At 37.2% G+C, this 115,762-nt stretch overlaps 13 protein-coding genes, 2 non-coding genes and 2 pseudogenes across 19 annotated transcripts; 7 read left to right on the top strand and 10 right to left on the bottom strand.

The window, feature by feature from the left end:
- The first annotated feature begins 3,841 nt into the window (after positions 1 to 3,841).
- Positions 3,842 to 12,041, top strand: LOC126783673 (protein CHROMATIN REMODELING 25). The gene is made up of 20 exons (XM_050509183.1): positions 3,842 to 4,065; positions 4,309 to 4,686; positions 4,990 to 5,076; positions 5,199 to 5,439; positions 5,536 to 5,661; positions 5,758 to 5,901; positions 6,293 to 6,388; positions 6,568 to 6,618; positions 7,199 to 7,273; positions 7,387 to 7,473; positions 7,794 to 7,885; positions 7,975 to 8,107; positions 8,917 to 9,036; positions 9,133 to 9,246; positions 9,342 to 9,425; positions 9,537 to 9,614; positions 9,696 to 9,751; positions 10,273 to 10,447; positions 10,544 to 10,642; positions 11,483 to 12,041. Exons 1-20 carry the CDS (start codon positions 3,842 to 3,844, stop codon positions 11,843 to 11,845), a joined length of 2,823 nt encoding a protein of 940 aa, XP_050365140.1. The 3' UTR covers positions 11,846 to 12,041.
- Positions 12,042 to 14,582: 2,541 nt separating this feature from the next.
- Positions 14,583 to 15,005, top strand: LOC126783806 (uncharacterized). Its single transcript, XM_050509343.1, has one exon. The coding sequence runs from the start codon at positions 14,583 to 14,585 to the stop codon at positions 15,003 to 15,005; it is 423 nt and encodes a 140-aa protein (XP_050365300.1).
- Positions 15,006 to 16,449: 1,444 nt separating this feature from the next.
- On the bottom strand, positions 16,450 to 26,812 carry LOC126783672 (autophagy-related protein 2). 2 transcript variants are annotated; one of them, XM_050509182.1, is made up of 14 exons: positions 26,521 to 26,812; positions 24,920 to 25,989; positions 24,547 to 24,695; positions 23,977 to 24,137; positions 20,686 to 23,871; positions 20,486 to 20,598; positions 19,994 to 20,201; positions 19,103 to 19,216; positions 18,602 to 18,709; positions 18,376 to 18,508; positions 17,676 to 17,878; positions 17,236 to 17,432; positions 17,049 to 17,123; positions 16,450 to 16,964 (listed from the first exon to the last, which is right to left on the bottom strand). In XM_050509182.1, exons 1-13 carry the CDS (start codon positions 26,716 to 26,718, stop codon positions 17,051 to 17,053), a joined length of 5,913 nt encoding a protein of 1,970 aa, XP_050365139.1. In that variant the 5' UTR covers positions 26,719 to 26,812; the 3' UTR covers positions 16,450 to 16,964; positions 17,049 to 17,050. The 2 variants fall into 2 exon arrangements, with proteins under 2 accessions (XP_050365139.1, XP_050365138.1); XM_050509181.1 differs by having other exon boundaries at positions 17,049 to 17,126.
- Positions 26,813 to 28,270: 1,458 nt separating this feature from the next.
- Positions 28,271 to 28,342, bottom strand: TRNAC-GCA (transfer RNA cysteine (anticodon GCA)). The gene has a single exon. It is a non-coding gene; the product is annotated as a tRNA-Cys (tRNA).
- Positions 28,343 to 28,436: 94 nt separating this feature from the next.
- LOC126783685 (uncharacterized protein ycf20) lies at positions 28,437 to 30,392 on the top strand. Its single transcript, XM_050509198.1, has 2 exons — positions 28,437 to 28,552; positions 29,778 to 30,392. The coding sequence occupies exon 2, from the start codon at positions 29,833 to 29,835 to the stop codon at positions 30,298 to 30,300; it is 468 nt and encodes a 155-aa protein (XP_050365155.1). The 5' UTR covers positions 28,437 to 28,552; positions 29,778 to 29,832; the 3' UTR covers positions 30,301 to 30,392.
- Positions 30,393 to 31,237: 845 nt separating this feature from the next.
- LOC126783676 (sugar transport protein 10-like) lies at positions 31,238 to 35,360 on the top strand. 3 transcript variants are annotated; one of them, XM_050509188.1, is made up of 3 exons: positions 31,238 to 31,461; positions 31,606 to 31,712; positions 33,964 to 35,360. In XM_050509188.1, exons 1-3 carry the CDS (start codon positions 31,257 to 31,259, stop codon positions 35,053 to 35,055), a joined length of 1,404 nt encoding a protein of 467 aa, XP_050365145.1. In that variant the 5' UTR covers positions 31,238 to 31,256; the 3' UTR covers positions 35,056 to 35,360. The 3 variants fall into 3 exon arrangements, with proteins under 3 accessions (XP_050365145.1, XP_050365143.1, XP_050365144.1); XM_050509186.1 differs by having other exon boundaries at positions 31,238 to 31,712; XM_050509187.1 differs by lacking the exons at positions 31,238 to 31,461; positions 31,606 to 31,712 and adding an exon at positions 33,067 to 33,522.
- Positions 35,361 to 40,233: 4,873 nt separating this feature from the next.
- LOC126783807 (uncharacterized) lies at positions 40,234 to 47,637 on the top strand. The gene is made up of 5 exons (XM_050509344.1): positions 40,234 to 44,908; positions 45,017 to 45,100; positions 46,013 to 46,125; positions 46,305 to 46,334; positions 46,903 to 47,637. The coding sequence occupies exons 1-5, from the start codon at positions 40,234 to 40,236 to the stop codon at positions 47,635 to 47,637; spliced, it is 5,637 nt and encodes a 1,878-aa protein (XP_050365301.1).
- Positions 47,638 to 56,666: 9,029 nt separating this feature from the next.
- On the top strand, positions 56,667 to 65,900 carry LOC126783674 (uncharacterized). Its single transcript, XM_050509184.1, has 18 exons — positions 56,667 to 56,828; positions 57,095 to 57,268; positions 57,653 to 57,822; positions 58,171 to 58,276; positions 58,467 to 58,543; positions 58,642 to 58,729; positions 59,011 to 59,212; positions 59,781 to 59,907; positions 61,042 to 61,113; positions 61,263 to 61,364; positions 61,549 to 61,644; positions 61,899 to 61,976; positions 62,825 to 62,944; positions 63,576 to 63,704; positions 64,559 to 64,636; positions 64,925 to 65,011; positions 65,162 to 65,248; positions 65,351 to 65,900. The coding sequence occupies exons 1-18, from the start codon at positions 56,774 to 56,776 to the stop codon at positions 65,399 to 65,401; spliced, it is 1,899 nt and encodes a 632-aa protein (XP_050365141.1). The 5' UTR covers positions 56,667 to 56,773; the 3' UTR covers positions 65,402 to 65,900.
- Positions 65,901 to 66,799: 899 nt separating this feature from the next.
- LOC126783680 (oil body-associated protein 1A-like) lies at positions 66,800 to 67,680 on the bottom strand. Its single transcript, XM_050509192.1, has 2 exons — positions 67,231 to 67,680; positions 66,800 to 67,085 (listed from the first exon to the last, which is right to left on the bottom strand). Exons 1-2 carry the CDS (start codon positions 67,666 to 67,668, stop codon positions 66,819 to 66,821), a joined length of 705 nt encoding a protein of 234 aa, XP_050365149.1. The 5' UTR covers positions 67,669 to 67,680; the 3' UTR covers positions 66,800 to 66,818.
- Positions 67,681 to 68,692: 1,012 nt separating this feature from the next.
- On the top strand, positions 68,693 to 68,764 carry TRNAT-UGU (transfer RNA threonine (anticodon UGU)). The gene has a single exon. It is a non-coding gene; the product is annotated as a tRNA-Thr (tRNA).
- A 1,750-nt stretch (positions 68,765 to 70,514) lies between these two features.
- LOC126783808 (B3 domain-containing protein Os01g0234100-like) lies at positions 70,515 to 72,608 on the bottom strand (annotated as a pseudogene).
- LOC126783679 (B3 domain-containing protein Os01g0234100-like) lies at positions 72,551 to 76,496 on the bottom strand. Its single transcript, XM_050509190.1, has 7 exons — positions 76,298 to 76,496; positions 76,133 to 76,210; positions 74,599 to 74,630; positions 74,345 to 74,516; positions 74,048 to 74,254; positions 73,472 to 73,559; positions 72,551 to 73,365 (listed from the first exon to the last, which is right to left on the bottom strand). Exons 1-7 carry the CDS (start codon positions 76,373 to 76,375, stop codon positions 72,746 to 72,748), a joined length of 1,275 nt encoding a protein of 424 aa, XP_050365147.1. The 5' UTR covers positions 76,376 to 76,496; the 3' UTR covers positions 72,551 to 72,745.
- Positions 76,497 to 77,041: 545 nt separating this feature from the next.
- Positions 77,042 to 80,124, bottom strand: LOC126783270 (B3 domain-containing protein Os01g0234100-like; annotated as a pseudogene).
- Positions 80,125 to 82,793: 2,669 nt separating this feature from the next.
- Positions 82,794 to 83,210, bottom strand: LOC126783809 (F-box/FBD/LRR-repeat protein At1g13570-like). The gene has a single exon (XM_050509345.1). It carries the CDS (start codon positions 83,208 to 83,210, stop codon positions 82,794 to 82,796), a length of 417 nt encoding a protein of 138 aa, XP_050365302.1.
- An 855-nt stretch (positions 83,211 to 84,065) lies between these two features.
- Positions 84,066 to 86,533, bottom strand: LOC126784638 (uncharacterized). The gene is made up of 8 exons (XM_050510114.1): positions 86,173 to 86,533; positions 85,971 to 86,066; positions 85,790 to 85,882; positions 85,372 to 85,403; positions 85,111 to 85,279; positions 84,817 to 85,026; positions 84,530 to 84,626; positions 84,066 to 84,419 (listed from the first exon to the last, which is right to left on the bottom strand). Exons 1-8 carry the CDS (start codon positions 86,497 to 86,499, stop codon positions 84,214 to 84,216), a joined length of 1,230 nt encoding a protein of 409 aa, XP_050366071.1. The 5' UTR covers positions 86,500 to 86,533; the 3' UTR covers positions 84,066 to 84,213.
- A 124-nt stretch (positions 86,534 to 86,657) lies between these two features.
- On the bottom strand, positions 86,658 to 89,913 carry LOC126783269 (uncharacterized). Its single transcript, XM_050508710.1, has 7 exons — positions 89,461 to 89,913; positions 89,261 to 89,318; positions 89,001 to 89,081; positions 88,819 to 88,854; positions 88,450 to 88,689; positions 88,195 to 88,336; positions 86,658 to 87,695 (listed from the first exon to the last, which is right to left on the bottom strand). The coding sequence occupies exons 1-7, from the start codon at positions 89,646 to 89,648 to the stop codon at positions 87,202 to 87,204; spliced, it is 1,239 nt and encodes a 412-aa protein (XP_050364667.1). The 5' UTR covers positions 89,649 to 89,913; the 3' UTR covers positions 86,658 to 87,201.
- Positions 89,914 to 98,687: 8,774 nt separating this feature from the next.
- On the bottom strand, positions 98,688 to 100,020 carry LOC126784625 (cyclin-dependent kinase inhibitor 7). Of its 2 annotated transcripts, none has more exons than XM_050510100.1 (4): positions 99,714 to 100,020; positions 99,467 to 99,516; positions 99,226 to 99,366; positions 98,688 to 99,035 (listed from the first exon to the last, which is right to left on the bottom strand). In XM_050510100.1, exons 1-4 carry the CDS (start codon positions 99,972 to 99,974, stop codon positions 98,966 to 98,968), a joined length of 522 nt encoding a protein of 173 aa, XP_050366057.1. In that variant the 5' UTR covers positions 99,975 to 100,020; the 3' UTR covers positions 98,688 to 98,965. The 2 variants fall into 2 exon arrangements, with proteins under 2 accessions (XP_050366057.1, XP_050366056.1); XM_050510099.1 differs by having other exon boundaries at positions 98,690 to 99,035; positions 99,226 to 99,369.
- Positions 100,021 to 115,762: the final 15,742 nt, after the last annotated feature.

Here is a 115,762-nt window from a genome sequence, read left to right on the forward strand (position 1 = left end):
ATGAATAGTGAACTCCCAAATTTGAGTGAACTCCGGGAGGTATGAGAGCTTTATGAAGATGATTTTGCATCAAAAGATGAGGATGAAGGTAATGGAGATGATGAGTTTGAGTTTGAGTACAATGATGAGAGATTTTTATGATCAATGCCAATCAATCCTTTAGTCACGATAAGACACCTATATTTATTTTAATACTATTTAATATTTTATGTATTTTCATTGTCAAAACATTCTTATATTTTTATTTTCTCAAGTTTATTTGGTACATTTCGAAGTATAATTGTTTTTCCTAAGTTTATTTGGTACATGTTGAAGTATAGGTGTATAAATATAATAATTTAAACTAAAAATGAGCAAATCCAATAATATCCGATATAATCCTGATATATCCTCGATATATCTTTTTTTCTCTCAACTGATCGACCCCGATAAGCGATATTTAGACCCTTGTATGTAGTAGTCCCATCTGCGTATTCTAAAGAACTATGAGCGACCCCCCCCCCCCCACCTTTGTCATGAATATACATGACAATAGCAACTGTATTTCCAACAATACACAATCCATTTGAGTTTGACATTTCATCAACCAGGTAGAGTTCACCAAGTTCTCTCCCTTTTTGGCAAGAATTTGGTCCCTGAATATATGGCTTAACACTAAGACACCCAAGCCTAATCATTTCTCTACCATTTCCACTCGCAAAATTCTCATCACTACCAAGCACAAAATCAATTTCAATGCACCAATTGTCTATGAAACTAAGATTAGAGACACTAGTGGCAATATCACTTACGAAACAAAAGGATACAGAGGTGTTGTTTGACTGACCCGAATTGTTGCTCTCCTGCATAGGAGGCACACTTGAGCTCCTGAACCTCATACGAGCCTTGAAATCGTGAGTGATTTCAGTGATAATGCATTGGACTTTGGGCTTGCGCATCATGAGCTTGTTGTGATTCAAATATTTGACAGTCCTGAGAGATGCGATAGAACCTACCTTGAATCGACGGGGCTTCTTCACTCCTCCAGTAACCGTCGTCAACTTGAGAGCGACTTTCTTGCATCGAGCCTTTTAGAATTGAGAGTGAAATTTTTAGGGGTGGGCACGGGACGGGACGGGGCTCATCCCACGTCCCGTCCCACTCTTTTGAATCGGGACGGGATTGGGACGGGACGGGACAAATCCCACATTCCTATGAGTTAGATAAAAATCAATATTTTTATTTTTTTCATAACAAAGTAACATTCAATAATGAAATTTTAACAAAAAAATACATATTATGTTCAAAATATTATAATTTACCATTATTATTTGAGTTGATATAATTTTGGAGTTATTAAGAACATAAATTAGTTTCATTTTGATATAAATATATAAGAATTTTTAATTTTTCATTAAAGGTGGGACGGGACGGGACGAAGCGGTATAGAAATTATTCGTCCCACGTCCCATCCCACTATTATGAAGCGGGACGGGATCGGGACGGAACGAACATTTTTAGACCTCCGTCCCGTCTCGTCCTTATGAATTTCGGGACAGGATCAGGATGGGATCATGATTTCTATTTTTTATGCCCACCCCTAGAAATTGTGGTTCATGTGAAGGGTTTGGTGAAATGATTGGTGTTAGTGCTGTTCGTGATGTCAAATGAGAGGTCCACTCCAATCGGGATTGCTCAAATTTATGCGTCGCGTTTTGCATATTCAATTGAAACATCGCTAGTGCTTTCTCTAGTGCATGGGTAAAAGCAAGTCGAATTTCTGCTTCATTTTCTCTTATAATTTGTTGCCTCTCCTCTTCCTCGATTAAGAGTCTCCTCTTTAAATCACTTGGATCTGGTGGACGCAGCGGTGGTGATGAGCGTGGTGGTGGAGTAGGATTTGGTTGTGGCAGAGGATAAAGATTCATCGGGGAAAATGGTTGATACCACTGTTGCAGTTGGATGGATACCCCAGATCAATGTCATACGACAGAGGTGAATACCACTGTTGCGGCGACGCTGGGTACCAAAGATGAACGCCATACGACGGAGACACCATTTGCCCAGCCCCTAGATTCATGGCTTTGGATACCACTTGTTAGGGTTTTATCCTTAAGCTAAGAGACTACAACTAAAAGAAAAAAAGAAATGAAATAAAATTGTAATATTTTTTTCAATTGATTAAAATGAGGATACATCATATTATAAAAGGTCTGTAGGGCGGTCATGTGCCTATCACGTGACTAAATGACACTAGAATTATAACAATAGCTGACCATAAAAGAGGAAAGACCTCATCATATCCTTCTCTTCCTAAAAAAAAATCATTGCTTTCACACTTGAGAATGTGATAGGAAATTATTGGGGTGTTGTTATCCAATGGTATTACTTAATGAGTAATTGACTAAATTATGACAACAACCAAACCCAAATATTTATCTAATAAAAAAAAAAGACAACAGCCAAAACTATGCTTTCAAAAAGTGAAGAAGAATTGATACCTATGTAGCACGGACACGGACACGAGTGTCCGTATTGGACACGATTCGATACGTAGACACGGCATATAAAATTTTTTTTGAACACGGACACGTGGTGGACACGTCAATTAAAATTATTTTAATATATATATATTTATTAAAAAAATAATTTAAAAATTTGAAAGTATTTAGATGTGTATATATATTAAAGTGTGCATAAATATAACAAAAACTGAATCTGTTGGAATGGTTGAGGATTTGTTGGATCATTTGGATGACCAAGGTTCGAATCCCACCACAAGCATTTTTATTTTTATCATGAATTTCTCTCCTTATATATATTAAAGTGTGCATAAATATAACAAAAACTGAATCTGTTGGAATGGTTGAGGAGTTGTTGGGTGTCTTGGATGACCAAGGTTCGATTCTCACCATAAGCACTTTCAATTTTATTATGAGTTGGTGCGTGTCCGCGTGTCCAATTTGGATACTCGCGTGTCCAATTCGGACACTCGCGTGTCCGATTCCGACACTCGCGTGTCCGAGCCGTGTCCAAATTGAGTTCGCGTGTCCGAGCGTGTCCGAGCGTGTCCGTGTCCGTGTCCGACACGCAATACGGACCCTTGGCCGCGTGTCCGTGCTTCATAGATTGATACACAGTGCCGACTCCACTGGGGATCGAATGCCTTATCCATTGGGCCATGGAGTCATTTTTGACAATTTGGCCACGAGAAAACCAGAAGACGATGTTTGAGACTTTTGAGGCATTGAGCTGTGGTGTGCCTCACCTGCTCTTAAGCTTGTCACGGGCAACTACAAGCCTACAACTCACATTGTACGGGATTAAAGAAATCTCTTTAGCTACTTGTATGATCGTCACAAGTCATGTATGTCGGGTGGTTCACTACAAGTCGTATCATTGTAACTGTGATTTGTGCATGAAATTGTTCCATATGCTATAAAGACCGATGGTTTGTAACCAACAAGAAGATAACTTACTTCTTTTTTGTTTTAATTTAAAGATTCAGCTAAAAATAAGCATTTGGACATAGCCACTTTATCATCGTGTCCTAGAATGAAAAAGAAAAAATTAAAAATTTTCACACTTAAATAACAATTCACACATCCTAATTTCCTAACCCACTTTAACTATGAACATGTCAAAAAATGTTCATGTTTTTTTTTCTCCTCCTCCTGAAATTGTTACGAGAGAGACGTATATGACATTTTCATTGTGAAAAATTGAAAATGTATGTGAGTATTTGAAAAGGGAGATATTTTGTGTAGGTGGCCGCTCACTCCCTCATTTTACCGCCAAAATTCCAACAAAATTGAAAGTGCACTTAAATTAGAGCAAACCAAACCCTCGTTTCAGTGAAAAGATGGAAGACCAAGAAGAAATCATCTCACTCTCCGATTCCACCTCCACCGACGACTACTCCGCCGACCCAGACGACTCCGATCTCGATCTCGGAGAAGAACAAGAACAAAACGAAGCTCGCCTCCAAAACGACGCCGTATCCGTCAACCGTCGCAGACCCAAGGCCCGCCCTCCTCCGCCGTCCGTTCAAGACCGCAAATCGAAGAACGTCGATGCTCTCCTCAGGTATCACCTCTTGATCTCCAGTCTTGATTTCATTTCCTTCGATGAATTTAGCTCCGCAATTTTTCATTGCTCGCGCCTAGGGTTTAGTTTCTGCGTTAAATAGTTGAAATTGGAAGAACATTAAGAGCTAAGAAGATAGGGTTCAGATGGTGTATAGTTTCGAAGAATTGATTTTTGCTTGAATTGAGCTATGTGGATTCAATTTTAAGGTTTCAATTTTGTACTTGTTTGATGTTATCTCAGCGGCAACCTTGTGGTTCAGAGACAGCCGCTGCTGCCGCGAGTGCTCTCGGTGAGTGAAGGAGCAATAGTGTGTAGGAAGCCTTTTAAGCCGCCGTGCTCCAAAGGCTATGATGATGGAAATGACCAGCTGGCCAGGCGGCTCTCGGCACGCAGAAGGTTTGTTCCCTGGGGAGGTTCACCGAGTGCGCCGTTTGTTCCGGCTATTGAGAGGCTTCCTGGTGACGCTGAGAAAGATGTAGTGGAGGAGAGTGTGGCACTGCCGCCAGGAATTGAGCCTTTGGTGTTGTGGCAACCTGAAGAATTGGAGGATGGGGATGTTAACATGGTGCAGATAGTGGTGGATCCGCTGCTTGTTCGCTTCCTTCGACCACATCAAAGGTTTTATCTTGATTCTAGAGCTGATTATCATTTTATTTTTCTCTTAAATGTTATATTTTTTTTTCTAGTTTATAAGGATGCACATGACAACATCGTTATATTGCTACAAGTATAACTTAACTTTTGTCAAACTGTACATCAATATTCTCCATATTTCTATCAATTTGATGTTTCCAATGCTAAAGTTTCATTTATGCTGCTTAATTTTAATAGGGTCTATAAACTTTTGAAAAATTTTGATTGACCACATACTTCTATTTCGTTGTGGTTGCTTTAAGTTGATGAGATATAGTTTTGATGCAGAGAAGGCGTTCAGTTCATGTTTGATTGTGTTGCGGGCTTAAATGGTGCTGCAAATATACATGGATGTATACTTGCAGATGATATGGGGTACTTCTCTCTCTCTCTCTCTCTCTCTCTGTGATTTATATCAGCAATGGTGTCTTTATGTATTTATGTCTGGTCTAAGCATGATGTCCTGAGGTTTGTTCTTAAACTTGTTACTTTTGCAGTTTGGGAAAGACATTGCAGTCAATCACATTACTTTATACCCTTCTTCACCAAGGGTTTGATGGGAAACCAATGGTTAAAAAGGCCATTATAGTCACTCCCACCAGTCTTGTGAGCAATTGGGAGGCTGAGATAAAGAAGTGGGTCGGTGACAGAGTTCACCTCATTGCACTTTGTGAAAGTACCAGAGATGATGTTGTTTCTGGAATTGATCAGTTCACAAGTACTCGCAACCGTTTGCAGGTAAGAATTGTTTTATTTTCTTTAATAAAGGTAAGAATTGTACGACTAGTCTGACATTTATCTTTATACGCTGAACGTACAATCTATCCACTTCAGGTCCTAATTGTTTCTTATGAGACATTCCGAATGCATTGCACAAAATTTAGCCACAGTGAATCGTGTGACCTTCTTATATGTGATGAGGCTCACAGGCTAAAGAATGATCAAACGATGACAAATAAAGTATGATGCCCCAATTTTATTGATATCTGTCTGTTTCACTATTTTTACTATTTTTGTTCATTCTTCCCCTTTAACTATACATGAATGTTATGTCAGTCGTTGGCCGCTCTTTCATGCAAGCGGAGGATTTTGTTGTCAGGAACTCCAATGCAGAATGATCTAGAAGAGTTCTTTGCCATGGTTAACTTCACTAATCCAGGAATCTTAGGTGATGCTGCACACTTCCGTCGGTACTATGAGGTGAGCTGAGTGCATTTACGATATACCCATTGTGGTCTTTAAGCATATTTTCATATCATGTTTATTGTTTCCTTTGTAATTATTTTCTTTTTCTTTCTCACTTTCTCCTCACTTTCTTTTGGCCTAGACAAAAAGTTATTTCCAGCAATATTGTTTTGTGCACACATACACACACATAAATTATTAATGATGTCATTGGAATTGTCAGTATTTGAGGATTATCTCTTTTTGATGATTGTAATATGTGATATGTCAAATATTAAAGCTGTATTACTTTTCTACATTTTGATCGAAACTAAATAAAATTGTTATACAAAACATTTTTCTACTTTTCCCACCAGTTACATGTATAATTCCTGCATATAAGTCCTTACATACCTACTCATTGAAGGCGCCTATTATTTGTGGAAGAGAACCTAATGCGTGTGAAGAAGAGAGGAAGCTAGGTCTTGAGCGCTCTTCAGAATTAAGTGCAAAAGTCAATCAGGTAATCTAATTTCTTAAATTTTTAGCTCTTAAAGGAGATCGCCTACCAGATATCTTCAGCTTTGTATGCCTTCAATTTTCTAAAAAGAGTTGTACCACCATCGTACATCAAGTGTAGGAGTAGTGATTCATTAAAATGTACTAATAGCATCATGATCATGATTCAATATACTTTTGCAGTTTATACTGCGGAGGACTAATGCACTGCTTTCAAATCATTTGCCCCCAAAGGTATGGCTTTTATCTTGGAGTACATTTATTTATACTATAGATATATTGTATGTGTGTCTGAACATAGTTATTGGCCATCAAATGAAGTCTTATGTACAAAGTGCAATGATATATACGTATCCTCTAGGTTCTGAGAACTATATGTCATTTTATCACATTCACTACTTATGTTGGTGCATGACATTATTAATGATCCATCACCTGACGTTTGATGTACAAACTGTGTGCCATCTGAGTTCCAAGTCTCATCACCTTCCCAATGTTTCCATGCTGATTTATAGTTGGCCCCTTTTTCGAGTATAATTACAGGAACTTATGACAGGGTGCGGGAAGCAGTAGATCTAAAAGTTGGTTACTCTTTCTACTATTTGTGTTATCATGCCTAAAACGATAAACCTTACTTTCATCAGTACGATGGAACTAACAAGGTTTATAATAGTATGGATCTCCAGGTCGATATACTCTTCTCTAGTGTCAACTTAAGAGAGGTCATAAATTTGTCCACACCCGATGACTTATATTCACATTGGTTTCAAACTTCGTTACTTCTAACATTCTGTGGTTTGTTCGCCTCTTGCAGATAATTGAAGTTGTCTGTTGCAAGTTAACTCCTCTCCAATTAGACCTTTATAACCATTTTATACATTCCAAAAATGTGTGTTCTAATTTCTTGGTCTCTCAATTAGTTTCTCATAGGTTCTGAACATTTGGAGTCAAATTAACCGACTGTCTGATAGTGAATGGTTTATATGTTTCTCTCAACGACAGGTTAAACGAGCAATCTCAGAAGACACAAAGCAAACAAAAATATTAGCTTATATAACTGCTTTAAAGAAGCTATGCAATCATCCAAAGGTATGTCATATATGGAGACATTCTGACACATGCATGGACATTTTTTGATTGGGGTAGTTTTGATCTATTCGGGGAAACTTGATACTCTTGGTATTAATTTCCAATACCCTTTTCTTTTTTTCCCCCCGACATTATTTCATTGTCTTCACTAATAAGGAATCACAGAAGAATAGACTTTCATGGAATTTTTATTTACAAATTCCCAGATTGTAGTCATTAGATTGGACTATTTACTTACCTCTTATATCATGATAGTTTTTTTGTACTTGAAGTTAATTTTTAGGTTGCTTTCATCCTCATGAAAGGTGTTCCTCTTGTAGCTCATCTATGATACTATAAAAAGTGGAAGTCCGGGAACTTCAGGCTTTGAGGACTGTATTCGCTTTTTTCCTCCACAGATGTTCTCCGGAAGGTATCTATTGTGGTCTTTCTGCCCCCAATGTGAGAATCCAATATTCAACATATTTTTATTATTGATTATGATTCATTTAATGCTGTTAGATCTGGATCATGGACTGGTGGAGATGGCACTTGGGTTGAACTTTCAGGAAAGATGCATGTTTTAGCTAGGTTACTTGCCCAGTTACGAAAGAAGACGTATGACCGAATTGTTCTTGTCTCAAACTATACACAGGTAATGTTGCGCCTTGATTCTACAAACATAATGTGAAAGTGTGTGTGTGTAACTGGGCATATGTCATAATTCTTCTCAGCTAGCCTCTTGTTCTTTCTGGTCTGGAGGCAGTTTGTATTTTGTCAAATATAGATCATCAATGCCATCTGTTAGGACGAGTTCTTTTCTTGTTAAACTACGGTGAGATACATTTAATTAGAAGACCGCCTAAATTTCCTTTCTTTTCTTTTCATTTAGACAATACACCCTAATATCTCAGTTCTGCTAATCCTGAGATAAATCGCTGATTTTTTTCTTTCTTTCATTGAAAAATGTCTTGTGGTTGGTAAAAGTACCTTTAGAAATTGGATCCTTTGTTATTTCAGGTGTACTGATAACTTTAATCATTTGGCATATGGCCAATCTCTTCCCCTTTTTAACCCATTGTGATTCGATAAAGTGTTTATTGGGTTTAGTGCTCTTAGAAGAGTAAACACAATACCTGAAATTGTATGTTTTGATTGTTTTCATCTGGAGTTCTCTGCTGGTAACTGCTGCTTTTTAGTCATTTGTCAATCCTAATGTGTGATTTGGTGTTAGTTACTTTATTAACAAATGTTGATGTTATAATTACACCTCTGGTTTTGTTGCTTGTTAAGTGATGCTGCACTTGTGTTTACTCTGTGAAAAATAAGTTATCACTTTACAAAAGGAAATATTCTGATAGCTGAATTCTACATGTGGTCATCAACATTCATTACCACAAGTTCTCTGTGGAAGTAACTAGGCTTTAATTAACTTGTCTTTTGTATGTTAATGTCATGTATCAGACACTGGACCTCTTTGCTCAATTGTGTCGAGAAAGAAGATACCCATATTTGAGGCTTGACGGATCAACATCTATCAGTAAAAGACAGAAGTTAGTGAACCAATTTAATGACCAATCGAAGGTATATACTTTCTAATGTCATCAGATTCTTTGAATTTCATTTATATAATTTATCTTTGGATTTGAGCTTAAATAATCGTCACCGAAATATTTGTAGGATGAATTTGCGTTCCTCTTAAGCAGTAAGGCTGGAGGCTGTGGTCTCAATTTGATAGGTGGAAATCGACTGGTGTTATTTGATCCTGATTGGAATCCAGCCAATGATAAACAAGTAATTGCTTGAGTTAAGCTGAGAAGAGATCATGAAATGTACAGCTCTCCACGATTTTACTTACTGTTTGTTTTCTTTCTTTGTTTCATGTAAAGGCTGCTGCTAGAGTTTGGAGGGATGGGCAAAAGAAGAGAGTATACATTTATAGATTTTTGAGTACAGGAACAATTGAAGAAAAGGTTTCGTTGTGGCAGTCTTGAGTTATAATCATTTGTTTCCTTCTGCATTTGTATGATCACACAAATATTCTTTTGTGGCTTTTAATTCTGGTAATTCATCATCATCTACAGGTTTACCAGCGTCAGATGTCAAAAGAAGGGCTTCAGAAAGTTATTCAGAAGGAACAGGCCAAAAGCCCGATGGCACAGGTCTGAATTTCTAGCTGTTTCCTTTTTGGTGATTGTGTATTTCCTTTAAATGCATGTTATACCATAGTACTTTGGTTTCAGGGGAATCTTTCAATTGAGGACCTACGTGATCTGTTCACATTTCATGAGAATGTGAGGTAACTCTATCTTGAAATTGTTTTGCTGGTCTTGAGCTTTACTCCAATATCATCATGTATATATCTGCTATAAAAAAAAGTACTTAATGGAAACGCAGTTTGAATATTTGTAACTGGGTTTTGTACGTCAATTGGTTAACTAATAGCATATATTCTTCATCACGTATGTTTTTGCAAATATAGATTAGTGATAGCTTTCAGTTTACATTTACAGTTGATAATGGTATACTTCGTTTTGATGGGAGTTCCCAAACTTCATTTAGTACAGCAGGGAAAAATTAGTAAATTTAGGTCGTGCATGTAAGCATTTGGTCAGCATTATAACCTGTTCCACCATAGGTGATATAATACTAGACAATTCATTTTTTGTCTAGAAAAGAAGCCTTGCATTTGTCTTTACCCTTTTGAGTGTTCTTTTGTGTGTGTGTGTGTGTGTGGAAATGCTGGTCAAACTGAATGTCTAATGTGGTTTTCATGCCGCTGTAATTCATCCTGTTATAAATTGTTATAAATTTTTTTAGGTCTGATGTGCATGAGAAGATGAATTGCATCCGCTGTCAAACATATCATGATACACCTCAGAGTATTACAGAGGGAGATATAAACCAATCAACTCATGAGAGCGGTGAGTCTGATATAGGCGGATTTGCAGAAATCACTGGATGCTTACAGAAGTTAAAGAGCTCAGAGAAGCAGGTTCGGAACATCTATATCGTAGTTATCATAAGAAACTATATTTTCTATTATTTCATTTAGTAACTGAACAGAATTTTTTACCAACTTTTTTCCCAGATCGGGACACCTCTCGAGGAAGATTTAAGTAACTGGGGGCATCATTTCTTCTCCACTTCAGTACCCGATGCTATTCTCCAAGCTTCGGCTGGCGATGAGGTATATTATTCGTAATTTTCATGTTTCCTTAATATTTAAATAGGGCGATGAGGTTTACCACTGCTGACAAGTTTTGAAGTATTGCTATTAAATTTACTATGAAACTAAAAAAAGTAGTTTTGATATGTTACTATCTATCCTACATAGATCATCTTTTTCTGTTGCAAAGACAATAAGTTACGGAAATCATCTATAAGACTGTGATTCTGAATCTCAAGTCAACATCACATCACCTTCCAACACCTTGCTAAGTTTTGAACTATGTGTTCCCAATTGTTTTCCGTTTGTTCTTTTCCAGGTATGAACGCCAACTTAGTTTAGGAGGTAATGTGATAAACTCCTTGAAGCATATTCGACACTAAAGTTAGCTTTGCCCATCAAACTTACCATCTATTGCCTTTGTTAAAGAAATGTTTTAGGCTTTTAAAAAAAATTCTCAAGCACTCTTCCATGTTTAGTATAAGAAAGTCTTATACGGACATTTTAAAAGGTTATGATATATAATTTAGGGATTAAGGCAGCACCTTAGTTTAACAATACAAATTTCCTTGTTTGTTGTGGCAAGTCTAACACCCTTTTTTTTTCTCAACCTTAGGCCTCAGGGTGTTTTCTTCTCCATTTTACTGTTATTAAATATTTCATGAGTAAAATTATCATCTCAATTTGTATTTTGCTTCTAATCCAGTTTACTGCATTTGACATTCTTGTACAAATGAGAAATATTTTGTGAAAAAGAAAACAGTGTTATGAGTTCATGACCATTGTCCATTTGTGCAAGTGACGATATATAAATCGTACTGTCCTTTGGAAAATGCAAGATAAAAGTAAATGTTGTTTCAGGTCACTTTTGTTTTTACAAACCAAGTGGATGGGAAGCTTGTGCCTATTGAATCAAAAGCAAGCCCAAAGATGCAGGAAGAAGAAGGAAAAGAGAATCGTTTCAAATCAAAGCAAAATCTGAATCAGAAATCCATGCTAATGTCTTGGCAAAGAAAACCACTTGAATCTCTTTCTTCAAGTGCAAATACTACCAGAAGCACATTATCCGGCCCTTTCAGGCCCTCGCAAAACCCCACAGTGAAGTCAGGGATAACTTCTTTGAAGGGTTCAGTTGCATTGAAGCCTAAACTTTCTCTTGGGAATCGATTGCCTCAGAAGAGATCTTCTCCTGATACTATTGAACATGATGATGATTTTCAGTAAGACTAACAGTTCTTAACATTGTTAATTGTTAATATGTGATTGGTTTTCTATAGATCAACAACTTAAGGCGTCTCACATCATTTAGACATTTACAAACAAAACTAGATGGAATCATATTATGATGGCCCCCTAGATTCAGAAGGATACACTGAAGTTACCGTATAGTTTTCTAAAGGCTTGTAGAAAACAACACTAAAACCAATGCTTATAGAATACACCATATTATGATAGGAAATTGGAGATGACATTCAAGACAGTCGGCTTTAAGTTGTATCGCTTGGGAAGATTGGTAGACAATGTGCAGTTGCAGATTTCTATCCCTTGTTTCATAGGGCTAGAACTCTGACGCAAGTTTTCTCTAGGGGAAAGAGCATACTGTAAAATATCCTGTGATCTTTTCGTTTGAAAGTTAAAATGCTCTTGGTCATGTTCTGCACTTCATTTATGATGTTTTGGAATTCCAGTCACTGAATACTGAAGAGTATAGCGACTATAGAGATCATTCCTCTGCCAAGTCTAATTGCAGTTCAGTTGTGGTAAAATTTAACAACTAACCATTGACATCCAGGCAATCAAGCAATCCAAGCAACCAAGCTAGTGAAGCAACCTTTCATTTTCTTGCACAGAAACATAAACAAAAACAAAAATGACAATGAGGCTGAATATTATACTAGTCGACATCGATGGCATAAGTTTTGGCATAGCGATGGAGCCACTTTCTAGTGCTTCTATACAAGCATGTTAGATAAAGGAACCAAGTTTGAAGTATAACATTTTGCAGGGTTTTGGGTAACGTTCAAAGCACCTAGAAGAGAAGAGCTTATATCCCTGATCTGACATTGTGAATTGAGCCTTGAAGATTGATATAACTATGTTAGTTCTTAGATAGATAAGACAGGAGAAAATTTCTTAAACTAGAGTGAAACAGACAAGTTATGCTAGCAAAATGGGAGACCAAAGTGGAGACAATACCCTTTGACCAAGTTCTTCTTCCCCCTAAACCCATGAGAGCATGAGGCTAATGCAGTTTCTTCAAGTATCTTGTTAAATATGCCACAGTTGTCATTTGGGAATAAACCACATGTCGAAGACCCATTAGCCTTAGGAATGGAGATTTCAATCTAGATTAGAGGTAAAGCCATGTGCAACTACTTTGAAGGTCAATAGTTCTAAAGAGACTGAATAAGAATCTTTATTCTTCTTGTGAAGATTTGAGTAAAAATAGTCCTAGATTGGTGCATGTTTTGTGGGATGTGTAAGAGTTGAAAATGACTTGATTAGTATACTATCTTGATTAACAATCAAACTAGATAAAAGCAGAAATGGACCTTAGGGGACCTCAAACGACAACCAGAAATCATATGCAACTAATACAAGAAAGTCCTTGAGGCTAAGATCAAGTAGGATGGAGAGTAGAAAGTTGAGCTAGTATGAAGTCAAGATTCCAAATTGGATTAGGGAACAGGGATCCTTAAACCGTAGAGTTAGAGCTTAACTATTAACAGTACAACAAGATTGCGCAGAAACATAGAACATGTACAGATGTACTATTAACAGTACAACAAGATTTCACATTTTTATCTTTTTGATCAAATAAGAACAATATGAATCATTTATAATAAGTTGTGGAATAGCGATTGAAAATCATCACCTAATTAAACATCAACACGATTGCCATCCAGTCACAATTTTTGACTACTCTTTACACATCTCAATTCTGTTTTCAGAAAAATTCTATTTTCAACCAGTTATGAAATCGTTTTACTTATTTAACAATTGACTTTGATCATGAGGGATTAAACTCCGACAATGAAGCAACATGTAGGATCATGGTACTAAACTAACAACTACATAGAACAAAAATATCCTAATGTTTTATCAGTCAAAAGTATTTCCATTCATATATCAAAGTAAACATCTTATACGAGTAAACTGAAGATACAGTACGAGTGTGAAGATGACCATCGATCCATACCTATTTGCTTTTAGCTGTATACACAGTATCTGAAATTCAGTTTGTGCATTATTTCAACATCAATGTGGGGAGATATTTATCTTAGGATACAGAAACACTCTGCATTGTGGATGCAATGTGGTCTAGATTCTCTTCCCTTTTATCATTATTTTTCTACAACTGATTAAACAGTGAAGGCATTGTTGGAAAGGATCATCTGAAGCTGTGATCTAACCCATATCAGGTCATGTGACTCCCACAGATGCCCCTAATTTGGACAGACCAAAGATTTAACCTTCTTCCAAAAGAGAAGAAAAAAATAACCTATAAAGCGTCTGTCACATTTGACTAATGTGGTAAGGAAAGCTTTTGCAACTCCATTTGTCATCCACTCAAAGTGAAATAAGAGATTGGCCACCCCAAGAAATACTAATTATTAGGTGTTACTCGCTGTAGATTATGATGATCATATCATAGTGGTTTTACAAGCATTTGTTTTTATTTTTTATTATAAGGTGACAAATGTAAGTAACATGAGATGTCTACCAGACATACGCATAAAACAAGCTCTCTTTCTAATATAAATGCAAACATCTCCATGTGGATTCTAACCTTGCAAGTAAATCCTCAAATTTATAAGGGTTTAGTAATCCTTGGTTTCAATGCCCAGAGCATGCTTAAACATGTTTAACAATTAGAAACAATTGGCATTGTTTTGCAGCACTAGTGTGGTAGTAGCAGCAGTTGTAGTAATACATCTTCCTCGCTTCTTCCTCTCTCTCCATGGATCCTAGAATTTCCTTCTCCAATGACTTTGCAGACACTCAACAAGCCACCAAGCATGAAGCCATCTACAGAGAAGCGCCAGTTTCAGCAGATTTCGAGTTCTCTGTGAACAATTTTGGTATGATAGCTGCCGATGAAGTCATATTTCAGGGAACATTGTTGCCCTTGAAGGACAATGGTACCAACCAGGGAGGAAAGACTACTTTAAGAGATGAGTTACTGGTTAATGATGATTATGGAGACATGTTTTCGAGGCCATCAAGGAGTTTAAGCCGATGGAAGGAGCGATTGGGACTCAAGAGGTCTCAGATTGTTCCTAAGAAAACAGATAGGAGTACTCATGGGGGTCTGGAAAGCATTGTTGAAGAGAGGAGGCATGTGTTTGTTCATGAGGCTATACTTATTAGCAAGGAAACCTAGGTAACATTAATTTTCTTATCCTTTTCGTCTTGAATCACCCTTTGTTTTGCAATATTAATTGTTCATTATGCTAATGCATGAAACACAATTAGATCTAAGAGCTGGTTAATGTGCAGGAATTTCTGTTTGAAAAAGGAGGATTGAGTTGCAGAAATGATGGGATCTGATGCATTATAAGTAACTCTTACTCTACTCAAAAGTGTTTACTCAAGGAGCATTCAGTTCCTGATAACTTTGAAGGTATGCATAGGTTGGTTAAATGAGTGCTAGTTTAGAGCCTGTGGCTTAGCTTTTCAGTTATTTCGTCCAGTTGATTCTAGGCAACACCTCTCTCTTTTTTTTTTTTTTCTGTCCCTGAGAAGCACTCCTCCCGATCCCCAGAGAATGATGAAGATATTATCAATTTTTTTCTGTTCCGTTTTGTACAAATGTTTGCAGTTGAAGACTTTCTTGTGACTTGATTTTTGTACATTTTTCGCATTGATCTATTGTACGGTGGTTTGTTTCACTCCCTTGTCGATTTTGATCCGAGAGTGCAAAATCTGGGAGATAACCTGATCATAAAGCATTGAAATTTTCATTTCTCTTCTCCACTGGCAAAATCTTAGAATTGTGCATTTGTGATTGAAGTAATTCTAACCAGGAGATGAAAACCATCGAAACAGAGAGCTTTGCAACAGCGTGAAAATTCAAAAGCCCTAGTCTTTGCAAGAGCAATCAGAGAGCTCCTGTTTCTTCAAGACTTGCGAAAACAACCAATCATAAATCAAACTGAAACCGAATTGTCACTTCTTCCTTTTCGATAATAATTCTCAAGTAAAAGACAGAGACAATCGCAGAAAGATCAATGTTGTTGTACTTGCATGCACTTCTGACTATTAGCTACCAACAAAGAGCATGTACCCACTACCTCTCAATATCTCGGTAAAATTAAGAAAACAATACGATATCCTCTGTATCTTTTAAAGTTATCGGTCAACGTTAATTTCATGGTCAAAATCCGATATATTGAGTCAACCCGATTTTAACATGATATCACACTTTTTTTTATTTCAAAAAATAATGTTACTTTTACGAGGAAAAAAAAATGTCTAAACTTAAAATCAAGACAAGTTGCACCTCCAATCAATGAGAAACTTCATTTTCTTATAACGTAAAAACTTCATATTCATATTCGAATGCCGAAACCTTAATTAGGAAAGATAAAAACATTATCAGGTAAAACTTCCAACTTTATATGTAAAACCAAACTAATACACGTCTGCCTCAATCTTTATTTAGACACTTCTTTTTATTATTTGAAATTATTTGTGTATTTTTATTTAGTACTTGTTTATAGTAAAATTCATAAATATATTAAATTTAACTGAAAATTAACAAATCTAAAATATTTCGATACATCCCGATATATATATTTTTTTCGAAAACCAATACGATGTAAGTGATATTTAGATCATTGCCTAGAGACCACAGCTTATCTATCGACTGCCAGCATAGCTCATTCCTCATTGGTAAATAATTTTTGAATGAATATTTACAATTTTGAACGAATAACAATGGGATTCTAACTATGCCCACTGGAACATATTTACAATTCACCAAAAAACACATGTACTAGGATTGTCAGTAAAGTAAAGGCCCTTTGTACAAACTACCTACCATCTTTTGTTTCTATGGAGCAAATGTCGGCAATAGTTCCACTGACTGTCTAACTGTACACCTTGAAGCAATCGTACTGGAACCTGTACAACTTTTTTGTTCGAGTCCGTATCCCACCAAGTTCAATTCACACGACGGATAGAAAGCAACTGTACACCTTGAACCAATCATTCACCTTTGCTTGATCCCATATACCAGCAAGTTCAATTCCCGGGACGGATATGTCAGACGGGTCAGTATTGATCCCACTCTATACCCCAGGCGAGCAGAAGCTCAAACTTACATGACCATTTAATAAATCTGCATTGGAAAACAAAGAGGAGTTGAGTATCAATTTAGGAATTCCATGAGATGGCAATGAAAGTGCCAATTAACATGACAAACCATCAGTTTTGTTCCCATGGCTGAGGGGGACCTAAATATTTCTCCATGGATTCTTTCTTACGCTCAGGATCAAGGCTGCTAAGAAAAATAATTAGTTTAGTCTTTAGAGATTACTGTGTGATAATTATTATATATATATATACATTTATGTACTATCCCAATATAAGGATCAATGATACAAACTAACCTATTTCTGAAGCCAAGAAGAGCACAATGTACAGCACTTGCACATGCTGAAGCTGGAGCTATAGCAGCTGCAGGGACTGCCCGAACAGCAGATGCTAGAGCTGAACCAGCACCAGCTCCACGCTGGTACTTTTTCAGGGGTGTCCGAACCAAGGCAGAAGCAGATCTCCCCAAGCCATCACTGAGACTTTCATAGGCCTGTCAAAGCATTAACATTAAACACATAACAAAGACGATAGATGGCGAAATGACAATGGTGGCAGTTTATGAGCATTTCTTCCACACCCCAATTTGATATTACAAAGTTGTAAAAGATTATTATTAATCCGTGATTACAGTAGAAGCAGAAACATAAAAATAAATAAAATCTAAGTTAATGGAAGCAACCAAAAAGAGGATTAAATAAATTGGTGCGATGATTACAAAGTGTGGGACTATTACCTGATGAATTCCATGTTGGGCATCTTTTGGTTGATTGGATCTAGCACTTGATTTCACTCTGTGTGGTGCTGACCAGGGCACTGAAGGAGGAACGCTTGTGAGCAAACATTCAGCTTGGAGCAGAACATCATGAGTCCCAGCTGCTAAATGTACTCCAAGCCCAACAGCTTCAAGAGAAATACTTCTGAGAAATGCAATTGTACCTGCAACAGAATTTGCTACATGTTATGAACACGAAGAAGCATGTGCACGTGTTTGGTAGGGTGGTAAGACATCGACTTCCCATTTGAGAGGTAATGTGTTTTAACCCCATCATGTGTAGGGAGCGGTACAGGGTTTTAAAAAAAAAACCCAAGAAGCATCATGCTACCAGTAAGCAACATGCTGCTATCAAAAAAGAAAGAACAGAACTGAGCTTTCTACTCAAAAGTTATTAGGCTTTAGATAGTTTAAAACTGAACCCAGGATTAGAAGACCACCTTCAGATAATTTAAAACTGAGCTTTCTATTGTAAAAGGGTCTCTCTAGGTCCCACTCTATACTGTAAAACCCTTTAAGACGAGGATCAAATCCAAGTACTTCTTAGAACTACAACCAACAAATCTTGCATAAAAGTTTAAAATAGTAGCACCAAGGAGGCAAGGATGATGGAGATGCATGCACTTCACTTAAGCGATACGTTTAGCCGAACTGAACTCACCTCTTTGCATTCCCTTGAGTACCCTCTTGTCCTTCTTATACTGCTCAACTGGCAAAGAAACCATCTTTGCAGCACCAGTACCAACAGCAACCAATGACCGAATGGTAGGAAGACCTCGCAATATTTTATGAATCTATATTTTACAGATTCAATAACCAATTATAGATACACTATTAATTGCAAGAGGATAGCAATCATTGAAAAGTTCAAGAAATGCCACTCGAACCTGATTTTGAGAGATCTCTTCTAGCCACTCCCCTATAATTGTTTCTCCTACACTGCCCCAGCCATAAATACCAACAGCATGCACATGTTTAAGTTGTAGCTCAACCCCCTGCATTCATATTTGTGGAGGTATGGTCAGCAAATGCTTTCAACACCTCGAGCAGGTTTAAATTAAAATAATATAAAACACACAATCAGGTATTGGTTATCAGGAGTCCAGAACTCACAAATTCAATTAATCAAATCTTTTAGGAGATAAATAGTTACATTTTCACTTTTCTAATTGGCTTAAAAAGTGAACAGGTCAGGGATCAGATCTGAACAATCCAAAGAGATTAGTTGACACCAGAGCTATCATGTCTTGCATGGGAGGATAAATGTCACGTAGAACTATAGAGGTGATAACAAGAGCAAAAAAGAGAATCTAAATGAGATTGTCATAAGATCTGTTTTTCTCTTGAATAAATAAGGTAAACAGACTTGAGACAAAAATCATATTTACCTTCCAGGGGACCAGATTCACAAGTTCTACATACTTCCCACCTCGTAATGCTGCCAGATCAATACGACTGGGACTGTAGTCCACCCTAACAAGAATAGGCCATATATCGAACTTCTGAAGAGGGAAATAGGAAATGCTAAAACAGTTAGTACATGTATCTGCACATAAATCCGCTTAACAAGGAAAGAAAAAAGAAAAAAACTGTACAATAGTTCAGAAAAATTAAATAGCAGATTCCTAAATTTGAATCTAGTGAACTATTCAGTGTCGCACTACTATTCTCATGGATAATTAAGAACCATGTAACTGGTGTCGAACTACTGAATGTTCACATAGTTGTTGAGTTGCAAAGAGAAATTTGGCGAAACAAACCCAGTGTTCTTTCATGTTTAGCGTAGTACTTGGACTTGACATATAACTTAATAGAGAGGAGCATGAAGATTTCTGCATACTTTGTCCCACAAGTTCAATTAATTGTTCATGAATGAGCAGGATGATACAATGTCATTCTTATATTGTGTCTTTTCCTACTTTTATTTCCGTTTCTCCCCTTCTGGATTTCCTTTATGTGGAGAGAGGCAATAACTACTACATTAATATTCATGTAAATATACTTAAATATAGGGATGTGGTGATGAACAATTACCCCGTTGCCTAGAAGAATAATAGGTTAAGGACCTCAGTAGCCTCAAAGATCTGGGAGTTTAAGAATTTGTGGGAAAGATTACTGAGCTAGAGAAAAAAAATATACCCTTATATGATATGGCGTACCTAATATATTCTTCCTATATCATGTGCAAGAACATATCAGGACCTAATATTTGAAGGTCACAATATGGGATGCAAAATAAAGCTCAAGAAACTCCAGGAAGAAGTGGAAGCAAAACTTGCCTGAAAGTAAGGAAGAAATGCCTCCTCTGCAATGGCATGCCCTGCAAGATTATTATTGTTTTTTGGCAACGCATTTGAACCATCTGAATCTTGATAACAACCTGAAGACTGATCAACTGAAGAGCTCTTTGACCCAAAAAAGCCAATGAGAAAATCAAGCTGGCACTGGTGAAGATGCAATAACATGGGGAGGAATGCAACTCGCAACCTGTGAGAGAACCAAAAACAAAAGCAAAAACCCCTGTTACACCACTGAGTCTTTCCAGAAAAGTTAGCAGAAAAAAAGTAATCTAATTAGTAAAGTTATTGACAGGACATCATAATTATGAATTAAAGGAAGACATAACAATTGGCCAGAACTCACAACTTCACAAATCAGAACACATATTGACTACCCAAGTGTTATTATAATGAGGCAGATATAACTATTAAGGATCCTGCTACGACCCCCCCCCAATTAACCAAGTAATTGTGAAAATGAAGAAGGAATACCTATACTCTTCAAGAGGTGTCAGAGGATCTGGTCTGACCGCTTCTAAGTCAAGCTTGAATCCTTTTGAAGATGATTTCCGAGGACGATCCTTTGAATGGTAATATCCAAGCACCTTCAATTCCAAGAGGCAATGTAAACTTCATCTATTTTGTAAGGCCCAAGAACTATAACTTTAGTGATAAAAGTATATAAAGCTTACCAGTTTCCAAGGAGCGTCTTTGCTCTTATCATATAGATAAAAGTCTTGAACTGAAAGAGAAAGCTTAGATACACATACTCCACCAACTGGGTAAACATCATATTGAAAATCCATGCCACATAGTGAGCACTCCAGGCATACAGTAGCATCCCTTCCACTAAAATCCCCCGACCGCTGACCAGTTACTCGAGAATCCTGCCAATCAGATCCAGCAAGCATTCTCCATCTAACATCAATGTTCTTAAGAAGTACACGTCCAATGGCTTTCCCTACATCATTGCAATTTGTACTGCCTGTAGAAGGAAGCGTGTCTTCGACAGTTTGTTCCTTACTACTTCCACTCATTTTTGGAATATGATCTTCTAAAATGTTTGCAGAGGTGCCATACCATCCATGATTTTCTTTTGACCCACCTCCAAACCTGGCATTCTTGGACTTGGATTTCACAATCTCTGGAGATGATTGTCTGCCAACAGACAATTCTGAAAGAGGACGTAACTCAGACAAACAATACCCTTCTATTAACTGCAAAACATTACCCTCTTGTAGGAATGATGTTTGACTACTTTCTGATTCAACAGAAGACCCGTCATGAGATGGACCAGGCAAGCAAACATCGGGAGTTCCAATACGACAGTAACAAGCCTCTCCAAGGTCCTCATCAGATGATAAACCAATTTGGGACTCCGATGAATCATATTTGTTGGTGTGATTATAATCTCGAAATGCATCTTCAGATATCTCATCCATTAGCCCAACCGACGGAAGCTCTTTCCCTGTTACTAGGCCAGACGTGTGCAATTGTGCAGTTGGAGAATCACTATCAGATATCCTAATTTCATCAGCAAAACCTCTCCTCTCTTGTTCCTGCTGAAATTTATTCCATCTCGTCTGCAAATGCACGAATGATTCCTCCATGTCAGGAGCAAATAGCTGTTGGATTTGAGCAGCCAAACGAATCAGACTAGACATTGTGTCATGGCATGTTTCCACAAAAATGTGAGACTTTGAACATTCTACCTCCCAGAGAAGACCATTTTTACAGTTCATTCTCAAATTTGCTTCAACAAGTGCCTCCCTAGCAACTTTTACATACCCAATTTTGTGAAGATGTTCTGCACTGTAAGCACCACGAATATCCTCAGGCTTTGACATTACACGGAGAAGAAGCCCAAGATCTTGCACTCGAATATTGTAGGTCATTTCTGCAGACTCTGCAACGGTCGAAGTAGAAAGATTCAAGGAAGATGCGGCCAAAACACAAGAAACATATTCCTCACCAGTCCCTTTGACGGACGAATAACTGGACATGGAGTCTTCATTCCTGACCACCATATTCTCTTGGTAAGGTTCATAGCTTAATCCAATATCAACCAAGTTAAGCACAAAAGAAGATCCACACGGTGCATCGTCCTTTTTATTACACTTTTCCTCTGCCTGGTCAATCTCAGCAGGAATAACGAAAAAGGAGCATAGTGCATCTGGCCAGTCCAAGCGACCCCCAACCGCAATAATTGTGGCACATCTGACAGTTATAGATGTAGAACTGTGAAAATCTGTGGGATCCCACAAATGTACGATATCAGAACCAGCAAGTCTTGATGATAATGCATTTGAACCTCCTCCATCGCCACGTTTCATTGTCGAGTTGCTACATGTGATCAGAAGAAACTCATGATCAGGTATACTAGTGATAGAACCCCAGAGTTTGCCCTCATCATGTGCCAACCAGAAAAATTTGGCACCTCGAATACCTCCAATATTCGAAACAGATAGTATTTCAAGTTTCTGAACTTTCAGTCTAAGACCACTCCAAGTCCCAGGAAGTTCACTCTGCATCGAGCCTTGGACCGTCTCCTTCACATCCAAGTTAATCAATATTTCAACAGAGTCACAGTCCACAAGGACAGATGTCTGAGGCATGGAAGATTCTTTTTTATCATCGATAGAATCGACATCCACACTAGATATGTCATTCATCACTTGATCGAAAAGATGACACAACTCTTTATATTGAGGATTGTCTAACTTTATTGTAACAGCAGGTAGACAAATATGTAGGAAAAACGCAGAGCTCAAGATAATTTCTTGTCGTGTCTGGGAGCTTAAATCCTTGACATCTTTCACAGTTGATACAGAAGCAAACTCGTGATCTTTTCCCACAAATTTAGAGATTCTCCTTGAATCATCCAAAGTGGCAAGGCACTTAGCTTTCTTTGCCATCCAAGGACCAGTCACATAACCCTCTTGCCAAAGCATACTAATGACAGAAAGACGGCCTTTTCTGTTGGTGACAGAGATTACTCTTTGTGCAGTAAGTTTCAGCCTCGGCATCTTGCCAGATCTGATTACTGCATTATCCTTACTTAAAGGACTGACCAGGAAAACATCAAGATCACCAACATTCAACTGTAAAGAACGTGTGACTGTTGATGAATACCTTTTCTCTGAAGATGCATCCACAGAAGGACCATGGTCTTGAATAGTACCTTTCCAACAATTCGAAGGTGAAGTAAATTCGAGAACAATAAATTGATCCCAGGAAGAAAAGCATCTAGCATTTTCACCACCATTAGAACGCAAACAAAGAATTATCCGTGCATTTGGGATGAATATATCACCTCGCACACTATCTGTTGAAGACAAAGTTGTGACACAACTAGAAGCTCGTCTAAGATCCCTATGAGGCGATCCACTGTTCTTATTAAGAGCCTCCATAGAAAACTCAGCCTGGTTATTCACTTCAACAGTCTTTCCAATCTCCTTCAACAGTTCTGATAGGCTATGTAGCAAAGAGAAGTCCACCCACAAAACAAAGTGTGGCAGTTTCAGTGAAAACGATGTTGGTCTAGTTGAACTCCCATCGGATGAACTACAACTCACAGTACATTGACATGAAGCGACACCTGACGTTTTAAGCAATGTAATTCTGACTAGATCATCTCTATAACCAAATGGAAAACCTTCAGCAGCAAAACCATTTGATTCAGCCGAATTATAAGATGAGGCATGCAAAGGAAGAACACTTTGAACATCATCTTGAAGATGATGAATTAATGAAGTTTGGCTATTAACCTTGTTACACCCTTGCAACCCCAACTCCAAGGTACTGTTTTTGTGACTTGAGTAACTGGCAACCTCAATTTGGTCCATTGTTCCTTCAAAACTCATATGCCTAGAAGACACCTGTTGAAAAAAATGTTTTAAGTTTGCAACTTGGAATCAAGTTGAACCATCGGGTAGAGAATTCTGAGTCAAAAGATAAAGATGTTTTTGAAACTCGGCTCTTACCTGCATAACAAGAAGGATTTCTCGGGATTCTACTGACAGGTACAGAACATCTGAACTAGAACCTAAATCGCCATTTATATTCTGGTGTTCATCTTGGAAAGGAAATAACACAGAAATCCCAGCTAAAGTTGCTCTAAGATTGGTCTCAACTGGCTGCTGTTCTGTTCACAGAGATCAAAATCAGAATTCCAGAAAAATGTCTAATGTACTGAATAACAAAACAGCCTGAAAACCTACTAGCACTAAATAAATATCAGGGTAAAAACATCAAAGATCGACAAATCATGTCCATGTCTTTCTCCACCTTGTAACATTTTTGTTTCTTAGTCTACTTATCAGTAAGCTATTCAATAACTAATGTAATCAAACGTTTAAAATATGATTTGTCTATGCAAAGTTGCAAACAATCTCATCCTGACTACGCAACATCAAACATAGGTCAGTGAAATGAAGCAGCATTTACAACAATTTGACACCATAAAAATAGAAGGTAAGTGATACCCAGCAATTTGCTTTTTATTCACCATGTACTCCATATATAATATACATAGAGGTTAAAATTGCACTTACCATGGGCAACATGCAAAGACCCAGAAGCAAGGCTGGACACAGCTGTGATAGCACTGACAACAGAACGTGTCCAATTCCACATCCCACTACTTCCTAATGCTGACTGGGAACTTCTCATTCCATCAAAGCATTCAAAAAACTGGTCCACACTGCACAATATTTGAATATGACCGATGAGATAATGTTAGACCTGCAACAGGTGTCTGGTATGCTTATGTAGTTATGTTACATGCATAATCATAATGATCATATTGGATGAAAAAAAAGGGGCTAATCAGAGATATTAAACAACCCTAAAATAGATGCAAATAGTGCTTCTTTTGTACTAAAGATAGGATAAAAGGCACCGACAGCAGGGGAGAGAAACACCAACCTTGCCCCAAAATCAATTTCCTCCATACCATTGCTTTTGTTTTTATTCATATAATATGGTACCCAATCTGATATAACGTGTGAACCAGGTAGCAGACCCGTGACTGATTCTTGAAATGTCAAAGAAGAGGACTCGGCAGACAAATTACCACAAACTGGAGTCACCGTATCTGCTGCAGAATAGGCAGATATCACTGAACCAAAGTGAGATGCTGAATCCAGGAAAATAGAATCAGTAGGCGTATGATTGCTCTGATCCCGCTCCAAACTTTTCAATACTTCCGAGGCAAGTAAAACCCATTTTATGGTGCTTGGTTGAAATCTTAATTCTACAGGTTCAATAAAAGCATCTGCATCCACTTTCCGTATGTCTAAAGATCCATTCTTCCAAGGAATAGTTAATTTTAAGTTCCCTGAAAATCCACCTCCTTTCCCGATCATGATTGGGGTGGTAACACCTGGAGGACGGCCCACTGAAATAAAGTCACCATAAGTTCTTTCTGTCACACGCGGATTACATTTTTGATTATCATCATTATCCATTTGAAGAAGTTCAAGTACTGCTCCTTGAAACTTGACAAAGGTGGTTAGTTGATTATTCCCCAGAAAGTTCTCAGTTCCTGAATCAACATTTTGATTAGCATCTTCAGAAACACCCGTTCCACATTCTGCTTCAGAAATTCGAAGAACCAAGGTTGAGAGAGACCCTGATGTCTTTCCGTTTTTCTCTAAACAAGGATCAAAGGCAACAATCAACTTTTTTATCCTTATGTGGAAGCTGGTAAGCAACCACTTTACCATCTTTGCAATGGTTTTAACACCTTCATGCACATCCCTGGTAGATTTCGCAGCATTGTCCAGCATATCACCATCAAACTTGCCGGTGTTACTACTATCTTGGTTCTGGTTACCACTTTCAGCTCTAGCTGGAGAACTCTTATCTGTACAGGGCACCAGCACAAGCTCAAGCTCATTTACTTCAACTTCACAACCGTTACCCTTCCAAGGCATCCTAACCAATAACGAACCAATAGATCCTTCTTTTATCATCACTGATGATGCTGCACCAATCTAGAAAAAAATTCGCCATAAGTAATGAATAGAATTACGCAAAGTATATGAAGGTCAATTTTAACTACAAAATACTACAACAGGTCTCTCTAAACCCCGTACCTTTGGGGAAAAAAATCTTATTGTTTTCTTTTTCAATGATGCTAATTGCTTCGGTTTCTGCGCTATGTCAGTATATAACTATATATCCTTTTCTTTGTCTTTTTTAGATTAAAGAGTGATAATTCGGTCATTGATTTCCCTAGACTGGTTAATAATTCTATGGTATTCATCACAGAACACTCCTATGCACTTAAATCGCAGACGAACCAGGCCTATTATTTTTTCTTTGTACTATCTTATGTTACTTTTAGTTACTTCTTCATCATACGGTAACTGATATGTACATTAATCACAAGCAGAAAATTTATGATTTCTGTATACAAAAACCACAGGAAACAATTCTCCTGCTGCTTTGTTCTATATAAAGCAATCAGTAAAATCAAAGAAGAATAAGCAATTGCGAAACCGAAAAGAGAGAGCAGTGCATACCTTGTGGTTAAGGAAATCAACATTGAGGGCGAGGTCGGTGAGCTGAATGGTGCCGTCGGCGAACTGAACGTCGAGCTGGTCGACATCGATGTCGCCGAGTATGAAGTGGCCCAGCTTCTTCTTCAGCACGAACTTGCAGACTCTCTTGACGGCCCACCGCGAGAACATCGCCTCCGCCGACTTCGCGATGTTCCACATGGCCGCCGGCGAGGGCAGAGAATCTGGGAGGAATTTCTAGGGTTTGGGGAGGGTGGCGAAACGGTGCGGTTCGGCCCCAACCTCTTTGATGAGGTGTTTTGTTTTGAGAAGAAAGAGAGACGACCCCCTTTTTCTTTTGGGATTCCCTTCTGCTTTTTGTTTTCCGCGTCGGCCTCTCCCGGGGTTTTTTATTTAATTTTTGTTTCTTTATATATATATTTCATTTGGGATTCTCCAGCCCTTATCTAGTACGAATTCTGATCGATAGAGAGGACAGGCTTATTGATCGAACTACGTTACATTATAGTATACTATGTTGAAGAGGAGAGATCCTCAAAAAGAGCAGTGTCGATACGTGACATGGTTATATTACTTATATATCTTAATCTCCCTTGGAAAATTAGGTAAGTCATTTCTCAAAACTAAACTTTACCACCATTAGCCACTTGACCACGAACACCGTCGGGAACACAACCACTTTGAAGAGCCCCACTACCACCACCAAAAGCAACTCCACCACTAGTGCAGCTGGATACATTGAGAAAATAGGGTATCAAGCAGCCCCAGTTTTCTTGTTCAGCAGTTAATTGCTAAATGGCGCTCAATTATTGATCAGAACTCAGATACCAAGTGCTCAGAATACAATAAGTTGGTTCCAGCATATGGGATTTGAAATTACATTACACAGAGTACATTGATTAAAAGCACATTAAACACATAATACATAACAAACTACTCAAAAGTATTAGACAACAATTTTGTTTATAAATAACTTACTACTTAATTTAATAGAGCAAATAAGGACTAAAATCTACAAATAAGGATAAAATAATGACAAGTTGCCACATGTCATAAAATATTTTACTTTTTTATCATTTTTTTGACTCATAATGTTTGCTATCATCAATTGAGAGGTTATCTGTTATTGTCGACTATAAAAACTAATTACTACTATCGAGTTAAAAACCAACTGCTACTGTCGACTTAGAATGTACATGTTATTATCGACTATGAATCTAACTGCTACTGTCGACTATAAATCTAGCTGCTACTGTCGATTATAAATCTAGCTGCTACTGTCGACTGAGAAACTAACTGCAAAATTCAAAATTTCAAAATTTCTCAAAATATATGCAATATGATACTTAATTGAAAGCTCATGATATAAGGAACAACTTTATACATTGGCTCACCTCCAAATTGTCGGTAGTTTGGCCGAAAAAAAAAACTAAAAAATTAGGAAAGATAAATTTGTTAGATATATTTGGTAATTTTCACGAAAATAAGAGTATTTTAGATATTTTTGTATTAATTAATTAATCAGTTTTGTTTTACTTATTATTTGAGCTTGAGTTTATATCCTAATTTATATAATAAATATAAAAAATAAGTTTTTAATTAATTCAAATATAGTCTAGTACCGCTAAGTAATGTTCTATATAATATATTGGTTAAACAGTTGAACTGTAGAACAAATACCCAAAAGAAAAAAAAGCCACATAATACATTGGTTAAAAACCGTTAAACTGAAACAAAATAATTGTGAAATTATAGGGCCCAACCGGGTTCGAACCGGTGACCTCTTGATCTGCAGTCAAATGCTCTACCACTGAGCTATGGACCCAATTTGATAAATGTCACTAGTAAATAAGTAAATCAAATGAAAACGTTTTAAAGGGGGAAGGAATGAATGAAATTATGTATAAGAGGCAGTGGATCTCCATTGCGCGCAGAGACAGACCAGAATCCAAATTGGACAGCGACCCGAGGCGCATCTTGAGCTGCTTCATCTGTTCCATTTTCGTTTTTGGGTGGAAAGTTCGCCTGCTGTCTCGTAAGTAGATTTCGCTCTGACTTCTAGCTTTACCATGTTTAGATTTTGAGTCTCATCCAAATGCAATAAACCCCAAACCCACTGCACTGCCATAACTGAGGTTTAGAACTGCCGAAACCCCTCAGTCTTACATTATTTAGTGAAAGTTGTGTGCTTTTTGGCATGTGGGTTCTTACCATGTTACTGCAATTCGAATTTAGTTGCTGCAAACACCCACTTGACGAAATGGATTTTCATTATGCTTGTGGAATGTTTTTATTCGTTGTATGTAAAACTATGAACTGAAAAATCCATTATGGTTGTATGTGGTTGGTTGGAGTTTATGTGTTATCCGAAAAGGTTGATACTTTATATTGAATTTCTTACCTGCATCTGTAATCTGAATAGGTTGTTTATGTCATTTTTCTTGGTTCTGAGATCAAAATATTTTCGACATTGTAGAACTGTGTGAGTGAGAGTAGCTAGGTTGGAGACTGACATCTATTCAATCTGATTCACTGATGTCCTTTAATGCATCACAGGTCATTTATCTCCTTCTTCGTCTGTTGTGGTTGTAAGTGGTCCTGTAGAGGTACTTAAATTGGATCAGTTTATTGAGTTTTAGGTTTGGTGGTAGTAACAGTTGCTTTAATCAATAGTTCAAACCATACTCAAAGGGTAGGGGATTCCCATTTGCATAGGAACTTCTGTACCAGAAAGCTATTTCCAATTTTAGCATCCTCTGGGATGTAGAATATGTCGTGCATCACCATCCCCCATAGTTTATGAGACACATGAATGCATTTCGGTTAGGGTCGCATTCTGTAGTTCCATTTCCACCATATACAATTCAAGTTTGGAAGCTCATTTCCTTTGACATATGGGATGCTCTAAACTATCCAGGGCTTCCACTGGCTAAAAGATTCTAGTATTTTCAAGAATTATGCTCCAAGGTGAACTTACAGATATTTGGCATTATGGCTATGGCTTCTGAATTTATAAGTTCAACTGGAGGTGCCTGGATAGAGCATGAGATCACAGTGATGATAGGATTACTGTAATTAAAGATGCACTATGAAGAGTCCAATTGTTAAATTGGGAGTCCTTGTAGTTCTGCTATTGGCTAAAACATACTCTTTTTGCTCCCTGAGATGGTCTAATCTGTTATTACCCACTTTTTCTTGCTTTTGTTTCTGCCTGCCTACTTACCTCGTTAAGAAGTTTTACTTTTGTTTCTTTTACCCAGCATTGGCAGGCACTTTTGGTAATTGCAGTAGTGGAGTCTCATATTGAAAACACAAATGGCCTGTTTGTTTAGTTTTCCATCAACAGGACTCCAGAAATTTGGATTGAGTCCTCAAAGCAGAGTTTCACATGCGAAATACGGAGTTTTTACTTTGAGATCCTCACCTAAAGCTTTTCGTGTCCGAGCTGTGCAAGAGAATGGAGGATCCCGCAGACTAGTTGATATAATAAGAACTGTGCCAGAGATCTCCAGGAACTACTTTCGAAGTCCATCTCGTAGAGCTCTCTTTGGGGGAATATCTTTGTTGGGTGGTTTTTATGTTGCACAAACTATATCTCTGTCATTTGGAGCTTTAGGGGTCAATGATGTTATTGCTGCAGTTGTGTGTGTTCTCCTGACAGAATATGTAACCAAATTTTATTACAGCAGACCAAAAGTAACATTTCCTATCGCTCTTCTCAACAATTTCAAGATGGGATTCACTTATGGGCTGTTCATAGATGCTTTTAAGCTTGCCAGTTAATGCCAAACTAAAATGGTATTGATCAAGGCCTTTTTTTGGCAATGTAAGGTACATTATCCCTTTATGTTGATATTTAGATCAGAAGATGCATTTTTGAATTGTACAGTCTCATTAACTTGCTTATATATTGTTTTACTTTATATATTCATTTCATTTTTATGTTAAATTCTGCTATAGTACTAGGATTGAAGAACACAAAGCAAGGGAGAGAAAACTTGACAGAATTTTATGACTAAATCTTCATTACATAGAACTATATTTTCAGCAATTGAAGTATCCTTGTTTTATAGTCCTCCGTCTAAGGATAACAAGCATTATTACTGATGCATTTGTAGTATGATTTGCCATGCAAGTCATTTGGCCACTAAGCAATTTGTCATATGGTGTGCTCTTTTTTCCCAAACAAGCTGCAGGCCTGCAGCTGGTTTGTTCTTCGTAGTCTCCTGGTCAAGTTCAGTAGTGTGAGTTTGCGCACACCTTCAAGATATTACTTATCTTGAATTATTGATATCAAAGGCACTTCATGAGGCTACAATCTGCTCTTTTTTAACACCACTTTCACTAGTGGAATTGTCAATCCTGTAAGAGTGTAAGGCTATCACGTCGGCTGCTGACGTTTACAGAGGAGATAATTGTAATAATGTGTATGACATGATATAGGTCAGAAACAGATGCTTTTTCGGAAAATATAACAATAATTCAAGTTTCAAACAGAATATACATAACCACATATCTTGGATAATCAAAGATAAGATCGATACTTACTCCGGCAGGTCATATCAAAAAAACGTTTCCTCTTTGAGCATTGTAATTACTTAGGACTCTAGCCGTCTAAACTGAATGTCAAATGAAACAACATATAAAGGTACAACTCAATAAGTAGAGAGCATCATAATTTCATTTCGAGCTCTGCGTCAAGAAAGAGATCAAGCACAGCTTTAGCTAAGAAGTTAAAGATGGCAGGCGGCACGTTTAACATTGAGGGTGGTGGTAAAAATTATGAAGGAAGGATCACTCTCTTTGTGATCTTCACCTGCGTAGTGGCCGCCTCCGGGGGTCTCCTCTTCGGATATGATATTGGTATCTCAGGAGGAGTGACTTCCATGGAGCCATTCTTAAGCAAGTTCTTCCCATCCGTCCAGAAGAAAATGAAGAATTCCGGTAATGGAAACATGTACTGCAAATTCGAAAGCCAGATCCTTACACTGTTCACCTCTTCCCTCTATATTGCAGCGTTGGTAGCTTCCTTCTTTGCTTCAGTTGTAACCAGGAAATATGGTCGGAAAATTTCCATGTTTTTTGCAGGCTGTGCTTTCCTTTTCGGTGCTATCTTAAATGGCGTTGCTAATAGCATTGTACTCTTAATCCTCGGTCGTTTGTCTCTTGGTGTTGGTGTTGGATTTGCTAATCAGGTACAATATTTTACATGCATTATCTGCCTGCATCTTCTAAAATTGCAATTCATGGTTCATGCATTTTCACAAAGTAGACAAAATCAATTCGTTACTGCATTCTATCCAAATCTCTAAAGATTCCTAAATCATATAATTGAACTTATGGTTCATGCATTTATCAGTTTATCACAAAGTAAACAAAAACGCAATTACATATAGGGTCCATACTGCACTCTCTAGATGAAAGACTGATCATATATATCTTCTATCTCTTGTATGTATCTGCGATAAATTACATAATCTGCCGTATCACCATACTTTCAGTTCGTTCCCTTTAAACTCCCTATAGATAGGCCTTCCATTTCAATCGTAATAGTATATTGATACAGTATGTCATTTTTTTAATATAGCAGGAAATTTAATCACTATCCTTTTGTACCAAATTTGGCATGCATAGCGCATAAAAAAAAATCAATTCTCTCGAAGAACCACATGACAATGTCCAGTGGTTCTCATCACATATTATATTTTAACACATGGATTTATTACACTAAAATTATAATTTTACATATTTTTATTATTTGTGAAATGACCTTTATGGGTATTGATAATTTTGAACTATAATTTCGGGTTTAAAGTTTAAAGTTTAGAGTTTAGAGTTTATGATTTAGGGTATAAGGTTTTGGAGTGTAGGGTTTAAGGTATAGAGTTTTAGAGTTTAAGGTATTAGAGTGTAGTGTGTGTAGAGTTTTAGAAAGAAACTCAAAATAGTCTTTAATAAAATAGCTTAAATATAATTTTTTGATTAAATCATGAGTATCAAATTGTGATTAGAATGGATGACCACTAGACATTGTCACGTGATTCTCCGAGATGACTGAAAAATTTATCCGATAGCACATACTGTATATCCAACTTTGTAATAAGTTTCCGTATTTATGCATGCATAACAAGACAGGACCTTTCAATGCCCCAGCTTCATATCTCTGAAAGTTATTCCCAAACTTGTTTTTCTTCGTTCTGATAAGCAACATTTACAGAAAACCTGATTGGGTGGTAACAATAATTAGTTGCAAAGAATAACAGAAAAAACTATTAAAACCTATTAAAAAAAGCAAAGGAAAAAAAAAACTAAAGGAGCTTATTCATATCGGAGAAAAACAAAGATTATACCGTTTTCCGGCATGTCATATATATCCAAAACAGTTTCCCGTTTTAGATTTCTAGTTAGGACTTGAGCCTGTCTAAACTGACTCTCGAACGAAACCACATATAGGGGATCATCTTAAAAAGTAGAAGGCGTCAAAATTTCGAACAAGACTTCTGAGATAATTAAGAAAGTTGGAGCGGGGGTTTAGCTTAAGATATCAAGATGGCAGGGGGTGCGTTTAACATTGAGAGTGGGGGTAAAAGTTATGAAGGGAGGATCACTCTCTTTGTGATCTTCACCTGTATAGTGGCCGCCTCCGGTGGTCTCCTCTTCGGATATGATATTGGAATCTCAGGAGGAGTGACTTCCATGGAGCCATTCTTAAGCAAGTTCTTCCCATCTGTAGCGAAGAAGATGAAGAATTCTGGTGATGGAAACATGTACTGCAAATTTGAAAGCCAGATCCTTACATTATTCACCTCTTCCCTCTACATTGCAGCATTAGTAGCTTCCTTCTTTGCTTCAGTTGTAACCAGGAAATTTGGTCGGAAAATCTCCATGTTTTTTGCCGGCTGTGTTTTCCTTCTAGGTGCTATCTTAAATGGCGTTGCTAATAGCATTGTACTGCTAATTCTCGGTCGTTTATCTCTTGGTGTTGGTGTAGGATTTGCTAATCAGGTATATATAAGATGCATAGGTGCATGCTTGCATCATCTGAAACTCTTAGTCACGGTTCATGCATATCTAATTACATATTAATTAGGATATAATATTTAACGTCAAAAGCTCGTAAGTAATAGGTCGACTGGTCTAGTGAGATTAAATCACATAATCAAATGTTATCTACAAATTTTGACATGACATTGCTTAATTAAGGTACAGCTAAACCCTAGATCTATTTATGCTCTAGCTAGCGGTTGTCGGTTGATATCTTAAAACAATGTTTATTAGATCGATTCTTCGAATAGTTGGCTAAACCCTAACTATTTATGCTCGACTTTGTATATAATAAGCTTCTTGGTTTCTATTGAAGTATAAGTAAAATTACTTAAATTGTGCTACTATTGTCGCCCAAACAGAAATAATCGCTCTCCATTAATTGTTACATTTTATATGCAGGCTGTCCCAGTTTATTTAGCGGAGATGGCTCCAGCAAAGTTCAGAGGAGCACTTAACATTGGCTTCTCAATAGCTTGCACCATTGGTATTCTAGTGGCCAATCTAGTTAACTACGGCACATCAAAGATAAAGAGTGGACAAGGGTGGAGAGTTTCTCTGGCTCTTGCAGGCGTACCAGCTTTGATGATGATTATTGGCTCACTGTTTTTGCCCGATACTCCAAATTCCATCATAGCAAGAGGTCACCCACATCAGGCCAAGAAAGTGTTGCAGAAAGTTCGTGGCACTGAAAATGTCGAGGAAGAGTTCCAAGACCTTATTCAGGCAAGTGAGGCTGCAAAGAAAGTGGAGCACTCATGGAAAACCATCATTGAACCGAGATATAGGCCTCAACTTGTTATTTGCTGCCTCATTCCGTTATTTCAGCAGCTCACCGGCATTAATGCGATCATGTTCTACGCTCCAGTTCTTTTCAAGACTTTGGGAATGGGAGATGACGCTTCCCTCATTTCTGCAATCATAACTGGTTCTGTTAATGTCGTTGCTACTATCGTGTCAATTCTCACAGTCGATAGGCTTGGAAGAAGGGTCTTGTTCCTTGAAGGCGGAATGCAAATGATTGTGTGCCAGATTGGGGTTGCAATCTTGGTGGGATTGAAATTTGGTGTTAGCGGAGTAGGATCACTGACGAAAGGCGAAGCTGATTTCCTCTTGTTCTTGATCTGTACGTATGTTGCAGGGTTTGCATGGTCTTGGGGTCCGTTGGGATGGTTGGTGCCTAGTGAGATATGTCCCTTAGAGATCCGATCAGCTGGACAAGCCATTAACGTCTCGGTTAATATGTTATTCACTTTTGTCATTGGACAAGTTTTCCTAACCATGCTGTGCTCCATGAAGTTCGGGTTGTTCTTTTTCTTTGCTGGCTTTGTTATTATCATGACCATCTTCGTGGCCTTCTTCATACCTGAAACCAAGAATATTCCAATCGAAGAGATTAATACAGTTTGGAAAGCACATTGGTTTTGGGGCAAGTACATCCCCGATGATGTTGTCATTGATGGTATACACAACAAGAGCAAAGTTGATATATAGGGTCTGGAAAATTCTACCCTGCAAATCGTTCTGTTGGGGTCTTGATGCCTGCTGAGGTTGTTCCTCTGGAGATCAGATCAGATCAGATCCGATCAGTTGGACAAGCCGTCAACGTGTTAGCTAAAATACTATTCGCATTTATATCATTGGGCTAGCTTTCCTAGCCATGCATGCTTAGCAGCTCTATGAAGTTTGGTTTATTCTTCTTATTTGTTGGGCTTTCTCATAATCTTGAATATCTTCATCGTGTAATTACTCATACCCGAGATCAAAAATGTATCCATTGGAGTGATTAATTAAGTACATGTTGGATGATGTTAATTACATGATGACCCCGGCGGACAATGATGATGTTATCATTATTTGATCGAACACACGAGAAGGTCATGCATGATTGCATGTACCTCGAATTGATTTATATATATACGTGAGATGCAACTGTAGTGCATGTTTATTTTAGCAACAAGCCCCCATACTTCACCCTCAATCTATATATATTGCCATCAGAATGTAGTGCACTGACTGCATTGATCATTTGCTTTATCAATATCTGAAAATGCAAGATAGAGAGATTCAAGTATAATTGAATTCAAACAATTGGACAATAGGAAATAACACAATGATTTAACTATAGTGGAAACCTTCCTCAAGGCAAAACTACTACGAGACTACGTAGTCCACAGTCCACACGACCGAATCAAATCCACTATTGAATGAATCGATTACAAACTATATCAAGTAGTGCGATTTACAATAATAGTCTACTCAACTTTAGCTTGAAATCAACAACCGATCTATACTCAATGAAGTTCAACTATCTATACTAGACCTCACTAATTCATACAATGAGCTTTAGCTAATCTAGATCACTCCATCTTCCTCACTGTGAAGTTCTTTCTTGCAACCTGCAATCACAATGTTTGAACAAAGAAAAGCCCTTACAGAAACAATATTAATACTTCTAACAAATAGCACTAAGGCAAGAAGCACACAGAGCTAATAGAACCACACAGTTTATATAGAACAAGCTCCCCCATAATCAGACCATATGATGAATGAACTGTGTGGAAGCACAGAAACGCGGGGGAAGGTGCCCGGAAACACTACGGAACTGTGACGAAAACGTCTGGAAACGCGTTTCCGATAAAATAAGGGTTTTCTATGTGTGTTTTTTCTAAAGAAATGAAGAGCTAAACCTACGTTCGTCGAGTCAAATGACTCATTTTAACATATTTTTTACCTCTCGGCGAGTCGCCGATTCTCCCTCCCTCTTGTTGATATATATATATATAAATTTTTTTTTCGAATGTAGAACACTAAGTTATTTAAATTATTCGAGATTTTGAGTTACTTTGAGTTATTTAAACTAATTTTTTTTTATTATGTTTATTTTTTGTATAATTTATATATATGTATATATATCATTTTTATTTCGACGTTTCCAAAACGTACTCACTTCCTAAAAATTTTGAAAAAAAACACTTCTGCGTACCCGTACCTGATTCCGTGTAGCCTAGAAATTACATTAGGAAGAAAATATGAGATCGTAACCAATATGGAAACATATTGTTCTTATCCCAACTAAATTAGGAGATTGATTTGAAGATACCAAAACAATCTTTCCTTATCTTTTGGTTTTAATGTGATCCACAATCAGAGTGAAACTAGAAGAAAAACAATAAACCACCAACAAAGTCCCGCGAGAACCAATCCGAGTAATCCACCGCTCACCCCTTTCCCCCCTGACCGAAGCCACCCGAACCAGGCCATTTTAATTTCGTATCTATCTTCTTTCATTTTTATTGGAGACCGTAATTAGTCCAACCACAAATTCAATATTCAATATTGATATATACCGCATAAGATATATCTAACATATATCTATTATATATATTCAATTTTAGTGTCTTTCCTAGTTACATCAGGAAAACTTAGATACCTTCAATATCAAATACGTAGAGGTAGTGACCCATAAATATATCGCTTGAAAAAGTTATTAGCACATATATATATATATATATATATATATATATATATATATATAACCAAAGGAGTATAAATAGCAGAAGATAAGAATCACTTGATTTTGTCATTTTGGCATATTGATCCGAAAAACTATCCTACATACGAGTGTGATTGTTATGGTCACTAGAGTGCCGTATTAGTGAGGGAGTAAATCGCTTGTTACGCTTCCTACTTCCTATAAATTTTTGTTATGAATCTGCCTTCCATCTTCTTATGAACTTATATCAATTGAGAGGACTGCCATTTTGTATGTACATGCATATATAGAGATGATCGAAGAATGAAATTTGATAGAGATCGACAAAGTGAAAATTGTTATCTTTTTTCGATTGAGCTTTGACACTTGTTAATTAGAGGAGAAATTAAAGTTTTTAGTCAAAAACGATGACAGGAGGTGGGTTCAATATTGAGAGTGGAGGTAAGAACTATGAAGGAAAAGTCACCCTTTTTGTGGTCTTCGCTTGTATAGTGGCTGCCTCCGGTGGTCTCCTCTTCGGATATCAGGAGTGACTTCGATGGATACATTCTTCAACAAGTTCTTTCCAAAAGTGATCAAGAAAATGAAGAATAAGTCTGGAGGTGGAACTAACATGTATTGGAAATTTGAGAGCCAAATCCTCACATTGTTCACCTCTTCCCTCTATCTCTCAGCGTTGGTGGCTTCCTTCTTTGCTTCGACAGTAACTAGACGATTTGGTCGAAAAATCTCCATGTTTGTGGCTGCGTTGTTTTTCTTCTGGGTGTTATCCTAAATGGTATTGCCCACATCATTGTAATTCTAATCATTGGTCGTCTCAGGGCGGAATTAGGAATAGAGAATGGGCATGGCTGGTTTAAGGCATAATTTTTTTTTTATAGAAAATTAAATATCAAAAGAATATGCTGTAACTAAAGAAAAATAGTGAGAAAATTGAGGAGATAATAGAAATAAATATAGATTTATTAATAGAAAATAATAGACAAAACTGTAAAGTAAAAGAATAGAGAACAAAATTGATAAAGGAAAGAATTGGGAATGAGGAGAAAAAAACAAGGATGAAAAAAAAAGAAAAACAAAAAGAGGAGAGAAAAGAAATAAATATAGATTTACTAATAAAAAAATAGTAGATATAAATGTAAAGTAAAAAATAGAGAAAACAATTTGAAAAATAAAAGAACCGGGAAGGAGAAGAAAAATTAGGGATGAAAAAAGAGAAAAATAGAAGGAAGATTGAAAAAGGAAAGAATTGGGAAGGAGGAGAAAAAATTAGGGATGAAAAAAAAAACAAAAAGAAGAAGGTGAGAATCAAACCCACAACCAGCCCTATCAAAGTATAATTAAACTTGGTCTTTAGCCAACTCCACCAATTCAAACTTTAATAAGAGTAGCACATATAATTGGTAATATTTCAGCACAATTTTCGGCTGGGCTATAGCAGTTAAACTTGTATATTCATTGATGATCTATTACACTTGACAACTGCTCTATATATAATCAACTTAGACTACCCCCACAAATCACGGAGGAAATCACGCTCGTGATTTCCTCCTTGAATCACGCTAACACTCACCCTCAAGTTGGCGCATACACATCAACCATACCAAACTTGCTAAGTGAGTCATAAAAAACCTTTTTAGACACGTCTTTTGTGAGCATATCGGCAAGTTGCTCTTCTGTAGGAACAAAAGAAAAACTGATGATCTTTGCATCTAGCTTCTCCTTTATAAAGTGACGATCAACCTCCACATGTTTTGTACGATCATGTTGCACAGGATTATGTGAAATATCAATAGCCGCCTTGTTGTCACAGTACAGCTGCATAGCACACGTAGGCTTAATACCCAAATCTTGTAGCAAATTTCTAAGCCATAACAATTCGCACACTCCTTGAGCCATACTTTTGTATTCTGCCTCAACACTAGATCGAGCTACCACTTTTTGTTTCTTACTCTTCCATGTAACAAAATTGCCCCAAACAAAGGTAAAGTACCCTGATGTGGATCTCCGATCTGTAATATTTCCAGCCCAGTCTGCATCTGTGAAGCCACAAACTTCAAGGATATTATTGTGATTAGAGAACATTATTCCTCTCCCTGGAGCTGACTTTAAGTACCTCAACATCCTTACAACAACATCCATGTGGTCCACACTGAGATTATGCATGAACTGACTCACTACATTTACTGCATATGCGACATCTGGTCTGATATGTGATAAATAAATCAGGCGTCCAACTAGCCTTTGATAACAAGGTTTGTCAGTATGCACTTGATTTTGATACTCTGCTAACCGATGGTTCTGCTCAATAGGAGTATCAATGGGAGTGCAATCTGAAGGTACACATATTGGCCTCCATAAGGTGATGAAGACAAAGAGGAATGAAGCACAACAAAGGGGGAGCATTGATGACATTTCCTAGTTGGACTAGGAAACCAACCTTGCGGCAAGATCCTATGAGTTGGTCGAATCAAACATATATGGAAATATATATGGGATCATATATGGAGAGAATAAAGTATATTTGGGAAAAAATAGTTTCAAATATATTTAGTTTAAGATGTATTCCATATGTATTGTTTTTCCTTTTATATAGAATGATGTATTAGGAAAGGATTTAGGTTGATTACCTATTCTTGTACTAGGGTTAGGTAGTGCATGGCCGGGTGTGATATATATAGGACATATTCATGCAGTTGCTGGTGAGCCAAGAAGAGGGAGACACGGCCACAGAGAAGAAGAAATAGAGAGAAGGAGAGAAAGAGAGAAAAAGAAGAAAAGAGGTGAATCCTTAGAGAAGAAAATTCACACAAAGAGAAGCTTAGTGCTAGGAGATCTTTGTGACTCCTTTGAAGACCTTAGTGGCAACATCAACGTTCTTAGTGAGGTTGATCATCCATGTGTCTACAACGATCTTAGTGAGGTTGTATCGACACTTGAAGCAACGATCTTAGTGAGGTTGTTTCGTGCTTGATTGTGACTATCAAGTAAGAAGTATTTTACTTTTGAGAACTATATTATCATAGATTAAGGTGTAATCTTTGTAATATGAATTGTTCAATAGAAAAGTGAAATTCTTCTATATTTTCCGCTGCTATTACTCGTTATTGTTCTATCTTGTATTTTCAATTGGCATCAGAGCAGGTACTGGAGGTGTCCGGTAGATCTAGCTCAAGATGGAACGTCAAGGATTGAATCAGCCACCTTTGCTCGCTAGCATGGATTTTGCTCAATGGAAACTCCAAATGAGATCGTTTATATATGGCATTGACTTCCATGCATGGAGAAGTGTCGAACGTGGATGGAATCCTCCAATGAAAGAGGTTGATTCAAAAGCTCCTGAAGGATCGGCTATGCAAGAATTAAAAGATGAAGATGAGTGGACTGACAAGGAAATCAAAGCTAGTGAAGGAAATCACAAAGCTTTAAATGCTCTTTACGCATCAATGAGCAGAGATGAAAAGAAAAGAGTTCAGAATTGCGTTACCGCCAAACAGGTTTGGGATAAACTTTGTGTTTTAAATGAAGGTAATGATATTGTAAAAGAACAAAGATTACAACAATATTATTCTGAAATTGATGCCTTGAAAATGAGAGATGATGAAACTATTGATGATTTTTATAGTCGTTTTACTGATCTCTCTAGTTTATGTGAAAGCCTTGGAAGACCATTACAAGAATTCGATATTGTAAGGAAAATATTACGATCTCTTCCAAAGTCATACAGGATGAAGAAGACAACAATCCAGGAGCAATATAATCTAAACGAATATTCTGTGGACTTGTTGATTGGAAATCTAAAGGCTTGGGAGATGGAGCTGGATGAGGATGAAAGACCAAAAGGTAAGAATTCAAAAAATATTGCCTTAAAGGTTACTGAACCCTCAAAATCAAAGTCTGAGGATTCTGAACACAATGAAATATTACTGTTGACTAAAGAGTTTAAGAAATTTTTGAATCAGAAAAATAATAGGAACAAACAAAATAATCTTAATTCTAGGAGAAGTTTTAATAATAAAAATTTTGAAAAACGTAGTGAAAATTTCTCTCAAAGAAAGTATGAGTATGGAAGTAGTAGTAACAACAATAAGAAATGTTATACTTGTGGTGGCATTGGCCACATTGCTACTGATTGTGGGAATAAAAAGACTGATTCAGGTAACAAGGCTTACAAGACATCTTGGAGTGACGATGATGATAGCTCCACAAAAAGGGACAAAACATTTGCTCTTGTATCTTCTTTCTCGTTAGATTATGCAGGTTCTGAAAATGAGGATCAAGAAGAAGATGAAGACAACATCTATGAAGATAATGAGATGTTTGAATATCAAGCAAGAGTTATAAAAGCTGCAGAGAAAATTTCTGAAAAAAATCTTCTATTAAAACAACAAGTAGAGATGCTGGAAAACGAAAAAGTGAAATGGGAAGAGGAGAAACTGCACATGCGGACGAAAAATGACTATGGTGGTCAAGTGATTGAACGAAAGCATCTGTTAGCCAAAATTCAAATGCTACAAAGTGAGGTAACAAAAAAGAATAATTTAATTGACTTATTAAACTCTAAACTTGGCAAGTTGCAGGTTTTGCTTGATGGAACGAATACCAAGGTTGAAAAGTTTCAACATAGTTCGAAATCACTATCTGATATTCTGAGTACAGGAAAAAGCTACAACGATCGAACTGGACTTGGATATACTGGTAAGAGTAGCTCAACTAAAAATCCGAATTTTTACACTAACTTTGTCCGTGAACAATCAGGTTCAAAGGAATGTGAGAAATACATTAAAGAACATGTAGAATCGGAAAAACTTCAGACCTCATTCAAATCAAATATTGTAAACTCAAATGATAGGTATGAGGAAGATATACAAGATATTCGAAGTAAGTTGAAAGAACATAGTCAGCTTTTACTTGATATCTCTCGTTTTGTTGGCTTGTCTAAATCTTATAAAGAATCTAAACAGGACGCAGATATGGTTAGGAGACCTTCAGGTAAGAAGGTTTGGAGAAAAAAATATAATCATGATTCCATAGAAGCGTTTTGTAATTTGTGCTATATTGATATAGATTATGAATCGAATGATATTAAGGCTACATGTAATGTTGCTATTACTGCATTATCTGCTAGACAAGAGGACACTTGGTATATTGATAGTGGGTGTTCTAGACACATGTGTGGTAACAAACATTGGTTTTCTGACTTAGAAGAATCAGGTGTGACAGGTGCTGTTACTTTTGGAGACGGGAAGAAAGCAAAAATTAGAGGAAAAGTCTCAATCAGATCTCAGGATCTTAACTGCTTAAATAATGTTCTTTATGTTGAAGGTTTATCAAATAACCTTATTAGTGTTAGTCAATTAGCTGATGAGTATGAAGATGTCTGGTTTAACAAACGCCGTTGTGTGGTCTTTGACAAAGATGGTACAGTTGTGATGGGAGGGGTTAGATCAGGAGATAATTGTTATCATGTTGCATCTAATTTAAAATCTGACAACTCGGAATCGTGTTTCAGGACTAGCTCAGTTGAGGAAACCATGGAGCTTTGGCATAAGCGTCTTGGTCATCTAAACTGTCAAGATTTGCTTAGACTATCTAGTCAAAAATTAGTAAGAGGCTTACCTACATTAAGTGGTCGTACTGATGTTATTTGTGGAGGATGTAAAACAGGTAAACAAACTCGTGCAAATCATAAAGTTGTGAATGCTTCCTCATCATCTCAACCTTTGGAGTTGTTACATATGGATTTAATGGGACCTTCTGCTACTGTAAGTATGGCTGGTAAGGAATATATTTTTGTTGTTGTTGATGACTATTCTCGATTTACCTGGGTTGATTTTCTAAAGGATAAAAGTGAGACATTTGATTCTTTCGAAAAATTGAGTAAACAACTTACAGTGGAAAAACAACAAGCTAATCTTCAAATCGCTAGAATTAGATCTGACAATGGAACTGAATTTAAAAATTCCAGATTTTTTAAATATTGTCGAGATTACGGTGTGCTTCATGAGTTTTCAGCTCCCATAACTCCTCAACAGAATGGAATAGCTGAACGTAAAAACATATCCCTATTAGACATGGCAAGGGTAATGTTGCATTCAACAGGTTTAAGTGAGAATTTTTGGGCTGAAGCTGTAAATACTGCATGCTACGTTGGGAATCGAGTTCTTCTTCGTTCAGGTACAAAGAACACTCCTTATGAATTATGGAAAGGTAAGAAACCTGATGTAAGTTACTTTCATGTTTTTGGAAATCCTTGTTATATTCTAAAAGACCGTGAACATCTAGCAAAATTTGCTCCAAGATCAGACTCAGGTATTTTTCTTGGCTATTCTCTAAACAGTCGTGCTTATAGAGTGTATAATAAAGAAACTCGAACTGTCATGGATTCCATTAATGTTTCTGTTGATGATAATTTTAATGAGTCCAATTTATCTGAAGAAAATCTAACGAGTTCAAAAGATGAGAATGTACACTCACAGGAAGCAGTCACAGAAGTGGATCAAAATCTACAACCTGTAGTAAAATATCGAACCGGATTCAAGCAGGTTAGAAAAGATCATTCATTCAATGATATCATTGGAGATACTGGTGAAGGCATGCGTACAAGAAGGAAGACGGTTGAGGTTACTTCAACCACAAAAGACGACTCTGAATGCTCCAACACAGAAATTGTGGACATCAATAAAGCTCTAGTAAGTTTTGTCAAAGAAAGAGTTAAAGAAACTAACAAATTAAAATGTTTTGGATTTGTTTCTTTGATAGAACCTAAAAATATCAAGGAGGCTTTGTTAGATGATGATTGGATCAATGCAATGCAAGAGGAACTAAATCAATTTGAAAAGAATGAGGTATGGATTCTTGTTCCTCGTCCTGAGAACACTAATGTTGTTGGTACTAAGTGGATTTTCAGGAATAAAATGGATGAACATGGCACAATCACAAGAAATAAAGCAAGATTAGTTGCTCAAGGATATTCACAGGTCGAAGGTCTGGACTTTGATGAAACTTTTGCCCCGGTGGCTCGACTTGAATCCATCAGACTTTTGTTAGCCATTGCTTGTCAACGTAAGTTTAAGTTATTTCAAATGGATGTAAAAACTGCTTTTTTAAATGGTGAAGTACAGGAGGAAGTGTTTGTTGAACAACCTCCGGGATTCAAAGATATTCATCATCCTGATTACGTTTGGAAACTTAAAAAGGCTGTTTATGGTCTTAAACAGGCTCCTCGTGCCTGGTATGATAAACTCTCTACTTATCTTGTTTCTCAAGGTTATTTCCGAGGCACTGTAGACAAAACTCTATTTGTTAAGCATGTTGAAAGTCATCTCATGGTTGCACAAGTTTATGTTGATGATATTGTTTTTGGCTCTACTTCTAATGTTTTAGTAAAAGAATTCACTAGAATCATGACCAATGAGTTTGAGATGAGTATGTGTGGTGAACTTACTTACTTTTTGGGTCTGCAAATTAAACAAAATCATAATGGCATTTTTCTATCCCAATCAAAATATGCTGAAAACCTCATTAAGAAATTTGGTATGACTGAGAAGAAATCTGTTAGTACACCTATGAGTACCACCATAAAGTTATGTCATGATCTTGATGGTAAGTCTGTTGACCAAACTAAATATCGTAGTATGATTGGTAGTTTGCTTTACCTTACTGCTAGTCGTCCTGATATATCTTACAGTGTAGGTGTTTGTGCCAGGTTTCAGGTCAATCCAAAAGAGTCACATTTGGAAGCTGTTAAACGAATTATTCGCTATATTTCTGGAAGTATAACATGTGGTGTATTTTATACGTATGACACTAATGCTGAAATTGCAGGTTATTCTGATGCAGATTGGGGAGGTAACTTGCAAGATCGAAAAAGCACAAGTGGAGGTTGTTTCTTTGTTGGTAAGAATTTAGTTGCATGGCATAGTAAGAAACAAAATTGTACTTCATTGTCTACTGCAGAAGCTGAATATGTTGCCGCAGGGAGTTGTTGTACTCAAATGCTTTGGATGAAGAATATGCTTAAGGATTATGGTATTCCACAGGGTAAACTTGTGATTTTCTGTGATAATACAAGTGCTATTAATATTTCCAAAAATCATGTTCAACATACTAGGACTAAACACATAGATATACGTTATCATTTCATTCGTGAACTTGTTGATAAGAATATTCTATCATTAGAATTTGTTTCTACTAATTATCAATGGGCAGATTTGTTCACCAAACCTCTAGATACAGAACGATTTCTGACCTTACGTAATGCCATTGGCATTTGCTCTCAATATTGACAAATAACAGTCTCTCTGAGTACCTATGTCAAGGTAATCGTTCCTTGTCCTTGATCTTATCTTACTATAGATGAGTTATTGCATTTTACATGTTTGTTCTTTAGAGCCCTTGACATTGTTACTTTGGATCTCTCATCTAGTGTTCTCAAATATTATTTATGATCATTGGCCAGTATGTTTGATTCTCACGTACACATATTTCATAGTGGTGGACAAATCTGAGTTAAGTCACCTAATCAAGAGCCGGTGTAGTTGAATACATGTTATAGATTGTGACTGCGTGCAAGAAAAAAAAAATTAAGGAATTTGTGCATGCAGTCTTAGGCCAGGCTAGTTCTACATCTCCAGGAGTTGACTAACTACTCGACTCCTAGAGGAATGGACTGGTTTGGTCTCCCCGGAGGATATGATTTCTTTAGGCCAGGCTAGCTCTCCTCTCCAGGGATTGACTAACTACTCGATACATGTTGGAATGGGCTGGCTTGGTCTCCACGGTGGCTGAAAAAAAAAAAACACTTGTCTCAGCAATGTACTGAGCTTATATTATGAAAATAAGAAAAATACGAATTATGATGTTATAAGGCGATTTACTGGAGAGATAGGGGGGAGTGTCATTTAAGTTGGCTTGCGCATTTAATCACTCCTCATTTTCTTTCCCATTATGAAGTATCCTCATTGCACATCACATCTTACTATTGGCTAATGGTCATGTGTATTACTCGAGGATGCATGTTTGTGAGATTGATAAAGTGTATTGTCTTCCTCAATAAGAATGTCCAGGTAATTGTCATAACTCCTCCTATAGTTGTATGGTCTGCTTGGACTTGTATCCATAATCTTGACATTGTGTACTGTGTACTTCCTTAGGTGTCATGTTGAGAGCTCATTGCGTGTATGGTCCAAAATTGCTTCTGTTTCATAGTTTGGTCTACATCCTTGATTTTTGTTTCGAACTCTAGGTATTACTAGAATCATCCTTGTCTATGCAGGTAAGTGGTTGTTATGTTCACATTGTGGTGTTTAGTTTTGCCTACATACCGTAGATCACTTGCATTGTTGATCATTTTATTGTATCGATTTCGTACTCATGCGTTGGCTATCTTATGGTTTTTGGTTCATGGTTTTCTAATCTTCTTTCTTGCCGTATGCATGTGTTCGATTTCCTTCTAGGAAAGAGTTAGGTACTCTCTGTGATTTGATCTATCATCTAGTTCATGTTTTAGAAGGAAATATCTTCTAGGCTTTATAGGTTGCTGCTACATCTTTTGTTTTGCCGTATACATCTAGGTTTGCATGTTGCATGCATTGGTGGGCAGGAAACTTCTCGGAATACTCTCCGTTTGCAGCCTCATGTTGTGTGACTTACCCTTCTCCTCAAGGCATGTAAGATGTGCATGTATCTTGATTGGTTCTCTTTCCTTGTGCAGCTAGGGTTGCTTGATATTCTTCAATCTTTGATTTCCTGATTTTTGTTGATACGTGCTTGGACTTTAATGTGATTTTCCTTTTACTCCGATTTGCTTTAGGGTTTATGTCTTTGTACCTCTCTATATATAGTTGTCTCCTATGTGCTTACCTTCACATCCTACTATCTCTTCTACTATCTTCACGGTTTGTGTCAAGTGTGCAGAACTCTCTATCATGGACGGAGCCAGGAGCAATCACCACAACACAGAGGATGCACGACGTGAAGCTGCCTCTCGTAATCAACAAGCTGAGTCTGTCCGTCCGGTAACCCTAGCTGACATCAATCACGCCTTCTCTCGGCTTGGTGTTCAATTTCAAACACAAATCAATCGTGTGCAGCTGTTGCATGAAACTGGTCATGACAATGTCACAAGGCAACTACATCGAATGGAGGCTGCCATACAACTGCTCGTGGATCTCGGGTCGGAGACACAATCCATACTGCGGACTACCACTGCTCCTGCTGGACCTCCTGCCTATGGTTCCTTGTTAAGCTCGGAGGGACTATTTCCTTCCTCTTCTCTTCCGACGGAGGGGAGTCCACTGTGGGATACAATCCTTCAAGAAAGAGAGCGTCGTGCAGAAAGAAACATGCTTGCCACTCGGACTGCATGGTTGGCTGATCACGAACGTCTTCAAGGTCCTCAACCACCTTCCCAAGCCATGGCCGTTGTCCCTGCTGCTCCTCCTTCCCCTCCACCATCCAATGGTCCTGCCTTTCAGAATGGAGATCTCACACCTCATGAATGGACAAATTACAACTCCATTGGTGGACGTCGGAGGAGTGCTCGGCGTGGACGTGGTCATCGTGGTGGTCATGCCTAGGCTGCTTAGGCCCTCTCCTCCTTTGGCTTCATCACCTTAGGGGGAGACATCAAGTCCCTAATTACTATTCTAATGCTTTAATTTGTGTTATTTTTGGTTAAGAACTATTTTCAATTTGTTTGGTTTGCTTTGTACTCTAAGTGCTATGCACAAACTATGTTTTTATGGTTATTTGCATTCTAGTGCTTCTATTGGTTATTGTCTATTTGAACCTATGATCAAGTCACTTGATATCTTGAAAAGGATGGTCATTGATTCTTGATTTCAAGTGATATATTCTCTTATGGAGAATTAGGGAGGTTCATCTTATGATATAAGTTAGATTTTCGTTAAACTTGTACTTATGAGGTTCTTTGTGAGTGTGTAGGTACTTGATGGTAAAAGGTGCATGGAAGGCCAAAGGGGGAGATTGAAGGTACACATATTGGCCTCCATAAGGTGATGAAGACAAAGAGGAATGAAGCACAACAAAGGGGGAGCATTGATGACATTTCCTAGTTGGACTAGGAAACCAACCTTGCGGCAAGATCCTATGAGTTGGTCGAATCAAACATATATGGAAATATATATGGGATCATATATGGAGAGAATAAAGTATATTTGGGAAAAAATAGTTTCAAATATATTTAGTTTAAGATGTATTCCATATGTATTGTTTTTCCTTTTATATAGAATGATGTATTAGGAAAGGATTTAGGTTGATTACCTATTCTTGTACTAGGGTTAGGTAGTGCATGGCCGGGTGTGATATATATAGGACATATTCATGCAGTTGCTGGTGAGCCAAGAAGAGGGAGACACGGCCACAGAGAAGAAGAAATAGAGAGAAGGAGAGAAAGAGAGAAAAAGAAGAAAAGAGGTGAATCCTTAGAGAAGAAAATTCACACAAAGAGAAGCTTAGTGCTAGGAGATCTTTGTGACTCCTTTGAAGACCTTAGTGGCAACATCAACGTTCTTAGTGAGGTTGATCATCCATGTGTCTACAACGATCTTAGTGAGGTTGTATCGACACTTGAAGCAACGATCTTAGTGAGGTTGTTTCGTGCTTGATTGTGACTATCAAGTAAGAAGTATTTTATTTTTGAGAACTATATTATCATAGATTAAGGTGTAATCTTTGTAATATGAATTGTTCAATAGAAAAGTGAAATTCTTCTATATTTTCCGCTGCTATTACTCGTTATTGTTCTATCTTGTATTTTCACAATCCAACATACATGTCTCTGTTAGTAGATCAAAGATGTACTTCCTCTGACACAGATAGTACCAGCACTTCCCCGGGCTACCTCAATGCCCAAGAAGTACTTGAATGTACCTAGGTCTTTCATCTCAAACTCTGTGGCTAGCTGTTTCTGTAATCTATCCACCTCAACAGTATCATTCTCAGTAACTACCATATCATCAACATATATAATTAGAGCTGTTACCTTCCCTTGTTGATGTCTGAGAAATAATGTGTGGTCTGAATTACTCTGTCTGTAGCCAATTTTCCTCATAAATTGTGAGAATCTTCCAAACCAAGCACGAGGTGACTGTTTAAGACCATACAAAGATTTTATCAATCTGCATACAAAGTTATTTGGAGAAGCGACCACATATCCAGGCGGAAGATCCATGTACACTTTCTCTGTAAGTTCTCCATGAAGGAATGCATTCTTAACATCAAACTGTCTGAGTGGCCAGTTTAAGCTAGCAGCAAAAGAGAGCAATACCCGAATAGTATTTATCTTTGCAACATGTGCAAATGTCTCATCATAGTCTATGTCATATGTCTGGGTGAACCATTTTGCTACTAGACGTGCTTTATACTGGCTCACTGACCTATCTGGATTATGCTTCACTATAAACACCCAACGACATCCCACAGTGTTCTTGCCATGTGGTGGAGATACAAGCTCCCAAGTATTGTTATTTTGTAATGTTTCCATCTCTTCCTCTATTGCTTTCCTCCATTTTGGATCTCCCAATGCATCCTGCACTTTGTTAGGTACTGATACAGTAGATATTTGATTCACAAATGATTCATATGACTTAGGCAACATTTTGGTAGACATAAAATTTGCCACATGATACTTAGCTTTAGCCTGAAGGGTGAGTTCATACTTTTTTGTTAACTGACCACGAGTAGACCTATTTGGCAAGACATATTGTCTACTATTAGCCTCACTAGTATTAGCCCCAATAGGATGACTAACCTCAGATGAGTGATCTTCCGTACATGGAGAGCATTGGTCAGGTGTAGAAACATTAGTGCGGGAGACATGAGGGGCAGTTGTGTTTTCATCTTCTGGTACCTGAATTTCTGGAGTGACTACACTGCCGGAATCATCCGGTGGTGCTTGTGTAGCTGACACATTGGTAATCTCAATTGAACCTGTCACCATATCGACTGGCTTACTTGTCTCCCCCTCTCCATGATACAACTCTTCAAAATATGAATTCTCCCCCTGAAGAGCAGTATCGGAAGAGGCAAAATAGCTCATGTCCTCAAAGAAAGTAACATCCATAGTGACATAGTACTTCCTGGTAGGTGGATGATAGAACCATTACCTTTTCTGATGTCCTCCATACCCAACAAACACACATTTAACTGCTCGGGCATCCAATTTAGACCGCTGATGTTTTGGAAGATGGACAAAAGCAACACAACCGAAAACACGGGTAGAAAGATTATGAAAAGAGGGTAATGAGACATGAGATACAAGCACCTCATATAGAACGTTTCCCTGAAGGACACGAGAGGGAAGAAGATTAATGAGGTGGGCGGAAGTTATGACAACATCACCCCAAATGTACTTAGGCATATGGGCACTAAAAAGAATACACCGAGCCATATCAAGTAGATGACGATTTTTCCTTTCAGAAACTCCATTCTGCTCAAGTGTGTAAGGACACGTGTTTGATGAACAATTATGTGCGTGTTAAAGAATTCCTGAAAGGCATGATTCACATATTCCCCCCCCCCCATTATCAAAACGAAGAACTCTAATTGTGGCATGATATTGTGTTTGAACAGTGGTATAGAAAGCTTGAAAAGCCGGAAAAACCTCATCTTTATTTTTGAGGAGAACAATCCACGAAAGACGGGTGCAATCATCAATAAATGACACATAATATCGCATCCCTGACACAATAGACTATTTGGAGGGTCCCCAAACATCAGTTTGAATTAATTCAAAAAGAAGAATACGTTTATTAGAATTACTAGGGGAATAGGTAGATCTATGACTCTTGCCTAAAACACATGTCTCACAACGTAAAAGTGACTCATCCACACTAATAAACAAAGTAGGCATAAATTTTTTCATAATACTAAAAGATGGATGCCCTAAGCCACGATGTCATGTTTTGTCCTCGAATCAGTGGAGCTAGGTCATAATAAGAAATTAATCATGAGTTCAGACAGCATGAGCAGGAGCAGGAGCAGGAGCACTGCGGATCGTAAGATGCGTTATGATCGCTTTTCCTATCGTGATGCACCTTACAGGAGGAGTGGTGGTATGTTTGTGGTAGCACAAATCCTCCATGAAAAAAAAAAGTTCCAAATCGTCTGCCGGAAACAAAAGAGGAAACCCAGAAAAAAAAGAGCAAGGAAAGAAAACGGCTCTGATACCAAGTTAAACTTGTATATTCATTGATAATCTATTACACTTGATAGCTGCTCTATATATAATCAACTTAGACTACCCCCACAAATCACGGAGGAAATCATGCCCGTGATTTCCTCCTTGAATCACGCTAACAATAGCCCTACCAGCCCGCCAAGTGGTTCCGCCCCTAGGTCGTCTATTACTTGGTTATGTGCCTCTATTTGACTCTCTCAATCAAACCTTGAATTGTTCTGTGTAACCTCAACATCCATCTTTCCTCTTTCTAAACCATCAATATTGTGGGCTATGACTACGGAAAAATTCAAGCTATTTTTACAGGAGACTATTTACTCCCTCAAGAGAACAGGATTGACATTTAGATTGGGCATGTACGTAGCCAACAACAATTGTATAGAAGGAACGACCATGTTAAAACTTTGACCGGGAGAAGTGGGAGCATGATTGGTATAAATGGAGGAATTTGTGGCAAAAACAGCTTGTGCGGAATACTGGCTCTTTTATGATTGGTACAAAAGCTAAAAAAAGTAAGGAACATTATTTGAGAACCAAATGAGCAATCTCATATTATTATAGCTGATAATCTGTAGCTGATATCAAATTGAAACTGATTTAGTAATATCTAATCCTTTAGCAAAATAGATTATTATATGTAGTATGTAATCAGTGTGTACATGTTGTGGAATTGATGACAACTTGCGTTACCGATCAAAAAGATAAAGGGTTCACAACACCACACAACCATAAAACTTATTGAAGAAGAAAACCATGAAGATATATTAACAGAAAAACAAAACGCATGAACAAATCAAGAATTTATATCCAAAGTTCCAAACAAGTTAAAAGACAAGGTGGTGTGAATTATCCAAAGATTTTGACACAAAAATAAAAGTTTGCCGAGTTAATCTCATTGGGAATTCAAGATGTCAACTTTATATTATGTAGAAAGAAATAGGAAAAACTCTCACTTAAACCGTTGTAATCTCAGGACTAGTCTTTTGTGAGTTGAATGGATGTTATTTACATCTTGTTGTTGTTAGTTCTAGCATCCAAGAGTGACTAGAACCAAGGAGTGTGGTTTGTGTTGGGTCTTTAAAGTTGAGTTGAGTTGATATTGATTATTTTGTAGAGTTAATTATTATCTTGGTTACTCATACGGGCTGAAAATATTACCGAGTTATTTGTGCAGGTGAGAGCTTTTCAGAATTGTAGAGAATGAGTTTGGAGAAGTCTTCGTAACCATAAGACTTTTGTAAGTTGAGATCCGTAACCTTGTGTTTTTTACTTTGTACTCAAGGTTGAGTACTTAATGTAATTGAATTAATTGTATTTGTTACCAAGTATCACGTTCTTGAAATTTAAATTTTTATTATACAAAAATTTGGGACGTGACAGTATTGGCTATGACTATTGCCTAGATTACTAGTGAATGAGGGAAGATGACATACTTTGGAATATAAATTAATATAGTTGTCTCAAAATGGTGAAACTGATAGTTTCCTCACACCGGTATAAGGGGCTAATAGTTCAGCTCAGCTTCACATTGACTTTCTTCTTGCCATTTTCCGTCTCATCGGATTTCCATTATCTTTCTTAGCAATTTTCTTTGTGGCAGCTTTTATGGCTTTCTGTTTGGCTTTCTTCTCGGTCCATGCTTTTTGTGCCAACCTAATTCAATCTTCTCGCACAATCTCTTCCAATACTTTCCCAAATCGTCTTTGCACAACTGTACCCACTATTCTACCCAATTCCTACAAATAACATTCATTCGTTCAATTATTGGATAATTAAATCTATTGATGAATTTAGATAATCAGATTCGTCGATCAATAGTTCAATACCACATTTTTTTCTTTTTAAAAAGGGATAAGTACCTACATATTATAATATTAGGTGCATCAAGTTAAGTTTATTCTTAATCACATATATGAATTAAGAAGAAACGTAACGAAATTTTTTTCTCTCCACTGTAACTTGTACGGTCCTTCCCATATTTTGATTTCGCATAGTTATAAATTAGGCAATCTTTGCTCCGGCGAGGTATTTTTTCTCCTTGAATCTTACAGAGGCGGTGTGGTGGTCAGTTGAGATTTGAAGAAGCATTTTTATCGCCCCTATGAATAGATTAACAATAAAGACTAGAGCTCTAGCTAATCATCCTCACACACAGCCAATGTATGATTCTGACACTTGCCTAACGCGACTTAGACAACTACTAAAACAATAGAAATTCAATTTTCGCTACTTTAGTCGCCACTTAGGCAAAACAACAAAAACTCACAATGAAACAACACTTATACCAGAAAGTACATTTTCATTCCTTCTGGTCTCATCCTCCACACAATAACCCACAATCAACATCAAATAATCTAATTTACCGGAAAGTATATTTTCTTCCCTTCCGGTCCTTTTTGCCACATTATCAAATAACCATATTTAGTTAACCCAAAATATACAATAAAAACCATATATAATATAATATAGCAATATGTATATGTATATTGTTATTACTATTAAATATACATATACAAATAGAATATACTATACTATAACAATAACCACAAGCACAAACTAATTTCATTCTCAACATTAACCATAGTCTATAATTACCGAAACCCTTTAAAATTATTTATAAAAATACCATTTACTTACCCATGAACCGTTGATGATCAAGTTCATGATATTTAAAACCAAAACATATTTTTAGAACCATTTAAAAAAGGTTAATGATATATGGACTATGTTAACAACTCAAATTAAATTTGTATCAAGTGAGATCTACTCACCTTAGCTCCAGCTGCATCTTCTACTCAAAATATGAAAGACGCTAATCACCTCAACCACTCCACACAATGCATCACGCACCTAGTCATGTCAAGACCGCTACTCATTGACACTTGACACTTGACGCACAATAACAAAGATTCTATTTTTTCCCCACTTAAAAATAAAACCGTAACAAGGCCACTCGAGCCGCAACCTTATCTAAGACTATTAAAATCCTTAAATTAACCAGCATAATGTTACATCATAACCGTAGTGAATTCAAACATTGAATCCATACGGATCAACCACTTAACACGTTGAATCTACAAAACTCTAACATGCTCAATGACCACCAATTGCTATAAATTAAATTACAAAATGCTTGCATCAACAAACGTGAGATATTAGAGCCATCAAAAGCTCAACAACATGTCAAATGCACCTGCTTCAAGCCACCAAGGGTTGCCTAAGGTCATCCTCAACCTTCCCTTAACCCTTCCAAATTCTCATCAATCCTAAGTTCAACTGTCAAGAATAGAAATAACTGAATGATCCCCAACACTTCAACATGCTTAATGACTAACAACTGCTACAAAATTATATATCTAAAATGCTTGTGATGATGAGCATATGATTAATGAGTACATAAATACTCCAGGACAAATCAAAATGTCAACTCAAGCAATTTCACTCCCACTGCTACCCAACTCCGAATTCAAACATTTCAACTCTCATTCAACATGTACATCAAGGAAATTGAGAGCCTCTTACATACCTGGAGCTTCAGCTCATTCGTCTGAGATTTCCAAAACACTGCAAGTAAGAAGAACTTCCACGTTGGACACTTTCTTCTCTTGGAATTGAGTTGTACAGCTAGCAGCATCATGATTAGGAGTAGGCGCAACTTTCTGTTTCGAGGCCATCGCTAAGACATGTCAGAAATGACTTCTACCGTTGCCACGAAAGTTGAATCCCACCACAGCCACTTCAAACCCTTTGAAATGGACCTCAAGGCTAGTTTAAATGGCTTTAGAAGGGAGAAAACATCATGTGAGAAGAGGTCGAACGTCAGATTACCGCCAGAGAACTGAATATCGAAGTTGGGTTGACTTCCGGGTCATGCCTCTCCACTGCCATCTTCGATTCCTACAAATGATGGCGAACTAGGTCAACCACCACCATAAGGAAGTGCGGAAGAGGAAAGCGAGTCCGTCTGGGTCAGTGGCGTAGTTGGGTGGTGTCGGATGGCGCTAGAAAAACAAGGTTGGGTCAGGCGGGTCCGGGTCAAGTCAGAATAAAAATTTTGACTCTGAAGGAGGCGCGCGACAAAGAGAAAGAAGGAAGGGAGATGCGCAAAATAAAACCCTAATGGAAAAGAAAATGCTATTTATACTTAAAATTCCAAAATCTCAAAACTTCTATTGAATACAACTTTTTCATATGATCTTCAATTTATGCATGTCGCGTGTTTACGAACTCGTATCGACGAGCTCTACGACTTTCATGAAAAAAAAACTTTATGAGATTCCAAACAAATAAAAAGTCAACTCTTAGTCCCTTTTAATTAAACATTTCTAAGCAATAAATCTCCCAAACGCTTTTGCTTTCACCCACATACCATGAAAATTGGACTACGACTAACATAAAAATCTCCACAGAATCCTTATATTAATTACAAATTTCTGAGATATTACAAATACATTTCAGATTAGTCAACCAATAATTCCAGCTAAATTAGTTAGTGAATGACCACGTGTCAATCAATTTTCTTTGCTAAATGAGTGAGTGCCACTTGAACATGCAACTAGCCGTAATGCCAAATTTTCATTAATGGTAGTGTTTGGATTGAGGAAAATAGGAAGAAATTTAATTAAATTGTAGAAATTTGATATTACTTATATCAAAGTATCTTATTTGGAGTGAAACTCCTAGGAAAATACCAATTTTATGGAAAAAGATTAGAGCGTGTAACACTATAATTAGTTTTGAATGTGAGAGTTTGTAGTGGAAGTGGTTTATATTTATCATCCTTTTACTTTCTTATCCTCTATCTAAATAAATATAAAATATATGTAATTTAATAAATTAAGGATATTATAGAAATATGAGTTTGATGGTTACGTATGACAAATTGTCTTAATTGTTTTAATTAATCGTAGAGTGCAGTTATTGTAGAAAAAAGTTAGATTTGCAAAAGAACTTCCTTATTAAAATCTTTTTTAAATTTATTTATTATTTATTAATTTGATTTTTACAATTATATATTTTATATATCAAAAACTGAATTTAGTTAACTTATAATTTATAGTTATTAACGTATTTTTAGAGGAAGTTGTGTTTATATTATAAGAGTATAAATTAAACAGAAGAGAATTAACCCTAATTGAAGACTTCGTACGGACCTTCCTGTCTCTGGACTATTTTTGTTGTAAAAAGAAAAAGAGAATATTAGGAGAGAAGAAAAAACACCCATATGGGCATATGCATGTTGATAACTTGATATTGACGAAAACTGCCACGTGGCGGATCCAATAATTATCGGATAGATTCGACAAAATGACATCTTCCTCCTCTCGAGGCCGGCCATTTTTTTTTGTCCATAAACCGAAAACGTCGCGCCACAACAGAAAACAACAAGAAGAAAAATTGACTCGATCAAAACGGCACCGAAGCCGTTTCATTTCGTCTCAGCTACCTTCTTCCGCTTCTCTCCTGCTCTCGATCACCGTCGTCGTCACCGTTGCTCTTCAATTTCCGACGAAATGGAGCTGAAACCAGGTCTCTCTGCTTTCGTCACCGGCGGAGCCTCCGGAATCGGTAAGCCTCCTCGAACTTCACTAAGACTAGCGCTATTGCTTTTGCTCTATGACTGTTAGATTCTTAATAGTGTGCTGCAGAGTCTCGCTCTCTGGATTGCGTTTTGAATTTGAATTCTTCAATCCTTATTGAGTGAAATGATAATCGAATTCTATTGCGTTTTGCAATCAAATAGCTGCTTTGGAATTCGAAATCTAATCAGTGACTAGAGGTAGACGGTTCTCCGATTCGTAGTCATTTGTTTTTCGGTTTTGTTGATTTTGTAGGGAGAGCTCTTTGCTTAGCTCTGGGAGCTAAGGGAGTGTTTGTGACAGTGGTTGATTTCTCTGAAGAAAGAGGCAAGGAAGTTGCATCACTTGTACAGATAGAGTGTGCCAAATTTCATAGCAATTTGAAGTTTCCTGCTGCTGTTTTTAGAAAATGCGACGTGACGAATTCAGGTAATTTCAGTGTTAGATTATAATTGATAGTTGCTAGAAATGAATGGATTACTTGGAGGTGAAAGGTGGTGATGTATTTCTTCCTGAGCTGTTTTCATTTCTAAGTTTCGGCAAACGTATATTCTACATAGAGATATCACACATGATCCACTTGAGTGTATTGGGCGATGATTGAACAATTTGGATGATAAAACAAGAACAAAGCAACACGTTTTGTTTGCAAGGCACGCTTTTGGTGATCGAGAATTACTAAATGTTTCTCTTTTTCATATTCATGAAGTTGAGAATTAAACTTTGCTGCTTACTCATCTATATGGGCAGTTGTGTTAGTTTTAAAGTAGTGGTGCCTCTCGGACAATTACTTATGCTTTATATCATGAACAGGAGATTTAACTGCTGCGTTTGATGAGCATGTAGCGACATATGGAGGTTTGGATATCTGTATTAACAGCGCAGGCATTGGTACTCCCGTTCTCTTCACCAAAGATCAAAGCACTTGGAGACGAACCCTGGACGTGGATCTGATTGCTGTTATTGATTCCACTCGCCTTGCGGTATGCTTTGAGCTTTCACTTGGTTTTACCAGTATACGTCCTATCAGTAAATGTCAATGTCCTGCATATAATTTGCAACATCCTTTTTGACACCATGTGTATTTTAACCGTCTACCTTTGCTTGTAACTTGTAATCTGGGTCTTACACCAATGGATCCTAAGGTTTACTTATTCTTCTTGTTTCCTCAATAATTGGTCATTTATAAGAACTACTCATGATGATACTAAGACGAGATGTATATTTATTTGGGAGGATATGACAGCAATGTTAATACCTGATAACAATTATTTGATATTTATTTCGTAGTTCAAGCATTAATCTGATGTGTTTTTTCGTATTGGAAACAGATTAAGACGATGCAAGCTATGCAAAAGCCCGGTGTTATTATCAATATGGGGTCTGCCTCGGGTCTCTACCCAATGGTCAAAGATCCAATTTACTCTGGTTCAAAAGGTTTATTCTTTGTACTAGCCTTCTCCCTTATTTTCTCTCTTAAAACCTTTCTTTTGGTCAGTTTATCTGCTATTAGTGTCTGGGATTACATATAAGTATATAACATTAAGCATACCTAACTTCTTAATAGGTATGTTCTCTGTACCATTTTCATATACAAATCAATGATCATGATATATATCTGTTTCAGGTGGTGTTGTCCTATTTACTCGATCCCTTGTTCCCTTCAAACGTCAAGGGATTCGTATCAATGTGCTTTGTCCAGAAGTAAGATTGTGACTTAGAAGTTATATTTAGCTGAAATAAAGATTCTCGTCTAAAGCAATATAATAGTAAACATATTATTGCCAACTCTGTTGATGCAGTTTGTGGAAACTGACATGGGCCAACAAATCGATTCGAAGTTTATTGATTTGATGGGGGGCTTTGTCCCTATGGAAATGGTGGTGAAAGGTAATACTTATGTGAAAAATGTTGGTTTGCAATTCTAGTAATCATACATGGAGGCGAATTTTCAGTATACGCAATAGCATGTTGATTAATAGGGTTATGTATATCTTTAAATGAGATAAGGATAGAACCATGTATTGTCTACATATTATTATTAAAATTTGTTTTTCAAATTTTTATTTTTTGCTTCAACAGAGTTCAACTCTAGACATGGAATCGGTGATAGGCCTTCAATTTAAATATCTTTATTATTTTAATTAAATCTTCTTCTGTGTCTATTTAAGGTGCCTTTGAGCTGATAACTGATGAGAGTAAAGCTGGTTCATGCTTATGGATTACATTACGGAGAGGTATGGAATATTGGCCAACACCCACAGAAGAAGAAAAATACATGATTAGGCCTTCAAGCTCGAGGAAAAGAAGTACAGCAAAAGCCCCATTCCAAACTCCTTTGAATCTTCAGCTCCCACAAAGCTATGAAAAATTGTGAGTAAATATACATCAAATATCATTATTCCTTCTTTATGCTTATAAAAAGTTAACGAATGTAATTCTTAGATGATCAATCTTATTATATGGTTGGATATATGTAGATTCAAAATTTGATTTCTTTGAGCACATATGAAGTAAAATTATAATATGGAGCAAAATATAACAATAGTGCTTACCAACTTTTATGCTGAAGAACAAAACGATTTTGGATTATTGCTTTTACTGCTATAGGTTGAATTTGAAGCTTGTCATTTACTAAGACTTCAAGATTTCTTCCAATTGATCTTTGGTCCATTCCTTTTCACTTGTCCCTAAGATCCATTGATCATGGAACTTTGTTGAAAGATCAACTATTTTAATTTCTCTCTGTGAATAGTGAAAAAGCTACTTCAATGCTCATCGTGAAGTTTGGTATTGGTCTCAGTCTGAAACTTCTTCAATCTATTCTTTTACATGCTGTTTTTTTCCCATTATTATTACAGTAGCAATCCTAAATTCTCTTTTGGAAGAAGGCAAATTATTTTTACAGATTTGGCTGTTAATCATAGTTCTTTTTCTTCAGAGTTGTTCACACTTTGACTCACAACTTTCGTAATGCTACCTGTATTGTTCGTGCACCATTGAGTTTACCTATTAAACCACATCATGTTCTGGTGAAAATCATTTATGCTGGTGTTAACGCAAGTGATGTAAGTTTGTGATTCCCTTTAAGTACTTCTCTTTATTATTTACAGTAAATTCAGAGTTCCCTATATTCCATCAAATGTTTTGTTTGTTTACTCATTTGTTATCACATGTATATTATAACTAGTGTCCAGCTGACTGAAACTTGTAAATAAATTATCACCTGTGCTTGAAGCTAGTGGCACAAGGTAGCAAAAGATTAGGCATTGGGTATTAGTCTGTACAGGATCAATTTCTTCTGAGCCTAAGTTGGTGCTATGAATTCCGCAAACAAGCACATATAGCTCATATGATCAGGTTACTTCACTGGGATGGAATGTAACTATTTTCTTTGGGATCTGGTATTAATTGATGGTCTTTTCTCTAACGCTTGGCCTTAAGGTGTAGTAGGTGTCAACTGTTATTGTTGAAGTAATGGTTATGTTTTACAGTACTATTTATATTCTGTAACTCAGACTTGCTTAGTTGATTATTAGGAATTTCTGCCTCATCTACATGTCCCTTTATTGTCTAACTGGTGTCAGCTAGGTTCCTTGCATAATCTGTAAATTGCTGTAGGTTGTTGCTCAGAGGACCGGACAGTCTTGAGTCTTGACATTTGTGCAATATTGAATACTTGAACGGTTGATCTCTGTTTTTTTTTTGTCTTTTTTTTTTGGCTTTTAAGTTTCAATGAAAAAATATCTTTCCGTTGGTAATTTCTTACTCTTCTTTAAAGAGAAACAAAGAAACGAACTTCTAACTTGTTGTCTTAAAAGTAATCCCAATTCTTTTGAAGCTCAGCCACGAAGCCTGACTATTTAGTCCTGCCCCTAACCTAGAATCTATTTTCTGGTCTTTCAACTAAATTACTTCACAACAGTACCATATATATATATATAACAACTGAAATGTACCCTAGATCCCTCTGTTGATGAGCTGCTAACTCTACATAAAAGAGGACTCTTATAAAATAGAATTGAATGGAGGTTAGGGAGAGATACAGAAAGAAAATTAGTCTCTGGGTTTTTCTTTCTTCCTACATGATTGTTGAAATAATGTTATTCAAGACATGTAATATATTTTAGTGTAGTAATTCCACCTTCGCACTCTCTGCTCGTCCATATATGGATGCTGTAACAAGAATATGTTTTTGGCAGGTGAATTTCAGCTCAGGTCGCTATTTCTCTGGACCCGACAGACCCCAGCTTCCACTTGATGCTGGTTTTGAGGTGCAGAATTTTGATATAAATAGAGAAACACTTTGAGACATTCTACAATCTCTCTTGCAGTTGGTTGAAATGTCACACTTAAACAGTGGTTTATGTACTTTTCATTGATATATCTAACACCTAATGATCAATATGTCACATTGTTGCAGGCCGTTGGAATAATTGCAGCACTAGGGGACTTTGTCACTAACTTGGAAATCGGTTCTCCTGCTGCAATCATGACTTTTGGAAGTTATGCCGAATTTATGATGGTACATCAATGCTATGTTACTGGTGTTTAGTGATGCTTCCTTTCCCTTTACTCCCACAAAAGTTCTTACAGCTTCCTGATCACTATTACGTGTCTGCATCCTATTATATTTGTTGAGGACTTGCTTTCTATTGAAAACATTAATACTTAAAGTGAATTAATGCTGAAATTTTCACTTGCACTAGGTGCCTTCAAAACACATTCTTCCTGTGGAACGACCAGATTCAGAAGTTGTTGCTATGCTTACTTCAGGACTAACAGCATCAATCGCTCTAGAAAAGGTAATGTATCTACTATACATTAGACATTGGGTAGTACAGAATCCTGTATTCTGTTTTGTGCTTGTTACAGATATTTGACACTTGCTTTCAAGCTTTACAATATGACAAATGTTTTTATGCTCGAGCACCAAATTTCAAGCTCTACAATGGGACAAAAATTCAGTGTTTGTGTTGTTGTTGTTTGCACTTTACAGTTTTTAATGATAGAACACATTTCTACTTGTCTGACAAATTTGTTTGTGATGAATTGTTAGGCTGGTGGAAAAATGGAATCTGGAAAAGTAGTTCTTGTTACTGCTGCTGCTGGAGGGACTGGGCAATTTGCAGTCCAGGTTTGCCTTCAGATACTGTACAGCGTCAATGACATGCATGCTTTTTCTCTATAACTATAGACTTCATGACCATTAGAAACTGCGCTGTACATAGTCTTCAATATGTTGGACGATGTTCATATACTATTGCACTTCGAAACCCACTGAGAATAAGTTGTGCTGATGGTTGAAATCTGAGGCAAAAAAAACTCATTTCTTAGATCATGTCCCAAAACAACCCAAAAAGAATTGGTGAAGGCTGATTGAAATTTAGGTGTTTCAGACATCTGTAGTTGTTAGAGAAAAAAAAAACCCCTTTTCTGTTGGAACAGTGTTCCAGGAACATTATTCTCCTTAGTCACTACTTATTGGAAATATTTGTTGTTCGATTTTATGTATCATGAGCCAGCTTTTGGTAGACACTGACACGATAATATGTAATTTTATCTTAGTTGCTGTTTTCCTCCACCAACGCCATAGACAGCTATTTTACTTGGCACACTCGTGATTTGGTCGGCTTATCAATTCCTAAAGTTTGATTAAACCTTCCATGTTCTTAGGAAATTTCCATTGTTTTGGTATTGTAACTATCCATGAAAAGGTTGTGACACTCTTTTTCTTGGTGAACTATATATAATGTGCGGACACATATGTATTGCGTAAATGGTGCATATTTGATATGTCTAGTAAATGTTTCAAATAAAAGCAACTTCCTAATGTTCTAAGATTGTAATTCTTTAGAATTAGACCATCCTAGATCTCATCTCTAAGGAAACGGTTGATTTCCACTGGTATATAATTGGATACTTTATTGTTGATGTTTCATACATTCCGGTAAGAAAAACTATTTATCGGTTAGTGATATACAGCTTGCAAAGCTAGCTGGGAATAAAGTGGTTGCAACTTGTGGAGGTGCAGACAAGGCAAAACTTTTGAAAGAATTGGGGGTCGACCGAGTCATAGATTATAAATCTGAAGACATAGAAACTGTATGTGAATCTTCCTTATCATTAAGTTCTGTTGTTGTATTTGGAGGGATTATATGATAAATTGTTCAAGTAATTTCATCATTGTGATTTAACATGTCAGTTGGTCTAGATTATGCTGTAAAATTATCTATATCTGATTCCACTGATTATTTCCTGATTGTTATATTGAATGACTTCTGAGATATATATTTCAGTCTGAAGTATGCATATATAACTAATATTGACCAGAACATGTAAGACGCTAGAACTTAGTAAGTAGGCTTGTGATACAAGTTGGCATGTCATGCAATTAGTATTCGAAGATATAATGTACAATCTGCCTCTTGGTAATCCAGAACTTGGTACACCCAGTTTGTTGGAACCTTGAGCCATCTAGTCATATCTTTTGTCACTGTTTATATTTTCCCAACTTGTCTAATTTGGTCTCATCACTATAAATGGTTTGAAATACATATTGAACCTCGGGAAAGTTGACATGTACTTGTGTCATCTCTAAACTTGGCCTCGTATATGTTGGATATAGATAAGGAACCCTTGCAGTTTTATATCTGAATGATTTGATTTCAGGACCATTTCAATAGAAGTATTTAAAGTTAAAAGTCCAGGGACTGATGACTTTTCAATTTTCCAGGTTTTAAAGAAAGAGTTTCCAAAAGGTATCGATATTATTTACGAGTCTGTTGGTGGTCAAATGCTCAACTTGTGCTTGAATGCACTGGCAGTTTATGGACGACTCATTGTAATTGGAATGATTTCTCAGGTTGGTTATTCTATACGCTTACGTCATTGCACTATGACTATCTTAATTGACACTTATGATGCTATTTGAATAGCAAAATTGAAGTCGATCAAAATTGTATTCTTATTTGCAACTTATTAATGTAAACAGTTACATTAAGATAGGTTTTTTTACCTTTTTTTCCCCACATTTTGGTGTCATTTTTGTGGAGAGGTAAGTCAAAATTTAATTTAGCAATGTGTTGTTTTTGCTGAAACGGCATATAATTGTCACTTTGTGCTCTTGTAATGGAATTAGTGAATAAAATTTCATATCATTATGCTGAGGGTATTGCCCTGCATCAGATATGTGAGATCTTGCATATCAATGTATATGATATTGGGTCTACACGTGATCCCAAATCATCAAATACACGTGTTGTCCATGTTCTTGAGTCAGGACTTGGACACCTGTTGGGAGGCATGTTAAATGTAAAGCCGCCTACATTAGACCTTGCGTAAGAGTTATAACTTATAGAAAAAGGGGCATTTCCAACCATTCTGAAGTCTGAACTGGTATTGAGTCAGATGCTCTCACTCTACTCTTTTGAAAGGCACACATCACGGATTTAATCCTCTGCTTATAATTTAAAGTTTCTATTACCTGTCCTAAACCTGATGCCCAGGTGGTTAAGGAACTGACGGACGGATCAATATGAAGTGATTCAGCTATAGATTTGTGTTATTTATATATCCAAATTGTAAAGAACTGTATCTAGTTTGAATTTAATGACATGGTGGCCTTCATATTACTGAGAACTACTCTTTGCATATAAGGTTTTGTTTGCTTGATAATTTGGTTGTTTTAATGAGGTAATTATATTTATCTGCTTTCAGTATCAAGGAGAGCATGGGTGGAAGCCGTCAAACTACCCTGGAATTTGCGAGAAGCTTTTAGCTAAAAGCCAAACTGTGGTATGTAGCAACTAGCACCTAGGCACTAACCCTGCCTCATAAAAAATTCTCATTGCATCCCCATGTTTCTCATCTGTCATTCAAATTGTTATTCTGTACTTGTGACCAATGTTTACTGTTAGTCATTATTTGACCCATCTCTGAGAGCTTACTCTGAATTAGAGTATCTTCATGGGTAGGTCTGATCCAATATTGAGGTCCCTAGTCCCTAGATTCAATGTTGATAGTGTAGGTGGATTCACTGGATAGACATAAAATCAGTTGACAAACGAATGCTAACATTTTCAGGCGGGATTCTTCTTGGTACAATATAGTCACTTCTGGCAAGAACACCTGGATAAACTCTTTCATCTTTTCTCTGCAGGGAAATTGAAGGTAAGTTGCTTAATATTTATTTCTAACTTCTGTTTTAAACAGCTTCCAATGTGGTTACGAAGTACAAAGTTAACTAGATATATTTGTTACCTTTGGATTTTTTGGACTTAAATAAGTGACTCTTCTCAATTACCTGCCTTCATATTATAGGTTTCCTTAGACCCAAAACAATTTCTTGGTGTCCATTCTGTTCCGGATGCTGTCGAGTATCTTCACTCCGGTAAAAGTGTAGGGAAGGTACTGCTTAAAATCCCTCCTTCTACCAGTCATAGTAATATTTGCTGCGACTCAACTCTGACCTTAAATATGTTTTTGCTTGTGACAAACAAAATATTCCAGGTTGTTGTTTGCATGGATCCATCCTACAGGCAAAAAACATCGAGATTATGATACACTTGAACAATGAATCTATATGCCACAAGGAACAATGTATACTTGCCTATGTCCAATAAGATGAACTCAAAGCCTGAACGGTGAAGGTTTAGCATGCAGTTCGGCCAAATACAAATAGCATGGATATGGTTTGATGAACGAGCGCTAAGCATGTCACACGAACAATACCAATTGTATTTTAGTTGGAAACCCCTTTTGTATAACGTTGAGGAGTCAAAGTCAGTCAAGTTGGGACAGCTCACAGTTCATATATATATATATATATATATATATATATATGAGGCTTTTCAAGTGGGGAGGTCCGTACCTTAACTTAAGGTACGGATTTCATTTTTGCCAACTTTCTGATCGAGTTTTCACATCTCCACTGTCTAGTCCTTAGGTAATAACGTATAGATTTCTTTTACAAATTTTCAGCCAATTTGGTAATCGTTAAGTCACTTAAAACTGCGTTTTTGTATTACACATGAATGGTTCAAATTCGGCAGATTTAATCCGTTCATTGGTTTAACTTAGTTAGATATCTTCATGATTACTAAATTAACTAAAATTTTACAGAGATGATTTATACGTTATTACCTAAAGATTAGATAGTGAATATGTGAAAACTTGATCGAAAATTTGATAAAAAATGAAAATCAGTATCTTAGTTTAAAATAAGGACCTCCTTTAGTGTATATATATATGCTTTTTGGGTACGGGCAACTTATTACGCTTGTGATTCAGCATTTCAGCTTGTCCATATAAAGGCACTTTTGGTGCTCCCAGTATGTGTGGGCAGTGGCATTTTGTTTGGAGTAATGTTTCCATTATTTTGTTTTGTTTTTGCAGCTTATTTTCCGACTATAACGGGTAAATAGAAGACGGCTTTAATAAGGATAGCTTGCGAGTGATGTAACCAATTAAATGAACCTAGATATAGATAGTTGCCTTTCCCCACCCTGTTCATAGTGTGAACTCTCGTGAGCCGTGAGGCCATCGACCGTTAGAGCAACCTTCTCATCGTTTTATTGACACAGTATAGTGGGTAAACCGATTTCATTCGGCTAAATGAGTTGGTGAGTTACCACTTGAACATCCAACTAGTCTGGAATGCCAAATTTTCATTAAAAATTGAAGCGCAACATCATATATCTTCCCAAGTGTACAAGAAAACCAAGACGTGACATGGTTTCATCTTGTTTTAATCTTTATTTGAATTGAGAGGAAACCAAACTGGTTACATAAGCATACATACGTGATACGTTTAAACACACATTATAGCCATATATTATATATGGAACATTCATATACTAGGATTATCCGCAAACTTGCATAAACAAAGCATGATATACAACTAGTAGCTAATACTCTTGAACAGCTATTTATGATTCAACCTTCCTCCCTATACAGAGCCATTCATCCACACAATTACTCAAACAAAGACCCTCGGAACAGAATCGACAGGCTGAACGTCCACCTCCCTCAGCTCCGTCTTCAACCCTTTCCCTCCACCGTTCGCCAAAGGATGCACTCCGAGATTTGGCCCACTCATATACGCTCGGCTCTCCCTCTCCTTCCCGAAGGACACCTCATACCTCTTCTCCAGATTTTGAGCGAGCTCCTCATACAGCTGACCATCCCTAGTCAGTGCCATCATCACCTGTGGCACCCCAAGAGGTAGTGTGTCGCCCCTATCAACCTGCCACAAATACACACAGTTTCACCATAGTATTCTATTATACTGATTTACATACACGCACAAATGGCATATTTTTGTAATAATTAACAACAAAAGATCGAGTTCATCGATCGCGAATTCTCGCTAGCTGTTAAATGATACCAACCTGCCAGAAATGGAACACCTTCCCATAAGTCTTACAAACCTTCTCCAGATCCTGACGCTGAATCGGACCCGGCACCCCAGGCATGAACAAAATCCCACTCTTCACCTCATATTCGTGAGAGTGCCACAGTTTCTTCTCGTCGTCAGGGAGAGTCAAGAAGAGTCTCTCGGAGACCATATACTCGAGGCCGATGAGCTTAGCATCACTCTCGGGGCTGTCGTATAGGAGGCACTGACGCACCTCCTCATTCTGGTGCCCGCAGAAATGGTGAGCTTCCACCTGACGGGTCATGTCGTGAGCGTAGAAGTGGAAGGCGCACAGGTGCTGGTGAATCTTGTTGACGGGGCCGAAGCCTTGGATGGCAGCAGTTGCTGTTTCGAGGATGGCTATTCCGGTCTTGGTTGGCTCGCCAGGTACTCCAGGGTAACTAGTCGCCATGTTGTTGTGCTTAAAATCGGTGATAGAACTAGCTAGAGTAGCACTGGTGGGTTTTGGTATGGAAGAGTCTCCAAGTGAAACGTAGAAGCGGTTTATAAGCTTTGGTATGTTATATATAATAATTTCTCGTCTATGAAATAAGGGTGTTGCATGCAGTGTTACGCGTGGTGGCAGAGAGCATACGTGGCTTGTAGCACTTGTAATGTGGAGATAAACTGGCTTTTATAAATGAGAAAACTTCCGTCCGGACATCGAACTATCATACGTGGCCTAATAACTAGCTGCCACGTACCTAGTTTGATTTATCTTTCATTTCTTTTATTTTGAATTTTCGTCTTTTATTTAATAGTAATAATCTTTTTAAACATAAGGGAAAAACTTACGCATTCTCTACCTCTCCGTCTTATTCATTCTTCTTAAGAATCCAGATTCGAAGCTCAATGCGTCATGCTTCATGAATTATTATGTTTTGAGTTTTTCTTAAAACATAAAATTATATGAGATCAATAATACCCAAACCCAAATCTTCATAATCATCATTGCCTGCTAAATTTCCTGATACTTGATCATCATTTCTTAATAAAGATAGAGAGAAAAATGTTCTAAGAGAATATCATGATTACAACCAAACAAAAATATAAATTCTATGCACAAATTAAATTGAGAAATTAGGGCAGATAATTTACTAGCATAGCACGAAGCCCATAGAATCAAATTTAACATTGTGCTTAATTGTTAGTTGAGAATGGTACTTATTTCCCAGAAATAATTAAATTCTATGCAAAGTTAAAATAAGAAATTAGGGTCAATTAATTGGGCATATGAGATTGAACATTGAAGAGAATTTGGGTTAGATAAAGCAGAGAAAAAGATGAGGAAGATGATTATAGGAGTTGCAGACGCGATTGGTTTTCTTTACCACAATGGAAGTTTTTTCTTTTATAAATCTATCTATGCAAGATCGCAAGTAAACACTGTGATTAAAGCAATTGAATGAATATATCAGTGAAAGATTATTGTCAATGCCCGTATAGCTCAGTGGTAGAGCGTCAGTCTTGTAAACTGAAGGTCCGTAGTTCGATCCTGCGTGTGGGCATTGTTTTTCGGCCAGAAAGAAATGGCTGAGGAAGCAAAAGGCGGGGATGAAGAAGAGGCTGGAGGATTGAGCGACTTATACAATTTTTCCGATACCCCGAAACTCCTACACCATGCAAGTTGCTTTTGTACACGGCTATACACTTCCCTCCGTGATGAGTTTTGGTGACCTTGGGTCTCTCGAATTGTTTGATCGGCGGCTTGTTTATTTTGGGACCAGCGGTGCAAACGAACGAGCTGCTTGAGTTATCGACCTATGTTTTGGGCACTAAGGAAGCCAACTCTAGCTTCATCAGCAACACAAGTGATGAACCCTCCTCCTCCTCCTGGGTGATTTCGGTATTGAGGAAACACTACCCCTCGGCCTTGGCTGTCGGCGATCAACGGTAAGCTGTATGAATGGGTTCCTCTTCCCAGATGTCCGATTCGGCCTCAACTGCATTTCGTTCAATTTGATTCATCTGCATGTATTGAAGTGCAAAGGTTTGTTGTGTGGATGCAGGACTCGTGCAGGGCTGATTGCAGGGGTGCACGCGTAGCTGCAGCCCCCTGCAGAGTGGTGTCGTTTGCTCAGTTTGTTGTCGTTTGCAGTTAAAGGCTTTGCGGTCGTATGCTCCGGTTCATGTCGTCTGGGTTGCCTGAGTTTCAAATCTTTGCATTTAATGCTGCAGATTCATTTTACTTGCTGCTGCAATCTGATCCTCCTTTCCTTATTTTCTGGTTTTTTCTTTTTGTTTAGCCCTCTAGTTCTAGTGTTAGTCTTTTGTCAACAGCTGTTTGTAGTAGGTAGAGTAGTTAGCTTGCCTTTTGGCTTAGTTGTTGTATAAAATCCTTCTTGCTGCTGTAATTGATTATCAAGACAAAAAATACAATTGAGTTGAAACCCTCAATTTTCATCTTCTTATTTCATTCCATATTTCAACAGCATGTACAGTGTTGGGCACCAAGATCTTTGTCATTGTTCGGATCCACAAGAGGCTGCAGATGTAAGGATGTTTTGCTATGACGTCTCTCACCCTGAGTTGCTGTGGACTACACTCCGACCACGCTGCTCCGACTTTATCTGTGCTTCCTCTACCCAACTCAACAGGGTTTTAATTTTGGACTTGAGGGATGAGGAGAAGCTCATGTTTTCTTTTGATTCTGATTATAACCAAATACGAGTCTCCAGCATGATGTTCTCCAAAGATGGGTACCATTATTGTATTCGACCAGTATCTACGATAAAGTTGCCTGCTCCTGCCATTTTACCAATTTCAAACAGCTGTGCCCATCTTGGAGGTCGTAAAGTATGATTTTTATTCATGAATACTTGAATAGCCTATCTATTCTTGTCTTCACTTTTGAATTTTCATTTAGTGAAAGAGTCCCATTCTCTATCAAACACCTGGGTCGGCTCCTGTTCGATTTCGAGTACAAGTCGGGTGAGGAAAGTAGCTGGGGATATTGCGTGGTTGCTTTGTGCTGGACTCCAACGCTCCCTGGCAGCACACAAGTCAAGACTGCAGTGAATGAAGGGGACAAACAGTAAGGATGCATTTGTGTGATATAACTGTTTATTTTACTTGATACATTTGTTGCCTATCATCGATCGTAGTGTCATGACACTGTAGTGTGTGAATAATTAATACTTTCTAGTGCAAAACGGATAACGTTGTCCTTTTTGTTAACAAGAACACAACCACAGCTTGCTAGCTTAGCAGCCTAAGCTTAACTATAGCTTAAAAATTCCTCAAAAGGATACAACTTAGTTCAGCCCTAAAAGATCTTCTATACTAAAAGACTTGTCAACTGATGAACTGTGTAATATGATACAAAAAAACACACTTCATCATAAGTTGCACATACTTCTGGTTGTGGATTTGTCATCACCAAGGGACCTGAGCTAATTCTTGGAGCATGTCCTCAACCTTTTCTGGACTCACATTTAGAGTATCAATCTCGGAATCCAGCCTGCTCATGGTCTTTTTCACTTCCAACAGCTTTGCCTCCAAGCTTCTCCTCTCTACTTCTGCTTGTTCCCTTTCAAGTCTGGCCTCTTTACTTATATTTGACTCTGTAGTGAGACTTACAAGCTTCTTTAGCCGGTTGCGCAAAATCCGACATTCAGGCCAAACACCTAAAAGAGTGTTATTCCAAGATGGAAAGTGGCATTCTAATGAAGAAGCCTTCCAGGTCCTTATGGCTTCTGCGATGGTGGTCATCTCAGAAATTGCTCCAGTTATGAGCTGCCAATTAAGACCCTCCAGAAGGTGTTCATGCAGATATGTGTTCTGACTGCAGCAGAGGTCGTAGACTTGGCTATAACTTGTTTGGGAAACTTGGTATTTATGATGAAACCATCAACGACAATGTCAAAGTTCTCCAAGGAGCTCACTTCTTTAAAAGGGATGACAGACTCCACGAGTCTAATTCCATCAAACAGCACAGAGATTGGACTGGGTGTAGTATTACAGGCTAAGGTGTCATCGTTCTGAGGAATTTTCACCGATATTCTCATATGCTGCCCCATCACATGTAACAATGTCACCTGCAAAACGATGTAGGATGTTAAGTCGTGAAGTGTTATGACTGTTGGAAAATGACAGAAATAAATACCGAACTTTTGAAGCAACTTACTGGTTTCCTTTTCTTTGATGCAAACATCTAGGTTCATAGGGTCAAGAACACAATTCAGTTCATCTGAACCCTTTGATCGAACAATATGTACCTAAATGAGTAGGCAACAGAATGAAGCTGTTCATGAGCACTATCTTTATAGACAGTTGACCTTCTATAGTATATGCGCATATACCAGCCCATTTCAGAGGTAAAGACTTCTCCTTTAGCAAACAAAGGCTTCACACACTCATCTTGAGAAGATTACATCAATTACCTTGAACTTTGAAGGAGTGACACGATGGAAAACTACCACATCTCCCTCCACTAACTTGTGAGCAATTGAAAAGCCTCTCCATCCACCACTTAGTCCCACCTTTACTGCAAGATATTTGGTTGGGTATTCCTGTCCACTTTCATCTTCCAAAGAAATCATCGTATCGTGTTTTGGCAAATGCTCACGACAGAATTTTCTTAGGAAGACCCTTAACAAAATTTAAATACTTTTGATATTGCTACATGATTGTATAGAGTGAGTGAAACTTACTAGCCAGAACCCTCCCGCAACATGTGATGGTAGCATAACTTTGATCAGTCTAGGAAACTCTGGTGCTACTTGCTTCAAGCTCTTTCGCTCGTTCCAGAACTGAAAGCTGAGCTTTGGAAGTGTCATATACACTTTCTGTAGCTCTCTTTATTCTCTTTGGTATTTGGATTGACTAATTAGAGATTTTTCTACAGTGAGTAATGGGATCATAAATGTATATAGATACAAAGTCTTTAGTGTATGGGGCTTAAATACATGACCCAAAATGAGTGGAAGCAAATTTGCCGACCACCCTTTACATGCCTACTCATGCTCACCTATGCCCACCCACCTAAATAAAAGTCACATGGTTTTTTTTTACTTATTATAGTTATACCATAATTAACTCTTAAATTTTTTTAATTAATTATTGATTTATTTTTACCAAGTATTATTAATTTATATAAATAACCATGGCTATACCATAATTAATCTAAAACACATGACTTTCATCTAAGTAGGTGAGCATGAGAGTGGTCAAAATAAGTGGTTGGCAAATTTGCTTTGAGTGGTTAAAAGTGACTTTTATAGGGTGAATTAAGTAGAGACTAGGGTGGAAATAGCAGGACTAGTTAATTTGCATTTAGTTGAACTGCAAAGTAATAGCTCTTAATGATAAGAAATAAAATTAAGGTCAATGAGGTTCCATTACCCTCATCATAGTTGTATTCAGCAGTTAAATTACTCAACACAGAAACTGGATGGCTAAACTGCTGGGGTATGCATAAGCTCTACAAAAATACCAGCACAAATAACACAGAAGTCTTCATCATGTAGCCCCGGTACTGAAGTTTGGCATCACCATGCGGCCCTAGCCACTTCTTGGAACATAGCTTCAAGCCTCTCAATCTCAGAATCATGACAACTTGTGGTCTCCTTTTCCCCCGAAAGCTTTAGTCTTGCTTCAGCTCGGTCTCCTTCAAGATTACTAAATTGTTTTGATTCTAAAGCAAGGCTTGCAAGCTTGTGTAGCCTGGTACGCAGGAAGCCAACCTTTATGCCCAACATCTCACAGGCTTGCAAAGTCTTATCCCAAGTTGAAAAGTCATGATCTGAAGTAGTAATCTTGGAGGCTCTAATGGCATCTGAAATATTGATTGTCTCAGAGATTATTCCGGCAACCAGTTTAAAGTTAAGGAACTCAAGAATAGTCTCATGAAGGAATGAGTTTTGACTGCAGCACAGCTCGTAGTACTTGGTCAGATGGTACTTTGAGAACTCGGAATTTAGGACCAACCCATTGATGATGACATCAAAGTTTTCCATGCTTTTAACTTCGTTGAAAGGGATAACAGACTCTGCAAGCCTAATTCCATCCAGAACTTCAGGACCAAACTCTTCAGTTTCATTTCCAGAGGAAATGTAAGCTGTGGTATTCTTCTTTGAAATAGGTTCACGAGAAATGGACACTTCCGCACCTTCGCATGCAGGAATGAGTGTTGGATTAATTCAATCATTAAAGTAAAAGAGCGGGGGCCAATGACTGTTAAGTAATTTAGCAAAGGGAATTCCAAAGGAGCGTACCTGTATACATTTGCCTGCCAACATCTAAATTAACAAGGCCAAGAGCACTATCTGCTACATCTAAACCATTTGTTCTAACAATGTACACCTGACAATGTAAAGAATTAGAAAAATATAAATACTTTAAATCTATTAGCATTTCATACCAAAAGTATAATTCCTTCATGATTCATCACTCTCTAGTCTCTACTGGCATAACTACTAAACATTTAGACGCACTAGAATTCTTCACTAATGAACATGGTCTTATTATCAAATCCTCATTCAGGAGATATGATATTTTTATAAGACAATGAAACAACCAACCAAGTTAATTCTACTTTTCTCTTCAAGTCACAGGTTAGCTCCTTATCAGCATTATTATTAGAAGCATAAAATGGCCTTACAAGTGTGGCCATTTTATGCTTCATATATACGTTACTTTGAGAACAGCAATTTAGCTTATATAGCAAAAAAATAAAACTTCTTAAGTCATACTCTTCCTATTCTTCAATTTTAACCAAAATGATTCAGAATGTGAAACATGCAATCAAACAAAGAATCCATACAAACATATCAAGAAGGGTCATCAGTTACCTTAAATTTGAAAGGATTGACCAGATGAAAAATCACAACATCACCAACCATTATTTTGTGAGCAATTGAGAATCCTCTCCATCCAGCACTAAGTCCAGCCTTTCCCACAAGATATTTCGTTTGGTATTCTTTCCCACTTTCATCTTCTAAAGCAATCATTGTATCCTGCTTTGGCAAATACTCAGAGCAAAAGTTCTTAGAAAGATTCTGCAAAACAAAAATTGAGGTCCATATAAGTATACCAACCTAGTAGTCCAAACCCTAATATAATAATAGAAGAGCATGAGGAAGGTTTACAAGACAGAAGCTTCCAGTGACATTTGATGGGCGCATAACTTTGGCCACTCTAGGAAACTCAGGTGCTAGAGTGGCTTCAAGCTTCTTTGCTCTCTCCATAACAGAGGACTGAGCTTCGGAAGTATCATATAAGCTTTCCATGGTAGTTTTCTTACATCGCTTCAGTTTGCTACTATTGACAGAAGATTGAGTTTCCAGGGTTACTCGCTGAGAAAATAATTTATCAGAAAAAAAAAGCAACATACTTCACAGACCTTTCAGGCTTCATGGTATCAGCATTGACCGCCTGTGTTTCAGGATTTTTCAAAATTATTCAGTTAAGTGAGCATCTGAGTTATTGACATTAGAAAATAAGAAAACTCATCCAGAAAAAGGAGAAAAAAAATCAGAGAGAAATACAGATAAACTGCTGGTAAGTTTGCACCAAAACATTGACATACCGATCGTACACCATTGTTAATCTACTCAAACCCAAAAGCTATATGACTAATCAAGCTATCTTCCTCATGTCTAAGATGGAAAGGAAATCAAATAAGGTCTTCCGGCCCACTTGTAGGTTACCGTGACAAGTATTATATAAGGGAAGGAGTCCAAAGTTCAAAACCACAATATACGTAACATGTTAAACCAACTCCAAGAGATACCTTTCTGCAATCAAATGATCAACAAACTATATTTTACATCCCCTCATAGAGTCATAGAACTCCAACTCCAACAGCATTCCTATAATAGCTATAATTCAATACATTATTGACCTAAACCAAACCATCTTATAGGTTAAATACGAGCTTACATTATATTGAAAGAATATAAGTAAGTCACTACATAAATAAGTATGATCTCCTGTGTAAAAGAACAAAAACAAAGCGAACACAGCCAATGAACAAAAAACTAACTCAAACTGTCAAACATAGTAGAAAATCCATGACCATAATGGTTTATAGAACAGCACCCTTATTTTAAACAAATCAAATTCCTGTTTAATCTTAATTGTCAGGTGAGGCAAAAATCGTTTAGGAAAATAGCATTTCCAAGCTTATTTGAAGTGGCTGAATGTTGCAATGTTACCTAAAATAAGTTCAACTCACACTACCTAAATTAGCTTTTACATCTTTCCTTGTCTCAGAGATTTTCCAAGAAAGAAGAATATCAATATGAGAAGCCAGACATGAGCTGAAAGATCATGAAATCAACTTTGTGATGTATGGACATCAAATTATCTGCATGGGTACAAATAAGTTGTAGTATGAACCACCCTTTTTTTCTCAGCATGTTATAACTAAACTGCCGTAACCACCTAGTTTGATAGAGATTTGTGTGTGGCGGGGGGACAAATAGATTCTTGAAGCAACACAGAGTGAAGGAAGCACCACAAACTTGGGATTTGGGTGGACAATAACAAACAAGCACAAAGGCTCAAACATCAGTAGAGTTTCAGAACAGATACTTCAGAAGTCAGGTACTATTTCATACAATTCCTATTATCAGCATCAAATTCATCAGACACCAAATATAACCCAGACAAATTCAATACCATAACATGGCTCAAATTCAAAAATACCCAACAAGCAAACGTCTAACATGGTCACAAACGAATCCACACTGTATATCAAGCTGTAAAGTCAAATCAAGACTGCATATCTTGCGGGCATGAACAATTTTCCAAATCAATAAAAACCCATCTCAGACATCAAATGATCAGAAACGATTAACATCAACCTGTGTTCACATTCACATTCACAAAGTTTTAAACTTTTCGGCATTAAAAATAAACAATTGGAAACTCACATTGGTTACATCTCTGAGACATAAGGATTTGTCCCTGGAAACATGCTCCTTTGCCTTTGGTGGTCTCTCAATGTTTAACTGCATAATCATTCTTAACCAGTTAGAAACTCGAGCAACAATCAAAAACCATAAGAGAAACAAAGGGAGAGAGAGAGAAGAGGGGACCTTTGGGGGTGAACAAGAGGAGGGTATGTGTTCCTGAAATGGAACAATAGCCATTGACATGTTCTGGGTCTCACTCATGGCAAAAGGCTCAAGACAACTCAAGATTGAAACTTGAAAGACAACTATAAATATGTTAGAAGAGAGGGGGGAGATGAACAACTGGTTCAATTCAAAATTTCAAATACACCCAAAAAAGGGTTTAAACGCCAAAAATGGAGACGGTCTCCGAAACGCGGGCTGTTATTGGTAAAGCAAAATGGCAGAAGAAAATCAAGAAATGTATGTACTTTTTCATGTGGTAAGAGGGACCCGTAATTTGTCTAAATTTTAACCTTTTTTGTTTTTTGAGAAGATTGAGTAAAATTTACACACTAGTACATGGAATAGGGTCGAATTGGTTAAAAAGTAATTATTCAAGTACTGTATGCACCGATAACATAACCCACTACAATATGATAGTCTTCCTGTTACATGTCGATTCTAAGAACTCAGACATATGGTGAGATTTTTTGGGTGAGACATTATAACTTTTAGGAAAGATGATAATGTCGACTTGCCAAAAAAACATAGTAAGGAAAGGGAAAAAGAATTTGAGATAGAACATAAACATTGGAGCACAATTTCATTGCGATCTGCCCAGTTGGTTGTGAAAATGTAGGACTGAAGACACGATGAACCAGACTTGGGTGCCATAGCAATGCACAAGTTCACGAATGATTAATTTTGCGATGGCCATGTCCATGTCCATGGAGGGAGGCAAGTTTTGTAAAAGAGAAGATTTTAATATCCGACTCTTCTACTAATTTGTTACATCATTTTCCAATGTCAGCTTGAAATGACAAAAGAGAGACCTCCAAGGTAGAATAATCCTCCCTACTACATGTTACCCCAAAATATCTGCAAAAGGAGTCTCTTTAGTCCTTACGGTCTTCGTCATCATCTGATCTCTTGTCCAAAGGCTGAATTCATATGGCATTGGCATCAAATGTTTCTTCATCATATAGCTTAGGCACATTTGTGGTTGTAGAATTTCAGTGTTCCTCAGATCTGCAAAAGAGATTAGTACACTGATGTTGTCATCACCAAGGGGCTTTAGTCACTTCTTTGAACATAGCCTCAACCTTCTCTGAACTTGTATTTAGAGTCTCAATCTCTAATTTGATTTTAATTCTGACATCTTTGGTTCTTAAAAGCTTGGCTTCCAAGGTTATTAGATCTTTTACTGCTTGGTCTCGTGCGAGTATAGCTTCTCTACACAGTTTTGATTTTGAAGCAAGGCCGGCAAGCTGGTCCAGCCGGGCACGCAAGAACCCAACATTCATGCCAAACACTTCAGAAGCTTGCAGAGTCTTATCCCAAGTCGAAAAGTCACACTCAGAAGTAGTAATCTTGCAGGCTCTAATGGCATCTGAATGGTTTACTGTCTCAGATATTATTCCAGCAACTAGATCGGAGTTAAGACCCTCAAGAATGTGTTCATGCAGAAATGAGTTTTGACTGCGGCAGAGCTCATAGTACTTGACCAGATGGTGCTTGGAGATGTCTGCATTTATGACAGAACCACCAACGGCAACCTTAAAGTTCTCAAAGCAGCTCACTTCTTTGAAAGGGATGAGAGACTTTGAAACCCTCATTTCATCCAGAACTTCAGAATAAATAACTTCACCATCAATCTGATATTGGAACATACTTGGCATTACTGGGTATGGCGTTCTCCTTAACAATTTCATGCATAGTTTCCACTGCAATAGGTTCCACTTTCCCCTTTTTTGGGCTTTCACATGCAGTAACTTCTCCTGAGGTGAATTGTGAAATGATTGAGGGGGATCAATGACTATCCATTTATTACAAGAATCTGGCGAATTTTGATTATTGAAAATAACTTACCAGTTTTCGCTTGTCTAATGCCTTCATTAAATTTGTTAAGAGTAAGCGCGCAATCCACTTTTTCTGAATCATTTGATCTAACAATGTACACCTAAAACAAGAAGACAATAAAGAATGCAATGGTTGTAAGGGATCCACAACAAGAGGTAGTATCTAAACTCTAAGTAATTAAGGGCAAGAGCTCAACTCAAGAAGAAACATTAGTAAATTCAAATCTCTATTCAGGGGAAAACTCCATCTAAATTCAACATCCGTACAATAAACTCAGAAACTAATCTATTACTAACAAAACTAGAGGTACGATCATCAACATCAACATCATCACCATCTTTATCCACACCAAGCAGTCCTAATAACATTTCTAGTGTTAAATTATCATTACACACTAAAAGTTTACCCTGCCAGGGGATGGGGCCTATATTATAGATAAATCACACCTTAGATCAAGATTGGTCAAATTGGTTAGCAAGAAGTCATATTTCTTTTTAAGGCCTTGATTTCTTTTCATAATCTGTCAGTTAACATATGTATCGTTAAGACATTTGCGATCACACGAAGGAAGCCATATCTTATCAAGAAGCTTCGAACAATTACCTTAAATTTTGAAGGCATGACTTTGTGAAAAACTACAGCATCACCCTCCACTAACTTGTGATCAACTGAGAACGCTTTCCATCCACCACTCAATCCTTCCTTCCCCACAAGATATTTAGCTTGGTATTCTTCTCCATCTTCATCTTCCAAGACAATCATTGTGTCATTCTTCGGCATGTGCTCACGGCAGAACAATCTAGGAATACCCTGACAACCCAAGTTAAGTGCACATAAGTTACTCTAGTAGTCCATGTCTTCATATAACAATAATGCAAAATAGTGAAGCAAGTGATATTACAAGCCAGAAAACTCGAGTAACATGTGACGGCAACATGATTCTGACGAGGCTGGGAAAATCTGGTGGTAGGTTTGCTGCAAACTTGTTTGCTCTTTCAAGAACAGAATCCTGAGCTTCGGGTGTATTATATAAACTTTCTACTTTGGCCTTCTTATATTTCCTTGGTTTATGGCTATTTTGAGCATAAGAAAGAGGCTTTAATGTTATGCTTCAAAGTTCAAACAAACGAAATTAGGGAAAGATGGTGAAGAAGTTCATTTAACTGTGCGCACTGACCTCTCAGACTTCATGGGATTAGCACTGACCACCTGTTCCACCATAGACCAAATTGTTCTGTTAACTTATCATTTGAATTTACTAGTACATTAAGGGTAATATCATACACAAACCTTAGGAGAAATGAAAAATAAAATCGAAAAAAAAACCCAGCCCTTTAAGCACTGAAATCATCCCACCATCCTAATTGGAAGTTTCAATGTGGGATGGAAAGGCAAACCCACAACATAAGTACAAATGGAGCCCTTGAATTGAGGAAAAGCGTAGAGAGAAAAGAGAGTTCTACAAAGTTCTTGACGGAATTCTATTTAAAGATTCAATATGAAATGTAAAGGACAAAAACCCACAAGAGAAGAGTACAGATTGAGCAAAAGCATAGAGAGAAAACAGAGTTCCTCACATTGTTCTTGGTGATCTGTTTGAGACGAGAAGAGTTTTGACTCAAGGGGTTGCCATTGCCTTCCGCTTTGGGTCGTTTCGCCCTTTCAAGCTGTACATCAATGTGATTGAACAGTCACAAACTCACTAAACAAAAGATGAAACACATAAACATAGCAAAGAGAGAAAGAGAGAACAGACCTTGGTGTCTGAACAAGTAGAGATCTCTTTGTGTTGTTCAATAACCGCCATGAACACTCTGAAGAGGCGAACCCAGTTTCAGTGAGGGAAAGAGTTCGACAAGATTCTACGATTGAAACCACGAGACACTCGAAAAGGCAACAAAGCTTGTCGATGGAATTTAAAATAGTAGGGGCACTTTGGGCATTAGAAACATGGGTTTATAATAGAGGGGGTAGTGTTCGTTGGGAGTTGGGACAAGTAGTCCGATATGACTGGTCTCAGTCTCAACCCTCAAGTTCTCAACTATGAACTATGGTCGATAGGAGGTGGGTAACAGATGTGAGTGATCAGAGTTTTTTTTATATGAAGAATAGATCATCCAATGAAAAGGCAAAATTAAATTTCTAAATAGACACCCTAGTGCAACTTAAATCATGGACATTGAAATAAAAAACAGTAGTGGCAGGGTGTTACAACCTTAGAGCCAGATAGGTTGGGCATGGCATGAGCCTTGGGTCGTACCTTAGCAAGGCTCACGCATGTAAGGAAATGCATGTAAGAAGCAAGGCAGATCAGTAGCGGAGGTATTAGCCTCGCTCGCATGCATGGAGGTTGGCTGAGTATTAGCCTCATTAGCAGGAGCCTAACAAGCATGGAGTTAGGTGCCAATCAATGCAAAGGATGCAGAGTTATTAGCCTCGACAGATGCAGGCATATTAGCCTCGCTAGCATGCAAGGCAGATGCGGAGACAAGTGCAAGGGCTGAACTGGAGATTAGCCTCGCTAGCATATGCGGGCAGATTAGCCTCACTAATTAGCCTCACTAGCAGACCTGTAGGCTGGATATTAGCCTCACCAGCAAGAAAGTGGACAGATCTGACACGACAGAGAGATTAGCCTCGCCAGCAGACCTCGGCAAGCACTAGGCAGGCAGTTGGCTGTATTAGCCTCACTAGCACGGAGCAGGCAGACCTATAAGCTAGAGATTAGCCTCGCTAGCACTGATCACAGGCGTGGATGCAAGACAGTAGTACGCATGGGAGGGTACGGTGGCAGGCAAGCACAAGCAAGCAAGCATGCACGCGCGCAGCGTGCATGCAGGTCGACGTCAGTGGACACTTGGCATGCAGGGACATGCATGACTCACACACGGAAGTTACTGAGCAGTTCACAAGTAGTGGGCAGTTACCAAGCATGTAGTAGGTGGTTATCAAGCATACAAGGAAGTTACCAAGTAGTGGGCAGTTATCCCAAGCAGTTACCAAAGCAGTGGGCAGTTATCCAAGTTAGTGTGTGGTTACTCATGCAATGTGGTTACTCATGCAAGGTGGCTACTCATGCTTGAAGATAGGGCCAGCAGTTACTCATGCAAGGTATGGAAGTTAGAGCAACTCCAGCAGAACCTTCAAATTCCCCCTAGTGGTTGAACGGTTACAATTGACTGCCCATGTCGTCTCCAGCGGAGGGGTCTGATCCGATGTGTAATTAACATCCCGACTTGGGCTGTCAAATTTGACAGTGGCGAAGGTTGATGTCTTTCTTTCTTTATTGGTTATTTCTCTCTCCTTCTTTATTCATTCTCTATGATCTCTTCCTTCTTGCCGGCCCAAAATGGAACCCATCAGCATCTACATGTGCCTAAATCGAAACACATACCCTTCAAAATCGCATTTCTCATCTCTATAGTTATTGCCCAGATAAGGAAAACATGTTATTATGGAAGATTCATTCCTTGTTATGGGTTTTTGTCCTGTATATGTTTGTGTTCAACGAAAAATGAAGATGAGAAGCTTGGTCTGGCTTGAAGATGAACCTAAGATTCAATTCAAAATGTTTTGTTAATCCTTGGTTATGCCAGACCAAAACGCAGACTCTCTGAGATCGTTGTTCTCTTCCCTATAGTGTGACATGAAGATCAAACCCAAGAGAAGGGAAGATAAGTGGGAGATTTGAGGATAAGGATGAAGAACTAAACATATCAATAAGTTCATTTTGTTGGTCTGTATGTGATTATATGTTTGAGAAGGTTTAGAAAAAAAATATATATATATATATATATTTATATAAATTGTTATGAAAAATAATATATAATAATATTTAAAATTTAACATTTCAGTTGGAGCCAAATTTTATCAAAATAGTCATTTCCACGTCACTTATCAAATTCAAATTTGACGAAAAAATTTGAAGGTTCCAATGAAGTTGCTCTTAGTGGGCTGTGTCATGGGAGTTATAATGCTTGTTTGGCAAGCATGTAGGCTGCCACATCACCCTAGGGCGGTTGGAGGTGTCAACCGTCATACACAATTGTAGTGCAACATAACCTAAGCCAATGAGGGTTGTCATTGGTAACGAACGGACGAGAGATGTAATCACAATCGAGATTGTGAGAACACAAGCAAGGAGAGAACAATTGTAAGGGTGAGGAAAAAACAATAGAGATAGACAGATAGGACATGTCGGAATTGCAAAGGTTGTAAGCCTCATTGTATCCTCATTGTACCCTTAGGTTGAGTGATTAGTGTAGACGCATTAAGTGAGTGGCTAGACAGATTGAGTTTGGGTAGATCAAGGCTGAAAGCACTCTTTGTACTCGTTGTAATCTTTTTGATCATTTAAATGAGTTAAAGGTTGAGAGCGGACTCATGTAAACACTTGTGTTGTGTGTGTGTGGCTTGTATGCTCATTGTCGATGATTAGATAGTTTCTGCTGTGTAATCGAAAATTGAGTGAGAGAAATGATTTGACTGGCTAGGTAGTGTAGGCTGCTTAGTGCCATCACATAGGGAAAAAGTTTTAGTATCGACTATGCCCGTGTGACAATTTGGTATCAGAGCCAGAAGAACCTTAAGATGAAGGCTTATCAAACTCCAGAACCCTTTAAATGTTGAAGGGGGTTTCAACACAGGCACTCAAATGCAAATGAATCAGGTCTTGACATGAAAAGAAACACAAAGGCATTTTGTAGCGCTGCCCCATTCCATGACATCCAAGCATCACCCCACTGATGGGGTGTCTTGAAATCGGAACAATCCACCGATCCAGAACTTCACTGTCCCTGTTCACGGTCTCAAGTACAAATTTGGTTATAGGGCCAATATGACTTAAGAGCACACGATCAACAATATCATCGGGGCACCCATCATCAAACACCAGTTGCGGAATCATAGCCCATTTATACCTCCACTTGCTTGACAAAACACTTGTCCTCGCTCCATCCTTCATTCGCAAATTTGACAGTATTTTGCCTAATAACTCATCTGGTAAGTTGCTGATTCTATCCAATTCCACCTCCATATTCAAACATGACTTGGATCTTTTTCCTTCATTCTAAGATATTCAAGAATCAATAAAAATGCAATACCCAAACATTTCCAATTTCAACTATCAAACCTATCAGATTATACTAATCCAAGAAACTAAATCACATCAGTGATAATCTACATCATAAAAGCCAAAATTCCAAACTCCACTGGTACTTGAAAATCAGTCAGAAATTTATGCTACACAGTTAATATATAGAAATGAAGGAAGACATCGGCGAAAATAGCACGAAATAAAGAGAACCAACTTACCATGATGCCAATCACTTCAATTTTGTTTAGAAACTTGGGAGAGAAAGATTCACAGCCTTTGGTGATGAATCTGCTGCTGCTGTTCTGTCTTTAGGGTTTTGCTGAGGAGTAGAAGGAGAGGAATTTAAGGACACAGTATTTGGGGACAAGATGATTAGTAATTTTCTTTTTACTTAATAGTTTACCGGGCTTAAATTTGATTCAACTGTTACTTACATCCAATAGTATGTGGCTGCATATTTAGTTACCATGTACTCCACGTCTCCACTTATATGATGGTTTAAAAGTCAAGTCTCGATTCTTGTAACAAACACTTCACGATCTATTACATTTTCAACAAGTCATAGAAGTTCTACTACTATGATTAATGGGTTTAGAAACGTGAGTGGTAACGAAAATAAAAATATATCTCCAATGTCTGTCACATACGAACATGGAATCCAAGCTCATACGTAGCAGAAAATTGAAATCCGGTTAAATGGCAAAGCATCATGAGACTTGAAATAAGCAAGGGAGGTAACCATGTATCATAGCTATAATGCATATACAATCAGCTGAAGTTTATGGAGTTCCTATTTATCAACATTTGAGGATTAATCTTGACAATCAATTAAGATCCTCACAAGCACATAGGGTCGTGTGTTTTTGTACGTCTACCGTTTCTCAGTTTTGTGTCATCTCCATAACCTATATACCTTCTCATGATTCACATCCTGGTGAAAGTCTCAGCACTTTCTACCATCTTCAAAAATAAGCTTCTTCTGGCCGGATTTTATCCACCGCCCTGTAGAATTGGAGCCAAATTCTTTATCTCTGTGATCCTCTGACTCTTCATCATCTACAAGCTGAACATTTAAATCTGGTATTAGAGTTTTCTCTCCAATATTGCCGTGGAAAACATCTCTTGGAGGAGTCAGAGGGGGTTTTTCCTCTGCATAATATTTTATCAAGTTAGCATGCCAAGTTTGCAGGCAATAACATTTTCAACATTGTACAGGTTTAGAGATCCCTCATATGTTTAAAAGGACAGAATAGAGGTACCAAACAAGATTTGTCCAGAAGCACTCATTTTCAAGAGGAAAAAAGCTGCATCTACATCTTCTTCACTTAGATCATACTCTGGTCTCAATTTATGCACCTGCAACAACAATGTGTATACACAGCAATATATCAAAGGCAGTAGAATAGGCTGTTATCAACAGTAGAGTCCAACTTAAGTAGATATGCAACATGTTAAATATGCTCAATAAAATTAAGGACACTATTAACTAACCAAGAAACTACTGCAATTCGTAACAAAATTTATCCTCCTAGCAGCGGTAGCATACCTTGAACTTCAAAGGGCTGACCAAATGAAAAACTAGAACATCATCAAGACGCAAGTCTTTTGCCTGACAAAATCCTTTCCATCCACCACTAAGCGCTCTTTTGTCCGCAAGAAAATTTGTTTCAAATTCATCCCCGTCTTTATCTTCCAACGTTATAGTTGCTGTGCCATACAAAGGTAAATGCAAGCTGCAGAATCTCTTTGGCAGTGTCTGTCGATTGACAAAAATTAGCTTACAACTGCGTTCATATTTGTGATTTGTCCAAGCAGCCTAGATTTAGTTAGACTGACTTACCAACATAAAACAAACAGATATATTTGATCGTATCATGGACTTCATAAAGAAGGGAGATTCATCCGCTTCTAGAATTTCTGGAATCTCTTTAACTTGGTTTCTGACAGGAGACTCTTCAGGATAGCCAAAATGCCAGGACATGGACCGGTTGGTTCTACTCCGTTTGCAGCTGATCAGTCAATAAAGAGATCAAAACATTAGCTAGATATATATTTCTTGCGATACTGTAGTGAATTAAAATTGATTTACAAGTATACATACCTTCCATGCCTCTGCGGATGACCTGAAAGTTCCTGTTCATAAATCATAGAAAATTCTCCATAACTCAAGTCTTGAATAAACATTATTAACATGAAGATTACTCTCAGACCAAAATCAAAAGATCATTTAAACAATTGACATACGAGTCATGGCACGCAGCAGAATAACACAGTGCAATATAGTAGAGTATAAAAGTCGGGGACCAAAGGAATTGATATGAAAACAACTAGTCAAAGAGGAAAAAGAACAGGACAAACCCAGATATATAGAGACTTCATATAACATCGCCAACCAAGCAAAAACAAAATCAAAGACAATATAAAACAGATCGGTTGTTCAAGCTCAAGAATCCTAGTGACATTCAAAAGAACCAGCCATATATCTAAGTTAGTGAAAATGAAAAGGTTAGCCAACTCACTCGCTTGGTGTTAAGGCTCGGACCCGAGTGTCTTTTCCTCTTGAGAGTTCTGAACCTGTATGTGCTAGCTTCCTCCAATGGCGGCCTCGGCTCCTGCCATTGTACAAACACATGCATTCACAACCTTGGCTTATCAGCAAAACAAACCCATCAAACCCAAAATAGAGAGAGAAGGAGAGACCGGGTTTGGAGAATCAAGGGTCAAATTGTGGAATTTGACAAATTGGGTCGGACTAAAACGACTTATGCGGGGCTTGGAGCGCTTCCTCTGCTGTACCTGCCATTGCAGAAATTACAGGTATTCACACAAAAACCTTTAAAAAAAACAAAACAAAACACAAAGCCAAATTCATGAAATGCAGAACAAGAACATAGGAAGAGACCGAGGAAGGTGGCGAATGAATGGTCAATTTGTCGAACTGTTGTCTGGGTAAAGAGAGCGGGGAAATGTCCATATTCTCCTTCTGATCCTCCTCCTCTTCTTCTTCTTCCTCTTCTCGAAAGTAGTCGGACATTTCCTCCGTCTGAAAAAGACGGGGATCTCTGTTCCCAGTGCCACGTGACTGAAGTGCCTTTTCGTCTGTTTGTGAAACCATAAACATAGGACTATTACTTGTCGAAAAAGATTTCCTCCCAAAATTGTCTGGTACACAAAATTTCGATTTTGCCCCTATAGCTTCTAGCATTAGCATTGTCTGGTAAAAACACATCTAGATCAGGTTAAACCAAGTACTACGAGATCAAAACTTGAAAGGATACCAATGGCACTGATCTGTCGAAAACGATTGACTGTGTTGAGAGAACGGAAAATGAAATAGAGAACATAGAGATACAAGTTTTATGTGCATCTTAAGGTGGGGTTAGAAAATTAAGCTTGATATTCTCCTCTAACAACGTACATATAATATGGTCGCAAGCAAACATCTAAAAGAGAGAATACTACTAATGCCATTGTCAAGCGTCAAGTAAAACATCTTTCTCTACAGCCTAATATCTTCAGGAACAAGCTTCTCATCCCAGACTCCCGGTCCAACGTGATATACAACGTAACCTCATCCACCATCAAGATCAACTATACATTTTGATCATTTGGTGACTCAAGATTAACAAAATCTGTCTTAAACATACATGTATTATATTACATATACGGGCTGGCTGGTTCTGAAGAAAGTGTGACGCCCGCATCGGATCCATTGTCCTATGTACATGTCCGTATTTTGATCTATGATGGAGAAATACCTAGTTGAGCATGCATCTAAACCAAATACTACATATTATGTCAGAAAAGGCAGACCTCACCTCCAATGCTCAAGTTGCTACCACTGATCCTCTGTGCATCGTCCTATCCTACTAATCTCGAGCACCATGCCAATTTTAGCAGAGTTCTATTAAACACTGACCTCAGAGCGATATCATAATCTCGAGCGACGGAGGCCTTTGATACCACGAGGAGGTGAATTCCTTCGAGCAGAAGCAAATGGCTGCCCGTTCAAAGACCCACAGAATTTGATATCCCAACCATCAACATTCTTAGGGACACAAACATCAAACAGGACTTTACCGAGTACACTATGTGGACTAAGGCTTGGAGGCTTAGACAGACAGACTGATCTTTCTTTCTGTTCATCTTGTAGCGACCCAGAGTCTGTACCATTTTGATTCTCTGCTGAACTTGGCAAGAAGAAGTGATCGCTTGGCTCAACTGCAACTCTTCTGAGACTCTCATTAGAGTTAACAGCAGCTTTCTGGAGATCACATATTAGTTCAGATATCTCATCATGCATGCCTTCCATGCTAGTCATTTCCCATTCAAGCTTTTGAATTCTTTGCGAAAAAATCAAAGCTGCCTTCTCAAGAAAATGAGTAACAGAAGACCTATATTGTATAGGATAATTCTTATAATGACCTGCAATAAAAAGATAAGAAAATAATTACATTAGCTTATGTGTTGAAAAACATTAGATGCCAGCCAAGACTCCAAGTGTTGTAACATACAAAGTTAAAAACCCATGCGCGATTAAAAGATGAGTATGATGAAGTTTTCTAGTTTCCCCATGATGTAGGAAAGACAAAACACACCAATAATTTGTCATTATACAACTCTCGCATTTAGCTACCCTTTTCACTATATCCGTGTATCAGTAAGTATATTTAAAAACAGTGTTATTCCAAGGGCAGTTCAAAATTTATATTTGCAAGTGCCACAGCTTCCCTAAGTAGATCACATGTTAATAACAGATGTACCACAACTTATCACTTCTGCATTGATTTTGATGAAAACAAACAAACACAGACATTTCGCTAACATGTATTTAGCCACTTATTTAGAAGGTATGACAAAGGAGCACAATTATTATGGTAGTCCACCATTGACAAGACAAGAAAGCAGAGTTTTTGAAACAAACCTAGGTGAGGGGAACCACTCAATTTCACAAGTTTGACATCACCTCCGAACTCTTGTAAACGTTGACTGAAAGTGCAGACGACATGATACGGAGCGAGTTCGTCTTTATCAGAGCACAAAATGAGAAATGGAGCACCCAAATTCTATATGCAAAATAATGAACTGTCACATAACTGAGGATGACAAGTTGACAACCATAAAATTGCTAGACAACCAACAAAGACTTGTAGGAGGATAAAGGCTAATATGAACTTACGACTGAGGAATACAGAGCCTGCCAATACTCGGCCCACTGGGATTCAAATCGAGTAAGATAAAGAGCATCCAAACCTGAAGCAATTCCTTTAGCAACCCACGAGACCAACTTTGATGAACCAGGCATCTTAAGAATGGTTGGGTGTAGAGCATAGTGTGTGCCAAGGTCAGTTGTAAAATCAACGGGTCCAGAATCATAGACGTGTCCAGTAATACATTTCCTCACCAATCGATATTCACCCTTCACAAATATGTAAAAAGATTTATAAAGACAGAGTTCCTAGAATATAACTCCCGGTGGACCAAATAGTCATCATCAACAAGAAAATAACACGATAAATGTTAACTGAGAGTGCAAGAGAAAGAATACCGGATATAGCTGGCCTTCGCAAATTCCTTCAATGATCTGCATTTGCAAATACTAAAGTCATTACACATTCCACCATTGTGATAAACTCAGTTAAAACCAGTTAATACTTCTAAGAAAATGCTAAAATGAATTATCAGTACAAATTACACTACAGCTACTACATATTAACTCCCGAATCTAACCTGAAAAACTTTGTACATACAAGCTTTAGTACCAGCCGAAAGACCCACAAAAACTACAGGACACGGCTTTATCCTCAGCTCCTGATAAGAACCAAAACAACATAAGTTATGATCAAAGAGATCCCACACAGATTGAGCCAAATAAAGCTGGCTTTCTAATCCATCCCAGTTTAACAATAAAATCAAAGTTCAACGCCACGCTGAAGTATTCAACAACTATATAAACACTCAAAATTCGACAAACTCGTTAGGAAGCTGACCTCCAGAAGCTCATTGAGGATATCAAACGCCGACGACATCGCTCTTTCGGGGTAGAATCTGCACACAGTTCATCAAACCAGCTCAAAAACCAGCCAGAAGCACAGACCAAATTCTCTACCAATTCCAGTATGAATATATAATTAAAATGAAATAAAAAAAGTAGAGAAGAGAATAATGCGGCGGGAAGAGAGGGAGTTACGCGTGGAGGAAATGGGCGTGGCAGACAAGGGAGTTCCAACCGAGAGAGGAATACAAATCGACGTAGCTCTTGAGGCGCCGCTCGGGAATCGAAACCCAGGCGAAGATGACGGCGATGCCTTTGGATTCGGATACCTCCTTTCTACCCCAGTAGATCCCGCCGCCGCGGTCAGCAGCAACACCCGACATGGCTCAGCTCTGAGAGAGAGAGGGAGAGTTGGGGGGAATTGGGAATTGAATTTAGGGTTTTAGAAGATTGGGGAATAGTGGGTGGGAGAGGGCAGAGGTGAGAGAGAGAGAGAGGAGAAGATTGAGGGGCTGGTGCCTGGTGGTAGTGGTGCGCTGGGGGGTTAGATGGTGATGCGGTCATGGTCAGAGTCGTGGTCCTGGGGAACGGCTGTGGTGGCCCACCTGAGGATCAATACGCACCCCTGCGCATTTTTGGATAGGAGATCCTTTCTGCCACGTCGGATTCTCTCTCAGACTAAACGAACTAGCTCCGGCCTCCAAGCATATTCTACAACTAATCGTAGAGACTTCGGCACTTATTAATTATATGGTATTTTCTTCCTTACTCTGTCTAATATATTTGATTACATATCACTGTCTCTGATTTGTTGCTAATTATGATTGGCGGATAGCAGCCGGCTTAAATCACTAGGGTGTTGGCGTGTTGCTTCCATAGCATTGGTAAACTTGAATCATCTTATTGCTATATAAATAGATTATGTATTCAAGCTTTAGTCAAGTTGTGACCCCGTTGAGACGATTTCAAGCCAAGAAGAAGAATATAGTGAAACACAAATCATATTCATGAATATAAGCTTTTATATCTATATATATATTAAAAAAATTTGATAAATGACCTCTTTTAAACCTTTATATTGACTTTTTAACTGTGTTTTTATAAAGAGTTGAAAACTAATCACAAAAAAAATTAAATGTCTCAAATGCCCTTATTTTAACTGATGCAACTCATACCCTTACTCTCATTTCTTTTTGTATATATCTCAATGACTCTTTCTTGATTCCCATGATCATGCGGCCAACTCTTTATACAACATGCATACAAATAAGGTACCGGCCACAATTGTAAGATATATTGCAGCATTGCAGGTGATCATAGCTCAATTTAATTGCTTGAGTTCTCCATAATTTTTGGGTAGTACGTATCGTCTCATGGGCAGTACTGGAGATGCAAATCGATAAAAAGTCTTGCACCTATTAATATCACGTCAAGTATAAGATGGATTTGCAGCCTGTAAAACAAATTCACCTCGTTGAATCACTTTCTTTCCGATCACTCGATGTCCTCCACAACTGATGAAATGCTAGAAAATTGGAGTATAGTTTCCTCAATCCTGATGATGGTGCTAACCAAACACAAAAGGGTCTTAGATTTGAAGCTTTTCAATAAGAGCAAGTACAGTATGTCATTGTTCTTCAATGAATGCTGAAGCTTGTTTGAAAAAAAAATCCCCGAAAGAAGGTATTTGGGACTTTTCATTCAAATATATGGTTATTTTTCAATTTAAAAAAATATGGTTAAAAATCAATTTGAGTATTGAAAACTGGTTATTTATCAAAATTTCTCTCCATTTGTTTTGGTTTAGGCCAAATTCTCCAATTCACTGTTTTAAAATTTACAACTCGTCCCCTCAACGATGCCAATTTGCTCTTCTTCACATTTACATGCACCATTTAAATAATGACAAATAAAAATGAACAATCTTAAGTTTTATCTTTATCAATTTTAGATAACGATCAATAACAAACACCCTTTCAAAATTTAGGTATCATCTAACATCTTTAAGTTGTGTACCGCTAAATCAAGTAGGGCTCGTGATGCAAACACCATAGAGATAGACGACTTTGATTCATCACCTTCCTTTTATTGGCTTTGGATACCTTATTCCAGTTTTGAAATTTTAACTACCACCATTAATTTGGTGACCTTCAATTCAAGGGCAGTTTGATGGAATGGAGGTCAGGAGGTGTGACCATATAGAGAAATATTGAAGAGAAACAGAAGCATTTGATCAAAAGTACGTGCAAACCAAAGTGTCACTTAATGTAACTAACCAACCTATTAAATTTGGGCATGGCCTCGGACATAAATTGTAACCTAACAGATATCACGAAGAGACATATATATAAGACTATATAACATTATAACCTAACCAATTAACCATATATTTGAATTATTAATGCTTCAAAAGATCAGGTACCGAGAGATTTGTCACGGGTCCTTCTATGGAATTCAAATGCTCATTTATTATCAAATTAGTTGATTTGATTTGGTAGGAGCTTCTATTAATGGAAGATACCCGATCAAATTTAAACTTGGTAGAAATGTTGTTGTCAATAATTAAGATGCTTTAAGTTTATCAACTTATAATGTTGGAGAAGCTGTTGGGACAAATACTCATGGAATGTAATTCTGTCTTTATTCTCATCACTTCATCACCACTCTATTAATATCCCCAATTAAGTTCGTTACTAGGTTTCATTTCATAATGTTAAACAGCGACAAGCGTGGTTCATGAATCAATTGTATCGATATTGTCCCAATTTAGCCACCTCACACGTGTTGGGTTTTAATCACAAAAGGCCTCAGTACAATTTGATATTATCCACTCACTTATAATCTCTATTTTATTTGTCACTTTTTAGATGTGGGATCTCTCCTCTCCAACACGCTCCCTCACGTGCAACCTAATTTTTAGGTCTGCACGTGTCAGATTAACATCTCACACACATGGACGAAATAAACCAAGGTCCAGTAACCAACGACACTTGGTGACCATCCAATCGGAAAACCTTCCGATGATATGATAATGGCACCCATCATGGGCCCATAACAAAGTGACACCCAACTCAAGCCCACGACAGATTGGAGGCGCGACTGGAGAGGGACCCGCACTGATACCATGTTAAACAGCAACAAACGTGACTCATGGACCAACTGTACCGATATTGTCCCAACTTAGTCACCTCACAGGTGTTGGGTATTAATCACAAAAGGCTTCGGTACAATTGAGTATTATCATCCCACTTATAATCTCTATTTTATTTGTCACTTCTTAAATGTGGGATCTCTCATCTCCAACACATAAGACTGTCAAAGTGATCAAGAACCATGTTACACCGCAGAATTTAATCAAGAAGTATGAACCATATGCATTTAGGTTGAATCTTACAACTAAACTCACCAAGCTGTTATGCGATTCTTCTTCTTATTTCCAAAAGGATACATCATTTTATGTTTTCGCATCATTACAGCTGATACGATTTGCTACTAGCTACCACTATATCATGCAAGTATTCACATGAAAAAAAAATCAAGGAAATGTTGATCTAAAGTTTGTTGTGACAAGAAACATATAAAACACGTAAAAAAACTTGATACAAAAGAAAAATGTCACACACTTTTTCACGAATTTAGCATTATTTTGAGCACTTCAAACTGAGATTCTTATGCTAAGTAAAGTAGTGAGCTTCCTGATTGTACAACTATTTGCAAAGTGAACCAGTTCGCGGATGAAATACGAACAAGTTTAGAGGGGCATAAGGACCACTTTCCCGATATTGAGCGAAGTGTAGGATTAATTGCAACCAAGAAAAGTAGATGAGAGGGGATTGAGTGTGCTTAAAACTCACCAAAACAAACACAGAAATCATGAATTGGTATCGAAGAAGCAAATTCGTTTGCCAGTATCCTAATCAGTTTCTGTTTCGTAAACAGTGGAGCACTGAAATTGGTAATACCCATCGTAGCGCCCTTCATTATTAGGCAACATTCTTCTTCTTCTACTATTTCTGTGCTCCCCCCCCCCCACTTCACTTGGGATCTCCCTCACTCTCCTCTCTCTCTCTCTCTCTCTCTCTCTCTCTCTCTCTCTCTCTCTCTCTCTCTCTCTCTCTCTCTATGGCAATTGGCAAGTGTAGATAAATTTATGTTGCATCAGATCCAAAGTATACCCCAAGTATGGCATCACCTCTGCACATGACCTCCCTCCCTTTCTAAATTTCGTTTATATTTTTTTGGAAATTTATTATTAAACGTATATTTTCTTATGGTTTCCACTTTTCAAATTAAAGTGATTAACTCCGACGAGCGAAATGGAAACACAACGAAACTAAATGTTCAATAATTTGTCTTCGAAAAGTATTTTTTAGGAAAGGATATACCAAATTTAATTTGTATATTGTTTGATGAATCGCAATATGTGACTCTCTTATCTCAAATATAAAGAAAGACAATGTTTTATTAGGTCTTACCTACAAACATAAAGATGAGCATGTAGTTGTGTTTTGAGGTAGAATAATGAGAGGCGGCATATAACATTTTTTTAAGAGCATTCATTCTCATAACGTGAGGAGCAACTCTTCCTTATTTAGAAGTACAAATCTATCATTACTGACTGAGGCAGACCACAATGGGCAACAATAAAATAGTTGATAATGGAAGCTACGATCTCTCCGGTCTCCACCTCATTTTCTTAAAAATGTAGATGTCTTCCAATACGTGAGGGTGAGATGATGAGTGAAATTAAGTTCCATTACATTGAATTAAGACCGAAAACAAATTATATTAACTTACGAGACCAAAATAATTGGAGTATTTCACCACTTATACCAAACTCATAGAATTTCCACAAACAAAACTTGGATGCATTGCATTTTTGGGCACCTACTTGAAACCTCCAAAAATGATCGAAATTGATAATTTTTGAACACCGTACTTCATATTTTTTTAGGAAGGGTTCATGGTATTTATTGGTTTTTGTCATTTTGGATCCTTAAAAAATATAAGCTAAAGAAAGAGGGCAAAGGTGGGGAAGTAGCAAGAAGAGGGCACATCCCCACAGAAGAAAGAGACTCAAGGACTGGTATAACCCTCGGTCCCTCGCCATGTATCCAATCGTATGCATGTACCTACTGCCACCCCTTTTTAAATTTTCTTAGTCCGACCATGTCCTCTGCCACCCTTTTCCCTCCTCCTCCTTCTCTGCACCACCCAGCACTAGAGAAGTCAGACTCGGTCACTCACTCTGTGTATCACCGACTCTCTGTGACCCTCTTTCTATCGTCAACAAACGAATATTTCATGTCCGCCTTTTCCGAAAAGCACCCGACTAACCTCTTTTCTCATTTCTAGTATTGTACTCACTAAAATCAGAGCACCTCCCTCGTTATTTCCACCCCATGACTCAAATAGCTTGCTCCCTTTCACTTGCTGCTAAAGAGAGTACCTTTACCATATGGTGGTTCTTGGTATATCCCATTATGGAATTTAGATGAATCTGGTTATTCAGATATAACGACTAATACAAAAGTACACAGAACGACGCACTAAGAATTTATATGAATCTAAATATAATCACTGAGATCGAAAAATACTTGGATGTTAAGATCACAGCTACTCGATTGTTATCGCTTATATATGCTTGCATTGTTTGAAAGCATGAATGTGGAGACATAAATGTAGCACAATTTGTTCAGATAAACACCATTATCATCATGCAATTTTCCAGAGCTTTTTTAGTAACTTTTCTGTTTGGAGTGTACTTACATTTTAAGAGCATATATAGCGGAATCAATATGTATATCTCCGTGAGCTAAAGCAAGATAGGTCTATAGCTTTGCTTTTTCGTATTGGATTGAAATGGAGAAGCCAAGCTCATGATTCGGATTAACTATATAACCAAAATGAAATTCTACGGTTTCTACCTGAGGTTTAAAACATCTGTATTGACGGATATATCATTTTTTTTAATTGAGATATTTAATATATCGAGAATATTAGAGAAAAAATATCGTTCATGTTACGAAAATTTATTTATTTATTATTGAATTACATATAAACATATATAATTATTAACTTCATCAAGTATCAAAAAGAAGCTATAAGTGCTTGAAAAGATGCACGTTGGTCAACAAAAATATAATACTCTGCCCAAAAAGGGTCATATATTATAAATTGTAGTGGTTAACATGATAGTTATATATTTCTTTCGAGTTGCTGACAGCATCTCTAAGAAATGGATAGTAAGGATAAATCCAACTCGATAATTGATTATATACTTCTCCAAATTGACCATAATCGTAAACATGATAACCAAATTAACAATTGTCTTCACGTGATTCGTTTGACATCCAACTGCGCCTTATGCCTAAACTGATAAAATCAAAACTTAAGGCAACTGAAACAACATCAGATGAAATACTTTGATCATCAATGACTCTTCTTATCCTCCTCACGTACATGTTATGTTGTTACGCATCATGGCCATATGTTCTATATCAATGATCTTCATCTTGGATAGCATGATCAAAATTATTTTCATTAAACCGTTCAAATCCTCCACCTACATAAGATTGACCGTACTCAAACCATGTATCCCCATCACCTTGTCCACCACCACCATCACCAACATCCGAACTACCTGGAGTTGCTATGTTATCCCACACATTATCACTATCGGAATCATCTCTCGGGTTTCCTACTTCATCAGATAACACATTGTTTGCATCAATTCCTAAATTAATGCTATTTCTGTGACATGTGGATGAGGCTTGCCATTTTCATCATCTGAAGTTCTAAACGATTTGGAGTTGCTATGCCACCTCACACATTATCACCTTAAAAAAAATTAAAGTGAATTTTTTAAAATATTTCTTCATAATATCAAAGATATATCGGCAATATTTTATGTTGACAGAGAAATATAGCAGATATTAGAGAAAATAAGATATTTACCCCTAAGACCTATCAATATTTTTTTTAAATATCGGTGGATATATCGAAACTATCATGAATATTTTAAACCAATGGCCAAAATTTCAGCAATTACGGAAATATTGTGGGTCTAAAAATTGGAATTTTAGACTGAAATTTTGGGGAAATATCGATCTTGAAAAATAATTGAGAAAATAAATGGAAATTTGAATAAAAATATGAAATTTTGAGAGATGCTTCTTTGATCAATTATCTACTATATTATATAAGAAAATATTATATAATTATTAGTCTATAATGAGTTGTAGTAATTTGAGGTGAAACAGTTGTCGAGAATTCTGAAAAATTGACACTTTAAAGTTTAAACATCTAATTTTTTTTATGAATGAGAACCAAAAGGGAGGCTAGGTCATCACACCTTATATATATATATATGATACATTGAGTATGAAATTGCATGAGTGATTTAAAACAACGTAGAGGATCTATGAGGTATAAAATTTAAATTATTAGGACTTTGTACAAAATTTTAATTATTAGGACCTTATACCACATAGAAAATTTGGTATAAACATTAATTTATAGTTATAGTGAGTTATATTATAAGTTAACATGATACGGTACATATTTAACCATTGAGAATTAACAATAACTTATTTTATTTATCTAATCTATGACCCAATAAGACATGAAGAATGAAAAATAAAATAATGATCATGAAAGGTGTAACTAAGAAGATAGTGCAATTGAATTTAATTATATATAAAATTATATTAAAAGGTACACAATATAATTTCGACACCAGCAGATGTGATCGGTATATATGTTTAGGGTTTCCGTAAAAATTTCGTCTGTTTTGGACATAGTTTAACCGTGTGTACCTACGGTCAACAAAAAAGGCGTTTTGACATATTAAAACCCCCATTGACCGGAACTTTGCCAAATGAGTTTTTTCAGTGCGACCGCGTACGATCAGTGACAAAAATTAAGTGATTTCAGATATGCAAACGACTTTCAGTATTCGCATCTTGGTAATGAGTCTTCTCTTACGACATATTAGTGGTGTTTATGGTTTATCGAAAATTCCGACAATTAAACGAGGTCCGAATTAGATAAATTTTTACATGGTCACTAAATATATATACCAATCACATCGGCTGGTGTCGATCGATCCTGAGAAGTTTCCTTCATATAGCCGTTTTCATAATGCGATAGTTTTATTCTAAACCTAATATAAAGGTTATATAATACATTAGTTGAACTTCGACAATCAACAAACTACAGTTTAAAATATGGTCGATCGACACCAGCAGATGTGATCGGTATATATATATATTTAGGAATCCTGTAAAACTTTCATCCGTTTTGGACATTGTTTGACCGTTCATACCTACGGTCAACCAAAAAAAAGGCATTTTGACTTATTAAAACCCCATTGACCGAGGCTTCGTCAAATGAGTTTCCTCGGTACGACAGTGCACGATCGGTGACAAAAATTAGGTGATTTTAGATATGCAAACGGTTTTCGACGTTCGCATCTTGGTAATGAATATTCTCTTCTAACATATTAGTGGTGTTTTCGGTTTACTGGAAATTATGACGGTCAGACAAGGTCTGAATTGGATGAAATTTTTATATGATCACTAAATATATATACCAATCATATCGGCTAGTGTCAATCGATCTCGAGAAGTTTTCACTCATATAGTTACTTTATAATGCGATAGTTTTATTCTAAACCTAATAAAATATGTATGTATAATATTTTATTACTTGACGGATTTTGACAAACCGGGCCCACGAAAGGCCGGATTTTATCCTCTAAACTAAGTCCGGCCCTCTAGCTATGAAAGCGGATTTTGGCGGATTTTTTCACGGGTCAGACCGGGTAAAAACCTATCGAGTTTGCGAGCATCGGCGAGTTTATCGGATATATGGGTTAAATGATCAAGCATATTCACGGCACTCCAAAACGAGTAGCCAAAAATGGCTCTCAATATAATACGGGCACTTTCTCTGTTGGCACGTAGCTAAGCGTTTAGCCTTTTGTCTGGGTCGGTCCCCAACTCTAAGTAACACAAGGAATCATCATCATCATTCTGTAAAGAAGCATATTCCGAAAGGAAAAAGTCTCTGAGCAAAAAGATGAAAAAAAAACTGAGGAGATAAGAGAGTAACCCAAAAAATAAAAATAAACTGAGGAGATAAGAGAAAGGGAGCGAGGGAGTGGTCGATAGAAAAACCAGACGAAGGGTTATAACCCCAGTAACAATCAGCCTGCAATTAACCATAAAGAATTCACCCCATAAAGAAAAAGAAGAAGAAGATGGCCAAAATAGACCCAAACAAAACACTCTTTTGTTAATGGCATTTGTCCAAAACAAAGAGCAAACAAACAAACGAACCCAGAAAACAGAATTTCTTTAATCAATTTACTATTCTTTGTAGGGAGAAATTCACGGGATATATATACACACGGGATATATAATGAAAGGCCCAGAGGCACCAAAATACAAATGTGGAAATTGTATTGTAGCAAAATACATGAGGAAATTTGCTGAGGAGGGGAGAATTAGAAGCTTCCAATAGAAAGAAGAAAGCTGTACAAAATGAACAGAGAGCTCTAGCTAGCCACTATATGCGGTAGTGGTACTAGTAGTAGTCCTTCCAAAAACAAACCCATCAGATTTTTTCAGCTGCACGAAACTCTCTGTCCTATCTAGTGTCAGTTTATTATCTCTCTCTCTTCCCACATTTGCAAGAGTCATGGCTTCAAACGAACCCAGAGGTACCTGCCCTCCAGCGGCGCCTCCTTCACGACGTCAAAGTTGTACCTGCACCACCGCCACCACAGCCAAAACAGAATCCGAAGAAAAAGCGGTCAGTTGGTTACTAAAATACGCCCAATGGTGGAGTACACTTCGAGCCTTATCCTACGCCACTATCTCCAAAAGAATCACAAAATTAAGATTCAAAGAAAGAAAAGGAAAAAAAGGACAGTAATGGAAATAAAATTGTACTCACTTTTCTGCGAAGCGCTTTTGCTCGTACTTCTCGGCCGTGGCGAAGAAGTCTTCGATCTCGTCACTTGGAGGCGCTTTGCTCACCGCCGGCGACTCCTCGTCCGAATTCTCCAGGCACAGCTCGCTCGACGGCGTCGTTTCTCTGCTGATTTTATTAAAGAAGAATCGAAAGTTGTTAATAAATAGAGCGATGAATTAAACAGAGACGACAGAAAGAAAGAGTAACGGAATTCGAACGGAACCTGAATTTATGACTGGCCGGAGCGGTGCTGACGGTTTCACAACTCTTCGCCTGACACGGCGAAATACGTTTTGAGTTTGTACGAAGGAGCAATAAAATCCAAGTAGAAACGTAAAATCGAAAAAATAAATAAATAGATAAAATTAAAATTCAAGATTCCATTTTTTTTTCTTGTGCCGTTTTCACACTAAGAAACAAAAATTCGAAGCTAGCTCGGAGGGTACAGGGGAGTCGCTGAGATTCAGTACCTCCAGATCCAGAAGCGGCGAGGTGACGAAAACGACGTCGTTGAGCTCATTGCTGGAGCAGCAAGAGGAGTGCTCGTCGGAGCAGGAACTCGTGGACCGAACAAGCTTGCCGAGCTGATTATGACGTCGTCGTTGATGAAGCATTGTGTCCTCTGGAGTAGCAGCAGCTGTGAGGATTCTCCTCCTCTTCGACGGAGAGTCGTGGTCGTTGTCGGCGACGGCAGAGGAGTCCACCACCGCCATGCGCTTACAGTCGGCCATGGCTAGCTTTCTCTCTCTAGAAAATAGAGCCGAGGAGAGAGAGAGAAGAGAGAGAGGAATGAGTCCGCACACACGAGCAGAGTGTGAGTGCGTGCTCTTTGTGGCCTTCTCTGCTCCCTTTTACTATTTTTGGTTTTGAAAAATGAGAGAGTCAAGTGGGTGATCCAAGAGGGATGTTCACAGTTCCCCTCATTTTAGTTTTTATTTTTTTATTGTTTTTATTTTGAAGTTTGGACGGCTGTGATTTAAACGAGAGTGGTGGTGGTGGGGTCCACAGGGTCTGGGTTTGGTTAGGTGTGTGTGGGAGCTTGTTTCCTCAATGGAGTGGTCCTCAAATGGCTGAATGGGTAAAAAGAGAGAGCGATAGAACGGTGCCGTTACGAAAAATGCGGGGTAGTTTTTGCCGGTGTGAAAACGCAGTGTTTTGTATGTCGTTTTGTGGTTTTCAAGTCCAGGGGGTGGAAGTGGTTCAAAAATTAATTTACCGTTGTGGTGTGTAATGGTTTCCAGATTTATAGGACCTTTTCCAACCTATGTAATTTCAATTAATGGAGTAGTAATTGGTTATAAAGTTTCATCGTTGTACATTTTCGTTTTATGATCCTAGTTGTGACCATGATCTTTGTTGGAAAAAACTCACATTTAAGTGATTAAGTTTCTACACTGTTTTGTACATTAAGGTACTGACTGTTTTCAATTATTATGATGACTATTTGCACGTCTCTTATATTTTTCATACGTAGCAGTTCTCTCGAGCATGTTGCTCTCAATTTCTTTGACTTTAGTGTGTGCGTATATATAACATTTATACGCAATACGTACATAGTACTGACTATACAAACATGAACACGAAAAATCAAGATATGGTAGGGAATTGGTATATATAATGCTTGTTTGCTCTTTCTTTGATTATTACATTCGCGTACTTATTTTAGCAACTTAAGTAGTTGTTTTGCCTCGTGTAGTTGCTTCGAGCTATCAAGTAAACTTCGGGGAGGTTCCACAACACATGCATGTCAACGACATATTTTCGATTGCTATATCTGTGATACTAATTTGAAGCTAAGCAAATTAGATTTCGGAGGTTTCCTCCGACGTACGCGCGTAAGGTGGAACTGAAACTTCTTTCTTCCCAAAGAGAAGAGACGATACGAGCTCGTTTGCGTGCATGCATGACATAAACTTGAGCAAAGGGCAATTTTCTAAACAAGGCTTTTGAACAGTGGCGGACTTACATAGAAGCAAGCTCAGCTTCAATCCGGTAGGTTTCAAAAGTCCACATTGGAAAAACAAAATAGCCCGGTAACTAGAAAGAACAGACTCAGTGAGACAGTGACCCACTTACCTAAAGAAAAAAAATATGCTCACTTAAGTTTTAAACCTTGGATCCGCCACTGCTTTTGAACTATATATGATCTACTACTGCTCGATCAGTATCTAAATATTTGCATTAGGAGATCGACTGTTTTTCTTCTCCATATATGCATGTACTCCAAGATAGTCGGAGATATTTATTTAAAAAGGACTACTAGGGAGTTATAATTATATGTGGCATGTCACGTCAGCATGTCACGTAAATAATTAAAATAATTATAAAATATAATTTATAAATAAAATGACAATCATATTCTTACTAAGCTAACAGTTCTAAATTATTGTAAAAAAATATTTTTGTGGTTGTTTTTTTATCTTTTTTTCATCATGATAATATTTCTAAAATATAATTAAAAATTTTATATTTTCACTAAGTATGATTGAATATATATATATATATATGTGAATTTTCAAAATAAAATTATTTCATCAGAGAAAAATATAGATGTGAGTTATGTTATAGATTAATGATGTACTTACAGAGCTGATTCACTTGATTGTGTTTAAAATATTTTCACAGCCCCATGTTACAAGGCAACAACCATATATTGATGGACGACGCCGCACAATGGGAAGTTCTAGAAAAACCCCAACTCTACTTGAGAGATCGAGAGAGAGACTGTGTGTGTCGCTGTATTAAATCTTTTGATATGTTTTACTTATGAAAAACAAATAAATTTTGTTGGTCTGTAGTTATATTTGTTAGATATATTTTTTCATATTTTTGTAATATTAGAGAATATAATGCAATTGTAGTCATTAATTAAACTCATTAATATAATTAATAAATGTAGATAAAATTTAAAAATTGATTAAGTTTTGAATTAAATTTGAAAAATTCAGTGACATATTAAGTTACAGAAAGTTAAAAAAATTTTGGTAGAATTTTTAATTAGGATACGCAAATTCAAATTTATGTATGACGTATAAAGGTTAAAAGCAATTGACTAATTCATTTAGATGAAAATTTTTTAGTAAGATGATTAAAACTTTTTTGTAAAATTCTTTTGTCAGAGTAACAAATTTTAGTAATTAATTATCCCTTAATTATTATTGAAATCAACTTTAATAAAAGAAGGATAAAAGATTAAATTATGTACAACTTATAAATAATCTACTAGATTCATGTAAGGTAATAAATAACCTCGAAGAAGAAAGAAAATGGAAACCAAAAATTTTCTAAATCAATAATTAAAGACACATAGTTAAATTCTGATTGACAAAACAAAAGATATTTTTTTAAATATCGTAATTGTAGTTATTATTGATATAATTCACACAAGGTAACTACTGGGGCGGATCCAGCCCAAGGCTTGCCTGGGCTGGAGCCCATGCTTAAATTTTGGGTTTCAAAAAATTATTATATATTAACTAGCCCAAGAAAAAAAAACAGATTAGATATTCCTTCGTCTCTCTCCTCACGCGAAACCCTCTGCTGCTCAGCGCCCACTGCCCAGCAGCCCACTGTTTTGATACATCACAAGGCTTTTGCAAAAAACCGTAAAATCTTCGAACTCTTTGGAGCTCTCTCTATCCTTGCCTCCCTATTTTCCCTTCTTTCTTCTTCTCCGATCCCAAACCCATCGCTCTCAACTCACGGAGACCCTCTCTCTCTCTCTCTCTCTCTCTCTCTCAACGGCCTTCGCGATCCTTTTCCAATCCCTAAACCGTTGCGTTTCGATCGGCTTTTCTTCTTCCTTCTTATTCTCCGTGTTCGAAAACCTAGGGTTTCCGCGGACCTCGTTGAAGCTTAATCCTCCACCAGGCAAGTTATATAGTCTCTTCTGATTCTCGATTCCTGTTCTTGATTTGTTACGCTTCCAATTGATACGGTAGGAATTCGTTACTGCCATTTCTAGGCTGAATCGATTGCCTTACTCGTTCTTGTTCTTGCAAATGCTTTGGTTGAGATCGAGCCGTGCTGTAGGATGTGTAGCTTTGCAGTTATTGGTTCATATTGTTTGTTAGGTTTTTGTTTATAGTTGTTAATGTATGAATGGTTGATGTACTGGGCTATTGAAATAGCAGCACAAGAAAGCCCCTAGCTCTTTTTGAAACTAGTGGTGTTTGGTTTTGTTTCCGAGATCGGATTTTTTTCATTTATTAGTTTTAGCTCTTTGGCTTATGTTTAGTAACTTTAGGTTGAAACTGTGAATTAGTGTTTATCTGTGAGACTGTGACATTGGGAAGGAGGGTGGTTACTATTAATTGCAGTTCTCCTGCACTTAATGTAGCTGGAAATAGGATAATGGGGCGACCGAAGTTTGTGATCCGTGCTTGATCATGATCGGTCAAGACTATATAACTTGCCTGGTGGAGGATTATAGGGAAGTGTTGTGTCTGTTGCTGACGTATAAATTCAAGGGAGAAAAGGTTTATGAGGCAACTTTCAGCTGGCTATGCTTATGTTATAAATAGCTAACTACATGGTGTGAGTTGTGACGATTAGTGCATGAACCTGAAGTTATTAGCTAATAAAGTTTTGGTTGTGTGGTGGTTTCTATTGTGTGTTACACTTAAGATTCTAGTATGAAGCTGGAAGACGGACTTTCGGACATTGCTTGTGTTTGAAGTTGCTCATCATGTCTTTCTTTATTAGTGCTTCATATGATACCTCATATATTGACGGCAGTACGGTATGCTCATATGTGTTTACTTGTGTTTACAGTTTTTATCCAAATTGTTTGAATGACCTTGTGGAAACAGTTGAAACATGACGTCGAGTATGTTGTCTGGGGATCGGAGGTATGTTTTTCATTGTGACACCTTATCTTATTCTGGCAGCAATCACTGTGTTCCACTAGAAATTGCAGAATTGCTAGTTTATGTGATATATCTGTCAGAAGAAAACCTGGTTTCTACGAACTGGAACTCATATAATGAAATCTTAAACCTAGTTTTTAGTATGATTTTGTGTTGACTTCAAGTTCATAAGCTAAAAATCTGTGTCGTTGTGATCTCATTGTTAGTATGCTTAATTTCAGAATGTCAAGTTCATAAGCTACATTATTTTTATTTAATTTGTACTGTTATATAAGACACGTTATTAAAGCCCCTGCATCATTTCAATCCTGGATCCGCCCCTGGGTAACTAACCTATCTCAATAAAACATATTTGGTGTAATCATGCCTAATTTGGTACCACAATTAAATTTAGTTTATCTCATACACGCGTTTCTTAATTATGAAGATACACAAATTCAAATTTAATTTATTTACGACGTTAAAAAGTAACTAACTAATTAATTTAGATGAAGAATTTTTGGTATGATCTTTTGTCAGCATAGCCATTAATATAATTCATACAAGCATGCATATTTGAAATTATAAGTTAAAACTAGATTTGAAATGATAAGATGCATGCATGTCCCTTTTTCATCCTCAGTACGTCGTTCAAACGAGGTAGTAATTGTTAAACTCTACGAATGAACAGTCGTCGTATTGGATGACTCAGTTAATTAGCTCATGTCAGACCTGCATGAGGGCACAAGAAATAAACGTACATGTTGTGAATTTTAGGTGAGTTGATTCGAAAATAAGAATCGTGCATGATTTTGTCCCCACTGTACAAGCAAGAGAAAATATATGAAATGAACGCTCCCTCTCATACTTAAATATGTGATGCATGGTTGACAAAGCCACAGTACAAGCTTAATTAATTGGTTTCCAGTTGTAAGAATATTTCTGTTGAATTGGGACCAAATTAAGCTGTCCAAGATGTACGTAGTCATGCACTCATGCATGCATGTAGAGTACCGGCCAGTGAGAGATGATTATAATTCACATGTTTCTTCTCTTTTTTTCTTTCATCAACTTTCACTAGCTTTCTACTACTAAGTATTAACCTTGTTGTGCAGATGATTGTTGAAACTTAGATATCTTGGAATCTGAAAATAAATTATATATATAGGTCAGATTGAGAGCGGACGTAGTGCACCAAAAGTGTGACATCGGCGCTTTCATCGAAATCCAACCACCTCGACGACATTTTTCTTGCTAAAGAGATCGAGCTAGAAGGTTTGAGGAGTTAACTCATTGGAAAATTCATGCCCGATCAATGTTGACTGTAAATCGGCAGCCAGTGACTCCACCGATAAGTAGAAATTCCAAATCATGGTTCGGGCTTTATTTGGCAAGAGAAGAGTCGTTCCTGGCGCTAGATTTTGGTGAAAGCATGAACATCCGCACTTTTGAGGGGTGCAGACGTCCTCTTCTGATCGTGTGTGTGTGTATATATATATATACCGGGCTTTGTTTGGCAAGAAAAGAGTTGTTCCTGGTGCTAGATTTTGGTGAAAGCATGAACATCCACACTTTTGAGGAGTGCGCGTGTCCTTTTTTGATCGCGCGTGTGTGTCTATATATATAGAAATATATATAGACATATATATATAACCCCTTCTAATGAGGGATCCCTTTTTTTGGTCACCAACCTTTTGATATATATATATACTCCTTCTAATGAGGGATTCCTTTTTTTTGTCACAAACTTTTTTATTACATTTTCACATCTCCACTGTTCAACTTTTAGAATTTAATGTGTAGATCACCTCTGTAAAATTTCAGCCAAAATGGAGGTGTTTAAGACATTAAAAACTGGAAATTAAACTTATAAATATGAATGACTCATGGTTGACAGATTTAGTGCGTTCATTGTTTTCACCAGATTTGATAGCTTAATGATCACCATTTTGGCTGAAATTGTATAGAGGTGATTGACACATTAAACTCTAAAAATTGAAATATGAAAATGTGAAAATGTAATCGAAAAGTTGTGAATGAGCTATCCATTTTTTAAACTAAAAAAAAAAACCTCTTTAGAAGGGCCCTGATCCCGCATATAACTAGATACTACTGGCCGGAATCATCCAAGGAGAGGCAGCTGATTCAGAAGTTGGTGTTTATTATTAGGAGCTGAAAGCCTGAAACACCCAACCGATTCATTAATTAGGACCACACTCCAAGCTCTACTTCTGGAATGTTAGGTGAGAAATTGAAACTGGTACTGTACTGAGTTACTTGATCGGTAACCGTAATCTATGTGTTACTTGCTCGATCAGGTACGTATATGGCTTGGATCTAGTGACTATTGAAGGGACCGGATTGATGGACCACCATGCCATCTTCATGCCTCGGGTTAGCTCTGGCTCTAAGGCTCTACCTTGCTTCTGAAGTCACTAAAGCCAAGGTACGTTAATATTACACTTCATCTCTTTCAAATGTATACCTCGCTAGCTTGCATGCTCTTATTTCATTAATTATGTCCAACAATAACATATACGCGGAGAGGCATGAATGTTAGAAAATATATGTGGACTTTAACATTTATTCACTTAAGCATTTTCAATTGAATTAATTTAAGTATAATAGCTTAATTATATAACAAGTAAATGCCCAAATCAGTTGCCATCGAGTTGGATATCTCTCAGTGAATCTCTCATAAAGTTGTTAACTTGTACAAGATTATAGGAAAAGATAAGATCGTAATCTCCAAACAAAAAACTCTTACACAAAATTTTGAACTCTTTATGGGAGAGCACAAAATCAGGAGTTATGCCGATATAAATATAAAGGGGATATCCTTGAGCATAACACGAGGAAATACATTGAGTTCAGCCCCATTCTGAGTCTTGTGTTGTGTTACAGAAGATATAACATTTTTTGCTGCTGATGTGAACGTTGAACAATGGCTGGATCTGGAAGTTCTTCCACTGGTGAGTCTAATATTATTAGAATCTATTACATGTTTCATTTCTTATTCAGTGTACATTGTTTGTAGAATTGATCCTTGTTTAAGATGTTAAGATGTTACCATTTACATCATTCATATAACAATGAATATATATCTTAACATAGTGATCGATAGAGAAATACGGGGTGGCGGAGGATTTGAATCGGAGACCTGCCTCCTACAAGTGAATACAACTATGATACCATGTTAGATAACCACCGACGACCCTGGAAGCCTGAAGTTGATCAATGCATGATAACTCCCTCATCTATTGATCCCAACACGATCACGTACCCTGCAATGTAGTCAAGTCATTGATTGGTTATAAATGAATTGGTACATTTAGCATGCATGTCTAATTAAGCTACCTGCTGCTAATCTCTTAATTAACTGTTCTTGCAGATGTTTGCTGGATGAAGAAGAGAAATTATGGAGGAAATTAACAACCTGCAGGTTCAATTGTCTCTACTGGTAACACTTAACAGTACTAAGGTGACACAGCTGATAAGGGAATCGAGCTAGTTTGTACTAAACCTGAACTAGTAGCAGTGTTGTAGATTCCTTAAATACATATATAGGCTGGTGGGTAATATACTAACATAGTAAGTATTGAGCTTAAATATCTTCTGAAAAACTGTCAGTCATAAAAATTGGAGGGTGAAACTGCAGTCTGCTAGCTAGATCGAAATGAATTGGAAGGTTGTGACCAAATGGCCTGCTGATGATTTACTGATGTGTACATTTCGTACTTTTGTACATTCTATTTTTTAATTTTTCTGCTGAAAAATCTTTCAAAGATGAGATAATATCAAGCTCTACACTTTCATTATAAGTACCAATGTCTCAAGAGATATGTGCTACTTTCCTCTCCCTCTTCTATTAGATTGATCGATTAAAGGAAATGACATGCTTTGACAACAACAAATTGTAATGTCACAAACAAAAGAACGATTAAGAAGGTATGATCATATGAAGCAGATTTTCAAATGTGCAATTCTGTGCACGCCAAAAACATGTTATGAAATAGCTCATAGTTTAGCTGCTTTAGCTTTTGATCATGACCGTAACATTTAGCAAATGTACAACTCAGCATGGCGGTGGCTGCGCGCTTAAACTTCCAAGACCTCCGGTGTCTTCTAAACCGTAATGAAACTGCTAAAAAAAAATTTCGAACCGATAGTGATTATTTTGTTTTATGTTGTTTTGTTTTGGTACAACCTATATACAGTATAGTAGTTTTCTTATATAAGCTATTATATGATGCAAGAGTCTGTTGTTCTTTGTGTGTGTCTCTACTATAAAATGATGCAAGTTCATGATGATGAACAATTAAACATCATGTCATCATGTATTATTCGAGGAGGTTGAAGTAAGAAGCATAGTACAACTGTAATATTGTTTGAGAAGAGACCTTCTCGAAGATACGTAATCAACTCATATTTATTAACCAAAAAAAAAAAAACAAATCAACTCAAATTTATTAAAGAAGAAAGGTTCCCGTGGTGCCCAAATGAATATAACGGTCTGATTCCATCGATTTAAAATCATAAATAAAGAGACAATAGTTCCCCCAATTTCAAATCCACCTCTCTCTCTCTCTCTCTCTCTCTCTCTCTCTCTCTCTCTCTAAAACTCAGACCCATTCATCAAACTGTGGTTTCCATTCCACAATTCTCTGTTGAAAATACAAACAGAGAGATGGGTAAGGTAAATCTTCTTTCTCTTCTTAAATTTTTCTTTTTCCCAGTTTGGATTTGGGTTTGATATTGTTCTTTCTCGCTTGATTCAATTTCAGATGGCTTTGGAAACTGCAAATCGTTAGGGTTTCAGATGATGCTTCAGATGCTTCAATGCTAAACCCCTCCAAAAGCCTCTAAATTCGGAAAGTAAGCTTTATTTAATTAAACATTTGATTTCAATTGAATCCCAATGATGAGATATATGCGTGAAATTGCAATTGAAAGATCGGTCCTCTCTCTCTCTCTCTCTCTCTCTCTCTATATATATATATATATATATATATATATATATATATCTTCGGAGTTAGAATTTGGGCATTTCGGAGGGATTTGTTGTTCTTGCTTTTGACCATGTCTCGAGTATTATATGGTGAAATGTAACATCGTGTTTTTCCGGTTATTATGTTGTCTATGTCCCAAGAAGTGAATTGTGGAAACACTATATGGTTGTGCATACTTGTAATTTCTTCTCTGTCCCGAGGATTAACTGATTGTATACTTCTGGTTGTGTCATTAAAACACAATAAACCTGATTGTGAATTTCTAGTGATGTTGTCCATGTCCCGAGTAGATGGTGGAAACACCATAGAGTTGATTCAATTTGTCCATGTCCTGAGAATTTAAATGGTGAAATTACCATAGAGTTTGTTGGAATCGTCCATGTCCCGAGAGTATAAATGGTGAGTAACACCATATATATGGCTGGAATTGTCCCAAACACGAGAATTTAAATGGTGAAAACACCATTGAGCTGGTTGGCATCGTCCATGCCCCGAGAATATAAATGGTGAAAACAGCATAGAGCTGGTTTAGATTGTCCCTGTCCCGAGAATACAAATGGTGAAATCACCATTGAGCTGGTTCGAATTGTCCATGTCCCGGGAGTTCAAATGGTGATTACACCATAGAGCATATGGTTCGAATTGTCCCTGTCCCGAGAATTTAAATGGTGAAACCACCATAGAGTTGGTTCAGATTGTCCCTATCCCACGAACTTAAATGGTGAAAACACCATAGAGCTGGTTCAGATTGTTCCTGTCCCGAGAATACAAATGGTGAAATCACCATTGAGCTGGTTCGAATTGTCCATGTCCCGAGAGTTCAAATGGTGATTACACCATAGAGCATATGGTTCGAATTGTCCCTGTCCCGAGAATTTAAATGGTGAAACCACCATAGAGTTGGTTCAGATTGTCCCTATCCCACGAACTTAAATGGTGAAAACACCATAGGGATGGTTGGAATTGTCTCTGTCCCAAAAATTTAAATGGTGGAAACACCATAGATCTAGTTTGAATTGTCGACTCTGTCCCAAGAATTCAAATGGTGAAATCACCATTGAGCTGGTTTGAATTGTCCCTGTCGTGAGAATCTAAATGCTGAAACCACCAGAGACTGGTTTGAAATGTCCCTGATGATAGTGAAAACAACACAAGGTTGGTTTTCAGAAATTAACAATTGCCTCAAAGTTACTTATTGATTCCCTTAGACATAAGGGCATATGATTTTGCAAAGTTTCTAAAAGCAGTGAGCCTCTCGAAATGAGTAGGCAGTAAAGTGTTGAGATTATTGCCTTATAACTTCATGTTCTGCAAGCATGAATTTTCAGTTGCTATTAAACCAATCATAATGTTCCATACTACTAAGATTATTGTCCTTTAAGCTCATGTCCTACAAGTATGAAACTGCAGTTGGTATCAAACCATTTCATACTAATGAGATTGTTGCCTTTAAGTCCGTGTTCTGCAAGTACAAAATAGCGAAATTGTTGCCATTCTATACTATTGAGATTGTATGGTTTGATTACTTGTTATTTTGGTTTATGTTACTTGCTGATTATATATAATGATGAATGCTATTGTACGCAATCATTGGAATGTGGCGGCTTCTTTTAAAGATAATGTTAAGTCCTCTATTAAAGAAGACATTGTTCGGTTCATAAAATTGTTATTGTTGTTAATTATGTGAAAAGGAAATTGAATACATGTTACATATACACTATGTTCCCAGAAGTTGGATCCATGGCTCATATTTTAATATACCCTAATGACTTAAAAATTAAAGGTGGCTTCTGATGTCCACTGGGCTCAGAATAATGGAAGTGGCTGGGTGAGAATTTGAGATCTCAAAGAAAAAACTGGTAAGGTTTATCTTGGGTAGTGTTTCTTTTGCCTTCTGACAAAGATGGAACTGTAAATGAAGAGCTGGAACAAACCATATCAGCATAAAACTCGGCTCTATACTCCTAACATATTGTAAGCTGCTACTGATAGGTCTGCTGCAACAGAGATGATACTATCCATATTAGCAAAACATGGTATATGCTCTTATGGTTCCAGCTAAAATTTGATGGTACGATGCAGATGTGGCTAGGTCAATATAGCAAGGGAGAGTGGTTGGTAGGTTCACTGCATATTGGAGAGAGATTTGACATGGATATGCACCATAGTTGTTTATCCTGAGACTAACAGATTTTGAATGAATTTCCACAATTAGATCATGGGGTATAAATGCCATAATTGACTGGTTGGCAAGAAAGGTATGGTTTATAGTGCTTGACTTGTTAACTGCTTGTATGAAATTATATTCAATCACTGTCATTAAATATGAAATAATGAAATAATTTTCTTACTCCTGCTTTGCTACTTGCTCATATTCATACATGGGTATCAGGAACATCATTCAGTCTGTAGTTGTAGTTCATGCCATAGTGGTTGCATCATGATGAGTATCACTGTATCAGATACAATCTCTATATAGTCCTTCCACTTAATAATAGTTCAGAATATTTAGAGAGCATTTTTTACATCATAATTTTTTTTTATAGAAAGCAAACATTTGTGAAATCACACTCTGTTCAGGGGCGTGCATATGCTTTTGGTAGCACTCTTTGTTTCTATGATTGCCATTTTAGTAAATTCTAAAAGACTCTCAACTTTTTTTTTAATAACATTTGAGTCTAATGTTCAATTTATAATTTCTTGTTTAGGTGGTTCAATAGGGTTAGGCACATGCGTAAATGGCGTAATAGAGTTTGTAAGGACATTGTTGAAGTTATATAAAACTTTGTCTGTTATCTAGTAGTATCCTGGGGACCAAACTTTGTTATAGTTTGTTCATTGTCTCAGAATAGAGAGCTTTTTGCTAGTACAAGCAAAGAGTAATCACTTTTTCGTATTTATAATTGAAGCGTCAGTTTCTTGTTTCTACTCTTTTATAAATGGATCAATATAAAGACTAGGTAATGAGAAATGGTTGCTTTGCAACATTAAAATATTACTCCAATTTCCTGTTACTGCAAAACCATTACAGTATACAGAACTTGCTGCTGCTAGTAAGTATACCTTATCTCTTCTTAGGTAATGAAGAGGTTGTTAGATTATATGGCAATATGGCATAATATGGTTGTCCACTCAGTTGTAAAATGTGGTATCCGATGTCAGTCATCTTCAAGATTTGACTCTTTACCTCTTTGTAGTTCAGTACGCGTGTGCAGAATTTCTTTGATATATGAACACGGGGAAAACCCCAGTGAAAGCAAAAAATAGAAACCTAGCTCTAGCTTTACCAGAAACTGTTGACCGCAAGCTAGGAATAGTTTAAAATTTTAGATCTTCTTAGGAATATCTTAAATTATTTCGAACTAGAAATTTTGCAAGTTATTTTTTATCTAAAGTTTGTGTGCCTATCTATACATGTGTTCTTATTTAGGAAGTCTGTATACAAACTAACTTATGTAAGAGAATACATGCCTTAATTAGCCGTTAGCCAGACTAGTTCCAAAGGAATAGTTCACCTATTAGAGTAATAGTCATGTATGTAGATAGTGATAATTTATCTTGGAGTGTTGAACTATTGAATGTACAGTGTAAATCCATCGAACAGGAGCTATCGATGAGACATGGTGTTTGTAAGAGACATTAGTTTGAGTTGAAGAAACTAAATCCGCAATGATATGAACCCATCATCAGTAGTAGAAAATTCAGATGGAGTGGTAAGCATTCCTTTTTGTTTCTGCAGTACAATGAAAGAAACTCAGATGGATGAGTTTCTTATAGTCAGTGTTAATTATCCAAGTATTGGTAAGTATTCTTTTCGGATTTACTAGGCAAAGTTGGGAATTGCAGGTGTTTTTGAATATGCAGCTTAAGCTAGCTAGCAGCTGGATGAGGCACCACTTAGCTTGAGATATATATAATCAAGTTCATATTTTTATACCCCAGATTACAAAAATTAGGCTTATGTTCATATATAAGTTTTTTTTTTCTATATAAGCTTGGTCATTAACTAATAGGGGCAAGAACTTTCATACCTATCTCTACTGCTTGCTAATAAAATTTTATGAAAAGATAGGACTCTGCGAGTATATGTGTGACTGTGCGGTCTGTGCCAGTATATGTGCAGAATGCTTGGTGTCCTGAGTAGGTTGATGTCAGGTATGCCCAAGTCAGTTCCTTAGGTTGCCGTCAGGTTCTAATTCTAGTGTTATTTTGACAACAGAGGATTAACTTTGAGCAACCATGATCTTTCATCCGGCCTTCATTTTACAAACCATTTGCTGTGTTAGTCTTATAAGCTAGGCCATCTGTTTAGTTTCTTAAAAGTGGTACACTGTCATTTAAGATTCAGTGGTAAATTTTGTGGCGAAACTGAGCTCGCATTCTGTAGTTTTTTTTGACCAAGTTGCCTCTTTCTAAACACAATACTGTACATTTGGATTGGGTATTTGAAGTTGGTATCTTCATACAAGTTTCAGTAGGCATCTTATGTATGATGCTCATCTTATATGATCATATGATTCCCTGACGTTGAGAGTCTTTCTGTTTGTTCCTATTGATGTTAATTGTTTCCTTCGTTCAAACTTGTTTAGGTCGACTACAAACTAAACCTGGAATGACAGCATTTCAGTTAGTCAGTTACAGTTATTCACAGAGGTCCAACATCTCCATCAGTCCACCTTGATCAATATAGTTTCTTAAGTTTTCAGGGTAAAGGGTTAGGTACAATAGCCAGGTCAACCATGTCCTCGTCCTCCTATATATATAATGTAAGCCTATGCCTATGATCGAAATAGAGTTAGTTTCATTGGTCTTATTTTCTGCAACTTTCATATAAAGACCTCTTATCCTTTTGGAGACGTGAGAAGTTTAGATTTCTAAATAAGAATTATGATGGGGCTGGAGGTATTTTCGCCAAGGCACAGGAGGAAACATGTCATAGCCTCATAGGACAACTGCTATCTCTTTCACGATTAAGGGAGAAACAAACATATACACAGATCCACTTGGCACTCGTACTTAAAAACGAGATCCAAAGAACTCCCTAGACGAGACACCCAAGTGTTCAGAACGAACTCTAGCCAGTTCTTAACATCATGCAGAACTCTAATTAATTGAGGTTTTGAAGAGATCGTTTGCATTCAAAACAAGAATCATTCAGGCCTCTATTAATTCATATTACCAATTGTTTCTGCATGTATCTTCAGCCGGACATGTTCATAGATGAGTCTGTGTAGACGTTTCTTAGTCTAGATCCATGAGATTTGTTCTGCGTAGAGTTTTTGATACCAGACCCCCATGATATTGGCCTGTGTTTATTTATATTAGTGAGTCTAAATATCGGTTAGCGTCCAGTGTTATGAGTTTGACATTGACATGCATCAAACTTTGGCTTTCTTAGTATGATACAATCACTACTATATATTAACTTGCTGCTGCTACTATATAAGTCACCTAATCTCTTCTCTGGTAGTGAAGACGATATTTATATTACATTACATTAGATGGTTATCCATCCAGTTGGAAAATGTGGTATGTTTCCATCTGTTCTTCCAGTATCTATTGAAAGTAAACTTTTGGCTTCATGTAGTTCAGTATGGTACCATATATTTTCATTTTACTTGAGAGCCGGGGAAAAGTTCCAGCAAACTAGTCCTAGCTAATTAGCTATACAAGAATGTTATCGCAGGAGTACGAAGTGTTTAGAAAACTTTGAAAAACCTATTAATTCTTTTCACGTATAGTTTCTTTTTTGACATTTGTGTGTGTATATATATGTATATACGAATGTTTGTTATTTAGGAAGTGCATATAAAGACCAACCTAGTAGGAGAAAGCTCAGTAATTCTTCATACTTCTGTTGATCCTAATCAGTCGTTACCAAGACTAAATTCAAAAACAAAATTACACCTATAGTCATGTGTAATTCGATATTGATGAATTAGCTGGAGGGGTACGTTTAATTAGGGGTGGATTGGTTGGTATACCAACCTTAATTTTTCAATACCATATATCAACATATATAATTGTTATGAAAAATCCACCATTTATATTAACCAATAACGTTGGTATACCAATTGAGTGGTACGGTTAGTACTCGGTTGGTACGGTTGGTAATGAGCTTCTATCAACATATTTATGATCTAAAAATTTAAAGGCCAAATCTAAATAAGTAATAACAAATAAGTGAAATAACAATAGAATTCCAAAGTCTTATACAACTTCAACTAAATACAAAGTCATCAATTGAAAGCCAAAGTCCAAATAGCCAAACTGTCAAATTACTAACAAATTCTCAAAACGATTGAAAAAAAATTATAGGTTTAAAGGCGAGATATGTTGACATGTTGAAGGCAGTGATAGTGTTACTGATAGATTTAAGTATTTGTACTTGGGCCGCCTTTTCCTACCTCAAAGTTTTACGTAATAACATTCTCTACAATAATAGCATAAATTGCTTAAATACATATTGAGAATACGATTGAATCGGTTCATTCATAACTAAGTAAAAAGAAATTGAAGACGAGAAAAAGAGTGTATTTGACAAAGAAGACGAGAGAATGAGTGTATTTGGTGGGCGGAGAATCAAAAAACAATAAATCTACGACGAAGTGAGAGGAAAAGAAGCAATTTGAGAAGTGAGAGTAACTACATTATGCAAGTCAT

This window comes from Argentina anserina, chromosome 2 (genome assembly GCF_933775445.1).
Source record: "Argentina anserina chromosome 2, drPotAnse1.1, whole genome shotgun sequence".
Classification (NCBI taxonomy): Eukaryota; Viridiplantae; Streptophyta; class Magnoliopsida; order Rosales; family Rosaceae; genus Argentina; species Argentina anserina.

Bases quoted from the DNA above. Each gene is read 5' to 3' on its own strand.
- LOC126783673 (XM_050509183.1), top strand. From the start codon at position 3,842: ATGGAAGACCAAGAAGAAATCATCTCACTCTCCGATTCCACCTCCACC. The intron at 8,108-8,916 runs GTAATGTTGCGC...GTCATGTATCAG, and splicing joins TTGTCTCAAACTATACACAG to ACACTGGACCTCTTTGCTCA. The intron at 9,752-10,272 runs GTAACTCTATCT...AAATTTTTTTAG, and splicing joins ACATTTCATGAGAATGTGAG to GTCTGATGTGCATGAGAAGA.
- LOC126783806 (XM_050509343.1), top strand. From the start codon at position 14,583: ATGGATCCTAGAATTTCCTTCTCCAATGACTTTGCAGACACTCAACAA.
- LOC126783672 (XM_050509181.1), bottom strand. From the start codon at position 26,718: ATGTGGAACATCGCGAAGTCGGCGGAGGCGATGTTCTCGCGGTGGGCC. The intron at 18,710-19,102 runs GTAAATATGATT...ATATGAATGCAG, and splicing joins TGAATCTGGTCCCCTGGAAG to GGGGTTGAGCTACAACTTAA. The intron at 17,433-17,675 runs GTAATAGTCCCA...ATGCTTTGACAG, and splicing joins CCCAACATGGAATTCATCAG to GCCTATGAAAGTCTCAGTGA.
- LOC126783685 (XM_050509198.1), top strand. From the start codon at position 29,833: ATGGCCTGTTTGTTTAGTTTTCCATCAACAGGACTCCAGAAATTTGGA.
- LOC126783676 (XM_050509186.1), top strand. From the start codon at position 31,257: ATGGCAGGCGGCACGTTTAACATTGAGGGTGGTGGTAAAAATTATGAA. The intron at 31,713-33,963 runs GTACAATATTTT...TTTTATATGCAG, and splicing joins GTGTTGGATTTGCTAATCAG to GCTGTCCCAGTTTATTTAGC.
- LOC126783807 (XM_050509344.1), top strand. From the start codon at position 40,234: ATGGAACGTCAAGGATTGAATCAGCCACCTTTGCTCGCTAGCATGGAT. The intron at 44,909-45,016 runs GTAACTTGCAAG...TGTCTACTGCAG, and splicing joins TTCTGATGCAGATTGGGGAG to AAGCTGAATATGTTGCCGCA. The intron at 46,335-46,902 runs GTAAGTGGTTGT...CTCTATATATAG, and splicing joins AATCATCCTTGTCTATGCAG to TTGTCTCCTATGTGCTTACC.
- LOC126783674 (XM_050509184.1), top strand. From the start codon at position 56,774: ATGGAGCTGAAACCAGGTCTCTCTGCTTTCGTCACCGGCGGAGCCTCC. The intron at 58,277-58,466 runs GTTTATTCTTTG...TATCTGTTTCAG, and splicing joins AATTTACTCTGGTTCAAAAG to GTGGTGTTGTCCTATTTACT. The intron at 61,977-62,824 runs GTTTGCCTTCAG...AGTGATATACAG, and splicing joins CTGGGCAATTTGCAGTCCAG to CTTGCAAAGCTAGCTGGGAA.
- LOC126783680 (XM_050509192.1), bottom strand. From the start codon at position 67,668: ATGGCGACTAGTTACCCTGGAGTACCTGGCGAGCCAACCAAGACCGGA. The intron at 67,086-67,230 runs GTTGGTATCATT...TATTTGTGGCAG, and splicing joins AGGTGTTCCATTTCTGGCAG to GTTGATAGGGGCGACACACT.
- LOC126783679 (XM_050509190.1), bottom strand. From the start codon at position 76,375: ATGAGTGAGACCCAGAACATGTCAATGGCTATTGTTCCATTTCAGGAA. The intron at 76,211-76,297 runs GTCCCCTCTTCT...ATGATTATGCAG, and splicing joins CCTCTTGTTCACCCCCAAAG to TTAAACATTGAGAGACCACC. The intron at 73,366-73,471 runs GTACGCTCCTTT...CTGCATGCGAAG, and splicing joins TGGCAGGCAAATGTATACAG to GTGCGGAAGTGTCCATTTCT.
- LOC126783809 (XM_050509345.1), bottom strand. From the start codon at position 83,210: ATGGAGGTGGAATTGGATAGAATCAGCAACTTACCAGATGAGTTATTA.
- LOC126784638 (XM_050510114.1), bottom strand. From the start codon at position 86,499: ATGTGTTTTTACCAGACAATGCTAATGCTAGAAGCTATAGGGGCAAAA. The intron at 85,883-85,970 runs GTCTCTCCTTCT...GTACAATGGCAG, and splicing joins CCCTTGATTCTCCAAACCCG to GAGCCGAGGCCGCCATTGGA. The intron at 84,627-84,816 runs GTATGCTACCGC...TTGTTGTTGCAG, and splicing joins TCAGCCCTTTGAAGTTCAAG to GTGCATAAATTGAGACCAGA.
- LOC126783269 (XM_050508710.1), bottom strand. From the start codon at position 89,648: ATGTCGGGTGTTGCTGCTGACCGCGGCGGCGGGATCTACTGGGGTAGA. The intron at 89,082-89,260 runs GTCAGCTTCCTA...GGTTCTTATCAG, and splicing joins TCCTCAATGAGCTTCTGGAG to GAGCTGAGGATAAAGCCGTG. The intron at 88,690-88,818 runs GTATTCTTTCTC...ATATTTGTGAAG, and splicing joins GCGAAGGCCAGCTATATCCG to GGTGAATATCGATTGGTGAG.
- LOC126784625 (XM_050510099.1), bottom strand. From the start codon at position 99,974: ATGGCCGACTGTAAGCGCATGGCGGTGGTGGACTCCTCTGCCGTCGCC. The intron at 99,370-99,466 runs GTTCCGTTCGAA...TAATAAAATCAG, and splicing joins CCGGCCAGTCATAAATTCAG to CAGAGAAACGACGCCGTCGA. The intron at 99,036-99,225 runs GTGAGTACAATT...GCGGTGGTGCAG, and splicing joins CAAAAGCGCTTCGCAGAAAA to GTACAACTTTGACGTCGTGA.